This window comes from Mastigoproctus giganteus, chromosome 1 (genome assembly GCF_048544385.1).
Source record: "Mastigoproctus giganteus isolate SK-2022 chromosome 1, ASM4854438v1, whole genome shotgun sequence".
Lineage (NCBI taxonomy): Eukaryota > Metazoa > Arthropoda > Arachnida > Uropygi > Thelyphonidae > Mastigoproctus > Mastigoproctus giganteus.
The window spans coordinates 273,302,300-273,446,478 of NC_143575.1; the positions used below are offsets into that span (position 1 = coordinate 273,302,300).

General features: G+C 37.2%; 1 protein-coding gene across 2 annotated transcripts; it reads left to right on the top strand.

Moving 5' to 3' along the window:
- Nucleotides 1–5,385: 5,385 nt before the first annotated feature.
- Gel (Gelsolin) lies at nt 5,386–96,065 on the top strand. Of its 2 annotated transcripts, XM_090377685.1 has the most exons (20): nt 5,386–5,526; nt 29,606–29,680; nt 32,100–32,168; nt 39,754–39,884; nt 46,946–47,226; nt 48,619–48,760; nt 49,959–50,040; nt 50,379–50,477; nt 52,254–52,410; nt 53,548–53,669; nt 53,780–53,917; nt 54,067–54,153; nt 57,684–57,869; nt 59,727–59,810; nt 60,197–60,258; nt 63,172–63,355; nt 78,619–78,729; nt 84,927–85,052; nt 90,988–91,034; nt 95,864–96,065. In XM_090377685.1, the coding sequence occupies exons 1-19, from the start codon at nt 5,458–5,460 to the stop codon at nt 90,997–90,999; spliced, it is 2,217 nt and encodes a 738-aa protein (XP_090233811.1). In that variant the 5' UTR covers nt 5,386–5,457; the 3' UTR covers nt 91,000–91,034; nt 95,864–96,065. The 2 variants fall into 2 exon arrangements, with proteins under 2 accessions (XP_090233811.1, XP_090233802.1); XM_090377676.1 differs by lacking the exon at nt 90,988–91,034.
- Nucleotides 96,066–144,179: the final 48,114 nt, after the last annotated feature.

Consider the following 144,179-nt stretch of genomic DNA (forward strand, 5'->3'; position numbering starts at 1 on the left):
TTCGTAATGCATGAAGAATCACTACTGATAATCAAATCGAGAGTATTCTTCCCTTCCCTTCCCTCTAGTTGCCTCCTGAACATGCTGATGTAGAAAACAATCATCGAATAAATCCACAAAAGCTTTGCTAGTGAGCGTGTGACCAACCCACAGATTCTAGTCAATATCTGGGAAATTAAAATCCCCCATTATAAGACTCTTTGATTTACTGGCCCACTCTATTTCCCTGTACAGTTCCTTATTATACTCATCAGAGTCATTAGGCCTATAGCACACTCCTACTCTCAATTTTGATCTCCCAGTGCTTATGTCACATCAAACTGACTCGACACTGCACTGTCCAGCAATGTCGACTGGCTTCACTTCCTTGGATTTTATGTATTTCTTAACTAATAGCATAACCCCTCCTCCCTTCCTATCCAGTCTGTTCTTTCTGTAGACGTTGTACTCCCCAAATTCCAGTTCTGCATCCCTTATATCTGTGTGACACCACGTCTCTGAAATCCCCACAATATCTGCCTTTGATGTTTTGAGCAATACCTCAAATTCATCAAATTTATTTACTAAACTCCTTGCATTGGTATACACGCAAGTATACATGCACCTGTTTCTATTCTTAGCTACCCTAACACAACCCATGTGTTTACTTGTACCGCAATGACTTCCAGCAGTCTCTGAAATATCCTGCATCTTGTTTTTCAGGCTTCTGCTCATTCCAATAGAAGCAGTGCAAGAATCTCTTCCACCTCTGCCGGTGGCTACTGTTAACCTATTCGTCTTTGTATCCCCCCAAGCTTGCAGTTTTCCGACCCACCTAACACTGCCTCGATAGCATCAGCAAATATTCTTGCACCCTTTCTATTTAAGTGTATCCCATCCCTATAGAAGCAGTCTCTCCTGTTAACCATACCACTAGGTTTCTACCAAAAAATTTCTAAAATATTTTCCACGATACACTGATGCAATCATCAGGGCCAGGTGGAACCAACTTTTCTTAGGACAGTATATATTTTCTGTTAATATAGAGATAATAAGCCCTGAAACACACCTCTCTGAGGAGAAAAGTGCTATTTTTATGAAAAGATCCATTTCCTTTCTGGAGTACTGTACATAACGTTGAATATTTTTATGACTGTAGGTGTACACGTTAGGGAACTCCCACTTCAACTAGTCTGAAGTAATTTATAATTTAGAAATGCAATGACAATATCAAATGTCACTGCTAGTGTTAATGACCTAATTGATGACGCCATCAGACCTATTTATCCCGTGAGTAACAGGACCTTAGCACAGCAACTCTCTTTTGCAAGTAAGGCGTTTCCCCATAGGTAAAGTAATTATAAAAGATCCTAATTAAAAACATTACGTGGCCTGAATTCAATCTGTGGCTAACTCGCACCCCCTTCTACCAAAAAAAATTGTAAAAGGCCAGGAGATTCTGATTAGACAGAAGAATCGTACCTCATCAGCTGAGCAGTAGTTGGAGTGTTAATCTCATACGGTAATTTATAATCGATTGGGCCACAGCTCACAAAACGATTCGCATTTGCAGCGCGTGACTTAAACCCACTCTTCTGCCATACTGAAATTGGAGTGGTTGTACGGTGGCCTTGGCATTTCGCGAATTAGTTGCCACATGTACTGTGATCCTTCTCACTTCCACAATTAACTGTTTTCTAAAAGCCACTGCTTAAACGAGTCTAGTTTCGAAAGATAATGCAACAGAACTGGGCATGGAGTTGTCAGAGATTCTGCAACATTATTAACTCAATTTCAACCGATCGAAGATAATGAAGGTATTTTTGTTCTGATTAAACAATCCTTTTAGAGCTGAACTCGGTGTTTGGGAGAAGAAACCAGGCCGGATTCACAAGTAAGCCAAGTTGCTTGCACTTATGCAACATAATGGATCGCCCTTGTGGGTGGCACAGTTGTTATTACCACCATCCTCCCTAACCAGGGTGGAAAAGACCCAAGGTCGAATCCCGTCATTGATGCGAGGAATTTTCATGGGTATTTTTCGCAACGTGGCAGAGTTAGTCGGTCTCAGGCGAGGTAGTGCGGTTTTTTTCTCTGGAAAACTCAAATTTATCTTCCAGTAAACAGAAAATTTACCTCAGAATATATTCAATATACACGGAGCAATTTGGCCTTAGTCGTTGATGCTCCAAAACCCTACAACAACAACAACAAGTTCCTTGGTATCAGATAAATACTTCACGCTCTGCTGGGAATTCTTAGTCCATGTAGTCATGGGGCAGACTAGTGATCTTTATAATTTTCAGAAAGGTGTTAGTATTGGAGCACGTTTAGCAGCAGACACAATTAAGATAACAAAGGATATAACAGATATAATGAAGGCAACCTTCTCAAAAGTATACAATAAGTAGAAAATGAAAGGAGAATGCTGTTGTAAAAGGAAATGCGAAGGAAAATCGATACTCCAAGAACGTGACCGTTTGGCAGCAGGAATTTAAAGCGAATTGTGAGTCAGAATAGAAGGTCCAGTGTGCAGCACCAGTAAGCTGAAAAATTCAGTTTAGGCAAAGAAAGAACCATCTCAAACTGAGGTATGAGGCGAGAGTTGAAGAATCTCCGATTTAATAGATGTATACCTATATACGAAAACCACAGTTTTTCTGTAAAACATTGAAATCTTTTACTGGAGTAGTTGTGTCAGTACCAAGACTGCAATGTGCAACAGCAAAAAACATCATCGGATCTGATAAGTCTCAATTTACAAATTTTTACATTAATGATAGGATGAAACTGTGGCTTGAACTTCATGCCATGCATCTAGACTATTTCGTGTCCATCATTCAAGCTGCCAGTGGGTGGTATTATATGATCTGTTGGTATGGACCATTAGAAGGTCCTGTTACCTCTAGTGACTATCCTTCTGTCGCATTGGGCCAACTTCACCTTGCAATGCTTAGCCGGATTGCGATGGATCCTTTCAAGACGACAAGGAAACTGTCCACTGTGCAAAAATTGTATCTGAGTGGTTCGAGTCTTAAATTTCCAACATCTACCGTGGTCGCCTAATTCTTCAGATCTGAATCCAATGCCCAACCATAATACGGCAGCTGACAAATATCCTGATTGAAGAATTGTCAAATCTGGAGCTAAACTCCCTCGGAGACCTTAGTGGAATCCATGCCACGATGTTTACGGACTGTAATTCTAGAAAAAGGTAGCTCTACTGGATATTGAATAAAGGTTTCTAATTTTTTGACCAATCGGTGTATTAATATATTGCATTATCCTGTCTGCATCCTGAATATATAATCTTCTAATTGCTGAACTCAGAGTGAAGAATCGATTCTGTCACAGTCTGTTTCTATGATTATGATACTCTACTTGACAAATGATTTCTAGTTCCTACAATGAGTATGTAGGAACAGATCCATCGGCCCTCGTAGGTAGCACAGTTGATAGAATCGGCGTCCTCCATTCCCCGGGAGGAAAAGTAGAGGCATGTGATGCAAGAAAGCTAGCTTATACAACATCAGCCAAAAAAAAAAAAAAAAAAAAAACCATCCACACATCCATTTGCTCTAAAAGTTTGTCCAATTCTTCCTTGAATTTATTTAAGCTATCAAATTCCAGAACGACAGATGGAAGTTTGTTCCAGCAATCAACTACATGCTGGCTGAAAGAATATTTCCACACATCTGTTCTACAACTGTCTTTCCTCAATTCAATTGAATTTGTGCCCCCTCAGGTTCGTAATCTGAGCAAGAGGAAGAATCCCATCAGCATTGAGCATGCACAATCCATTCAAGACTTTATACACGTCAATCAGATCACCTCGCAGGTGCCTAGTCTCCAGACGCTGCAATTTGCAGAACTTAAGCCTTTCTTGGTAAGACTACCCCTTCGTTCCCCTCACCAATCTTGTTGCCCTTTTCTGTACTCGCTCAAGCAACTCTACATCCTTCCTAAAATGAGGCCTCCAAACCTGTACGCAGTACTCAAGGCGTGGCCTGACCATTGCCTTATACAAAAGGATACTCATCTTTTCCCTACTAGAAAAATTTCTGGTATATCATTGACAATACTTTATGATCTGCTCTGGCAGCCTGTCTGCAGGGAGGGGCAACGGACTCCTACCTCACTGTGTGAAAGAGGGCCGGATTCGATTCGTCTATACAGGAAGGCCTTCATCATCATCATCATCAACATCAGCCACTTCCCAGGAAGTGGCTGATGTTGATGTTGATGATTTACTACCTACCAACTCCTGAATTTCACATGTCCATCTCCATTATTGTCTTCCAGGTTTTCTTTTAGCTTCCCTTGAGTACCATTCTATTATTCTCTTAGTCCATCTTTCATCATGTCATCGAGCTATGTGTCCTGCCCAAGACCATTTTAGTTCTTTAGTTTTGATAAGAATGTCCATTATTTGAGTTTGCTGCCCCACGTTTCTCTTCTTATCCAACAGTCTGATTCCTAATATAATTCTTTTCATTCTTCTCTGTGTAGTTCTCAGCTTCTTCTCCATTCTTTTGGTGAGTGCCCAAGTTTACTTCCATAGGGCTTTAAATAGGCCCTATTGCCCTATTATTCGGGTCGTAGCCAAATTAGTTGGGCAAGTTTATTCTTTAGCAAACTCCGATTTTTCATCCAGTAGTTAAACTGACCCTAATTACTTTAGTTCCCTTGATGCAAAAAACTCGAAAGACGAACAAAAGAGGAATAAAACAGAATAAAGAAACACATTCTGCATTTTAATTTATACAATAAACAAGCGTTTATTTACAAAACACAGTACGGGTTGCCCCGGTGAAAATATACGTAAACAATAAATGATTTAAGCTGATGTTGAACAAACAGGTAAACAAGATATTGGAACTGGCGTGCCATGTTTTTGTTTGTATATTTTTGGAGGCTTGTTAATAAAATGTCTATCTTAAGACGAATCCTAAGTGACCATCTTGGGGAAGATGAGTCCTAAGAAGCCATGTAACTCTGTGGAGTTGGAGTGAGAAGCAATAAACAGACTGGAAGAATGTGTGAAGCCTTAAACAGATTCTTCCACGTTTTAAGACTCAACATTACCACATCGGCTGGGCGAGTTCACGATTCCACTTCCCGCAGGTGTTTCCACGGCCATAAATGAAGCCAGAAAGGCCGCACGCGTCTTTTGAGGGAAATACATTAGGGAATCCACCTCCTCAATGGACTCATAAAATGCACGTTCCTCTGCCAGTGACGTCACTCGCAGACTCTGTTGGTACTCCTCAATGCAGCTATGGTAACGACTCTCCGTTTCAAGGTCAGACGGCTAGTCACCGCCGCTTCAACGCTATTGGTCGACAGCTTCCAGACACGTGCACGTCGGGCACGCCAGTGATCATCGCTTCGCTGTTTAGCAGACGACTGTGGAGTTGTATTGCCGTCCGTGCGTTCTTCGTTTTCTCTCTCTCTGCGTTTCTCCGTGCCGCCGAAAACATGACGATTATGGACCCAGCTTACGAAGGCGTCGGTCAAGAACCCGGCCTGATGATCTGGAGGATCGAGGTGAGTGTCGGTTGTCATGGAAACGGATGCGATAAAATAACCGGGGTTGTTTTGTCATATTGCGACAAAATCAGAAATGTTTGGCCCAAGCGCGTGTTCATGTTGTACTATTTGAATAAATTTAAACCACCCCCGACTGATTTAAACCACCCACACCCCTTCAGATAATTGGCATCCATTTTAAATCGTTTTAAAATTGTCTAGCCCTACATGGGGGGATGCAATTTCCGTTATCCCTCTGGCACGCAGAGACATTCGCATTTAGCGTCCAAAATTGGGGGCCACTGTGGGGTGGTTACATTCCTAAAGGGGGGAGAATGAGGGAGTGTATGAGAGAAGAGAGAGTGCATCCCCATCTAATATGAGAATAATTACAGAAAGTCTATGTATTCTTTTAGAATTTACTCCAATTTAAATTGGGATAGGATTGTGGGAGGGATTAGGTTACTCGTTGTTTTGAGGGAGGGTGAATGGTGGGTGGATAGTAGTGGAAATAACGTGTAATTATAAAAATGGGGTGGTCAGAATATTAGACATTTCTTGCCACGTAAAGACAATATTACATTTTTTTAGTGGTTTCTATGAAACTTCGAAAAGCAAATATTTCTTGAGGACAAATCCAATATTCATGTTTTTGGGGAGGAGGGAGATAACAAGTAAGATCCATTATTGGAGGGGGGCTAATTGCATATGAACGTTCTTGGATAATAATATGCAGGTTTTCTTCTGCGAATAATTGAGGTTGAGATTAATTGCTCAAATTAACTCCCGTTAATTTTTCAAAAGGAAAATTCTTTGTTGTTTGCAATTCCACTGGTTAAGTTATTACCAGGATTCTTAAATAATTAAGGCTACTGTCATTCAATTGACTATCGAATTCGACTCCACGGGACAGTGCGCAATTTCTTAAGAGTTTAATTTCTTCAGAAATCGTTTCCATGACTACGAATGCGTAATTTTCTTAGAGAAATTCTGGTGACAAATATTGTCATGGACCAAAATAGCGATACTAAATGCGCAAGGAAATATGGTGCAAGCGGATTGTTGCGCCCTCTGAAACATTCCGGGCTAGTTACACCACCTCCACACTGCAGATGGAGTGAGGTCATGCTACGAAAGATGTCAACAATGCACAAGCTGAGGCCAGTACACGATACGAACAGAACTAAGACCACCCTAATCGCTACAAACCTCTACTGGTGACGTCACTTCCGCTTAAACGATATGCACGTGCGTATCTGACACTCCCACCTCTTTTGTGATTGTACGAGTAGGTGACATTAGCAAGCCCGGAGGAAATGATTCGTTCCGAATTCGAGCAGCGTTTGTCATTTCTTTTTTCTTATCGTACTTACTCAGCGAACAAACACCCCACACCTTTCAACACCTGCATCGTTTAATTTGCTTCAACAGGTTTTGCAACTCGCATATGGTCCATGTAGCCATTTGGATCAGAGTTTCCCCACCAAGAAGAAAGTATTGCACAAAAATTGGGTATCTCACAGGGTACATGTCCGGGGGGTGGGTTCAAAACAGATCCACCAGCTCGGCAGCAGAAATCACTTCATCATTAGCAGCAAAGTCTTTTCCAAGAAGAAAGGACTTCAGGGTAGGAAAGAGGAAAAAATCCGAGGATGCAAGGGGTCGGTGAAATAAGCGGGATGAGGCAGTATTTCAACCCCCCCCCCCATTCGTGGGCACAATGCATGCCAAGAATGCGTGGGGACATTATCCTGAAGCAGGCGTACAGCTTTTGAATCAGTGATGGATCCAACCTTCATCCATAGCGATTATCAGTGAAAAAAACTCCTCTTGCTTTTCCTGGCACACCGATATTTCATGTGCACATTTTGCCTTTTCCTTCTTCTGGTAAGGGATCAGAAGAAGGCTGGGAACCCATTTAGCAGACACTTTACTTATATGCAACTACTGATGGATGGACTAAAAAAATAACAGAATGGTACCCAAGAGGAGCTAGAAGAAATCCTGGAAGACAAAGGCGGAGATGGATAGATGAAATTCATGAGTTTGTGGGTAGTAAATGGATGGCCAGCTCAAAACAGAAGGAACTGTTTGCTGGAGAGGCTTTCATCCTGCATGGATTGAAAATGGCTGATGATGATGACTGATGGATGATGTTCTCCAGACTTTATATGAAATTGGAGCTCTGTTATACGGCGATCTCCTAAGAGTAGCACTTCTGTGACAACAGTTGGCTGGACGTCCTCGCATTTTTTCATCGTGCACTGTGATTCTTCCTCCACATTTGAATTGTTTATAGCAACGTGCAACAACACTTGGTTGCCTTTTTGGGTGGGATGATTCTTCATGTTTCCATTGTTTCGATATTTGTTTAGTTTTCGGGTCATAGTGATGGATCCAAGTGTCAGTGCCACGATCTAAGATCGGTGCAATCCAGACTAACGCGTCCCCATCGGTAGTGCCGAACTTACAGAGGTGCAATGGAGCAGTTGCCCAGGACCCGGAAGTCTCATAAACCCCCAAAAATGCAGTTACTATTCTCCCAGAGGGACTTCCATAATCCTTCGTGGGTAGCACAATTGGTAGTATCGCTCTCCTCCCCACACACCGGTGGAAAAGATTCGAGTTCAACTACCATCGATGACGGTAGGAATTTTTATAGTCCTTTTTCACAAAGTGGCTGAGTTAGTCGGTCTCGGGCGAGGGTAGCAAGGTTTTCCCTCCCGGAAACTTGGGTTTTTCGTCCAGCAAAGAAAATCGACCATAGAATACACCCAATTTACAGGCGGTATACACGGAGCAACATGGCCTTAGTGCTGTTACTCCTAAAACCCAACAACAACTTCCATGACCTCACGTTTAGGGCGTTTAAAAAAAAAAAAACAGAGTCAGAAACTACTTAAATCCGGCATTTCCATTTATAGTTCAACTGTACACTGTTCTATGCAGGGTGGCACAGTGGCCAAACTGGTGGAGTGACGTCAATATGAAACAGACGTCATTGCACTTAGTGTCTGGATACTTTTTTTGAGGACAGTGTATTTTTTTATTGATTTTTCCTATTATACAATTGTTTGTATGTGTATTGCTTAACTTTTAGATGCCAGCGTTGTTAACCAATTTATAATCCATGAGATGATGAAATTTAACAAGAAATCCGCCTTTGTTGCTAAATCCACGATTCCATGAGTCACATCCGCTCTTTGTAATTCAGGTTACTGAACTACACATAAAATTAAACTGAAAATCGAAAGGCATTTAAGGCCAATTGAGAACTACACCTTCAGTGATATGAAACCTAACTTATTTCGTTTAGTGTCTTTCTTCTTAAAGATTCAATGAAATGGTAGCAGATATCACTTTTTGCACTTCCGTTTCCGCTTCCCGAAAATAAACCTCGCGAAACAGTTTTTAGAGGTGACATTACATCATTAGAAGGTTAATCTGCTATTTATCCATTGCCTCAACTTTTAAGTAAATGACAGACTTTTTGGGATGTCATTTGTTGTTTGAAATTAAAGCAATATCAAAACAACTTGTTCTTTTATGAAAACACTTCTTTTGACTTTGTATACACATTCATTTCCGGCCTTTAAAATATCTTGCCCTACTGCTAAACTTATACTCTTTGTTCATTATTCTAATTCCATAAACTTTATTTGACCTTTGAATTTATTCAAACTGTCGGGATCAACTATCTGCGAAGGCAACCAACGTATTCCAGCAATCAACGATTCGCTGGCTAAAAGAACACTTCCTACAATCTAGTATAAACCTCTTCCCCTGTAATTTGAATTTATGCCCCTAGCTCTGGAATTCTTTATAACAGTGAAAATTCTGCCTTCACTCATTTCACTAACCCCTCTCAGAGCCTTATAAACCTCAATCAGGTCACCTCTGAGGTGCCTGGTTTCCAATCTCTGGAGCCCACATAATCAGAATCTTTCTTCGTATGGTCGTCTCCTTTTGCCGATCTCACCGTGCGAGATTCCCCGTCTTTGGACTCTTTGAAGAAGTTCAATGTCTTTTTTTCAGATGAGGTCTTCATGTGGCCTTGCCATTGCCTTATACACTGGGAGTATGACATCCATATCTGTATAATGTTCGATAAATCATCAGTAAGACATTATGAACTTTTCTGGCTGCCTGTTTATACTGTTCAAAAAACTTCACATCTGCCCTTATTGTAACTCCCTGACCCCTTTCCTCATCCACTGTTTTTAATTCAACCCCACCAAGTGTATAATTTATTTGCGTTGCTGTTACCTTGCATTTAGCAGCATTAAAATATAGCTTCCATCTTTGAAGTCTGTTCAAGTCATCCTGAAGGAGCGCTGCTGGGCATTTATCATTAACGACCCTGCCAATCTTTAAGTTATCTGCAAATTTTGACATCACGCCTTCTATCCCTTTGTCGATGTCATATATGAAAATGAGAAACAATTGTGGTCCAAGAACCAATCCTTGAGGAACACCACTCCTGTCGTTACCAACCTGAGGAATATCCATTAATCACTATCCTGTAGCCACCCAGCAATATATCTTAGAATCTTACCAGTAATCTCAACCTGTTCAAGCTTATACAGTAACCTCTCATGAGGGACCAAGTCAAATGCTTTACTAAAATCCAAATAAACTATATCGAAGTCATTCCCTCAATCCATCTCATAAGTAACTGCCAAAGTAGCCTACTAAGTTATTAAGCATGATTTTATAAATGTTTTTGGCTTGGTCCCCTCATGTGTGTAGTCCTAGCAAGTGGAAGAATACCATTAACATTCAGCTTACTAAATCCAGTCAAAACACCTCAATGAGATCTCCCCCGCAGGTACCTAGTCTCGAGACGCTGCAATATGCAGAACTAAAACCTAAAAACTTTGTTCCTTCGCCAATCTGGTTGCCCTTCTCCAGTTCCAGCAGATCTACATCTTTCCTAATGTGATGCCTTCATATCTTATACAGTACTCAAGATGCTGCCTAACCATGGCCTTATACAAAAGGATAATCACCTCCTTATCCCTGCTAGCATTCTGTATATCATTGACAAAACCCCATGAGCTATCCTGGCAGCATGTCTGCACTGCTCAGAGAATTTCATGTCTGACTGCCCAATTATGCCCAGATCTCTCTTTCATTCTCCATAGGCGCCTCCGTAGCCAGGTGGGAAGGAGCAGCAGTGCATAGCACACGCTTCTTGATTAGACCGGGGTTCGAGCCCGTCGCCACCAAATATGAAGGATGCGGAAAGGTCAGGGAATGACCACCACATATCCCGGAGCAATATGGCCTTAGTTGCTAATGCTCCTAAAAACCAAAACAACAACAATCATTCTCCATTACCCTGAGTGTAGTACCCCACAGTTGATAAGTTCTTCTGGGTTTCTGCTACCCAAAAAGTTGATTGAATTCATCAATTTCATCGAACCACTGACAAACAAATCTAGCCCTATTGAGATTCGTATTATGGTCTTGAAAGTTGCATCTCATGGTTAAAAATTACGTGTTTGCAGATGTTGCATCATATATACACGTATATATATAATTTTTTTGTTAATGTGTTGTCATTCTGTTGTCATTTCAAATATAGCAGTGGACTCAATCCGTGTCATGAGAACATTTCCCTCACAATTTTCCATCTCACTCAGTTTGTACAGTAGAAATGACTTGTTATGAAAGAATGTAAATTGAGATTTGTCAGACCAGGCTACCTGTTTCCAAATCCTCAGTCCAATTACGTCACCGCAAACAAATCCACTCCTGCTGTCCAATTTACGTTCAGTTCGGTTTGATTCCCTGCTTTGAATATTTCTCTTTTTCACCACATCAGTGCAAATAGGATAATATATTACGCAATATGTCTTCCAAGAAGCATCATCTAACCCCTGTTGAGGATCGTGCTCAGAAAATTAATCTAGTTAATTTATTATCAGACTTCGTTCATACAACTTGAGCAACAAACTTGTTTTAAAAACATTGCAAGATGTTATTCAGCCCTTTGCATAGCCAGCTGGAGTGATCAATGTTTATTAATTCGGATCCTTTAAATGGCTTGAGGAATTTTGATGGTCTTTGTCACAACGTGGCTGAGTTAGTCTGTCTCAGTTGCATTGTTTTTCCTACCGGAAGCTTTGATTTTTCTTCCAGAAAATGGGCAAATCGACCACAACTAATGCAACTAAGGCTACAAATATATTGTCGCCTTATAGTCTTAATTGCATTGGCGCTTAACACACATCCTGGACTAGTTGTTGCGATAATTTTGAATACTTTTAATAATGTTATTAACAAAGCCTAGTAATGTGCATTGAATAATGGTTATAAGCAATCAGTATGAAATGATTTCAATCAGATTGTTATATGTACTGGGTCTAGCAGCCTAAATGAAGTCTGACGGTCTCCAAAGTGTGTGTACCGAGACGCTCTGGGAGTGGCACATAATGGCCCTTAGCTGCCGTTGCACTGTAAAACCTCCAATAACAACAACAACAACAACCTTCTGTGCTCAAATTCCAATCTGCAGTACACCTCCGAAATGGACTGGAGCTTATGTTCTTAATATGAAGCCTTGTTTCCTTCTAAGTTATGTCCAATAGATTTTATTTTATTATTTAGATATTTCATGATGGTGATTCAGTTGTGCCATATTTACAAATTTACTTTTTATCTGCAATTTAAAATGTTATACCAAAGGACCTTCTAAGAAAACTCATAAGGATTCGCGAGCCACATTAAAAATTTGTTTGTTATAAGTGAGAACTCTTTTGGTTTTCTCTCCATTCAAGAAAATTCTAATTTTCAGTTGTTGCTTGCAATTCAGTGAGAAACTTTCGCACTAACCCCTTCCGGAAACTATTTTTGTGTTACCTAGGAAGAAAACTAAAACTTTATGCAAGACTCAACGTCACACTCTTGGCAGCTAGACCAGAACTTAGTGTTTTGACAAATTATACTCTCTTACAACCTATTTTGGGTATTTGAGCTAATGAAATAACAATCAGCCATTGGTGTTTTACAATCTACATGACATAAGAGTGGACTTATCTTCTGACCAACTTTACCGTTCGACTATTTGGAAACATGCAATTTAGGGACTTTGTCTCCATATACTTTTATGGCTGAGTTACCTTGGCTTCTTATATCGAATGTCCTGTTTCCGGTCCTCATAAACACCACTACTACACGAAATCCGATTTAAAATTACCGTCTGCAGCTAACTTTATCTGCCATAAAAAGGTCATCCGAGTGGATATTACTTGCTCTGAATATAGATTGTGCAAGAAACAAAAGCGTCAACTCTACAAGAAAGTCGTCTTTCAACTTTGCATAGGGTTGCCACTGGAAAGAATTGTTATCAGGAGTCCACTAGAACTATAACTAACTCTTGACCTGTGAGAACTCGCTTCGGGTGAGGCATATTATTCAACTTCCTATTTGCATTAGAGATTACCAGATGGCTAATTAGCAACAGCACTAACAGGCTACTAGTCAAATGGCTTTTATTATTTGTTCGCCAAGGTTCAAACTAGTGGACAGTTGCAGGAATGTTTTCACTTTATTTATAGGTTACACTGGAAGCATTTTAATTCTCTGCTCACGTGGAAATGTTGTCGTAACTTAGTAGTCATCTGAGCTTTTAGGCACAGATCCTGCTAATTTGTGACCTAGTTTCTGTAAATAAAAACAACCTGTCTTGCACAAAGAGTTCGTTTACGTGATCATGGTATTAACGAACAAGATGCCCTTCGTACCTGCCGTGACTCACTCTAATGAACACCAAGAGGAACTAATAAGAAATGTATTTTCTTCATGATTTCAGCAACGTGAGTCAAAATACTCCAGTAGCCTTCAGTTGCTTATCTACTGCTGTTGTCACTTTTTATGACTGTCTTCACTGGAAACCTTGAAAATCTGTAAGCGGCACCCATGACGTTTCTGCGTATGTCAACACATGTTCGCCTGCGCCTTAACACTGACTGTTTGGGCTATACCCACGCAAGAGGAAATAAACACCAGAGGGGTGACACGCGGAAGATACGTCATAAAATTTCTTTGAGTTGAGCTATCTGACAATTTCTAATTTTGTTGGAGTGTGTGTTAGAAGTTTGCTACTCCACGACTTGTTGATAATGGGAATTTTGGGTAGTCAAAACGTTCTGAGAGAGGAGTATAAAATTCTCTTTTTATTTCATTTTAGTTTTCAGTGTATTCACCCAGAAGTTCAATACATTTTCTGTGTTTAATTCTGCAGAATTTAATCCTTCAGAAAAAATCTTCAGGTTGAGCACCAACAGCTGTTTTTAGTCCCAACACATTGATTTGACACATTTTTATTTGATGATTGGGTTCTAAACTTTTTCAGGGTTGGGGAACTCTTGTGCTTCTACTGCATGCTTTCTAATTTCGATTCATGATCATTGCATAGCAAGTTTCATCGCCAGTCAGCAAGTGGGATAAAAATATATAAATAAATGTTTATTTATTTTCTGGCAGGATCCGCCACGATCACTAAGTCACAGGAGTTTACAAAAAATCATGAATTTAATCGTTAAAAGTATTCTGTCTGGAATAGCAAAATTTTTAAAATCTCTTGTTTGAATGGAAACCATTGCACAAACACCAAATGCTCATATATTGTTAAAATGCATCCATAGAAATTTTAAGTGCTTTTTCATGTTCAGTCACTTTAATTCTTTTGTTTTCTAGATTTTTTTTTTTTCTTCAGCCATGCCAATTGTTTAGGAATTGATTGCTTCACATGGCCGACCGGACCTTTGATCATCAACTGACTCCGTCCTATTTTGAACTCTGCTGACCATCTTGCAACAGTAGCATAACTGGATAATAGTAATAGTAATGGAGGAATGTGATGCAAGAAAGCAAGCGTATGGACTTATGTAGCATCATTTCTATTGGAATGAGCCGCAGCCTGGAAAATAAGATGCAGGATATTTCAGAGACTGCTGGGAATCATTGGGGTACAAGTAAACACATGGGTTGTGTTAGGGTAGCTAAGAAAAAGAACAGGTGCATGTATACTTGTGTGTACACCAATGCTAGGAGTTTAGTAAATAAATTTGATGAATTTGAGGTATTGCTCAAAACATCAAAGGCAGATATTGTGGGGATTTCAGAGACGTGGTGTCACACAGATATAAGAAATGCAGAACTGGAATTTGGGGAGTACAATGTCTACAGAAAGGATAGACAGGATAGGAAGGGAGGAGGGGTTATGCTATTAGTTAAAAAACACATAAAATCCAAGGAAGTGAAGCCAGTCGACATCGCTGGACAGTGCAGTGTCGAGTCAGTTTGGTGTGACATAAGCATTGGGAGATCAAAATTGAGAGTAGGAGTGTGCTATAGGCCTAATGACTCTGATGAGTATAATAAGAAACTGTTCGGAGAAATAGAGTGGGCCAGTAAATCAGAGTGTCTTATAATGGGGGATTTTAATTTCCCAGATATTGACTGGAATTTGGGGGCTGGTCACTCACACAGTAGCAAGGCTTTTGTGGATTTATTGGATGATTGTTTTCTACATCAGCATGTTCGGGAGGCAACTAGAGGGAGTAATACTCTTGATTTGATTATCAGTAGTGATTCTTCATGCATTAAGAATCTGCACATAAATGAACCACTTGGTGGCAGTGATCACAGTGTGCTGAAGTGGGAGTTACTCAAAGAGGTAACTACCATTAGGGGTAAAGGGAAGGGGTATTGCTTTCGTAAAGGCGACTACAATGGACTGAGACAGTATTTAAATTCTATACAGTGGGATCAACTGATGATATTGCCAACAGCAAATTCAAAATGGGAAGCATTCAAAGAACTTATCGTGGAGGCTACTAGGCTTTACATACCAACTAAGAAATATTGTTCAAGGTTTAGGCCTAAATGGTTGTCAGATGAACTAATGAGGCATATGGCAGAGAAGAAAAATGCATGGGATACATACAAATTAACACGTGACACGGACGCCTATGATAGATACAAGTTGATCTGTAACCAAGTTACAAAGGAGGTTAGGCAGGCGAAGGCAGATTACGAGAGATCCTTGGCAAGGGATGCGAAGAAAAACAGCAAAGAGTTCTTTACTTATGTAAACTCTAGAAGGAAGGGGATGAATCAGATTGGTCCACTTGAGATCGATGGGTCAACTGTTGATGACCCTGCTCGGGTAGCTAACAAACTAAACGAATATTTTGCATTGACATTCACACATGAGGAGTTATTCAGCGAGGGGAATGCCAGAGGTGTATTCAACTCTAGCAGTAAGCTAGAGAATCTTGTAATAACTGAGAGCAAAGTGGAGGAGAAATTGTTGAAGATAAACACAAGAAAGGCACCTGGGGTGGATGGGATCTATCCAGTTATATTAAAGGAGCCAGCAAAGGAGGTAAGCAAACCCTTAGCCATAATTATGAGAGCTTCCTTGGACTCAGGGGAGGTACCCATTGACTGGAGATGTGCAAATGTGACCCCAATTCACAAAGGGGGATCAAAGGTTGACACAAGTAATTATAGACCTGTGAGTTTAACTTCTGTTCCCGGAAAATTAATGGAGGCACTGGTGAAAGAAGCACTGCAGGATCATCTAGACAAGACTTCAGTTATAGCTAGGACACAGCATGGTTTTGTTAAGGGGAAGTCTTGCCTGACCAATTTGATTGGATACTATGATGCAGTCACAAAAGAACTGGATGCAGGGAATAACTTTGATATTATATACTTGGATCTTAGAAAGGCTTTTGATACTGTTGCACATGGAAGACTGCTGCACAAATTGGAGCAGTGTGGCATTGGAGGCAAGTTGCTGCTATGGATAAAGGGGTGGTTGAGGGGGAGAAGACAGAGAGTGGTAATCAATGGACACTGCTCATCGTGGACTAATGTTATTAGTGGAGTCCCTCAGGGTTCAGTATTGGGGCCTTTATTGTTTTCTGTATTTATAAATGATATTGATGATGGTATATCAGGCTTAATGTCCAAGTTTGCAGACGATACGAAGGTTGGCAGGGTTGTCAAGGACACTACTGACACTATGCTGCTGCAACAGGATTTGGAAAGGTTGAGCAGATGGGCTTCGAGGTGGCAAATGAAGTTTAACATTGACAAATGTAAAGTACTACATATGGGAAACAGCAACCCCAGTGCAACGTATCAACTCTGTGGTACTACACTGACAGTGGTAGAGAATGAAAGGGACCTGGGGGTGGTGGTGGTGCAGGCAGATATGAAGTTCTCTGAGCAGTGCAGACGAGCTGCAAGAGTAGCTCATGGTGTATTGTCAATGATATATAGGAATTTTTCTAGCAGGGATAAGGAGGTGATTATTCCCTTGTATAAGGCAATGGTCAGGCCACACCTAGAGTACTGTATACAGGCCTGGAGGCCTCATTTCAGGAAGGATGTAGAGCTGCTGGAACGAGTACAGAGAAGGGCAACTAGATTGGTGAATGGGACAAAGGGGTTCTCTTACGAAGAAAGGCTTAAGTTTTGCAAATTACAGTGTCTGGAAACTAGGCACCAGCGGGGTGATCTGATAGAGGTGTACAAAGCCTTGAATGGTTTGAGCATGCTCAATGCTGATGGGATTCTTCCTCTAGCTCAGAAAAATCACCTGAGAGGGCATAAATTCAAATTGAGGAAAGACAGATGTAGGATAGATGTGCGGAAATTTGCCTTTAGCCAGCGGGTGGTTGGTGGATGGAACAGACTTCCATCCCTTGTCGTGGAAGTTGATAGCCTAAATAAGTTTAAGGCTCAGCTGGACAGGTATTTCGAACGAACAGAGGGGTGAAGTGGAAGTGGTTATTTTTATTTATTTATGTTACTTTTTTTTTGGCTGATGCTGCATAAGCTTGCTTTCTTGCATCAAATGCCTCTACTAATGCTAATGCTAATGCTAATGCTAATCAGCCAAAAAAAAAAAACAATTTCACACATCCATTCCCTCTAAAAGTTTGTTTAGTTCCTCCTTGAATTTTTTTTAAGCTATAAACTTCCACGACGACAGATGGAAGTTGGTTTCAGCAATTAAAAACCCGCTGGTCAAAAGAAAATTTCTGCACAGCTATTCTACAACTGTCTTTCCTCAATTTGAATGTATGCCCTCTCAGGTTCGTAATTTGAGAAAGCGGAAGAATCCCAGAATCCCATCAGAATTCAGCGTACTCAACCCATTCAAGGTCTTATACACCTTAATCAGATTACCTCGCAAGTGCCTAGTCTCCAGCCCCTGCAATTTTCAGAACTTAAGCCTTTCTTGGTAAGAGTACCCCTTCATACCCCTCACCAATCTTGCCCTTCTCTGTACACGCTCAAGCAACTCTACACCCTTCCTAAAATGAGGCCTCCAGATCTGTAGGCAGTACTCATGGCGTGGCCTGACCATTGCCTTATACAAAGGGACAATCAGCTCCTTTTCCCTACTAGTAAAATTCCTGTATATCCTTGACAATACACCATGACCTGCTCTGGCAGTCTGTCTTGATTGCTCAGAAAACTTCATATCTGACTTCACAATTACTTACTAGACAGTTGGTACGTTTCTCTGGGGTTACTTCTACCCATATGCAGTACTTTGCATTTGTCAATGCATTTGTCAACTTCAGTTGCCACTTCTCAGCCCATCTGCCTAAATTTTCTAGATCCTGTTGCAGTAGCACACTGACATTACTATCATGAACAATCCTGCCAACCTTTGTACCATATGCGTCCCCAAACACTCTAGTAATTCCTTCATGGATGTCTTTAGCATTTCTACCATCTTTGGCTAAAAATCTGATAACTCTACGACCACCTACCAACATAAAAACTTAAATTTCTTAAGACTTACAATACTTTTCATGGTATTTTATAAGACATTAAGCTACCAAAATAACCTATTCTATAAATTTTTTAACACGTTTTATATACTCAGTTCTCAGAACTATTTGCCCACCACTAGTAATAATTCAGCAAAGCTTAAATAAATTATGAAAGTCTCGTTCCATTAGTCCAATTGCTCATTATTTTAAAAGTTCATTTGCGAAATCATTTGATTAATTTATTTCCTTTTATAGACCTCCATAACCAATTCCATGGCATAATTGCGAGCTCACAAATATTTTATGTTTTCAAGGTTACGTTTTATGCAAAACCCGTTGTTTATAAAGACCAGGAAATCCAGGAACTGAGTAGACATGCCCACTGGTGCATGTTTACACTTTTTTCTAGAAAAGACTACTCTTTGTTACAGGTTTGATGCGGTTCTCTGCAACTTTTGCTACCACCAATTAATTATTTCGAAGCTGGTAAATTACCGCCAGAGGCCGCACAATGGGTTGCTTTATTTCCTGTTGCTATCAGGATATAGATTGTTTAATGGCGTTGAGATCAATGGGGTGGTGTTTAAATTTATATAAACTCAACAGGACTCTTGTTGCATTTCTTGGAAATTAATTAATGAACGAGTCTTATATTTGGAGTAAATGGACTTCCAACCAAATGTTTCTTAATAGGATTACATTTCCTGACGCCATAAATTATAAATAATTGGTTAAAGCGGTACTTTTTAAATTGTTTCTATAAATAGTCGTGCGCTTATTTCACAGGGGACGGAACGTATAACGTAATATTAGGGCCGGGGCCAAATGCCCACCGAAAATACTTTCAGTGTTTAATTTTTTTTATAATTTTTTTCTTTTCAATGACTTATTGTAATCAGGAAATTATTACAAATTATAAAACTATAAATTTAGCTATAAAATTTTACTATTAATTTAAATTTTCGTACGATTATTAATCTGTGTAATTTTGTATCACAATTGAAATATTTTAATTAAGTATTATATTATTTAACAACTTAACAACAAATTATTTCTTATAAACATATTTATCTCAGCATTTAACTTAAAATTTGGTGTCAGCACACATAACACTTGGGAGTAATGACGCACTCTCTGAACAGTGTTTTTTGTGAAAAATGTTTTATCAAATGGTAATGTACTTGAATTCCAGCATGAGCTTCGAATAAGGTTGGACAGTCGAAAGTATAGGATGAGTACTGCATATAGACGACATATTGCAGCATACCATTGTTTTTTCAAAGTTGCTTTTTATCACAGTTACTGGGAAAGTTACTTTTTCTTGAGCCATCGTGGGTAGCACAGTTGGTAGGATCGCCGTCCTCTTCTCCCCCACCGAGTGTAACATATCTTGAGTTCGAGTCCCGTCGATGACATGAAGAATTTTTATGGGACTTTTTCACAACGTAGCTGAGCTAGTCGGTCTCAAGGGATGGTAGCATGGTTTTTTCTACTGGAAACTCGGGTTTTTCGCCCAAGAAAACAGAAAATCGACCGCAGAACACGCAAATTACAGACACTATACACGGAGCATCATCATCATCAGCTTTATTCAATCCACTGCAGGATGAGGTCCTCTGCAGCAACTTTCCAATTCCTTGTTTTGTACAATGGCCATCCATTTACTAACCACCAACTCCTGAATTTCACCTGTCCATCTCCGTTGTTGTCTTCTAGGTTTTCTTTTAGCTCCTGTTGGGTACCATTCTATTATTTATTAATCCATCTGTCATCATGTATTCGAGCTATTTGTCCTGCCCAAGTCCGTTTCAGTTCTTTGTTTGATAATAATGTCCTTTACTTGAGTTTGATGCCTAATACATGAGTTTCTCTTCTTATCTAACAGTCTGATTCCTACTATAATTCGTTCCATTCTTCGCTGTGTAGTTCTCAGCTTCTCTTCCAATCTTTTGGGTGGGTGCCCATGTTTCACTTCCATAAGTCATGGTGGGGAGTATACATTTGGTCGATTTTACGTTTCAGAGAAATTGGGATATATTTCCTGAATGCTATCCATCCGAAATTTATTCTTCTCTTGACTTCCAGCCATTTATCGTTGTTATAGCTGATGACCTGTCCAAGATAAGTATGTGTGTGTGTGTATACTGTGTCGGGGTAAACCCTAGGCTTACGTCAATCTTCACCCGAACTCCTGTTTTTAACAGTAATACTGTTAAATGGGTCTGACGTGAAAGAGGTGAAGAATAAAGATTGAAAAAAAATAATAATAATAAATAATAAATGAATAAATAAATATATATATATATATATATATATATATTTATTTATGCTGTATATATATATATTTTTCATACTAGTTAAATTTAATTTAATTGAGCTTAATTTAATAATGTTGTTCAATTTAGAACAGGACAGTAAATAAAAGTCAGTATTTCAAGGATTGTTTTTGTGTAGTTGTTGGGTGTGTCAGGCCACTTAGCCACCAGGGAGCAGCCGTAGGGAAAGCCCAGAATTTTTAGTTTCCCTATTGGAATTACATGTTAACCATTACTTCATAACGACGATGCCCTCGTGGGTAGCACAGTTGGAAGAATCGCCGTCCACAACGGGTCAAAAAGACCAGAGTACGAGTCCCCTCGATGACATGAGGAATTTTTATGCACCTTTTTCAAACTGTGGCTGAGTTAGTCTGCCTTGGGCAAGACTGCTGAATTCAGTGGTTTGTCTTCTGAACCTCTTTGACTGTGTGGTCGTGTTGGAGTATAAACAGAAAATTTACTTTACGGCCGCTGTATTCGAATGTTCATGCGCGAGGGTGCATAAATACCCGTGCTTTGAGTGACCGGGGTTCTAGCCCGTGACTGAATACGGGGCTGTTTCTTGTATTCCCTCTGTCTTGTGAACTCCTCTGACCGTGTGGTCATCCCAGAGTATAAGTAGAAATTGTAATCGTAATATTGGTAATTGTAATATCGGTAATTATATTTGCAATATATTCAAATTTGTAACCTTTTCTATTTTTCCCCCAACAGCATGGTCTGATGATGAGTATCGGTAAGATACCTGAAAAGCCACCTTAATGTATAGTAGTTTAGTCGAATAGCTTAATGAACTACTGTATATTATTAATTTGACGTGGTATAAGAGTGGTATTATAATAATAATCTTAATAAACAGAAAATTTATCTTATTTTATCGTGTGGTCTGGATGTCTTATTTGCAAGGTTAGACGTGGAGAGATTATACCAACGCCTCTGAAAGACTGCAGGGCATACCTGCTAAAAGCCTTCAAACGCTTCTTTTGATTCTAACTATATTGCATATATTGTTTAGGCGGTTTGGCCGAAAAACCCGAGTACCGGAAGAAAAAAAATAAAAACATGCAACTCTCACACGAGACTCACTAACTAGCCACGTTGTGAAAAAAAAAAACCCATAAAAATTCCTCGTATCACAGACGGGTGGAAAATGCCTCGCGAAAATCCAAATAGTTTATGTCGAAGTTGTTCCCTACATCCAGCTCATGAACAACTGCGTCAAAATAGCCTACTAGGTTGGTTAAACATGATTTTTCCTTAAAACAAAACGACGTTGCATGCTATTCAGGATGCCATATCTATCTAAATGTCCCTGGATTGCATTCTTAATCATTGCCTCCAAGATTTTCCCTACCACTAAAGTCAGACTAACCAGTCTGTAGTTGCCAACTTCGCTATTAGAACTGCCTTTGTATTAATGGCGGGTTGGTACTTCTCAAGTCCAAAGGAATCCTCCCGAGTCCAAGGATGCTCTCATAATTAACTTCAATCAGTGGCGGATTTCCGCACGAGGCGCGCGCCTGGAGCCTCTTAAATAAGGGTGGGGGCCTCAAATCTCAGGTCTAAAAAAAAAATTCTTTCATTTTTAATTTTTATACTCATCATTATTACCGTTACTGAATAAAATTATAATTTAATATGAGAAGTTAGTAAACTCTTATGCGAATATCCCTACATATTATATGAAATATCTATGCGAACTAAGTGAATCTGAAGTAGAATACGTATTATCATTAATGCTTAGTTGTGCCATTTTTTCATTTAAAGATTAGTTAAAATATGTATGGAAGAATTGCACAACCAAAATGATTAAATTCGGAACACCAAATCTAGAGCGCGTGTTATAGTAAAAACGTGCGCGTAGAATGCACACTGTAGTGGTACCGAAAATATTTAGAGGGGGACCTCAAAATTGAATTGCGCGTGGTCCTATCAGGTGCTAAATCCGCCACTGACTTCAATGGTTCAATACTTCTCACTGTGCTACTCAGGAGGGCTAACGCTTGTGTAATTATTTTCACTTTTTTTTGTGATCACAACCTTTTCAGCTAGTGCACATCTGGAAACGGTTAAAAATTAGTTAGCAAGAACAAGTACGGAGATGGGGGACAACTTTATAAGGTTACCGTTTCGTTTCTAAGGATTGTATGCTTTATCTTAGTGATGAGCGTGCAGTGGTCCAGAGGTTCAAGTGAGTCGTTGGTTTTGGGGGTTTCACTTTGCTGTATTTTAACCATTTAAGACACGCTTTGGGTACTCTCTTCTCTGTGGGGGCTCTGATGTGTCGCAACACTACTGAAACTATTTCTTTACAGTCACAAAATCATTAGGATAAATCGAGCAAGCCAAGCGTCAATGCTAGAGAGCTGTCGTCCAGGGTGTTGGTTTGCGGCCCCCAGTAAGTTTCGGGACTGAATCCGTCCCTTTCCATAAAAACTGCTCAACTTATTGTTAACTGTGGTGCTATTTAGTATAGTGGGTACCAAAACAAAACAGCTACGGTGAGGAAGTGAGCTCCTCTAGCCACCTTGGGGCTATATCGGAGTATAAAATAGGACTGGCTGTCACAGACGATAGTTGCTATGGCACTGGCTATCTGTATGTCAACGTGACAGACCCCAGTATTTGTACGGGCCATATGCCTTTGTGCTTTTCATCATCGCAGGGTGCTCAGACACACCGATGAACGGGTGGCGAAGGAAGGCGTTATTTTTAGCAGCAAATGCTCCTTCCGACAGTGTTTCACAACTTTTGTGCAAACACGAAGATCGCAGCTGTTGATGTTTCACACAGTCCAGAGATTCTCGGATGTAGGCCTTCGTGAACACGGTTTCGTGCTCACGAAGGCCTAACGACACACTTGAGATGTATGAAGTTCAGCTTGTTAGATGCGTTACTACTAATTCAATTCTACAAATTGCATTTTTCCATAGTCGCCATTGTCTGAACGGAAAAATTCGTGATATCGTTGTGAACATGATTTATGGGTCAGCAACTATTTCAATATTTTGCGCAATAGCTAGTTGCCCTAGCCGGCCCTATCACAAGTTTTCCAAATTAGTGAGGACAGATGTTCGCATGTCAGGAACCTTTCATCGGGTTATTAATCATCCTACTTAAAGAAAGCACGACAAATTTGCAAGTTAAATATAACAAAAAGAATATTAAGGGAATATGCGATTGATAATCTTGATCTGCCATTTAAAAGACTCTTTTGTAAGAAAAGTGATGAGTGTAAAAAGAAAAATTACGAACTGCAAAATTACAAAACATAAAACATTCTATGTTTTATGTTTTGTTTCTTGCAGTTCGTAATTTGCATTTACCTTTTGCTCATTTTTTAAACTATTTTTATGTATTGTTTTCTATTATAAAGCAAGGATCTCGTCATAAATATTGATGGTAAGCATTTTGTTTGATTATGAGCAACAACTACCACGTACTATGTATAACATATTCTGTAGGAAATGAGGATAAACCAATCATTTTAAAAATAGCCATTGTGGGGATGAGATGGGGGAAGCATAATTTCAGTTTTTTTTTTAAACATTTCAATAAAATGAATAGCAGATTATAAATAAATAAACAAATAATAATAATAATAATTATAATAATGAATGTTAAAAAATAAACAATCTTGCCGGCAGGATCATTTTTTTTTTTTAATATGGCATTCAAATGCCATATTAAAAAAAAAAAGTAGCCAAAAGTAGTAAGAGTAAGTCAAACTGAATAAAATGACAAATATTTAAAAAATACTAATTTAAAGTATTACTGACTATACTTATTATAATTTTATTTAGTATCCATATTGACCACAAGTTGTAAGGAAATAAAGCTTATGCACTACAAACAAAATTAAAAAAAAAACATAAAAAAAAAAACTAAATTTATAAAAGTTTTTATTTTATTGTGAGTTGAGGTTTTCTGTTGCCCATATAATCATTCATTCTCAAAAATATTTATTCAGTGCTAGAGTTGAAATGGAATGCTTGTTAGTAAGCTATTTTAATCAGACAGCATTGGTATTAGTAGTGGCAAATGATGCAAGAAAGCAAGCTCATACAGCAACAACCAAAAAAACAAACAAAAAAAAAAACATTTCCCATTTCACCTACCTATTCCTACCAATAATTTGTCTAGTTCTTTCTTGAATTTATTTAAGCTATCAATTTCCACAAACAACAGATGAAAGTTTCTTCCAACAATCAAACACCTGCTGGCCAAAGATAAACTTCAAAAATGCCCTTTGTGCAGTCAGATATGAAGTTTTCCGAGCAGTGCAGACAGGTTGTGAGAGCAGGTCATGGGGTTTGTCAATGATATACAGGAATTTTGCTAGTAGGGAAAAGGAGGTGATTATCCCTTTGTATTAGGCTACACCTTTAGTATTGAGCACAGATCTGGGGCCTCATTTAGGAAGGAGATATAGCTGCTGGGACGAGTACAGAGAAGGGCAACAAGATTGGTGAGGGGAGGAGGGAACGAGGTATAGCTGCTGGGATGAGTACAAAGAAAGGCAACAACATTGGTGAGGGGAATGGAGGGTTACTCACCAAGAAAGACTTAAATTCTGCAAATTGCAGCCTCTGGAGACTAGGCACCTGTGAGGTGATCTGATTGAGGTGTATAAGGACTTGAAAGGATTGAGCAAGCTCAGTGCTGATGGAATTCTTCCTCTTGCTTAGATTACAAAGCTGAGGGGGCATACATAAATTCAAATTGAGGAAAGACAGTTGTAGAATAGATGGGCAGAAATTTGCCTTTAGCTAGCATGTAGTTGATTGCTGGAACAAACTTCCATCTGTCGCTGTAGAAGTTGATAGCTTAAATAAATTCAAGGAAGAACTGGACAAACGTTTACAGCAAATGGATGTATGAAATGTTTTTTTTTTTTGGCTGATGTTGTATAAGCTTGCTTTCTTGCGTGATATGCCTCTACTAATGCTAATGTTAACACTAACTTCCACACATCTGTTCTGCAACTGTCCTTCCTCAATTTGAATTTATGCTTCCTTCATATGTGTAGTCTGAGCAAGAGGAAAAATCCCATCAGCACTGAGCTTGCTCAATCCATTCAAAAGCCTAAACTCCTCAATCAGATCATCTCGTGGGTGCTTAGTTTCCAGATGCTGCAATTTGCAGACCTGAAGCCTTTCTTTGTAATAGCATCCCTTTGTTCCCCTTACCTATCTTGTTGCCCTTCTCTGTACTCACTCCAACAGCTCTATGTCCTTCCTAAAATTCCCACTGCCTGATACAATGGGATAATCACCTCCTTATCCCTACTAGCAGAGACAGCATTCCAGTGTGTTCCAGTCCATTATCAACCATGGTTCAGTGATTGCATTTCTCCCAGGTAGAGAGAGAGCAAATCTGACTATCTGTTTTTATAAAGCACATTTCAATCCACTTCACATCTGTAGGAATTCTTGGCTCATTCTGTTCTCTTATTTTTGAATCAGTCACATACTTTTTTTTTATATGAAACTTCGTTAAAATGTTCACTTTCTTCTAGCACATGCTGTTTAAGAAATGGAAAATAATGAGCTATAATGTTTATCAATCTCCTGCCAGATTTGCAATTTTTAAGAGTTTCCAACTTAAATGCACCCATTTCTGTAAATAGATACATTTAAGTATTTAAGAGATAAAATGTTAAAATAAAAATGAACAATTATTGACTCTGCTGGAATAAATACATTTAGCATTGGTTTGGGTGTATGGTCTCTTTAAGAACAAAAGGGCTTGGCTTTTCAAATATTTGGCATTTAAGCTTGAAACATCATATTAATATTGCTGCTGAACATCAACGATTAATTTAATTTTATTTCATAAATAAAACACCTGTTTATTATGATTTTTTTGATATTGGGTAAGTGTAGTCTTGTCATTTTTTCATTTTAGTAAACCTTACTTTCATCAGGACCTGTATAATCAGTTTTCTGTTTAAAAAAAAATAACCTGCATAATTTTCTGAAATATTTTTTGGAAATGCATTTATTAGATTAACATACAAAAAATATAGACCCTGACATAAATATTTTTATAATAATAGGTATATGTTTGTGAAATACTGAAAAGTGAATTCCACAGGCAATACACATTTGCCAACTTGCCATATAAATTAAGGGCAACTTTTATTTACTTTTATTTTATTCAATTTATAAATATTCTAAAGTTTTGGTTTCATTTATTTAATATCACTATTTTTGAGAAACTTTAAACGTGTGCTTCTCAGCATTCTATCTGTGGTACCCTAATGTTCACTGGTGTATTTCCAAGTGTCCATTAAGGTATATTCCATCTGAGACATTCTGTTGCATTAACAGTGATATCATGTCTTAGTCTTATCATACCATATCATGTTTTTCACAAAAACAGACACATGTATGGTTGATTTATAATCTTATGTTTGGTTCAATTTCCATTAATTTCGGATGTAATACACCTAGTAGGTGCATTTATTCAGCTTTTTTTGTACCGTTCGTAACATACGGTGCTGCCGTATGGTTCCATCATTTGTCAATCTTATGTTTGACATAAGATTTGACAAATGACTCGGGCTTGTACAAACGACATCAACAGCAGCACTCCAATTTTTACAAGATATATCCCCTTGACCTCCAAGCGGCCTTCACAGGGTTTTCACATGCTATCAGAAAGAAAAAAAAACTGAATTCCTGGGGATAAAAACTATTGTCAATGCAGATCCGAAACAAGAACTCCGGCGTACTTGGCAGGAACTTGTTTCCCTCTGGCAAATCTGTTGGGATGATTCCACCAAAGGCAGTACTACCAAGCTATTTCTACCTAGTGTTTCCTACCTCAACAAACAAAGACTTGGCTGGTTCTTCCCTAATTTACATACTACCTTTCTTCTGACAGGACATGGGTCATTCAAAAAGCGATTTCAGGACTTTGGGCTTGTAAACAATGCCCTTTGTGTATGTGGAGAACTGGAGGACTGGCACCACGTAATGCACTCGTGTAACCTGGACCTATGTAATCAACTGTTACTGGATCTAAATTTAACCACACTCAAGTCTGGAAAGCAACTTGTTAAAATAAAAAGAAGTATTTTTAGCTTTTAGCAGATATGCCTCAGCAGTATTCAAAGGCATTGGTATCATCTCTCCATGTCTGACCCCACAACATAGACATCCAGACCAGACGTTCCTGAAACTGCTATGATCTCTGCTCTTCCCTCATCACCGGTCACTTTCAGAACTGAATGAACACCCAACTGGACATCTTCCTCGTAAGAATGATGGCACCGAACTGATAGCAATCAACTCAGACCACTTCCCATTGCACCTACCCAGCTTTGCAGACCTCCCTTGTTCTGCAAGCTGTCTTCCTTTTCCTGGCCTTCGGTGGGCTCCCAGACCAGGGGTGATTCCTGCTTCTCCCTTCCCACCTCTTCTTTCAGGTGGAGGATGCCTCCTTCCTTCATCCTCCTCCTTTTGCCTACTTTGACTCCACCACTTGTACTATCTTCCCCATAATTTTTATTTGGTCTCCACCCAGAAAGCTCAGGTGACCCTGGCGGAGATCATCCAGAGTATGACGGCAGCTGACTCACCTCCCAGTGGTGGTGGCGTGCAACATAGGTTCCCACTAGGGGCCCTGCAGCCAAGTAGCCAGAGACACAACAACAGAACATAACACAATACTGCATAAACCAGACACTATACTTTTTTCTGGCTTATGAAGTAGTTCTGCATTCCATCACAGAGTACATGCAGTGCAGATGTGGGAAACCACAGATGACACCTAAATACTATGCCACTATCTTAACAGGAATAATTTCATAATCTTTCAAAGGAATAACTAGCTCACAATGGTCTCATGGTTCTTGTAGTAAATCTTTGCAGCAGTTTTAATACCTTTCTTTGGCGATGAAACCCTTTTGTACTTCTAAATCTTCTTCAGAACCCTAATGTCTTTCAAAACAATAATATTTAACAATAAATTTTAAAAAAGTAATACATGTGTCCAAATTAAATAAAAAAATTAGTGTTAAAGAATTAATGGAACTTTTGCAGAACATCTGGGATCCCTTTGCAGAAACCCAGGGTTCCAAGGAACTCCCTTTGAAAAATCACTGCTCTAGGCAGTGAACTTTAATCCATATTAAAATAGCGTTACTGTATCTCAAAAACCTCATCCCTTACTTTTTTTGCTGCATTACCAGAGGCAAAACTATGAATTCCGCTCCTCATGTGATCTTCAACAACTATACAAAACGAGTTGTCAATTTCCCCCCCATGAAGGCAGACCTGACAATATGGTAATTTTGTCATTATCTGCCTCTCTTTCATTAAAAAATAAAAACAAACACAACAAAGATCATATAAAGAACATTCTCTCTAATTAAAAATCTCATGGAATCCCTATCCCATGAAATCTATATGAAAACCTGTAGTGTAAAATGTCTCAGAGGGGATTTGTGCTGTAAAATGTCTCCTGATCTCCTTGCTGGGGGATCAGAACCAGCCAAAGAACAAAAATTCCTTCAAAAACCTTCAAGAACATTTTTTTCCACAAATCACTCTTCCGTGGTATCTCCATATGGCAAAGGAATTAACCTTCTGGAATCTATTTCTGAATCTTCCATTTTTCTGAATACCAAACCGTGGCCCAATGACAGAATTCAGCAAGGAATTCAGAGATGTCACTATTTGAATATCAGGACTGACTTGGGTACAAAATTTATAAAAAATATTATCCCATCTTACCAATAAATCTAATTTAAAATTTTTGTAGAAAAGTGTAGTTTCATTAGAACTAACTGATTGATTTTTACTATTTATATATATGTTTTATATATATATATATGTGTGTGTGTATATATATATATATATATGTGTGTGTGTGTGTGTATATATATATATATATATATATATATGTGTGTGTGTGTGTAATTTTTTTTTTTTACATTTATATATATATATATTTTTTTTTTAGAATATGGAAGTAAAATCAGTGGATCCATCCCAATATGGAAATTTCTTTTCTGGTGATTCCTACATTTTACTCAGTGTAAGTTTTGTGTAGTAGTAATTTTAACTTACTTTCATGCTATGTATAATGAATGTCTCAATGGTTAAAGTTTTTTTGTTGTTGTTGTAAGAATTAATTTTTTATTTTCCATATATAAGTATTTAATAAAAGTGACTTTATCTACAAATTTAATAAATAAGATACAAAATAAAATGTAATAAAATTTTATTTTCTGTTTACCTTTTTTTTTTTTTTATTGTTATGGGAACCTTGTTAATTAATGGATTATTATTCACTGTAATCTCATAATGATATACAAGCAAATTTCAAAACCAAGCAAAGGTATGATAAGACAGGATGTAATTTGGAAACATAATTAGGTATAGAAAGAGTAGAACAAATATCCATCTAATTGGGATGACTGAAACATTTTTTCTTTCAACACTGAATTAAGAAAAGTGTGGGTACCCTGTAGAAAAAATTTGAAATAAAGGTGCATTTGGTGGCAGTGGTCCAGTTGTATGGCCACCAAGGACTTCTTGTTTCCATTAGACTCCTGTGAGAGCATCTAAAATAATCACTATTCACCAAAAAGGCTTTCATCCTAGAAACTGGTGGTGCAAGTTTCATTGTGTTATTAATATCAATTTAATGGTCTGTAGGAATATATATAAGGTCTGTTCAAAAGGTATCTAGATCAAGCTCATTGTTCAAGGGTGCGATAACAGAGGGCAATGTGACAAAGCATGACATGTTTTAACATGTCTTATACATATCTCCACACAGTAAGCTGGTTGTTCACTTATAGCAGTCTCTTGTTAGCCATAACGACAACCAGAATTCGGAAATTCCAATATGAGCTTCCATGTTAGGCTAAGAACTTTTCAAACTGCCTTTATAAAGGGCAGTTTGAAAGTAATATATAGACAACTGCTATTCATTAATTGTTATCAATTTTAAAGCACGGTATTTTGCAGAACCTGATTCCATGAAACACAGCTCCTCTTGCTCCAATTATACTAATAGTGACACATTACTGTCAGCACAATAATTAGAGAGTAATTGTCACACTATCCCTCTTGATCAATTATCATGTAAAAATAATAACTTTTGCTTGAGTTAGTATATAATATGTTTTGCGATTACTCATGCATAAGCAGCATTATAAATATGGTATATACTCTGGAAGTATTGCTTTGGTGTAAGCACACAGCATTATATTACGGTAGAACCTCAAAAACCCAGAAAGTTTTGAATATTTCTCCAAGGGGAAGCAACTATACAAGGGCAGAAGGAAAGTAGACTGGCCACACTTAAAAAAAATGCATTGAAGGTGTCAAATTTATGCATTTAAATATTTAAATGATTATTTTCTATTAATAATTTTCAAATACCTATTTCTTTTTGTTTTACACTGTATGTCATCACTGTTTTGGCTTAATGTTCTGTGGCGCCTGCGCAGCCAGGTGGGCAGGAGCAGCAGTGCGTAGCACAAGCCTCTTGATTAGACCGGGGTTCGAGCCCATGACCACCAAATACGGAGGATTCGGAAAGGTCAGGTAATGACCATCACATATCCCCGGAGCAATATGGCCTTAGTTGCTAATGCTCCTAAAAACCAAATAACTACAACAACGACTTAATGTTCTGTGGAAACTGTAGGGTTTAGAGCTAATATATTATTAATAGAAATGAAGTTATGCTCTACATACTTTGGCTATATGCATAACTTTCTGAAAACCAGAATATGCTGTGTTGCTGACGATGCCAGATTTATACATCTGTTAGCCATGGTTGTCCAATTTGAGCTTGCAAAAGCTCAAATTTGAAGAAATTCTCTGGAATTCAGTTCCAGAAGTTGATAGAATTCCTTCAAATTATAATAAATATTTATAAATAAATAAATGATATTATTGCATCAAAAAATAAGGTGTTGACAAGGAAAGGTAAATCCAACTTTCACAACGTTGGACAATCAAGCCAGAATAAGAATGTATTAATTTTTAAAATCATTTATGTAAAAAGTTTTAATTTTTACAAAATGTCAAAATTCTACAAAAAAAGTTGCTCCTTGGAGCCCATCACAATGTGTGCCAGGTGCACATACATTTAGGAATTTCCTCCATGAAAGGGGTAAACAATGTTTGTCCATTTTAATATTTAATATTGCTTTATTAACCACTAAAGTAGCTTAGAGTGTAATAAAATTGATCTTTAATTCATTCACCAAAGTTTTTTTCTCCTTTTTTTTTTAAAATGATAACTTAAGAAATTTTTTTTCACACAAAACATATAAACAGTTGTTTACTAGCATAATTTACTATTTAGTAATACAGTAGTATCTATTTAGTTTTTAAGGCGATTTGATTTCTGAAATAATTTTTCACTATTTATATCTCATATTAAAAATATTGGACAATTACAAACCTTTTATTTTATTTTATTTTTTTCCTTCCAGACAAAGAAATCAAGAAGTGGCAAATTGGATTGGGATATTCATTTCTGGTTAGGAAAGGACACGTCACAGGTAGATAGATAAAGAATTGCAGATAAAATATTTTTATATATTTCATTAAAATAGTAATAGTGTTTGCCAAATAGTGCAAGGAAGCCACAGACTTTTGCTGCACTGGCAAAAAAAAACAAAAAAAAAAAGCACCAAGTAAATAAGAAAATACAAATAATATAATGCTCCCCTCCTCACAAAGTTAATTATTCAGTAGACCTTTGAATTTATTCAAAATGTCAGCCTCAGCTATCTGCAACGGCAACTTATTCCAGCAATCAACATCTTGATGGCTAAAAGAAAACTTCCTACAATCTAATCTAAACCTCAACCCTTGTAATTTGAATTTATGACCCCAATTCTGGAATTCTTTATAACAGAGAGAATTCCATCTTCACTCATTTATACTAATCCCTCTCAGAGCCCTCATGAGGTTCTTGCCACACTCCCTAAGATCAGTGCAAATCAAAGGATATTGAGATTTGTTTGACCACATGACTTTCTTCCATTGTTACACTGTCTAATCATGATGTTTTTGGCACCACTGCAAGTGTATCTGTTTTCTCTGAAACTAGTGGCTTCTGAATAGGAATGTCAGACCCAATTCCCTGTGCTTCAATTCCCCGTGCATGGTATGGGTTGAAATAAGCAGTTCTGAGCTTGGCTTGTTATTTACTGCACACTGGATGTGCTATTTTTCCATACAGTCCTCTTTAGAGTACAATGGCTTCACTCTTGATTGTTTTTCTGCCATATTTATGCCTTTTTGATGTGGAAAAACCACTTGCCTTCCAGTCATTAAAAACCTTTGGGATAGATGCTTTTAAGAAGTCAGTTATATCTAGTTTCTTGAATCACGGCTCCTGCTAAACACACAGCACCTCCGTAGCCAAGTGGGAAGGAGCAGCAGTGCGTAGCACACGCTTCTTGATTAGACCGGGGTTCGAGCCCGTCACCACCAAATACGGAGGATGCGGAAAGGTTAAGGAATGACGACCGCATATCCCGGAGCAATATGGCCTTAGTTGCTAATGCTCCTAAAAAAAAAACCAAATAACAACAGCTAAACACACACCCACAATAAAACCTTTTTCAAAGTCTGATAGATTACACATTTTCCCCATTCTGGCTTCAGATTACTGGAATCAAACAGCCATGCAGCTTCTGTCTGTGGCTATCTTAATATAAAGGTTCATATATTTTTGGCCAGTGCGTGTACTTTAATTATAATTATCCAATTTTAATTTTAATTACAATTATTGAATTTTAATTTTAATTATAATTATTGAATTTTAATTATAATTATAATTTTTAAGTTTATATAAATTTTCAAAAACCATCCTCTCTATCATCACTAATAATGAAAAGTTTTGTCCTCTCTAACACAGTTGTTCGCTTTTTTTGTAGTCAGCGTTGAAATTTTCCTCGACCAATCAATTTTTCTATACCCAAAGAAAAGTAAATATCTTCTTCATCTAAAACTCATCTTATAAAAATATAATTAGAGATAAATGTTAAAATGTTTAATTAGACACAAATCTTAGAACAAAAAAAAAAAGTAAAAACATTCTATTTCAGTTTAATAAAAATATCACCTCCAATTCATAATTTTTAATTTATAGTCATAAGAAAATTTATAATTAACATCTGTAATTAGTTTTATCTCTCTGGCTGTCACATGTAATCATATACAAGAACTACTACTAATAATAATTTCTTGAATTTTTAATAGAGAAACCATGGAGAAAAAATTACCTCAAATGCATTTGAATTAATAAATGGAATGGTTTTTGCTTGCAAATAAACTAAAAACTCAAAATGGCACTCATGTTACTACTGACCAATTAAATGATATACAGTAAACTCCCATTATAATGCTGCTGATTTTAATGCTGTTTTACTCTGGTCCCATGCAGTAAACTGCCGTTACAACACCCCTGCTTATAATGCTTTTCTGTTATAAGTGGGAGGGTTAATTCCTTTTTGCTGCTCTTTTTGACCAGTCCCTTTGGAAGTGCTATACTATAATATAAAACAATAAAAAAAAAATATTTTAAATTAGAAGAACTAGTTGTATGGTAGTAGTAAACTGCTCAAGGTTTGTATGTAAAAGGCAAGCCTTCGATGACGAATCTAGATTTCTCATGTGAAACCTTCACATCAACTCACTTCACTTCACTTCACCTCAACCTTCACGAGTGTTGCTCTACTTATATCCTTATCAAGAAGTTATTTAAGTTATTTGTCGCAGCTCACTGTCAGGTCTACATTCGTCAGTGGTACCTCTTCACTAATGGGAATGCATGAAACAACCTGTCAGAGTGGTGTAGGTTGAGTTATCTCGTATGAGAGATCTAACCCACATCTGGAAAACTTGTTTTCTGTATAAACCTTAGTTTGTAAACTTAAAAAATACAGTACTGTCCAGCGCTGCACTTTCAAAATTTTACCAAACTTCTGAAATTTTAATTTTATTTTGAAATGATATGAGTGCAGATTTATAAGAAATTGTTAATTTACACACTTTAGTAAAATAACAATTTCTTGCCCTCTTAAAAGAATGATAAAGAGAAATCTTAATTTTTTTTTCCCCACAATACAATGCAATGCTGTATTTACCAAATAATTCATTTTGTTTTTGTCTTACTACTGGATGCATGTAGTAGTCCTTATGATAATAGGACTGAAGTTATGTAACTGCCTGTAGGTTTTAGGGTGTGTGTATGTTTAGGTATTTGCTGAAGAAGTTTCATGTGGGTGGTAAGGCAAGTCATTTGAATTTCTAATAAACATCATACATTCCATTTTGTTTGTCATGGTTTTAGTAATGCAGTAGTTTCTGACTACTATACCTCTCTTGTTTACACAATTATTATTCCACATTTGTTTTAAGATTGCACTGTTCTAGGAGATTTAAGTTACATAAAAAATTAAATTTTTTTTATTTAAATGAAAAAACTCAATCCATCTAAACTTTGTTTAAGATCACTCTATTAGTAATAAACTAAGTAATCTTCAACCCCTCCACCTCCAAGACAGCTTTCAAAGCTTGTAATACTAATCATTGATCTTTTAAGTGATCATTTTGTATCATCTGTTGAAGTAATTGTGTTTAAAGGACAGTTTAAAGGTTTAAAAGGAAAGTTAAAAGGTTTTTCTAAAGGACAGTTACATATATATTATAATGTGAAAAGCTGTACGCACATTTAGTGACTTTAGTAAGCATGAAATTCCATTAATGCTTAGGAACACTGCTAAGCTTCTTGTTGATTACTGACTGGAAAAAAGAATTATTGTTTTATATTTCATTTTCCTTTTCCAAATAAAATCAGAATGAAATAATCATGCCTTTCATATTTTTGTTTACAAAAATTTGAAGGTCATTAAAAAAGAGGAGCTTCATGTTTCCAGTGTATGTTTCTGTCATCTATAGTTGCCAGTATTAATAATGGCAAATAATGCAAGAAAATAAAACTTATAACAGCATAAGCCAAAAAAAAAAATCTCGTATCACTTGTCCATCCCCTCTACAAGTGTTTCTACCTCTTAGTTTGAATGTTTCTACCTCTTAGTTTAGAAGTGGGTAGTTTGAATTCATTCCAACGATCTATGACCTGCTGGCTGGAAGCAAACTTCTGCATATCAATTCTGCAACTATCCCTCTTCAGTTTCAATTTATGTCCCATCATAATTATGTATAGTCAGCAAGAGGAACATCAGCACTGTGCTTACTAATGCTATTTAAAATGTTAAACACCTCAATCAGATCTCTTTACAGATCGTGAAGAGAAGCCTTTTCTTTCCCCTCACTAATATTGCTCTTCTCTGCACCCATTCCAAGAGATCTGCATTCTTCCTAAAATGAGGTTTCAAGACCTGTATACTGTACTCAACATGTGCCTAACCATTGCCTTATACAATAGGATAATCACCTCCTTACCCCTGAAAATTCCTGTATATAATTTAATTAAACTAGCCCAAATTCTGGGCTAGTTTAATTGTTAAGGGAATAAGAAATACTTTATAAAAACGTGAGGTGTTGTAGCAGCTCATAAAATGTTGCAGAAACAGAAAACACTGTTGCCTAGCAAATCAGATGAGACACTTACTGAACAAACTGTGATTATAAAAATATTGCATCTTCATTAAGGGGTGCCTCCGTAGCCAGGTGAGAATTAGCAACAGTGCGTAACACACGCTTCTTGATTAGACTGGGGTTCGAGTCCATCACCACCAGATACGGAGGATGCGGAAAGGTTAGGGAATGATCACCGCATATCCCGGAGCAATATGGCCTTAGTTGCTAATGCTCCTAAAAACCAAATAACAATAACCTTCATTAAGGTTTAATGGAATTTGGCATTTTACACATGATTAATTCCATGCTGTGTACTGGTGAAAAATGAAAAATATGCCATCATTCATCAATGCTAGTTAAGCATATTTGACTGCTTCAAAACAAACTGTAATACTAAATGTATGGGGTAATTAAAAATAAATTTTTAATTTAGCATTGATAAATGCAAAGTACTGCATTAGTAGACCACACGTTTTAAATGCAATTTAGTTTTTAATAAAGCTCATTTCATATTTATGCGTATGTTTACAAACAAAATGCTTGTTATTGAGCTTTAGAAAATTCTTTTATTGTTATTGCCAGTCCCTTGCATTTTCTGTTAGTCACAGCATGTTGCAATCATGTACATTGAAGGTGCAGTCATTCTTAAAATTTAGGTGGACATTTTCATATCACCAGGCTGTAGTGATATCAAAGAGTTGATATCAAAGTAGTGATATCAAAGAGTTGATATCACTACAGCCTGGTTTCAAAAAATAGCACAAGGTCTTATATAGTAGGTATTATGTTAATTTTTTGGAAGGAAATATTTAGAAACAGAGTGCTCTCAAAAGTATTTTCATGCTTCTGAGAAACAATCTCTTTTCTTATTCAGTGCTCAGATATTGTTAACAGATTTAGTCCTACAACTTTTTAGCATTAGTATTATTATTAGAAAGTGATGCAAGGAAGCAAGCTTATATAGCATCATCCAAATATTAATAAAAAAATAAAAATGAACCTGCCTTGTAAATAAATAAAGAACTCTTTAATGTATAATTGTAAATTAAAAATTATAAAAACTTGTGATTTAGCAGTAATATCTATCGCTGATAATGCCCAGGGGATATACAGCCACTATACGTAGCTGACTTACGTAAGGGTTGCGTTCTGCCGAACTCTACATAAGTCGGAATATCCCTAAATGCTTATGCAGAACTTGCAAATTTGATTGAAGCAAAAAAGAAATGTTCGACGAACATGTAAATAAAATTATTTATTCAATTTTTTAACCTCATGTGCAGGAAAAATTACAAAAGTGTACAAAATTACAAAAATTTCAAAATTATAAAACTACAAAAAGAACCTTCATCAAGTTTTATCTTTCGAGTGAGCATTGTTGCCAGAATTAACTTGCCAGCTGATAAGCATGTCGCTATGGAAGTTGAAGGCTGTGAAGATTTAGAAGGTTGTTGTTTGGTTTATAGGAGCATTAGCAACTAAGGCCATATTGCTCCAGGAATATGCGGTGGTCATTCCCCGACCTTTCCGCATTGTCCGTATTTGGTGGTGATGGGCTCGAACTCCGGTCTAATCAAGAAGCTTGTGCTACGCACTGCTGCTCCTTCCCACCTGGCTATGGAGGTGCCAATTTAGAAGGGTTTTTCCAATGCCGCAAAATTTCTCTGCAGCTGCAGAATCGGCACTAGTGACTTCACCGCATACTTTAATGTTTTGGAAACAAGTGCGATGCTTGAACCTATTAAACCACCCGTTGCTTGCCACGAATTTGGCTTGGGTTTCACCGTACTTATCCTTAATAACTTCATAAAATACTTCTTACTTTTGCTTGAATGGCCATTAGACTCAGGGGCACTTGCTTCTGAATCTGATTTTCCATCCATATTATTAATAGCTTTTCCATCTTCGATATAGCACCTGAATGCTGTTTTGTGATCACTGTTGCTCTTAAATGTGTTGATCCTTTAACATGTTCTCTTATATGGGTACGGTCTCTTAAAATAGTATTCACTGTTGAAGCAGCAAAGACCTAATTCCCGTGCAATAGATGACAAACTTTGTCCTGCTTCGTACTTTTTAATTAATCATTTTCATCTTCATTTCTAAATCAATTTTATTTCGTTTCCTAGCACTGCCACAACATGCACTTTCCCTTCATCATTGTAATAAGTAAATAGGAATGAAGAGAAGATTCTGAAAATTTATTTATGTTTTTATATGATTGAAGATTTCAGTGACGGTGAACACATTTCACCATAATAACGTAAAAACCTAAAAGACCAAACAATTCCAGCTATCAGTATTATCGCAAATGCAATGAGATCAAGTTTACTACCTATTTATAATAGATTGCACTCAACAGAAAAGCCCAATAAACTGAAGAGTGCAATTTATTTTTGTTTTATGGTCGTGACCTCCAGAAATGTTCTTTAGAAAAATATCAACAAAGGCATTCAAAATTGATTCTTATAATGGAACACATGATAATGATGAAAGGGTAGTGCAATTTCCATGATAAAAATGACCTTTTAGAGAGATAAATAACTTAGTTATATAGCAAAAATTTGAACTTTCAAGGTCTTGGAACAAACTACCAAAAAAAAAACAATGTGTTATTGGGTTCACATTACAATATTTTCATGATACCCTCATTTATTCCTATGGGATGCAAAATACATTTCCATGATTTTTTTAAGTTTGCACTGGCCAGCAAAAACTTATGTAAAGTCGAATTTCTGTAAGTCAAGTATTACGTAAGCCAGTGAGTGGCTGTACATTGAACAAAGAAAATATTCTGTTAGTTTTATGTTGAAATTTCAAGCCTATAGATTCAGGCGTAAATACTGAATAAATATAAATATATGACAGCAAATAACAAGTTGAACATTGTATTGCTAAGAAACTTAGCCTTCAAGTATGCATATATTTATTTATTTATTTTTTTTAAGGATTCGTTGCACACTTGGAAAAGGATCCCGTTTTATAACTTTAAAAATCAGTGAGAAATAATTCAGAATTGTTCACTTTTTGATGTCTGATTTATTTTCAATCTATTTGAACACAACTCATCTCTTTGGAATTGTTGTTTTACACCTCATATCCATCTCTCTATTTCTTTCTGACAACTTTTACATTTAGAAGCATTAAAAAATTAAATTTATTTTTTTCTATATTGAAAACATATATTTTTGTTAAAATACCCTCCCCCTCAACATTTTTAGACATGATTTTTAATACATTTTCTAATGCCTGCATTAATTAGATTTACAAAAGTGTTTTTTTTTATATGGCATAACCTTCTTCAATAACAAAACAATTAATAATATAGATTGAAAGTCAAGCCAATAATGAAAGAAAAATAAAATTCACATCGATATCACTTTAATAGATATTTTTTAATTAAGTCAGCTTTCCTTAACTCCACAGGAGTACAGCTGAAGGCAGGTTTTAGAAATCACAAAAAGAATTTTTTGTAATTTATATCATATTTTGAGTACTATATCACTTTATCAAAATTGTTCTTTTCAGGATGAGTCTGGTGCAGCTGCTATCAAGTCTGTAGAGTTGGACAATGTTTTGGGAGGTAGTCCTGTGCAGCACCGAGAAGTTCAGGATCATGAAACTAAACAGTTCCTCTCATATTTTAAGAAAGGTGTCAGGTAAGAGAATGACAACTGAATATCAGTAAAAGTTATAAATTTTATAGGAAGATAAGTCAATATGCAGGGCCGGTTTTACCATTAGGCAACCCTAGGTGACTGCCTAGGGGCACCAGAACAATGGGGCACTTGTCCATCAGACGAAACTGCTGTTCGTTCATCGGCCTTCTGCCCCTGAGCCACTCAGGTGTGAAAGAAACCAAAAATTCCTAATTCGCTTATTTACTGGTCAATTTTTGCGTTTTCTTTACTTTTGAATAGGACTGTACTGAATGCGTGTGCCGTCTGCTGTGCCGCTAACATCGTCGTCCGGCTACAGGCGTGAGACTTAACTAACCTAGAAACAAGCTGTAGTATATCTACTCTCTTTTGCACGATCTTTTTGTATCAGTCAGTCTCATATTATTGCGCTTTGTGCGTTGTCTTGTGTTGATATCAAACGAATCGGTAAGTACCTATAAAAGTTCAGGTTCAGTACTGATATTTTTTAACATAGAATATGTTGTATCGGAGGACCATCGACATATAGAATGGACTGCCCATCATGCGGTTTGATCTGTTCACAGCTTAGATAAAAAGGGTAAAACCATGGGGCACATACCACTCTTTTTTTACATCTTTTGATTGGTCAGCTGCACATCATTGGTCAACTACACTTTTTTTAGTCAACTACACATCTTAATTATTATTACATTAATATAAACTTAACTTAAATAAAAAAAAATAATAATTATAAAAACAAAATAATACATACCGGGTCTTGGCCAGCTGATAGTGTAATCAGTAATCAGTTATATAAAATAATCTCAGTTCAAATCTCGCATCTGTTTCATTTTTTTTATTTTTGTTGATTCTCTATTATTTTACAATAATTATATCTCAAAAAATATTTTTTACAGATCTTCAAAATGAACAAAAAACCATCTGGTTACCAATATAGAAAATGAAAAGCTGAAAAAGACAATGTTTTAAAAAAACAAGAAGGTACTTTCTTAAAATACTGATGTCAAGAAGATCGTCAAAACGAAAATGTTGAAACTCTTAATACAATATCTGAGGAGACAGTGACCGAAACAACAACCGAAGAGGTGAAATCTTCATCAGCTGTTCGGCTGGTGGTACTGTTGGTACTGAAGAAATCAGTTTTCAAAATTTAAGTTATGATGATCCGGCAACTTGGAGTAAATTAAAGATTTTAAATGTTGATAAATTATGTCAACTGTTAGTTGAATGTGGACCAAAACAAATTTATAATTTTGACTTTCCAAAAGATAACAACAGTCAAAGATTTTCAACAACACACTACATTTGAAAGTTATTTAACGGCGAGACAATACAGCATTCGTGGTTAATGTATTCAAAATTCACAGATCTGCGTTTTGCTTTTGTTGCTTGTTATTTGATCATTGGAATATTAACATTGCTGATTCTGGCTTAAAAGACTGGAAAAATATTTCGTCAATTATAAATGCTCATGAGAAAACCCAAAGGCATGTCGAAAATTATCATAAATGGAAAAAACTGGAGATAAGAATTAAAAAACATACAACCATTGATGAACAGAACTTAAGAGTTATTAAAAGAGAAGAAAAACATTAGTTGCAAGTTCTAGAACGACTGTTTACATTAGTTCAAACATTGGCTGTACAGAATTTGTCTTTTCAAGGAACAAATGAAACATTATTTGCTCATGGAAATGGAAATTTTTTGAAATTCGTTGAATTCTTAGCGAAATTTGATCCGATTATGAATGAACATTTGAGAAAAATAAAAGATAAAGAAACATATGTGTATTATCTCAGAAAAAATGTACAAAATGATGAAAGATTATTTCTGATGCTGTGAAGAAAAAAATTTTGGATTTTGTTTCTGTCATCAAATACTTTTCTATTATTACAGACTGTACTCCCGATATTCCTCACACGGAGCAAATGAGTATAGTTATACATTTGGTGGACACCATTAACAATAAAGTTTCCATAAATGAACACTTTTTGGGATTTGTAGACATACAAAGTACTACTGGAGAAAGTATGGCAAATGAAATAATACGTTTTTTACCTATCTACGAGGTCAAGGATACGACAATGCCAGCAACATGAAAGGAGATATAAAAGGTGTGCAACTACGAATTTTAAATATAAATCCAAGAGCAACATATGTACCTTGTAGTTCACATTCACTGAATTTAGTAATGAATTGTACTGCTAATAGTTTAGATGCCACTGTATTTTTCAATACAATACATCGTTTGTATGTATATTTTTCTGGCTCGACTCATTGATGGGAATACTTGAAAAAGCACATAACTAATTTTACTCTTAAACCAGTCTGTGACAAACAATGGGAAAGTCGAATTGAGTCACTGAAACCTTTGAGATATAATTTGTCCGGTGTTTGTGATGCATTGGAAGAGATATCTCAAGATGATCGTTTGTCGGGGTTAAATGGCAATACTATGAAAGTAGAAGCAAATGGATTTCTTAAAAATATTACAAAATTTAAATTTATTGCATCTTTAATTATGTGGTATAATATACTTTTTGAAATAAATGTGACAAGTAAACAACTGATATGAGTAGTGCCATGAATTGTATAAATGACACAAAAAAATTCTTAATGAGGATTCAAAATGATGACGAGTTTGAAAAATTGTTGGTTGAAGCGACAAAAGTTGCTGAGATTTTAGGTGTACTGCCTAATTTTGAAGAAGAACAAGAAATAGTTCGACTTAGAAATAAAAAGAAGCAATTTATGTACGAGCAAGAGGATCAACCTATTAGCGATTTTAAACAAAAATTTAAGATTGATTTTTATTTTTCAATCATTGACACCGCTACTGCAGCTGTGGATGATAAATTCAAACACATGTCTGTATTAAATGAAACTTTTGGTGTCATTAGCATTAGTAGAGGCATATGATGACACTCCCATTTCACCCCTTTGTTCATTCGAAATACCTGTCCAGCTGAGCCTTAAATTTATTTAGACTATCAATTTCTACAACAAGGGATGGAAGTCAGTGCCACCAACCAACTACCCGCTGACTAAAGGCAAATTTCCACACATCTATCCTACATCTGTCTTTCCTCAGTTTGAATTTATGCCCTCTCAGGTGATTATTCTGAGCAAGAGGAAGAATCCCATCGGTATTGAGCATGCTCAAACCATTCAAGGCTTTATACACCTCTATCAGATCACCTCGCCGGTGCCTAGTCGCCAGACACTGTAATTTACAAAACTTAAGCCTTTCTTCATAAGAGCAACCCTTTGTTCCATTCACTAATCTTGTTGCCCTTCTCTGTACTCGTTTCAGAAGCTCTACATCCTTCTTGAAATGAGGCCTCCAGACCTGTATACAGTACTCAAGGTGTGGCCTGACCATTGCCTTATACAAGGGAATAATCACCTCCTTATCCCTGCTAGAAAAATTCCTATATATCATTGACAAGACGCCAGGAGCTACTCTTGCAGCCCGTCTGCACTGCTCAGAGAACTTCATATCTGCCTGCACAATTACCCCCAGGTCCTGTTCATTCTCTACCACTGTCAGTGTAGTACCACAGAGTTGATACGTTGCTCTGGGGTTACTGTTTCCCATATGTAGTACTTTACATTTGTCAATGTTAAACTTCATTTGCCACCTCTCAGCCCATCTGCTCAACCTTTCCAGATTCTGTTGCAGCAGCATAGCATCAGTAGTATCCTTAACAACCATGCCAACCTTTATATCATCTGCAGACTTGGACATTAAGCTTGATATACCATCATCAATATCATTTATAAATACAGAAAACAACAATGGACCCAACACTGAACCCTGAGGGACTCCACTAATAACATTAACATTGAATAACATTAGTCCACAATGATTATAAATATATACGAATTGCAAAAAATTTCTTCTGAAGAGCTGCTTCAAAAATGTTTAATTTTAGAAAGATACCTTACACACAATAATTCTCGAGATATCGATGGAACAGATTTAAGTAAAGAATTTCAAGTAATAGCAAGACGAATTTCTGAAAACACTTCGGCAATTGATGTCCTCTCATATATATGTCAACATAAATTAGAAAACAGTGTTCCAAATTTATTTATTGCGTTGCGCATATTCGCAACATTTCCAGTATCAGTAGCCAGTTCAGAAAGGAGTTTTTCAAAATTGAAATTGATAAAAGCATACACTCATCGACCATGGCTCAAGAAAGACTGACTGGTCTGGCAATAATATCAATTAAACACGAAATTGCAGCTAATCTTGATGTCGATACATTAATTCAAACATTTGCAGGAGCAAAAGCACAAAAAATTAATTTCTCATAATAAATATTAAATTGCAATATGTACTTAACTTTAACTGTAAATGCATTATTAAGTATGTTAATGAATTATTGATGTTTAAAATACGAGTTAATGAAAATTACTGAAAATACTTTTTTCCTTTTTTGTGCAATTTAAATACTGTTTTGTTAATTTAAAACAAAATCAATATATATTTTTTTTTTATATCAAATTTGTTTATATTTGGCTATGTTATGTTTGGCTATGCATGTGAATATGTAAGTACGTATTGATAAGGGGTGCATGAATTTTTCCTTGCCTAGGGACGCCAGGTACCCTTGCACTGGCCCTGTCAGTATGCCCCCTGCCTACTGACTTTATCTTCCTACCACTATTTTATATGTATATTTTATTTAATATATCTATAAAATGTTTCTTTCAATTCATCAATCACTGAGGAGATCCCAAAAATAATTGAAGCCCAGGTCTAGATAGACTTATCAACCTTGGACTAAGTTGAGGTTTAATGGTTTATTGTGGTAGCCTCTTTTATTTCAATTAGGTGATTCGTGTCATTTTGTCTCTCTCCCTTCTCTCTTCCAACTGTTTTCTTTCCTCTACTGTATGCCAGAGGCCTTTTTCATGATTTGGAACTCTTTGTTATCCTTAAATTAAAACCTGTGTCTGGGTAGACTTAGCAACCCTGAGCTAAGTTGAGGTTGAGAGTTAGATGGTTTGTAGTGGCCTCATCTCTTTGGAATTGTTGTTTTACACCTCATATCCATCTCTCTATTTCTTTCTGACATACCTGGTTTTGGAGCATTATAGCCTTAGCCTTAGTTGCTAATGTGCCAATAAAACCCAACAACCAACCAACCACCCTTTCTGACAACTTTTTTTACATTTAGAAGCATTAAATTTTTGAAGTAACACAGCCTGACTTGGATTGTTAACCACCCTTCATATCATCATCAAACTTTGACAGCTTATCTGTAGCTGTCATAAATAATATTGATACCCTCATCAATATTATTTATAAAAATTATAAATAGGAGGGGACCCAGTGCTGATCTCTGAGGGACCTCAGGTGTTATGCTGGTCTACCTTGAAGGCTGACCATTATGACCAGCCTCTGTTTTTTATCTTTTAGTCAGCATGCAATCTGGAGCAGGAGTAGATTTTCTGATTGGTGCAGTGCCTTTTATTTAGCATAATTCAATACCAAGGGACCTCATGCCAAAGTTCCTCCACTATTATGAGATTTTTTTTTTTTTTTGGCTGATGCTGTATAAGCTTACTTTCCTGCATCAGTGGCTTGATTTATTGTTTAAACACCACATTCTGTGGATAGAATGGATAAAAGTTTTTCCAGTCTAAACAAAAATGACTTTCATTTTACTATAATATTAATCTTTGTGAGAAAGACCTCAGAGGAAAACAAGCTCCTCAAAGAGGTTTAGCCCCTCACAGTTATGTATTTAAATTTTCCTTAGGAATAAAAAAGTAAAATTTCATCTTAAAATACATAATTTAATATGAAATTTTACTTTTTTTATTCATAAGGAAAAAAGCTAGGCAAAATTATTTTTAAAATGCCTGCAGATTGAAAAAGGGTACGTCCTCTGCTAACCCCCATTGCTGTCCATTTCAATTTCAGAATGCAATGTTTAATGAAGATGAATAAATTGGAAGAGGGGATCTATGTGATTGTTCATCATGTGAGATAATTAATTAATCGCAACAACACCATTAATTAATTAATTATCTCACAAGATAAATGAAAGTTCATAAAATTAAGATGTGAGGTCTAAGAAAATAATGGTACTCTGTGTTATGTTTTTCTGTCTTTACTGTCAGGATGGGGGATCCTGTGACATTGACAGACCTCAGTCTTAGCCTCTTTAGAAACAAATATGTTTATCCATGATTTTACCTAAAGTAACTAATATTGATTTTAATAGAATAAACTCATCAAGAAAGTGAATCCGTTATTACTTAAAATCTTGAAAGTACTATTGTGACTGGTTTCAGAACTATTTGGTTCTATCATCAGACAGTAGGTAGTCTCAATTAGCAATCTTGTGTTGAGTAGTGAATAAATGTATTGAATCTAAATAGGCAGGCAAGCAGTTTGCAGAAAAAAACTTCCATCTGAAAAAATAAATTGTGTTATGTATAACATAATCCTTATTACTAGGCTGCATTGGCCCAATGCAGTATTTTAGTAAAGAAGCAGAGTATTATTTCAAAAGAAATTGAAATAGTTTGAGAACAGAGAGCAGCCTTATTTTCTCATATTATTTTGATACCTGCATTGAAATAGCACTTTCTTCTTTACTGAGATATGAGTTCATAAATCAAATGTGCTTTGTCAAAAATTCTTGTTTGTAAGATCGCAGGTTCATAGATCAGATATTTATAAATGAGGAGATCACTTTATATATTCATTCCAATTGTGGCTAAGAAGCACGAATGAAAAGCCATAAAATGAAAATTTAATAAAATTAGCTTATATGAAATATGCGGTTAACTTATAAATTAAAATGTGAAGAATATTTTAATATATAGGGTGTGTATATATAAAGAGAATAGGAAAAAAGGATATACATTGTGTGTATTTTTGTTTAAAGTCTAAGTATATATATTAGAAAAATTATATATATTTTTTAATTTGATCTATGTGCATGCATATACAGGGAGCTGTAAAGTATTGAAAAAAATAATGAATATAAATGTAGAAATAATGAATATGAATTTAAATTCATTTATATATTTAGGTACCTTGAAGGTGGTGTTAAATCAGGATTCAGACATGTTGTGGATGAGACTGTAAAACGTTTACTGCAAGTAAAAGGAAGGCGCAATGTTCGTATATATGAAGTGGAGTTAAGTCCTGATTCTATGAACAAAGGTGACTGCTTTATCCTTGATGCAGGACATAATATTTATGTCTGGGTAGGTGAAAATAGTGGGAAGATGGAACGGATAAAAGCCATCCAAGCTGCTAATGCCATTGCTTCTGATGTCCATGCAGGAAGAAGTACTGTGCATATAATAGGTAAGTGTAATGTTCAGAATCATGCAAAAATAGTGAAATACTGAAAAAACAAATAGATAAATGGCAATTATCATAAATATGATGAGAACTTTTCAAAATTAGCTTTTCTGAAGCAAAACATTTAAACAGACAAAAAAAAAATTCATTTCAGCTATGTAGTAGCGTGTGATATGCCCTTGCTGCGCTTTGGCTCCTAGAACCCTTTTTTTTTTATTTCTACAGGAAAGTCTGCTTTGACTTATGAAGCAGACTTGCTCTGGCTTCCTGCCATGATGACATAATGTACCTTTTCATTTGTTGCTTATAGTCTATGGCACATTCAATAAAGATTTAATTATAACCTGTTTTAAGTCCAAGGACTGCTGTATAGTTGGATGAAGAATAGAATAAATATTATATTTGCCATCAAGACATTGTAGCTGGCACCTCCGTAGCCAGGTGGGAAGGAGCAGCAGTGCGTAGCACACGCTTCTTGATTAGACCGGGGTTCGAGCCCGTCACCACCAAATACGGAGGATGCGGAAAGGTCAGGGAATGACCACCGCATATTCCGGAGCAATATGGCCTTAGTTGCTAATGCTCCTAAAAACCAAATAACAAACAAACAAACAACATTGTAGCTGTTATTTTATAAAATAATAATAAATATGAATAATGATAAATAATATAACAAATAAATCAAGAGTTCTGCATTTTTTTTTCCTTTTCTCTTCTGGCACTTGGTTCTCTATTGTTTCTGCATCGCATTTTGGAGTTGAGTCTTAAGATTGGATACTCCTCCAGATATAAGCCACAGTCAAAATATGGAAATGCTCTTACCAACTCTATATTCTACATTTGACATTGTCTGAATATTGTATATATACAGCAGACTTGTAAAGTAAAATTCTCTATAAAAATTGTATATAAGAATCTGTGTTTTTTCTATTTCTGAAGAGAAAATTAGGGCAGTTCTGCAGGAATGCTTCACAGCCACAACAACTTGAGACCAACACAGAAGTTGATCATAAAATGCATTGATAAATTTCAGCTGCAGTTGTCATAGCAATCAAATGTGAACTCTATTTCGGTAAAATAGGTACAGATATACTGTTAACTTATTAGATTCCACAGTTAATTTAATAAAATTAAAATATATAAAAATAATAAGTCACATGATGGGATGGCATTATATTGTTAAAAGCTTAATTATAAATTTTCATTTTTTTTCCCTCAAAGCTCTGTTTAGGATAGCTGCATGTGTTGCATGTTGTAATGGTAAAATATAAAAAGTTAGCTGATATAAAAAGAGAAATTATACTAAAATATTTCAGAGATATAAATATAATTTAAATCCTTTGGGAATAGTTTTTAAAAATACAATTATCACCATATTTCTTTTTTTAATCTCAGATGCTAGCAGTACTGAAGGAGAAGTGGCTACATTTTTTGAAGAATTAGGAGGTGGTTGTAATGATGATATTAAAGATTCAGAGGAAGGTGGGGATGATACAGATTCAGAACATTCCGCAGAAGCCAGTGTATCGCTCTACAGGTATGTGGCACACTAGCAATACATGGACCATGGACCAGTGTTTTCCAAAGGTGTTTTTTTTTTTTTTTTTTGGTGCATGCACCAAAAAATAATTTGGCATCCCACCCAAAGAGAAGGGGAGAGAGAGAGAGAGAATGCATGGTGCTAATCACTAGCTAAAAATGGACTATACCAGTTATTAGTTTTGGCTACCGAATGTGAATCAAATGAAGAAATAAATGTAATGTTTGATGTATTACTCACTAGTTGTATTTTAATCAATCAATTACACTACCGCCGACCAGGCTAGCTGGGTGGGTAAAGTGCCTACCTAGCAACCCAAAGGTCGCAGGTTCGAATCCCGCCTCGGGCTTGGATCAAAGTACTGCAAAAACCTTGGGAGGTGCATTATGGCCACAGAAGCCGATGCGCCAATAACTACTACCAAAAAAAAAAAAAAAAAATTACACTACCCCAGGGGCTCACATATGGTGAGTATGGGCTTGGCAAACCCAGGTTCCTGAGCTGGATATCATCATTCTTCTCTTTCTTGCTTTCTTGGTGATTCCCTTCTACTTCTGTCTCTCTCTCAGGGTAACATGGAAATTTTTTTTTTTTTTTTTGGCTGATGCGGCATAAGCCTCAGGCTTCCTTGCACCATATGGCTAATAATAATAATAATAATAATTAATATATGCTGTGAAAGAAAATGAGCTTGCAAACAATACTGATAGGATTCGAAAGTTTCACAACATCCTTTTAGACATGACACGACACCCCAAAGTGTATCAATATACCCACTTTGGAAAGCTCTGGCCAGGATCCTTAATTGATGGATGTTCTTGCAAGCTGCAAGAGCAAAATATTCACTCAAATAATGTAACTTCTGATCAATTTGCCATAAATGCTTGCATGTATCTATGACTAAAATCATTTATAATAATTTTTAAGTATACATTATATTACAGAAAGTTTATTTATGTTATGTTTATATTAAGTTATTAAAAAAAATTTAAAGTTTTCTTCCTAAGACATTTCATATTATGACCATATCTGATTTTATCTATCAAAAATAATTAATGAAAGATTAATTCTCTCATTAATATTGTTACAATACTGTGTCATGATTTACTTGTGTGAATAACAATAAGAAAATATATCTACTGTTTTCCCCATTTGTAATATGATAAATTTTAATGATAAAAATTGCACATTCCAGGATATCAGAAGATTGTGATGGAAATTTGAATGTAGAGAAAATAGCTGATAAACCGTTAAAGCAAGAGTTCTTAGAATCAGGGGTAAATGCCCAATATTTTTATTAATATTATATTACTACTTTATTCAATTTAAGCAGACTATTTTAAAATTTTAGTAGTGACATTTCAAAGTTTTCTTTATTTTGCAACATTTTCATAGATATTTTTAGTCAGTATCTTAGTGCAGTGTAAGTTAATGTCAGTTCATCATTTGAAATTTCTAGAATGGTAATTTCATGTTAAAAATTTAATTACCAGTTGGAACATTTTTTTCTTAAATTCTTTTAAGAACAACTGTTGCACATATATGTGTGTGTGTGCATGTGCTTGTCTGCATTTGTATCATAGACCTAAAGCAATATTTTAATTTTTTTGATTAGGATGCCTTCTTGTTGGATGGAGGTGTTAATGGCTTATATGTATGGATCGGAAAAGAATCTAGTACAAAAGAAAGAGTAGGCGCAATGAAAATGGCTGAGGTAGAATTTTTTTTGTGATACATTTTTTTTTTACTAATTTTTTCTTTTTATAAACTTTATAATAAGAGCTTAAAGTTTCTTACTTATGTAAAATATACCACATGAACCAGCAACATATACAGATATGTGTCAAAGGCTAGAGAAATATGCAGATAAACTTATAATGAAAGATAACATACTTCACTGTGTAAAGTATGTCGTCTTTCGCTAAAATATATTCAGTTTCAAAATGAAATTACAAGGTAGGACTGAATAATATGGTACACTAATATTTTTTTTTACTTATTAACATTATTTTTTTTTCTGTGGCTTCTAAATTAAGTTTACAAAAATTATAATCATTTGTACAGCATATTAAAACTGACTCAGTGTTAGCAAAACAGCATATATCATAATGAATTTAGATCAAATGGAAAGAAAAAGGGTCAGTACAAAACCAAAATACCATACAATCCTGATGAATAAGGGATATTCAAGCATTAGAAAATACCAACCTCATTCAAGAGTCAGTTATTCACTAGCCATGGAAATCAACGTCATCTTTCAGGTAAAACAGATGTATTTAGGACCATTGTAAAGCAAATTTTGAGGTTGAATGCAGAGTTTTCCCATCCAAATTTTTGAATATTGCAACAGTTAACAGAAGGTGACTAGAAATGATGAAAAGGTTTTGTAAACTCTCTAATGGGCACATTTAAAAAAAAAAAAGTGGATATTGGTGTACATTGATTACTATTCAGTTTTATAAGGAAATTTAAAAAGAATTTTTGGAGCACTTCTAATCAGCTACTTATTTTTATAAGTAGCTGATTAGAAGAGAAAGCAATGCGAAGGACGTAATAGAGGTTAGAAATCAGGGTAAAGATATATGGTCTTGTTTGGGTATTTTTGAAGAAGCCCATAGGAGCAGAAGGCCTTTTTTTTTTTTTTTTTTTTTTTTCCTCTGGGAACTGATGGTGGATATTTGAGAAGTTGTACTTCTTTGTCCAGAGCAGAATTAATTGAACTGGAAGTCAGAATGTGGTGTACTGTCGCCAACAAAACTAAGAACAAGATTTCATAGAAAAACTTGCGTGGGGGATAAACAAAAAAAAAAAATAAAATAAAATCATTTCCTAGAACTGTCATAGAAACCAAAACCAAAGATGAAAATGACTTATTTTTTTTTGTTTTTTTGAAACAGGTCTTGGCAATAACAATATAGAACTCACTGTTTTAACAAATTATAATAACTCACCACAATAAAAATTATAAATTGCTATATTTATGTTATAATACAGAACTGCTGTCACTGCCTTATATAGTGCTGCAGGGACATTATTTCAAGACAGATGAGGAAAATTATCTGATACTAATTTTGAAATGCAATTGTTACTAAAATTTAATAAATATTTCAAAAAACCAAGTCATATTCAGAAAACTGAGTTCATTCTAATGTTACAAAAACAATAGAATGAACATATTTTTCATGTCATGTGCCCTCTAGCAGTTTTAGTATTGTTAATTTAAAAAAATTATTTGTAAGGGGACATAAGAATGAAAACATAAACTTGAAAGTAACTTAGTTACTTTTCATGAAATAACTTAACAAGCCCCTTTTTCTTGGAGTAGCTTTATACTAAATTTAAATACATTTATCATCCAGCTGACTTAGTTTAGTTGGTTGTAAAAAGTAACTTCCATCAAATCAACAAAAAAAATGTTATTTGATATTCCAGAATTAGCATATTTATGTATCAGTTATCTTGAAGTAAGTGCATAATCTGGATTTTTCAGAAATATATTGACCAAAAGGGATATCCAAAATGGACTCATGTGACTCGTGTGATTGATAATGGAGAACCACCCATTTTCAAACAATATTTCTCTAGTTGGAAAGAGCCAGAGGATCAAATAGGACTTGGTAGAATTTATACAGATAATGAAATAGCTGGTAGGTTTTTAAATTTTCTTTTTAAACATAGGAAATTTTATTTCTTCATGAAACATTTTTCTACTACTATTGCTGCTGTTATTATTCTCTTTGTGGTTATATTCCAGAGGTAGCCAAACCACTGCTCACAATCTGCATTTAGCTCTCTAACTTTTGAAGTGCCACTAACAAAAAAACAATGGGCTAGAATAATTTTAATGGAAAGAAACTTGCTAATAGCAAATTGAATGTCTAATAATTTTAATATTCATTTTATGAAACTAAATACTTAACATATATGGGAAAAGATAACTAAGAATTAATACAAGCTTCATTCTATTTATTCTTAGTTAATCCATTTGATATTTCCAAGAAATTCACATGCACACACTGCTTCTACCTTTCATTCTTACAGACCAACAGAAACAAAAATACCAATAGAAACAATTCTTTTAGTTTTAACAGACATACAAGCAGACTAAAAGTATGCAATGACTTTGTGCCTCTTCTCCTTGAAATCTAATAACAATTAAAATATATGATAGAATAAAAAATAATTTCATTTGGGACAGGATTTTGCATTTCAGTAACATCTAAACCTGCCAAAGGACTGCGTTAAAAGGCTGTGGTCCTATGCCATGCAAGCCAGTAACAACCTACTTATGTAGCGAAGTCTGAAGACAAAAAGAAAGCAAAGTGAACTTACTCAATGATCTCCTTGTATTGAAAAATTAATTATAAGTGTGATTGGCAGAATGGACAATTTATGAAAGGGAGGTGGAAATATATGCCTATAACAAAATATACAAAAAAAAAATAATAAAATGACCTAGTAGAGAAATGAACCTGGATATTCCAAAATAATCAACAGAAGTAAAGATACTACTGATACCAAATACTGAATTACTTGTTAACCAAAAAAAAAAAAAAATACTTGCAAAACTTATCAGAAAACCAGAACACATATTCAATTTTCAGAAATTTCCAAATTGAAAAACTAGAAACAGGTATTTACAGGGCAAGACCAATTCCAGACACAAATACTTGCATTTAATAATTTAACTTTGTAATCCTGTATGTTCTTAGAAGATTTCATAAAAACAAAAAATTTCTTATTCTAGTTACTAAATTCTCACTCTTTGTTCTTATTTAACATAGCTGCAAGTCCAGAACCAGATTTCAATGTTTATTCCTTGCATCGTGAGAAGAGACGTCTTTTGGCTAAAAGCTTGGGCAAAGCTTTTGGTTTTATGCCTGATGATGGATCAGGAAAAGCTGAGGTAATTCATTTCAATTTTGAGAGATTTGTATGAATGTGTAATATTCACATTACTATGACGAAATATTTAAAGTGTTTTACTTAAATGATATTTTTTTTATATAACTTTAGATCTGGAGGATTGAAAATTTTGAGATGGCACCTGTAGATCCTTCAGCTTATAGCATGTTCTTTGGTGGAGACAGCTATGTTATGAAATATGCCTATGATATGGCTGGTAGAGAGTGCTACATTATATATTTCTGGCAGGTAAATATAGTATTGAATACGTCTCTATCCTTTTCTCATATTTGTTATATATAGTTATATATATATATAGTTAAATAAGTGTTTGTTTTCTTATTTTTTGTACAACCTTGTTTTATAAATGGTAGTATTAATACTTCTCATTTCAACAGGGAAAAAGCAGCAGTACAGATGAGAGGGCATCTTCTGCAATATGGGCAGTAAATTTAGATAATGAACTTGGAGGTAAAGCCATACAGGTGTGTTTTTGACTTTTGACTGTCTCTGTTATTTCTAAATACAATTTTTAATACCCATAAAATCTGAACAAACTGGTTTTTTATATATATATATATATAGGCCTTGCCACTGAAATCCTTGGAAATTAGGTGGCGAGGCCTTCCAGAGTACTTAAATAATCTACTGGGTGCCTGACCTGTTTCCTCGTGGCAAAGTGTGGGTAATGGTGGGTCCCAATCAGGGACCAACAGCTAAATGGTCAGAGAAAAAACACAACAGAACATAACACTACACAACAAACCACTCCCCATACATTCTTTAAATCTCTGGCCTCTACAGAGTTCTGTTTGTTTGTTTGGGGGGATTTATTAGGTGCATCGACATCTGTGGCCATAGTGCACCACAGGTTCTGTGTCACATGCACAAAGAATACAACACGGAGATGGGGGTAACCCCTGGTAACATCAGACAACTAACACACTCTACTGTATATTACAACAAAAGTAAAATGCATTTAATATAAAATAAAATAGAATAAAACTATAATACTCTAAAGCTTCTAGGTAACCAAAAGTTTTAGTATAATGAAATTTGTTCATATTGATGAGTATCATACATATTGAAACCTGATTAATTTCATATCTCAGTTCAAACAATGAGAAAGCACAGCTTTTTTTTGAGATATTTGAAACTGCTGATATCCAAATAAGCAAAATGTCTTCTCTAGAGAAGCCATTTTCCCTGAAAGGGTGCAGGTTGACAGAAGCAAACAGTGTCCATGTTATAACTTGCAAACTTAATAGATCCAGACTGTTAAAAACTCAATGCTTCACAAAAAAGAATACCAGCAGAAAATCCTTCATTGTTTGTACTCTGCATTGTGCATTTTTCAGACTTTTTGTATTCTTGTTTGTTTGTCTTTTTGTGAATGTTAAGCTTTTATATGTTGAGCTACTACCTTTTATAAATATTCTCTTTATTTAAGAAGTTTATTATTACAATTTTTAGTGACTTCATTTTAGCCAATTTTAATTTTCTATTAGATTGGGTTGATATGTTTTATGGTTTGTGGTTTTGAGTTATGGTGATAATTTAACCCTTTCGGTAGTGAGTTCTCTAATGTGAGTGCCCCATGGTGTGAATTTTCCATTAGTGGCCTCTGTGGAATAAGTTTTTTCAGGGAATTTTGAAAATTTGTAAAAATTAAAACTTTGTGCACAAAAGCTTTTAAAAATATATATTTTTTTCTTATTTTGACATGGTTGTCCAAAGTTACAGTGAAATTATTCAAACATCACATTACAATTTTAAAAAAAATATATAAAAAAGTTTGTAAAAAGTCCTTGAAAAATCAGTCATTTCTTTTTTGATGCAGTAATATCTTTTATATCTATTACTTCAGCTTTTCCCTAATACAAACTGTATCTGCAGTTACTTCAGAAAAACAGATAAAAGATGTTGACACCTATTGGACAATTTCAAAAAAATTATAACATAAACAGATGAATTAGTATTAATATTAATAGTGGCAAATGGTGCAAGAAAGCAAGCTTATAAAGCATCAGCCAAAAATAAACAAACTTTCCACATCACCTATCCACCCCCTCCAATAATTTCTCTAGTTTTTCCTTAAAATATTCACACTACCCACTTCCACAATGACAGATGGAAGTTTGTTCCAACAATCAACCATCTGCTGGCTAAGGCAAACTTGCACACATCTATCCTGCAACTACCCTTCCTCAATTTTAATTTATTCCTCCCATGTGCACAATCTGAGCAATACAAAGGATTCCACCAGCACTGAGCTTGCTTAATCCATTCAAGCCTTAAACACCTCATTCAAATCACCTTGCAGGTGCCTAATCTCCAGATGCTGCAATTTACAGAACTGAAGCCTTCTTTGGTAAGAACACCCTTTTGTTCCCTTCACCAGTCTCATTGCACATCCATTTCCAGCAGATTATTTGAAACATAATTGAAACAACCTTAAAAAAAATATAAAAAATAAAAATAAATTTTGAACTGTCTTAAGAGAAATATGGGACCATTCTTCATGAAGAAATGTTTCAAGCTCTTTGTATGATGAAGGTGGAAGTAATCTGCTTCTCACTCTCTTATCCAAATATACCCACAGCGACTCAGTAATGTTTAAGTCTGGTGATTGTGCAGACCATGGGATATTCTTAACCCCAGTTTCATGCTCCTCATACCAAGATTGGACACATTTGGCAGTGTGTATTGGAGCGTATCATCTTGAAACATGGCATCATTTGTGGAGAAGCGATATTTATGCCACTAGATAAACCTGATCACTCAGAATATCAAGGTAATCAGTGGCAGTAATTCACCCATTTAGGGTGATGATAAGACCCAAAGAATACCAAGATATTGCTGGCCAAGCTATTGTTGATCAGATTTTGTTTTTCTATACTTGGTGAATGCAGATATCACTTTTCATTAAGCTGGACACAATGAACAAATCAGCAGTTTTAGTCAGCAATGCCCCTACTAAACATGCACCAACAATTTTACCTCATTGGAATTCAGACAGTTTACTCATTTTCTTCATGTACTTTTTTACATCACCTCTAAATAAATATCAACTTTTATCATCTTTCCTTCACTACCTGCAAGAAACAAAAAAAAAATCATCACTGCATGTTCATAAATACATCATTATAAAAACTACTACCTTCATATTGGGCGTTTCCATTATTTTGTCCACCCCCTGTATACATACATATATATATGCATACTCTGGAAAAAGGTTAGCCAATTTATTCAAGTTTAATGATGACTGCTTTTACTAGTTTCAAAGACCTATTTCACTCTATCATTCTGTAGGTTATTAGTGTTGATTTCATTAACCTGTTCATTGGGCGCCTCCGTAGCCAGGTGGGAAGGAGCAGCAGTGCGTAGCACACGCTTCTTGATTAGACCGGGGTTCGAGCCCGTCACCACCAAATACGGAGGATGCGGAAAGGTCAGGGAATGACCACCGCATATCCTGGAGCAATATGGCCTTAGTTGCTAATGCTCCTAAAAACCAAATAACAAACAAACAAACAAACCTGTTTGCAAAATCTTTGTAGAGTATTTGTTGTTTATAGTGGGGGGGGGGTGTTTGTTGTTTGTTTGTTATTTGGTTTTGAGGAGTATTAGCAACTAAGGCCATATTTCTCCGGGAATATGCGGTGGTCATTCCCTTGACCTTTTCGCATCCTCCGCATTTGGTGGTGACGGGCTCAAACCCCAGTCTAATCAAGAAGCGTGTGCTATGCACTGCTGCTCCTTCACACCTGGCTATGGAGAGAGGCGCCGTGCGTGTGTGTGTGTGTGTGTGTGTGTGTGTGTGCGCAGATCTGAATGACAGTTTTTACCTTCCTCTTGTTTAAAACACTAATATTTATATTCCCCACATATTCTTGATGTTTTCTCCAGTTAGTATTTTTAAGTTTATCTAATTGTATAAAATTACATAAACCATTTGCTGGTTTATGTATAAAATTTTATACATAAACCATTTTTTTTTTTTTTTGTCTTTTAGGTACGAGTAGTCCAAGGAAGTGAGCCAGAACATTTTCTTCGTATCTTTAAAGGAATGATGATTATTTTTATGGGTGGTCATGCTAGTGGATTTCGGAATATAAGGGATCATGATACTTATGATGAAGATGGTACTCGAATGTTCCAGGTGAAAGGAACCCATGACAATAATATTAGAAGTGAGCAGGTAAAAATAAAAAAATAATAATATATATATAATCCAATTAATCCAAAATTAAATAGAGATAAAAATTAATAAAAATATATATTAAAAATAAATAAGAAAAAATAGTAGAAAAGCTAACATCAAAGGCAGCAGAAAAGCACAGTCCACTACATATTGCTTATAATAAACTAAATTAAAATAGGATTTTTGCCAGTAGCATGCAAACCAGTAGAGTGAAAAATGAATTGAACCAAATAAAAAATAACAATAACAGAAAAATAAAGGGGGAGAAAGAAGTAGAGGGTAGTGTTGAAGCAATGTTCCTAGAATAATTTAGAAATTAAGCCAATTAAAAGAAATTTAGTGGCTCCCCCTCGTAGGCACCTGTTTCCGAATTATGTGAAATCGCACTAAGGTGGAAACGTAGACTAACAAAATTACATGACCAAATAAATTTAAAATAATAATTAATAAAATGAAATGAAATAAAATAGATTGACCATTATGCCCCATCTCAACATTATTGGCCTCGTGGTCCTCTGTCAACATTTAAGGCCTTGAATGGATTGAGCAAGCTCAATGGTGATGGGATTCTTCCTTTTTCTCAGACTACTAGTAGTAGTGGCATGTGATGCAAGAAAGCAGGTGTATGAGCTTATGCAGCATCAGCCAAAAAAAAAAAAAACACACCATTCCCTCCAATTGCCTGTCCAGTTCCTCCTTAAATTTATTTAACCTATCAACTTCCACGACAGATGGAAGTTTGTTCCAGCTATTAACCACCCGCTGGCTAATGGCAAATTTCCGCACATCTATTCTACATCTGTCTCTTCTTAATTTGAATTTATGCCCCCTTAGGTTCGTAATCTGAACAAGTGGAAGGATCCCATCAGAATTCAGCGTTCTCAACCCATTCAAGGCCTTATACACCTCAATCAGATCACCGCACAGGTGCCTAGTCTCCAGCCACTGCAATTTGCAGAACTTAAGCCTCTCTTTGTAAGAGGATCCCTTCTTTCTCCTCACCAATCTTGTTGCCCTTCTCTGTACACGCTCAAGCAAATCTACATCCTTCCTAAAATGAAGCCTCCAGACCTGTATGCAGTACTCAAGGCGTGGCCTGACCATTGCCTTATACAGAGGGATAATCACCTCCTTTTCCCTGCTAGCAAAATTCCTATATATCATTGACAAAACCCCATGACCTGCCCTGGCAGCCTGTCTGCATTGCTCAGAAAACTTCATATCTGACTGCACAATTACTCCCAGGTCTTTTTCATTTTCTACCACCTTAAGTGCAGTACCACACAGTTGGTATGTTTCTCACATGAGGGAGCATAAAACAATCAACGATCCTCTTCAGCCAGAGGAGAGTTGATTGTTGGAACAAACAAATTCACATCTGGTGTTGTAGAGGTGGGTAGTTTGAATAAATTCAAGGAAGAACTAGGTAACTGTTAGTGGGGATTGACAGATGAAATGGAAAGTGTTGGCTTTTCTTTTCCTTTTTTTTTTTTTTGGCTGATGCTGTATATGCTTGTTTTCTTGCATCATTTGTCACTACTACTACTATTAATAATAATAATGATAATAATAAATACTCCTTGTTATTGTACAGTCTGAAAATATGTTAACAATACAAGCCTGCCAGAGTAAAATTGTATCCTAGATATGTTATAAAATTGCTTTTGTATTGTTATTAAGTTATAATTTTAGCCTTAATAAAAATACTTCATAACATTAATTATAATACACTTATAAAGTTTTATAAAAGAATATTAAGCAGCATTTATATTGTTCTTATATCAATATATAACACAGCGGCAACAAAATTTTCTCCTAAAGGTTATTATTAAATTTCAAATTTTATGTATATAGGTTGCTGAAGTTGCTGCGTCTCTAGACTCAGGCAGTGTGTTTATCCTGGACACACCTTCTGTAGCATATCTTTGGATTGGGAAGGTGAGTGTGTATAGACATTACTTGTATCAGTTATTTTTTAAAGGATTACTGGTTTACTTAATATTAAAGTTGTAATCATGAGATGGGTTAAATACGTCTACTACTGCTACACCTTTTATTTTAAAAGTAGTTTTGACTTGTTGAAATTTTTATCATTAACTTCAATGATTTCAAAATTATTATTAGTGTATTTGGTTTTGGCTTGTTTGAGTAATATATTATTATACTTTTTAAAAAAAAATTTCCTTTTACTTGGAATTTTTATTAAAAATAGCAATGAATCCTGTTTATTGCATCAAAAGTGGTTTCTGTGTTTTTCACTAAATTTTTCTTATTTAATATTTTTTGTTGTGTAAGCTGACCATGATTTGTTTGTGCTCATGAAGGAATCCAGTGAAGAAGAACAGAACATGGGAAGGAAAGTCGTCCAGATTGTTTCTCCCGACAGGTAAGTTTATATTTTAGGAAAAGGATGGTAGGAATCATCCCTTTACATGTAGAATACATCTTGTAATATCTGTAGTATTTTGTTTGAAAAATTACTGGAATATGGACATTTTTGAAAACCGTAGGGTTGCACAAGTCCATCACTGATGGGATCTTTAACTATCTTCTAACGAGGTGGCAGTAATCATTAAAATGACTGTAAGAGTGGTGGCACTGCATTAAACATAAATAAATGATTATACTTTTCTAATGAAAATTTCAATTCATTTATAGTGAAACATTGAATTAACATGCGATAATATCCCAAAATGAGAGCCTATAGCTTATTTCAGATATGCTAACTCTGCTGATTTAGGTAGCAGAATATTTGGTTTTGGTTCTTTATCACTCTTTGAATTTTTTGGTTGCTATCATCCCATTAAATCATATCTAAGACAATCTATTAAAAATAATGTAAGTATCCTAATTTCTTCCAAGTTCAAAGGATTATTTACCAAATAAGGAAAATATTTAAGTTATATTAACATGTTTAAAAAAACAGCTTAACCTTTTCATGCTGTGAGTAGGAAGTTTTGTAATTAACATTTTAAACATAAATGCTTTTAAATATTATTTTTTTGTTATTTTGACCTGACTGTTCAACATCAGAGTGAAATTACCATTTTATCAGAATTAAAAAAAAGGTTATAAAAATCTTAAAATCATGAAAATGTAAAAATAGTGATTGTTACTTTTTTTTTGTGCAATAATAACCTCATAATTGCCTACATCTATTTGTGTATCACTTAATTCAGTTTCCATAAAATTAATTCCATTTGTAGCCTGTTGACTATAAGAGGGGGGGATGCATTCTTGGAGACGAGAACTTGTTGTGACAGCAACAGCATATCCTGAATAAATTAGGTAAAATATATAGTGTAAACATATATATTATTTTGAACGAACCAACTGAATTTGAACTGACTGAATTTCAATGACGAACAGCATTTGAGTGAAGTAGTCAAATTTGAGTCAAACCGACAGAATTTGTTTTTATCTGGCATATTTTAATAGAATGCGCATGTTTTAATAACAATCATTGTTTGGGTTTTACCTATCTGTCTGAGCCTTATACACTCAGACAGATTTTATCAGACAATGACGTGTCAGATATATTTACGTTTTTAAAACATTAATTTATATAATTTTATCTAGAATGTTTTATGATTTATAACTGTTTTATATCATATATACGTTTTTTACAATAATATATTAAATAATTATAATATATTTTTTATATTTTATACCTTTTTGACTTGGCACATTATAGCCTCAGATGCTAATGCACCTTAAAATCTTTAAACCAACCAACTGACTGAATTTGAATGAACCGGCAATCTTACTGATGCTTATTCAGATGAAACAAATGTATTTGTTTGGAACACAGTTATATTATTTGAAACTACTATACACATGAAATAAATTGTAAGGCTAAAAATATTCTTTTTGTTATTATATTTTTATCTTTGTTCTGTATTTTGTAAATTTTGTAAATAAATGATTTTTCAATTGAAATAAAACATAACCCCAGGGGCTCACATCTGGTGAGTATGGGCTGGGCACCCCCAGGGTCCTGAGCTGGATATCATCATTCTTCCCTTTCTACTTCTCTCTCTCTCTCTCAGGGTAACTCGGGAATTTTTTTGGCTGGTGCAGCATAAGCCTCAGGCTTCCTTGTGCCATATGGCTAATGATAATAATAATAGTAATAATAAAAAATAAGACATAAAATAAGATCAGACTCAATCAGACAAAAAAAATAAGATAAAGAACACCTCAGCCTTAGAGACAACCATGTGGCACCCTGAAGCAGATTGTACTTTATCTTTTCACTTCTTCAGACATTGTTTTCCAAGAAATGTAATGCCAACAGCTGTAGCACCTGTTCAAATGCCAGGCAAAAATTTGCACCTCAGTTCAAGGGAAAAATAACCTTATAAATTTTAAGAAATACCATGAAAATGTTTATTATTATTATTATTTGTTTCTCCCATTTATTTTAATTTGATATTTTTTAATTGAGCTTGGCATAGCATAATTAAAATATCACCATTTTCAATTCAGTGAAAAAGGCTAAAAATATTTTTTTTAAATTAAAACAAAAAGAGGTGTCTCAGATGCCATGTGAGCATCTTTGTTAAATTGAAGGTGCTAATGACAGAAGGACAAATAATAATAATGATAAGCTATATGATAATAAATTTGCTCTCCTTTTATTACCTGGTTGCCACTACTTTTTCTTCAGTCCTTATACATTTCAACTCATAGCCATGGGAAGAACTGAGGTGTAAAAGCATATCCCTGAAATAATATTGTTTGATATTATATAGCTGTATTTTATTACGTTAATGCTTGCAGAAGCTACCAGTGTGGGACATACAAGTGCCCCCATCCCAAACAATATTTCTGGGTGCAACACTAATCCATCTACATGGGCCCCTAACTTTGTGTATTGCAAAAATGTTAAAAAAACCCATATTGATTAAAACATTTTGACTAAGAGAGGCCATCATAGAAAAAATGCACTTAATATGCACTTAATTAGAATCCTCCTATATAGAAATGCAACAAAGTTATTTATTTTTGTTTTATTTATTTTTTTATTTTATTTTATTTTTTTTTTGTTTTATTTATTTTTTTATTATTTTTTTTTATTTTTGTTTTATTTATTTTTTTATTTTTTTTTTTTATGTAAAACTGACTATATTAACATCATTTAAGTATTCCTTTGACCTTATGTAGCCACCCTGGAGTATAAACAGAAAAATTTATTTACTTTTTGTGTGCATGTATATAAAAATTATTTTTTGATTTCCTGAAACAGTAAGATTCTAAGTTAATAGTCTAAGCTAAAATTCTACCCAATTCTTTTTAGAGAAGTAATGGAAATCACAGAAGAGGAAGAGCCTGATGATTTCTGGACTAGTATTGGAGGAAAGGGAGAATATCAGAAGTCAGTTGATCTTCCTGATAAGCCACTTTTAGGACCTCGTCTCTTTAAATGCTCCACAGAAACTGGAAGATTCCGTGTAGAAGAGATATGTAATTTTACTCAAGAGGTAATTATAATTCATATCTTGTTGTTTAAAATGATGATGTCTGGATTTGGTATACAGCTTGTAATGAGAATTTATAACATTACACATGTATACATTTTGTAATATAGTTTAAATTCAGTTTCACATTAATAGATTGTACATACACACTGAGTGATTACTGAATTATGACCACCTACCTAATACTTCGTAGATCCTCCTTTTGCCCTCTGTACAGCAGCTATCTGACGTGGCATTGATTCAACAAGATGTTGGAAGCGTTCGGGAGGTATGGCCAACCAAGCTGCGTGTAATGCGGCTAGTAGTGCTGGTATGGAGGTAATTGGTGTGTCCAGATGCCTGATATGCCTTTTCAGTGGCCCACAAGTGCTCTATGGGGTGGAGCTCGGAGGTCAATCGATATGCTGGAAGTCAGAACTGTGTTCCTCAAACCATTCCTGCACATCAATTGCCCGACGGCTTGGCGCATTGTTATGTTGGAAGAAACCATCGCCATTCGGTAAAAAGTGTAACATAGCCGGGTGAACACCGTCAGCAAGCAGTTGATGATAGCAGAGACCAATGATACGTTGTTCCACATGTACCAGGGGTACAAGTTCCTGCCAGTGAAACATGCCCCACACCATACAACCGCCTCCACCAGCCTACACTTTTGATACCATGCACGATGGATGAAGAGCCTCATGTTGTTGACACCAAATCCCTACACGACCATCCGCAGTGTGGAGTAAATAACTGGCTCATCCGACCGGCACACCTTCTTCCAGTCTTCTAATGTCCAACTTGCATGCTCTTTGCACCAGGCGAGTCTTTTATGCTGATGAACCTTGGTTAGGAGAGGATGCCTTAGGGGTCGTCTGCTGGTATAGCCCATACATGTGAGCTTGTGATGCATGGTCATGCCAGATATTATTCTGGGTTGGCCCATGTTGTATTGGGTAGTCAACTCTTCAACAGTGCTGTGCCTGTTCACTTGTACGAGTAGTCGGACCCAGTGCTCACCTCTAACATCAACCTTTCGCTGACCTTTGCAGTTTTTCCTTTGGGTCATTGTTTGACCATTTTGACACCAGTCCTGGTACACTTTAACTACTGTGGCTCTCAAACACCCCACCAGTTCAGCCATTTGGAACATCAAGGCACCAACTTGTCGAGCACCCACAATCTGTCCTTTATCAAAGTCCGATAAATCCTTCCTTTTACCCATCACGCTCGGAATTTTACTACCTACTGAACCACTAACACCTTATCTATTGGTGCCTCCGTAGCCAGGTGAGCAGAAGCAGCAGTACGTAGCACATGCTTCTTGATTAGACCGGGGTTCGAGCCCGTGAGCCACCAAATATGGAGGATGCGGAAAGGTCAGGAAATGACCACTGCATATCCCTGGAGCAATATGGCCTTAGTTGCTAATGCTTCTAAAAAAAACAAATAACACAACAACAACCTTATCTATGCTACGTAGGTTGACTAACTCCATACTCTCGTACCGCACTTGGTCAACAGGTCGCATTCAATTTTCATAGAGGTGGTCATAATTCAGTGATCACTCAGTGTACAGATACATTATTTTTAACTGCTGATTGAGTATAACATTTAATCAAAGTCAAACAACAAAAAGTTGATTATAATGGGCATCATATTCATAAGGCTTTATCCAACTCTGAAACTAATTCATAGTACAGTCAGGTCATTTAGTAAAGTGCTACTCTTAGGGAGTATCTTAGTGATTGTCCGTTATTCATCATAATACTTTTTCTTCTAGTTTGCTCCTCCCAAATATGAAGTAAGAGGTTCTCACGCAGCTTTTTAAGTACAATTGATCAAAAAAAATTATGAAAATTATAACCTAGAAGATTAAAAATAAGAAAATTGTTTTAAATAGTATGTGAGCAAAATGAGATTTGAAGTCATCCCTTTATCACATTACTAAGAAACATGTTCTGTTTGCTCATGAGGCAATAATTTTCTTTTGGATTCTCTCACTATTCCAGTTTCTTGCATCTGTTGATGTTGCTGTGCAAGTAAGAAGAAAAACCATCCCCATTTCAGATAGGAAGGGAAACCTTCCTGGGTATATAATAAATTGTTGACACTAATTACTAAAGGATTAGTATAGGTAAAAGTTTCTTGCTCCCAGAATGAGGCTTTTGTAAGCCTTTAACTCTTTAGCAATTAAGTAGTCCATAACATTGTAAATATATCCTCTTAATTCCAACTGCAGATGCAAATTATGATAGCATTAGCATTAGCATTAGTAGAGGCATACGATGCAAGAAAGCAAGCTTATTCAGCATCAGCCAAAAAAAAAAAAAAAAAAAAACACAACCACTACTCCCATTTCACCCCTCAATTCGTTCGAAATACCTGTCCAGCTGAGCCTTAAATTTGTTTAGGCTATCAACTTCAACAACAAGCGATGGAAGTCTATTCCACAAACCAACTGCCCACTGGCTAAAGGCGAATTTCCGCACATCTATCCGACATCCGTCCTTCCTCAATTTGAATTTATGCCCTCTCAGGTGATTATTCTGAGCAAGAGGAAGAATCCCATCGGCATTGAGCATGCTCAAGCCATTCAAAGCCTTGTACACCTCTATCAGATCACCTCGGCGATGCCTAGTCTCCAGGCTCTGTAATTTGCAAAACTTAAGCCTTTCTTCGTAAGAGCAACCCTTTGTTCCATTCACTAATCTTGTTGCCCTTCTCTGTACTCGTTCCAGCAGCTCTACATGCTTCTTGAAATGAGGCCTCCAGACCTGTATACAGTGCTCAAGGTGTGGCCTGACCAATGCCTTATACAAGGAAATAATCACATCCCTGTCCCTGCTAGAAAAATTCCTGTATATCATTGACAAGACACCATGAGCTACTCTTGCAGCTCGTCTGCACTGCTCAGAGAACTTCATATCTGCCTGCACAATTACCCCCAGGTCCTTTTCATTCTCTACCACTGTCAGCGTAGTACCACAGAGTTGATACGTTGATCTGGGGTTACTGTTTCCCATATGTAGTACTTTACATTTGTCAATGTTAAACTTCATTTGCCACCTCTCAGCCCATCTGCTCAACCTTTCCAGATCCTGTTGCAGCAGCATAGTATCAGTAGTGTCCTTAACAACCCTGCCAACCTTTGTATCGTCTGCAAACTTGGACATTAAGCCTGATACACCATCATCAATATCATTTATAAATACAGAAAACAACAATGGACCCAACACTGAACCCTGAGGAACTCCACTAATAACATTAGTCCACGTTGAGCAGTGTCCATTGATTACCACTCTCTGTCTTCTGCCACTCAACCATCCCTTTATCCATAGCAGCAATTTGCCTCGAATGCCACACTTCTCCAATTTGTGCAGCAGTCTTCCATGCGCAACAGTATTAAAAGCCTTTCTAAGATCCAAATATATAATATCAAAGTTATTCCCTGCATCCAGTTCTTTTGTGACTACATCATAGTATCCAATCAAATTGGTCAGACAAGACCTGCCCTTAACAAACCCATGCTGTGTCTGAGCTATAACTGAATTCTTGTCCAGATGATCCTGCAGTGCTTCTTTAACCAGTGCCTCCATTAATTTTCCTGGAACCGAAGTTAAACTAACAGGTCTATAATTACTTGTGTCAGCCTTTGATCCTCCTTTGTGAATTGGGGGTTACATTTGCACATCTCCAGTCCATGGGTACCTCCCCTGAGTCCAAAGAAGCTCTCATAATTATGGCTAGGGGTTTGCTTACTTCCTTTGCTGCCTCCTTTAATATAACTGGATAGATCCCATCCACCCCGGGTGCCTTTTTTATGTTTATCCTCAACAATTTCTCCTCCACTTTCCTCTCAGTTATTAGAAAATCATCTAGCTCACTGCCAATGTTTACTTCACCTACGACATTCCCCTTCCTGAATAACTCCTCATGTGTGAATGTAGATGCAAAATACTCGTTTAGATTGTTAGCCACCTGAGCTAGTTCTCAACTGTTGAACCATCAACATCCAGTGGACCAATCTGATTCATCCCTTTCCTTCTTGAGTTTAAATAGGTAAAGAACTCTTTTCTGTTTTTCTTTGCATCCTTAGCCAAGGATTTCTCATAATCTGCCTTTGCCTGCCTAATCTCCTTTGTGATTTGGTTACAGACCAACTTATATCTATCATAGGCTTCCACGTCACCCATTAATTTGTATGTATCCCATGCATTTTTCTTCTCTGCCATATGTCTCATTAGTTCATCTGACAACCATTTAGGCCTGAACCTTGAACAATATTTCTTGGTTGGTATGTAAAGCCTGGTAGCTTCCAAGATTAGTTCCTTGAATGCTTCCCATTTTGAATTTGCTGTTGGTAACATCATCAGTTGTTCCCACTGTATAGAATTTAAATACTGTCTCAGACCAGCATAGTCGCCTTTACGAAAGCAAAAACCCTTCCCTTTACCTCTGATGGTAGTTACCTCCTTGAGTAAATCCCACTTCAGCACACTGTGATCACTGCCACCCAGTGGTTCATTTATCTGCAGATTCCTAATGCATGAAGAATCACTACTGATAATCAGATCAAGAGTATTACTCCCTCTAGTTGCCTCCCGAACATGCTGGTGTAGAAAACAATCATCCAATAAATCCACAAAAGCCTTGCTAGTGTGTGAGTGACCAACCCACAAATTCCAGTCAATATCTGGGAAATTAAAATCCCCCATTATAAGACTCTCTTATTTACTGGCCCATTCTATTTCCCTGTACAGTATCTTATTATACTCATCAGAGTCATTAGGCCTATAGCACACTCCTACTCTCAATTTTGATTTACCTATGCTTATGTCACACCAAACTGACTCAACACTGCACTGTCCAGCGATGTCAACTGGCTTCACTTCCTTGGATTTTATGTGTTTTTTAACTAATAGCATAACCCCTCCTCCCTTCCTATCCTGTCTATCCTTTCTGTAGACGTTGTACTCCCCAAATTCCAGTTCTGCATTCCTTATATCTGTGTGACACCACGTCTCTGATATCCCAACAATATCTGCCTTTGATGTTTTGAGTAATACCTCAAATTCATCAAATTTATTTACTAAACTCCTAGCATTAGTGTACACGCAAGTATACATGCACCTGTTTCTATTCTTAGCTACCCTAACACAACCCATGTGTTTACTTGTACCGCAATGACTTCCAGCAGTCTCTGAAATATCCTGCATCTTGTTTTTCAGGCTTCTGCTCATTCCAATAGAAGCAGTGCAAGAATCTCTTTCACCTCTGCCCGTGGCTACTGTTAATCCATTAGTCTTTGTCTCCCCCCAAGCTAGCAGTGGTCAGTTCGTTTTCTGATAGCAGTGGATTTTAGAAATATTCTTGGCATCAACTGCATTTTATTGTTATATATTCCTTCATATAGGAATATATAACAATACTGCTCTTCCAAATTTGGGTCACATTTATTTTTATTTTGTTTTTCTTTCGTTTTCAACTTCTTTTCTAGACTAGATAATGATTTCCAAATTGGGGTCAAAACACTAAGTAATGCAGGCATCAATCATCTAGTTAGACAGAATATTTCATATATTGTAATTTTTTTTAGGAAAACCAATGATTTGGTTTTTGCTAAAATCATGAAATTGTGTTGAATTATTAAATTAAAATTTAGTGGTATAAGATTGGTACTACTCACACTACCTTCCATGTAAGATTTAAATACAAATTGCATTCTCTTATTTCAGCTGTTTCCATTTATACCACAATGAATTTAATAGTATCTTGTGTGTGTCCGTGCTTATGATTAATGTCTATGAGTGTTATGTCATGCAACTTATATAAATATGGTTGACCATTCTGAGGATTTTTTTACATATCTGTACAGGTGTATATTCATGGGCCAGTTTTCATATTGCACAAGCTGAAACATGAGGATTACTATTGGTAGTGGCAAATGATGCAAGAAAGCAAGTTATAAGCATCAGCCAAAAAAAAAAAAAAAACACCTTCCCACATCACCTGTCCATCCCCTCCAATAACTTGTCTAGTTCTTTCTTGAATCTGTTTAAACAACCCACTTCAACAACAACAGATGAAAGTTTGTTCCAATAATCAACCAAACTTGCAACCATCCTTTCACAATTTTTGAATTTATGTCCCCTTGTGTGTGTGGTTTGGTCAGCTGAAAGAACGGCATCACCAATAAGCTTGCTCAATCCAGTCAAAGTCTTAAACACTACAATCAGATTAGCTCGCAGGTGCCTAGTCTCTAGACACTGAAATTTGCAGAACTGAAGCCTTTCTTGGTAAGTGCACCTCTTTGTTCCATTTACCAATCTTGTAAAGAGGTGCCCTTCTTTGTACTTGTTCCAGCAGCTCAATGTCTTTACTAAAATGAGGCCTCCAGGCCTGTATGCAGTACTTTAGATGTGGCCCGACCATTTGGGATTATCACCTCCTTATCCTTGCTAGCAAAATTCCTGTATATTATTGACAAAACCCTATGAGCTGTCCTGACCACCTGTCTGCACTGCTCAGAGAACTTCATATCTGACTGAGCAATTACCCCCAGATCTTTTTCATTTTCCACTACTGCCCTGAGTGTAGTATCACACAACTGATACGTACTCTGAGGTTACTCTTTAATATTTGTCAATGTTAAACTTCAATTGCCATTTCTCAGCCCATCTGCCTAACTTTTCTAGATTCTGTTGCAGTAGCATACTGTCATTAAACACCCTGCCAACCTTTGTGTCATCTCAAAACTTAAACATTAAGCCTAATATGCTTTCATTAATAAATATAGAAAACAACAATGGGCCAAGCACTGAACCCTGCAGAACTCCACTAATGACATTAGTCCAAGAAGAGCAGTGTCCATTAATAATGACACTATATTTTCCTACTCAACCTCCCTTTATCCACTGCAGTAACTTGTTCTTAATGCCACACTCTCCAATTTATACAGCAGTCTTTTACAGTCTTTTGTATGTGCAACAGTATCAAAAGCTTTCCTCAAATCCAAGTAAAAAAAAAAAAAGGTAAACTGCAGCCATTATCAACCCACTGCAGGATGGAAGCCTCCTCAACGATTCATGCTGAGGGAAATGGACTATAATCTGCCACGCTGGTCCAGTGCGGGTTGGCAGATTGACCATATTTAGCAGACAGGGGCTTGAACTCTGGTCTACTCAAAGAGCATGTACTACTGCACTCTCGCTGCTGACCACTCAGCTACGGAGGCTCAAATCCAAGTATATGATATCAAAATTATTTTTGTATCCAGTTCCTTTGTTACTGCATTATAATATCCAATTAGATTGGTCAGAGAAGATCATCCCTTAACAAATGCATGCTGTAACTCCCTAATTGCATTCCTGTCTAGATGGTTCTGCATTACTTCTTTAACTACTGATTCCATTATTTTTGCTGGAACAGAAGTTAAATTGGCAAGTCTGTAATTACTTATGTCACTTTGTGATCCCCTTTGTGAATTGGGCATACATTCACACATCTCCAGTCCATTGGGACCTCCCCTGAATCCAGTGATGCTCTCATAATGAGTTTGCTTATCTCCTTTGCTGCCTCCCTTAATATAATTGGATAAATTCCATCCACTCCAGACACCTTTTTTATGTTTAGCTTCGGCAATTTCTCTACCACTTTCCTCTCAGTATCACAAAATTATTTAGCTCTGTTAGAATTTGATAAACTTCTAAAGATTTATATTTAAAACATATATAAAACATATCTCCTCCAAAAGAATGCCTCATACGGGAATGCAGATGCAAATTACTTATTTGGTTTGTCAGAAACTTGAGCAGGATCATTAACAGTTAAACCAGTAACATCAAGTGGGCCAATGTGATTCAAATCCTTCCTTCTAATGTTAATATAAATAAAGTCTTTCCTGCTGTTCTTTGTATTCTTTGCCAGAGATTTCTTGTAATTGTCCTTAGCTTGCCTAACCTCCTATGTGACTTGATTATAGACTGGTTTCTATCTACCCCATAGGCTTCTGTATCACCTGAGAATATATATGTATTCCGTGCATTTTTATTCTCTGCCATATGTCTCAATTGTTCATTTGATATCCATTATGCCTAATTTGCTCACACCCTTTGCACCGAACACACATGCACGCACACACACGCGTGCACTTGCACACACACATTCCCCTTGACTGTATCATATCCCATTTCTTATAGGTTAGCAAACATGACACAAGTAGCACATTTTGTAAGGCCCTGATTCATAGGAGAACTACCTCCTTCACTTCTTCCTAAGCTACATCACTCCCATACTCTGACCCCATTGCTTTCTTGCTCTAGCCTGAAGCATGACAAATGTAAAGTACTACACATGGGAAACAGCAACCCCAGAGCAACGTATCAACTCTGTGGTACTACACTGGCAGTGGTAGAGAATGAAAGGGACTTGGGGGTGGTTGTGCAGGCAGATATGAAGTTCTCTGAGCAGTGCAGACGGGCTGCAAGAGTAGCTCATGGAGTATTGTCAATGATATACAGGAATTTTTCCAGCAGGGATAAGGAAGTGATTATTCCCTTGTATAAGGCAATGGTCAGGCCACACCTAGAGTACTGTATACAGGTCTGGAGGCCTCATTTCAAGAAGGATGTAGAGCTGCTGGAACGAGTACAGAGAAGGGCAACAAGATTAGTGAATGGAACAAAGGGGTGCTCTTACGAAGAAAGGCTTAAGTTTTGCAAATTACAGTGTCTGGAGACTAGGCACCAGCGAGGTGATCTGATAGAGGTGTATAAAGCCTTGAATGGTTTAAGCATGCTCAATGCTGATGGGATTCTTCCTCTAGCTCAGAAAAATCACCTGAGAAGGCATAAATTCAAATTGAGGAAAGACAGATGTAGGATAGACGTGCGGAAATTTGCCTTTAGCCAGCGGGTGGTTGGTTGGTGGAACAGACTTCCATCCCTTGTAGTGGAGGTTGATAGCCTAAATAAGTTTAAGGCTCAGCTGGACAGGTATTTTGAACGAACAGAGGGGTGAAGTGGAAGTGGGGTTTTTTTTTTTTTTTTTGGCTGATGCTGCATAAGCTTGCTTTCTTGCATCAAATGCCTCTACTAATGCTAATGCTAATGATTTCCATTTAAATTCAATTTAATTTCAGAATACTATACTAAATCAATTGATATCTCAGGTAATAATACATATTACGCTATCAAGTTTGTTATATGCATTATGCTAAACTGTTATGTTCACAGTTTTAAATTAGTTATTCTTGTTTTTGACAGGATTTGAACCCAGACTTCTCAAATGAGTGAAAAACATTGCCTACTGTATTGGAAGATGTATAAATATGTTTGTTTTTAAGCCATCAGTGTCCCATAACTGGTATTTTCTACAACCAATACTAGAATGGATATTTAAAGCATATTGTTTGAAAAGCCACAACTGTAAATCACCTATGTAGAATTTGCAAAATTGTAACACGAACTGGGGGGGGGTTAACCATTGGTAGCATAAACTAAAAAAAAAAAAACAGGAGAGACTTTATTCGACAAATTTCTTATTTCCTATAGTGAAGCAGGTGCCTGAATATCTTATCAAAGATTTTACTATATCTTTGTATGTAGGGTAAAAGGATGTATTATTTACATTACAAAGGAAGTATTATTCCAATTATAAAAATCAGTTGTTAGATTACACAAGGAACCTTATATTCTGGCCTGGAAGCTATATCTGGAAAAAGACTGCAAACTTCTTGAACAGATTCAGAGAAAGGTGACTACATAGATAAACAGTGCAAAAGGACATACCTATGAGGAATGATTCTGAGAGTGTGATTTAGAGAAATTGAAAATTAGACTGTGAATTTGAGAGATCCGATAGAGGTAATATAAGATCCTAAAGGGAATGAGTAAAATGAAACATGGTAGCATATTCTTCCTGGCAGAGCAAAAAAGAGACATAAATATCAATGGGTAATATGGGTAACTGTGGATTGCAGAGTCTCAAGACTAGATGTGTGGGGGCTTTAAGTCTAAAAGACTGACACATCTGAGCAGTCAAGCATGAGAGTGAAGCACATACGTTTGAACAGACCATCCTTCTACCCCATATGAGTGCTAAATATGATTAGCAGTTGTATTCATTGTCAAAATAATTAACTGTAAACTTCTGTGATATAGTAGTCATACTGGAGTATAAGCAGACCACTTTTTCTTTTTTAGTAAATTAAATAATAGGAATACCTTTGTAAGATCACTGGTCACTGTTGAAAAAAAGCAGTGAATTAGAGTTGATATTTGAAAGTGTCTGCAATTCTGCCCAGACACGACAGGAGGGAGTATATGATGTGCGCCTTGTCGATCAATTCGGCCCTGGAAAGATTGTGCAAGGCTCAAAGGGATAAAATTTTTTCAGCCTGGTCTGTACTTGTTAACAGGAGAGACTGCTTCTACAGGGATGGGATACACTTAATTAGAAAGGGTGCAAGAATATTTACTGATGCTATCGAAGCAGTGTTAGGTGGGTCGTAAAACTGCTAGCTTGGGGAGTACAAGGACTAACAGATTAACAGTAGCCACTGGCAGAGGTGAAAGTGATTCTTGCACTGCTTCTAATGGAATGAGCAACAGCCTGGAAAACAAGATGCAGGGTATTTCAGAGACTGCTGGGAGTCATTGCGGTACAAGTAAACACATGGGTTGTGTTAGGGTAGCTAAGAATAGGAACAGGTGCATGTATACTTGCGTGTACACCAATGCTAGGAGTTTGGTAAATAAATTTGATGAATTTGAGGTATTACTCAAAACATCAAAGGCAGATATTGTTGGGATATCAGAGACGTGATGTCACACAGATATAAGGAATACAGAACTGGAATTTGGGGAGTACAATGTGTACAGAAAGGATAGACAGGATAGGAAGGGAGGAGGGGTTATGCTATTAGTTAAGAAACACATAAAATCCAAGGAAGTGAAGCCAGTTGACAGTGGTGGACAGTGCAGTGTTGAGTCAGTTTGGTGTGACATAAGCATTGGGAGATCAAAATTGAGAGTGGGAAGATCAAAATTGAGAGTGGGAGTGTGCTATAGGCCTAATGACTCTCATGAGTATAATAAGAAACTGTACAGGGAAATAGAGTGGGCCAGTAAATCAGAGAGTCTTATAATGGGAGATTTTAATTTCCCAGATATTGACTGGAATTTGTGGGTTGGTCACTCACACACTAGCAAGGCTTTTGTGGATTTATTGGATGATTGTTTTCTACATCAGCATGTTCGGGAGGCAACTAGAGGGAGTAATACCCTTGATCTGATTATCAGTAGTGATTCTTCATGCATTAAGAATCTGCAGATAATGGAACCACTAGGTGGCAGTGATCACAGTGTGCTGAAGTAGGATTTACTCAAAGAGGTAACTACCATCAGGGGTAAAGGGAAGGGTTTTTGCTTTCATAAAGGTGACTACGATGGTCTGAGACAGTATTTAAATTCTATACAGTTGGACCAACTGATGAAGTGACCAACAGCAAATTCAAAATGGGAAGCATTCAAAGAACTTATCTTGGAAGCTACTAGGCTTTTCATACCAACTAAGAAATATTGTTCAAGGTTTAGGCCTAAATGGATGTCAGATGAACTAATGAGACATATGGCGGAGAAGAAAACTGCATGGTTTACATATAAATTAATGGGTGACATGGAAGCCTGTGATAGATATAAGCTGGTCTGTAACCCAGTCACAAAGGAGATTAGGCAGGCAAAGGCAGATTATGAGATTTCCTTGGCAAAGGATGCAAAGAAAAACAGAAAAGAGTTCTTTACCTATGTAAACTCTAGAAGGAAAGGGATGAATCAGATGGGTCCACTGGATATTGATGGTTCAAATGTTGATGATCCTACTCAGGTGGCTAACAAACTAAATTAGTATTTTGCATCAATATTTACACATGAGGAGTTATTCAGGAAGGGGAATGCCAGAGGTGAAGTAAACGCTGGCAGTGAGCTAGATGATTTTGTAATAACTGAGAGGAAGATGGAGGAGAAATTGTTGAGGATAAACATAAAAAAGGCACCCAAAGTGGATGGGATCTATCCAGTTATATTAAAGGAGGCAGCAAAGGAAGTAAGCAAACCCTTAGCCATAATTATGAGAGCTTCTTTGGATTCAGGAGAGGTACCCATAGACTGGAGATGTGCAAATATGACCCCCATTGACAAAGAAGGATCAAAGGCTGACACAAGTAATTATAGACCTGTGAGTTTAACTTCTGTTCCAGGAAAATTAATGGAGGCACTAGTTAAAGAAGCACTGCAGGATCATCCAGACAAGACTTCAGTTATAGCTAGGACACAGCATGGTTTTTTTTTAAGGGAAAGTCTTGCCTGACCAATTTGATTGTATACTATGATGCAGTCACAAAAGAACTGGATGCAGGGAATAACTTTGATATTATATATTTGGATCTTAGAAAGGCTTTTGATACTGTTGCACATGGAAGACTGCTGCACAAATTGGAGCAGTGTGGCATTGAAAGCAAATTGCTGCTATGGATAAAGGGATGGTTGAGGGGGAGAAGACAGAGAGTGGTAATCAGTGGACATTGCTCATTGTGGACTAATGTTATTAGTGGAGTCCCTCAGGGTTCAGTGTTGGGTCCATTGTTGTTTTCTGTATTTATAAATGATATTGATGATGGTATATCAAGCTTAATGTCCAAGTTTGCAGATGATACAAAGGTTGGCAGGGTTGTTAAGGACACTACTGATGCTATGCTGCTGCAACAGGATCTGGAAAGGCTGAGCAGATGTGCTGAGAGGTGGCAAATGAAGTTTAACATTGACAAATGTAAAGTACTACATATGGGAAACAGCAATCCCAGAGCAACGTATCAACTGTGTGGTACTACACTGACAGTGGTAGAGAATGAAAAGGACCTGGGAGTAATTGTGTAGGCAGATATGAAGTTTTCTGAGCAGTGCAGATGGGCTGCAAGAGTAGGCCATGGTGTCTTGTCAATAATATACAGGAATGTTTCAAGCAGGCATAAGGAGGTGATTATTCCCTTGTATAAGGCAATGGCCAGGCCTGGGTTCTGACCATTACCTTATACAAATTGCCTTGAGTACTGTATACAGGTCTGGAGGCCTCATTTCAAGAAGGATGTAAAGCTGCTGGAATGAGTACAGAGAAGGGCAACAAAGATTAGTGAATGGAACAAAGGGTTGCTCTTATGAAGAAAGGCTTAAGTTTTGAAAATTGCAATGTCTGGAGACTAGGCACCGGCGAGGTGATCTGATAGAGGTGTATAAAGCCTTGAATGGTTTGAGCATGCTCAATGCTGATGGGATTTTTCCCCTTGCTCAGAATAATCACCTGAGAGGGCATAAATTCAAATTGAGGAAGGACAGATGTAGGATAGATGTGCAGAAATTTGCCTTTAGCCAGCGGGTAGTTGGTTGGTTGGTGGAACAGACTTCCATCCCTTGTTGTGGAAGTTGATAGTCTAAATAAATTTAAGGCTCAGCTGGACAGGTATTTCTAACGAACGGAGGGGTGAAATGGGAGTGTTTTTTTTTTTGGCTGATGCTGCATAAGCTTGCTTTCTTGTATCATATGCCTCTACTAATGCTAATACTAAAGATATCCATTTTTTTATATCAAACAAAAAAGTAATGGGAACGCATCCTAAGATATCCATTAGACTGAATCCTAGGAAGTTTACATTTATATAAGACCACTGGAATAAATTATCTGCTAGGATTGCTGAGGTTGAGTGTTCAATGAGGGGTTGAATAGGTTCCTATTGCTACTAGGTAGAGCATGATAGGTAAACAGAACTTTTTTTTATCTTGTGTAAGTGCCAAAATCATTGTTTGCAACAGTGTCTTTCCAATACTAATATCCCCCCCTCCCCTCTCTCTCTCACACACACAAAATCACATTTCAACACTTTTTTATTTTTTTAATGAAAATGTGTGAAGGGAGGTCATTCCAGAAAGCAAAGAATGAAGAATTATTTATTCTTAAGATTTTTTTATTAAAATCCCAAGCATGAGAGGTATTAGAACCTCTAGTATTTAGTACTGTGCATGGGTTGAAGGTTAAGAAGATGAAAGAAGATTACTTTAGACTTGAATTTCTAGATTGTAATTTTCAGGAAATATGTATGAAGGGAGGTTGATCCAGGAAACTTAAGTTGAAAGAATAAGTGATGAAGAAGAAAAGTTGGTTCCATGAGTTTTAAGGTGGACAGTAAAAGGATGCTGACTGGTTGTAGCACATGTTCGGACTGCTTTGGAAGAGAGGGGGGGATTATAGAAGCCAATTCAGAAGAGCAGTGCCCATGAAAGTATCTATAGAAAAGGCAAGCAGCGGAAACAGAATATCTATGAGACAGAGAATGGAGAGACTTTGTAAGAGACAGATCATTAATTAATTTAACTGCCCTCTTATGAATGGAGTCAAGCAGCTTGAGAGAGGTTATGGGGCACTGCCCCAGATGCAGGAATAATATTCCATGGTAGGGTGGATTTTTGATTTATACCAGGTGAGTAGCTGTTTAAAAGAAAAGTAATGCTGAGCATGAAAGACAAAGAGGAAACCCAATTTTTTAAATGCAGAGGAAGTAATATTTGTGATGTGCTTATGCCAAGAGAGATTAGAAGTGAATCCCTAATAGAGATATGTGATCTAGAAATCTGAGTGTTGTTGAAGTTTTGCAAGATATACAAGACAGGAATAGTTTTAGAAGGTTTGAAATTAACTAAGTTATCTTTGACCCACTGGAGAATTACCTGAACATTGGCATTAACTGCATTAACTTATAAATTAATTTACAAAAACAAACATTGACTGAATTGCTCATTAGATAATATAATATATAAATGATATTTATTTTTATTGTTTATTTTTATAATTATTTTTGGCACCATCGTAGCCAGGTGGGTAGGAGCAGCAGTGCATAGCATGCACTTCCTGATTAGACCGGTGTTCGAGCCCGTGACCACCAAATACGGAGGATGTTGAAGGTCAGGGAATGACCACTGCATATCCCCAGCCCAGATAAAGGGTGAGGGTTGGTGTCAGGAAGGGCATCTGGCTGTAAAATTTTTTATAATTATTTTTATATTTATTTTATTGTTTATTTTTATAATTAATAATTATTTTTATTTTTATTTATATCAAATTTTGAAAGAGTTTAGTTTTCCTGTGTAATTCCCTATATTTTTATATGCAGTATTTTTTATCTTCTCCAAAATATAATAGATAATATATATTTATTTGTATGTTTATTTCTCTAGGATTTGGCAGAGGATGATGTCATGGTTTTAGACTCGGGTGATGAAGTATTTGTTTGGATTGGGAATGGTGCCAGTGATGAAGAAAAAGAGCAGTCCTTAAAGATGGCTGAAGTTTGTACATTTTTTATTTTGAGTAACCTCCTAGCCAAATACTTTTGTGTTTAGATATTGCTTGTAATTATTTACTTCTTTCTTATTTATAGTGATACTTAAAAGCGCATTCAGTATTTTTAGTTAATTTCAAATTCTGAAAGAGATTTATAGTTCAGTTAGTTCATTTAGTAAGGCGACATCATAGATGATGTCACCTTACTAAATAGACTCTTAGATGACATCATAGTGAATGTCTGTCTATTACTGATTCATGATACTATTTTTTTTTTCTGTAATAGAAGTTTTCACCTTATCTATTTCCAAAATCAACCCCAAGGGCTCACATCTGCTGAGTATGGGCTTGGCACACCCAGGGTCCTGAGCTGGATATCAACATTCTTCTCTTTCTTGGTGATTCCCTTCTACTTTTGACTCTCACTCTCAGGGTAACTCGGGAATTTTTTTTTTCCTGGTGCAGGAAAAGCCTCAGGCTTCCTTGCACCATATGGCTATTAATAATAATAATACAATACAATACAAATTTATTTATCATTTGAATTTGTTTACAATACAAGAACTCGTTAAGAAAAGTAAATTTCTTGACAACAAGTTGTAATTCATCAGTTAAATCAGTTTTTGCATACAAAATTGTTAGCTAACAGAAAAGACAATGAAGTCATTACACATAGTACATTCCGCTCTGTAAACAGAGGTAGTGATTGATCCACATTGAAAATCTATTCTACTGTATCGTTGAGTATCAAAAATTTTCTTACTAGGAATTTTAATTTGTAGATTGAATAACCTCTCCTGAGCCTGAAATCAAGTTATTGCCTATCTCCAAATCTATTTAGTACCCTAGGGTGAGGCAAAACAACTGCTTTTGGATTCCTTAAGTTCTGTGAAACATTCCTTTGAAGATTCAACTCTTCATAAATAGTGTTAAGATTTTTCAAGAATAAATTTAATTTCAGTTTTTGAATTGGATATAGTATTTTGTATTTTAACAAAAATTGCCTTCTCTTATTCAAATCATTCCAAGAGTTTGTCCCATTAACAGTTTCAGAATCCTGTTTAGTAAATTGTTTATAACCCTTATTTCAGTTATATTTGCTCTTGCCCATACATTTACTAAATAATTGAGTTGGGAGTCCACTAATGCATAATATAAGGTGACTTTTGTTCTTTGATTCAATTTATTTTTGTTTCAATTATTCAATTTATTTATTCAATATAATAAAAGAAGTACACATAAAATCTCATTTTTTTTGTACAAATTTGTTATTTGCATTGCCCAACTTAGATTATAGTCTATCCATAACCCAAGGTAACAGTGATTTGAAACTTCTTCAACTGTTAGACAATTGCAATTCTGGAAGTTCTGTTCATGTAGGCATTCATGTTTATGTAATTTAATAGAGGAATGAGTGTCCAGGGTTTGGTGAGGGGAGTCTAATTACCAAGAATTTGATTTTTTCGAAACTGAGTGCTAATTTATTGTCATGTAACCAATTTTGTAAATGTATTACATCCTGCTGTGCCTCGGGCTTGGATCAAAGTACTGCAAAAACCTTGGGAGGTGCATTACGGCCACAGAAGCCGATGCGCCAAAAAAAAAAAAAAAAAAAAAAAAAACATCCTGCTGTAAATCTAATGCCATTTTTGTAAGGTTCTTTCCAATTGTATATAAGATTAAATCATCTGCATAAATTTTTATAAAGGAGTTTCTTATTACTTGGAATATGTCATTTATATAGATGTTGAACATGATCAGCCCTGCATGGGTGTCCTGTGGTACTCCTCTTTTTATATTGTATGATTTTCCCTTTGTATTCTCTACTTAAACTGTGATTTTTCTTTTGGTTAAATAAGATGTTAAGAGTTGATTGACTGTTCGCCTTATACCATATTTCAGTAATTTCTGTTTCAAGATTGAGATATCAATTAAGTTATATGCTTTGGTCAAATCTATAAATAAGATCATTATGAAGTTATTGTTGTTCAAATGTAAGTTAAAAGAGTCTACTAAACTCTCTAATAATGTCTGTGTGCTCTTACCCTTCTGATATGAGAATAGAGAGTTATTTAACAGTCCATATTGATGTAGATATTTACTTATATGGGTAAATATATAATTTTCTATTATCTTATTTATAACTGACTGTATTGTTATTGGTCTGTAATTACAAAAGTCATCAGGTGGTCCCTTTTTATATATATGGATTATTTTAAAAGAAAGTAAGTTTGTAGGATAGACTCCTGACTCCATCATATTTCTCTTTACTTCGGTTACTGTAATACAGTCAAGTCCATAAGATTTCTTTTTCTCTAACTGTTCTGTGATCTTTAGAATCTCCGTGTACTGTGGAACAAAGATTACACAGGAGTTCACTACCTGAGGAAAATTATCTTTTTGAGCAAGGGAGTCTTGGCAATAGTGTATATTGTATCTTCTGAGCTCTAATACAGCTTTGGCAAATCTGTTTGCAGCCTCATATTGTTTATTTGTACCAGATACCTGTTCTAATAGTGTTTTGATTTGATTTTCCGTTGACTTTTTCTTCCTTGTACTTAGCAGGTTATTTATAATGCTCCATTTATCCTTTTGACTTATCTGTTTATCCATAAAAAGTTGATTGTAGTAAGTGTTTTTTTGCTTTCTAATCAAACCTGTCAATTTATTTCTAATTGTTTTATAATTGTGATAATGTTCTATCTTTGATGGACAATTTCTATACTGCCTGAAGTATTTATCTCTTTGTACCATTAATTTTTCTATTTCTCTTGTCATCCAAGGTTTCTTATATTTAATCCTGCTACTCCTAGAATTTGTGTTGCAAGCTGAGAGATTTATTTTTCTCTTCGTATTAATCCTCGAATTGTTTATCATTTGTATTATTTTATTTGAAAAGACATTTACATCATTAGTTGTGTAAGATGCTTGCTCTTATCTTAACATGTTTTCTGTGTTGTGTTTCAGCTTGCCTGTTGATAAATATTTGTTCTTCGAAACATTTGTTAATTTTTTATATTCACATGGGTGTTGTTTTGAGTACATATCTATTATTAGTATGCATGTTCTATGATCTGAAAGTTGATTTAGTAGTATGTAGGAATTTGCATACTTCAACTTTATATTTGTTATAAGATGATCTAAGCAGGAGCTTACTGTTCTATCTCCCTCCGTCCTTTGTTGCCTTGTTGTTCCAAATAAGGTATGTTCAAATCCATAATTATTTAGGATTGCAGAGTATCTGAGTATTACATTTTCCATTTCATTGTTTAGTAAATTGATATTGAAGTCTCCCACTAGTATGGTCTTATCAGCTTGTATGTCTTCCCATTGCAGAATTATGTTATCTAATTCTATTAGAAACGTGTTTATAGAATCTGATGGTGGCCTATAAAAAGCACAAATCATGAATGTGTTCTGTGGATCTTCTCCTAATAATTTGAGACAGCAGTTTTTGCAAGACTGAGTCTCGTGGTAAACCTGTATTGCCTTATAGCATGTTCTATAGTATATTATTATTCCACCACCCCTTCTCAACTCATAGGCCTTGTCATATCCTAGTATGTTATAGTTGGCAATTTCATCACTTTTTATGTTAACCTCTGTTAAAACTATACAAGAAATATATTTTTTCATTACATTTATATATTGCAAAAAGTTAAAAACCAATTTTTCTTAATGACCTGATGTTTAGAGTTACCAGAAAAAACTGTTTTTTATCAATTAAAAGAGCTTGGATATTTGGATTTTTTAAAAAATGTAAAGATGAATTGAAAGTTTGTGATTCCTCAAAAAGCATACCTGGCCTAGATTTCAAGAAATTACAATTATTCTCAATGAAGGAGCCTATTTTATATGCTGCAGGTCCTTTGAACTCAAGATTCTTATGGCTCCTGAAGAGTCATTCTTCTTCATGTAAATCCTTCCATGTTTTAACCATAAAAATTTGAAACTGTGAGTTTTTACTAATTGTTTTGTTTTCCAAAATAATTGCTTGAGGTGTGTTGTTAAGTGGTCATTTATGTAGATTGGAGCACTGCTGTTGTTCTGAAATACATCATTTGCTGTGAGTCGAATTTCCTTTGCCTTTCTCATCCATTTTAACTTTAAAATATAATAATAATAATAATAAATAGCTTTCTAGTATAACTAATCCAAAAAAAAATGTGCAAAACTATATATCTTTTGTATATATAGTTTTGCAGGTTTTGAACAAAACTGTAAACTATGTATATACAGGGTGTCCAAAAAGTCTTGAACCAATGGTAAAAATATGCCTTTCTTTACAGGTGAAAAATGGCATTCACATTGGATGAAAGGGTGGAAATAGTCCTTCTTAGTGGTTGTCAGGGATGGACCCAGAGGAAGTGGCAGACAAGTGTAATGCTAGACATCCTGAAAGGAATCCAATAATGCACAGTGCAGTTGGGAAACTGGTGAAGAAATTTAAAGATGACATGTTTCCTCATTGATGGATTGGGAGGAGAGGACCAGTGGAGTGGACACCACGATCACCTGTCCTTAACCCAATGAACTTTGAATTTTGGGGATTCCTGAAGGCACAGGTGTATGCTGTAAAAATCCGAGATCTTTGTCATCTTAGGGAGAGAATTACCAAGTCTTCTGCTGCTGTCAATCCCAATATGCTGAGAAGAATCCAAACAAACATAGTACACTGGCTGAGAAAATGCATAAAGAGCTATGGTGGACACGTTGAACACATTGTCAATGAGAATAAGCATAGGTAGTGTAAATCCCATTGGTTCCAGACTTTTCGGACAACCTGTATAACCTACAAGAGTTATAAATAAAAGTTACTTTTAACATTTTTTTTTTTTTTTTTTTTTTTTGAGTACAAAATGAAGTTTGGGTAATTGGTTAATAGCACTTTGAAATGTGTGGGGTATATGTCATGCATTTTTCATAGCCATTTTTTGCATAGAAAATATCTATAGATACTTTCTATAAGTCCCCACCCAGGAGAACCCTCCAGTACCTTAGGTTAATCTATTTTTTTTTTTTTTTTTTTGCCTCTCACAACTGTCCTGAAACACTGATGCCATGACCTTTCTGGCTGATGTACACACTTTGTTATTTTTTGTTTTTTTTATTGTTTCAGTGAGAACAAGAATCCCTGTTTCAGGAATGCGGTAGTGAGCCAGTGTTTTGTCACCTTTCACTATATATTCTATAAACTTGTTTCCTTCCAGTGTGGTGCCTCCATAGCCAGGTGGGCAGGAGCAGCAGTGCGTAGCACACACTTCTTGATTAGACCGGGGTTCGAACCAGTAACCACCAAATACAGAGGATGCGGAAAGGTCAGGAAATGACCACCACATATCCCTGGAGCAACAAACAAACATCCTCCCAGTGTATACTGCTAAAGGTGCAAAATGCTGAACTTTGCAATTTTCAGTCAAATGTTTTCAGACAATAGTTACTAGGATAAATCTTTTAAACCTCTCAGAATTTCTGGTGTATTAGCAGGGAATAGTTCTCTATGTTGTTTGTGTTAAATGATCAGCCCTCTTAGCCTAGTGTGGCAAGAATATACACCCCAATGTTTTAGAACAGAGGAAAAACCAACTTTAGCAGGTGAATCATCCAGAGGAAACAAAATCACTGTACACTTCTTGCATCCACGTTTCCAGCAACTTCACCATTTTCTACAGAGAAAAGAAAAAAAAAAGTTGCCACAAAAGAAAATTAAAATCTGCATAATACATGAAAAGTTACAGCCTAGGAAATCTTATATATCACACCTGATAACATTGTTGGCTGACAAAAAAAAAAAAATTATAATAAAAAATAGTAAGAAATATTCAATAGGAGTCTTGCTATAAAGACTAGAATGCCTTGGCTATGTCATAGTCCATGCAGATACTTAATTGATACTTGTTTCTGTAACTACTTAAGCATTTATAATATAAATATAATTAAAATTCAGTTAAGCATAAATAATTGAATCTTTATGGCTGAATTTTTCACTGATTGTATTTAGAAACTTTTGTTTTGGAACTGAAATATTTACTTGAAATTTTTAAATTGCATTGCAGTTTACTTTCAAAATAAATACGAGTTATTATTAAGTAAATATCGGATAGAAATTTTACAGGGAGTTTTAGATTTGCCTTCTGTTAAGAATATTTTTAGAGTTAATTATTATTTAAAATTAAAAGTAATTTATTAATCTCTTTTATAGGATTACATCCGCACGGATCCAACTGATCGTAGTCTTGATAATACTGTCATTCTTGTTGTGAAACAAGGGGAAGAGCCAGCAGGGTTTATCAGTTTCTTTGGAAGTTGGGACCCAGAGCTTTGGAATGTAAGGTTTTTTAAAGATATAGAAATGTTTTTTAACTTATATCATTCAGTATTTTCTAGTAAAGTTCCTGAAATTAGCATGGAGTGCTGGACCTTTCTAGGTAAGGGAAGATAGGCTGATACAACTAGCTTGCTTAATTCCCTCACTAAAAATTAACACTGTAATTAGTATCTAATAAGTGTATTTTTTTTTTTCTTTTTTGGAAGCAAATGTGTTCTTTCCCATGCAATGTAAATCTAATTACCTCTTTCCCTCAAATTATCTCTTTCATTCCTTCCTTTCATTTTTATGCTCTGCATAGTTCTATACTGAAATAGTCCCAGTGGCTGCCTTGTTTGCTTTAGTTGTAAATTGTTATATATGAGGTGAATGCAGTCCTTATATTACTTACTATTATTACTTTTACTACTATTTCTACTACTACTATTACTACTACCTATTACTTACTGGAAATAAGTCTGAGAGTTTTTTCCTTAGCAATCTTTACAATCTTTAAACAATAGATGATTAAGACTAGACTTTCTTTTTGGCATGAACTGCTATATACGCATCTTGTTTTGTGAGTGCTTGAGGAAATTTCATGATCACAGATCCTGTCAATTGTTTATAACAATGTCCAGTTTCTCAAAGGAAGCTTACACAGGTGAATTTATAAAAATAAATACACTTGTGTAAAATTCCTTTGACCAAAAATTAACACTGGTGATGACTCTCCAGTGTTAATTTAAGATAACCACTAATATGTCATTAAAATCAAACCATGTATTGTTTCCTCTGTGGGCCTGCAGAAATGGTTGACAGGCATGAAACTCAATTTTACTACTGTATAACTATGCCTTTTGATACGGAATCTTGGTGTATATTGTGTGTTGTTACTGTAGTAGTTTAATTTTATGTCTTAACCATGTGACTAGATGAAATGTCTATAGTGGATTAATTATTGCAATATCCCAAATTGTGGTTTATAGTTAGCATTATTTCACTAATAAGTTATTGCCTTTTGAATGAGGAAGGCTAATAATCTGGACATAGTTGATTTAAAATCTTGCGTTTGGGTTAGCCAAGATAAACATTTTAATCTTTGCTCATGGGGTGGCTGATATTGTGTAAACATCTTTGCAGATAAAGAACTATGCTCACTTGGACATTATTAAAAAGGTAATTTAATTCTATGAGGGAAAAATCTGAAAATAAGATCTCCAATCTTTATTTTTAAAATAAACATTATGTGTCATGACATCAGGAGTTGAAACCTTGATGTACCCATGTTTCAAGTCACGCAGTAGTTCAGTCCTGAAAGTTCTCTTCCGTGGCATAATTCTAGAGATTTCTAAAGAATGTTGCATTCACACATTTTTATATTCCTAATTTCGTCAGTATTTTTGGCAAAGAAACTTTAAGAGAAATATTGTTTCATGTTTCTCTTAAAAATTTTCCACCAAAACAAACAACTTGGGGAAAATTATATTTAAAATTCATTGTAATTTTAGTCTTCATGGGTAGCACAGTTGGCAGGAGCACCATCCACCCCAAACCAAGTGGAAAAGACCTGAGTTCAAATCCCATCGATGACAGGAGGACTTTTTATGTGTCTTTTTCACAACGTGGCTGAGTTAGTCAGTCTCAGGTGAGGGTAGCATGGTTTTTCTCCTGGAAACTCAGTTTTTTCGTCCAGCAAACAGAAAATCAATCTCAGAACACATGCAATTTACAGACAATATACACAGAGCAACATGGCCTTAGTCTCTGATGCTCCTAAAATCCCATAACACAACAACTGTATTTTTACCCAATTAGTGATATCTTCTAGACAACTTTTCCATATTTGGAATTGAGACAAGTTTTTTTCAATTTTTACTATATGTTGTCCTTTTATAATTAGTAATCATGTTGATGAAGACTTTCAGATATATATACAGACTTTCAGATATGATAGATATGAATGACAACAGTCATTTCATGACAATACATTGTCGCATAACATAAGCTCCATAATATTTTATGGTTTACAAATTGCCAGCCACATTCTTTCATGTGGTCCTCGTGATTCAGATAGGCAGAAACTAAAGCTATTATTCTGTGTTTGAGAAAAAAACCTAAAGATTCTATTAAGCATATATAAATAGTTATGTACTATAACCCCCCCCACACACACAAATGTGGTGTGTGTGTGCTGGTGAACACTCAATAAGGTGTTCACCAGCACTGTCTATTTAATGTGAGTGATCCAACCTTACCTTATAATGCAGTTATAAATGGGCTGTAATAAATAATTATTTTCTTTACACAATATAATAATAAAATGAGGAATAACTAAAACTGATTCAAAAATTTCACAGGATACGACTGCATTGAAATAATTATTCATCTTGCCACCGCAGAAAGAATAAATAAATAAGATAATAAATAGAAAAATAAAAATAATAAATAGAATTTAATCACCAGAATCAGTGTAGTATTTAGAAGGGAACTTGTGCTTCAGGCACTTCTTGAGCAAAGATATTATATGATCTTTCTGAGAAAAAAAAAGGGGGGGGGGAGTTTTTGATAGGTGGATTTGCATGGTGATGGAAGTGCTGCAGTATTAATTCAATCAACTGTAGAACTGAATTTTCCCTTCCTAAGTGTGCACATTTGAGAAAAAGAAAATATTTTAAAGTAACAGACACACAGTGAAGAAGGAAAATTTGGGTTCCTTAAAGTTCATTGCAATTTAATTCTGTGGTTGGAGTAGCTCTAGTGCTTCCTTTGTATCATGATATTATTGGTCTGCTTGAAATAAATTGTAAAATTAACTGTAGTGTTTGAAGAATAGTAACAAAACTACTTATTCTAAAAAAAAAAACAACTCAATAATTACTATGGTTGTTTATTATTTTTGACTTGGGAGCAATGCCTTAATGTGGAGTATTCATAGTTTACCAATAGAAATATAATTGGCTGTGAAGGGATGGTCAGGTTGAAAACATTTCTCATGTCCTTAATTGCATTTTTTTTTGCAGCTGTTGCCACCATAATTTTTTTAAAAAAAATTTAATTTTCAATGAAGTTTCAAGTTTATACAGCCCATCTGGTCAATTATGGTATTTATATGATTACAAGTATTGTGATATGTTGACCCCATAAGATATAAGACAAAATGCTAATAATGGAGGAATGATAATGATAGGGCGCCTCCGTAGCCAGGTGGGCAGGAACGGCAGTGCGTAGCACATGCTTCTTGATTAGACCAGGGTTCGAGCCCATGACCGCCAAATACGGAGGATGCGGAAAGGTCAGGGAATGACCGCCGCACATCCCTGGAGCAATATGGCCTTAGTTGCTAATGCTCCTAAAAACCAAATAACAACAACAACAAAATAATGATAGTTACTGATTACATCAAAAGTGAGATAGTTATGCTAGCAAACAGTTAATTGTTTTCACTTTTTTTTAGCTACTTAAAATTAACTAATAGTTTCAGCTTAGAAATCTTTTAATCTTTGGTATCTAAAGTGTAACTTTTATTTTGCTTTGTATATATTAGTTAAAAGGTCTAAATAGTTAACAACCCAGGAAAGAACTTTAAATACAGTCACCGCATTTTGCATGCAACATTTATTAATTTGCAAGAAAAGAAAGTCTAGGAATGGCATTCGGACAATGTCAGGATGCAGTTCTGAAGTATTCCGGTTCAAACCAACTTTCTTAAAGTCTTCTAATACTGAATTTCTGAAAGTTGAAAGGCATATATTACATTTCAGGTGCATTTGATTTTTTTCCTTTTGTGGTTACTTTTATTTTCATTAGCATGTAGAATTCTGAATAGATGCATTATTAAAATCTGCTGAATATGGCCCAAGATATGTTTGAAAAAATAAAGAACAAATTCTGTATCTTGGCATCCAGTATAATATATATTTCTGAAATAAATTTAAAAAAATAACTAATTCCATGTCACTTCCATACAGCTCTGTCTTGATCCATACAGAACTAATAATCTTCCCTGGTATAGATGGATCGAATGATATCCATGTTATCTGTATGATGAGCTCATGTAGTTCACATGTGCTAAATCTTTCCCAGTCATTATATATGTATACAGAATAGCCTCCTTCATCAATACAGGTATGCTGATCTTCATTTTGTGGTTGGAGTTTCCTTCTCCAACCACCTATTTTCTGTTTTAAATGGCTTGACCACAGTTTCTAAAAGAGTTGAATATAAAATTTTATTGAAATCCATCTACTGGGAATAGAGTTGTTACGTGTGAATAGACACACAGATGGATGTCAGGCAGACTTCCAGAAGCTAAATAGGTATTTTATAGGTGTTTCAATGGGTTGAGTAAGCTTGGTGTTGATGTTATTCTTCCTCTTGCTGAGACTAGACATGAGGGGAGGACATAAATTCAAATTGAGGAAGGATGGTGGCAAAATAGATGTGCAGAAGTTTCCCTTCAGCCAGAAGGTTGTTGATTGTTAGAACAAACTTCCATCTGTTGCTGTGGAAGTGAACAGTTGTTTTTTAGCTGATGTTCTCTAAGGTTGCTTTCTTCAACGCCGGTCACAAGCATGTTCAACTGGTTCTGTCAAACAGGGTCCCGCACTCAAATGATCTAAATTATAATATCATCTGCATATTTTTCACATTTCTATCAATGAGCCTACCAGTCTTAATGTCTAGTTACCCACATTATCATCACTCTAAGAGCACTTGTGCGAGCCGACTTGAAAATTGCTAGAAGTAGAGTGTATACTTCATTCTCAATGTGTATGTTTCGTTTTATATCAAACATAGAACTTTATTTTAAAATGTAATTTTTATGTTACACTCACTTTCAATAATATCTGCATAGTTTTTAACTTCAGTATAATATAAAATTATTTAATTATTTCTTAGTTACTGTAAAATTTGAAAAAATAAAAAATTAAAAAATAACTATTACAAAAACACCCTGTATAAGTTTTGCACAGGACCACAGAGTCTGCAAGTGATTCTTTAATAGGGCCCCCCACAAATTTTGGGGCTGGCCCTGACTTTCTTGCATCATTTGCCACTATTAATACTAATGTACCATACATCGGGAAACCAGAAGTCAGAACAACTTTAAAAAATACTATGGACGAGAGGTCTCTGAAAAGCAGTGCTGCACTAGAGACTAGGCACCTAGAGCTGGCTCTGCCCAGAATTAACTACTTTATATTCAGTGGTGCACTCTTTTGAGTTATGTAATCATGGGCTACTAACGTAGGAGCGATATGTAAGAAAAACTCAATAGTGGGACAGAATGTGTTAAATTTTTGCGGCACACCAGTTGGGAATGTTTGCCTTGGCTTAAAGCCATTTATTTGATGTTATTCATTACATTCATATGTTTATATGAATGTATATTTGCCTGAAGGATTTTTAACACATGCATTACTGATTTCCTAGCATTTATCAATGATATTGGTTTAGTATATCAGTAAAATTGGAGGGAGAAATTCTGTAATGTTGATACTGCCATTGAACTGGCTACAGAAAATCCTGCAAATACTATTGTAGTTCATGATTATCCTCTACACTTGAAAAAATACCTTACTCAAAGATAATATGCAAAAACGCTTCATGTGGATGTATTGAATTGTGAATCTGAATTTGAAATTTACAGACAACTTAAGCTTTCATCATTTTGGGTGTTTGCTGTTGCTTATTTTAATAACAGAATCTGCTTGCATTACAAGTTTGTTAGTGCTTTCAGTCATTGAGAACTGTGTGGTGAAGCTGCATTTTCTTTCTTTTTTTCATATGAAAACTTCACATTAATGCCATTTATGCAAAAAATTAACTATGTAATCACCAGTCTCTATATCTATAAAATGCATGCAAGTTGCATGCATATATGCGGTTTACCAGTTTGTTACGCATGTTTAATCATTACTCATTGCCATTTTGTTGCCTTTTCTTCTGCCAGGACAAGAAGTAGCAAGCCTGCTGTGACTTCATGCCTTAATTCACAAGGTAAATATTAGGTGGTGGTGGCAAGCTTGTGTTTGGCTGTTTGATGCTTAAAATGTGCTTGCTTGCATGACATGTGCAGTGCTGTCTGTATTTGCATATAATTGAAGAAATTAGCTGTATGTGCATGTTTTTAAATAATGCTTGTGGCGTCCTTGCCTCAGTTGCTAATAACCAAGTGCTCTCTTACTCTATTTGGTGAGGTCTACAAGAGTTGGCACCTCCGTAGCCAGGTGGGAAGGAGCAGCAGTGCGTAGCACACGCTTCTTGATTAGACCGGGGTTCGAGCCCGTCACCACCAAATACGGAGGATGCGGAAAGGTCAGGGCATGACCACCGCATATTCCCGGAGCAATATGGCCTTAGTTGCTAATGCTTCTAATAAAAAAAAAAAAAAAAAAATCTACAAGAGTTTGAGGAACTTTAGAAATATTCATTTTCTGTTGAAGTTCAGTATGCTATAGTATTTGGCAGTGTTGAATTCATTGGTGGATGTAAGAGCATCCAGATATATAAATGACTTGAATATTTTTTAATGTATTTATTATGCCAATCTCTAGATTATTCAGTAAAGGCAGTGTTACCCCACTTTGATTGTTTTATTTTTTTTTCTCTAAAGCACATTTTTTAAAATAAGTATGAAAGCCTCTGTGGCTAAGTGAAGTTGTCATTGACCAGCTGTTGGAAAGAGCCAGTTTTGAATCTTGTCAATGACACAGGGAACTTACTGGGGCCTTTTCAAGTGGGAAAAATCTGCCCTATTTGAGTACAGGTGGACTTCCCTAGGATTTAGAGTGAGTTTTATCATCCAACTAAATTATCCTCAGACTCCAATTTGTAAGCAAACACTGTCTGTAAATGGGATCTCTTTTCTTTTATGGCCTGATTTGCTTTTAGTATTAATCCAAACAGCCCTGCCTCTCCTATAGCCACATATTTCTTGTTTTCTTCACTCAATATTGCTTGAGCACTTGCTGCGTACATTTGTTTGTGCGTGTGTTTGTTCTTAGATGTTATGTTTGTCTCCAAGTAGTGAAAGCAGATCTCTCAGAAGAGAAATGCCACAATTCCAGCTGAAGACCTAATTACAGGATAATTAAAGTAAGTAAGTTAAAAAAAAAAGAAAAGAAAAGAAAAGAAAACATTTTAGACATATTTGAACTTGGTCCAAAAGTCAGGTAATATTAATTTAACAAGTGATTTAAAAAAAAAATGCTCCTTTACTTAACAGAACTTTTGTTTCCAATAACTATTACCTCCCACAGTACCTTATAATGTAGTTATTAATGGGCTGTAATAAATAATTATTTTTTTCACAGTATAATAATAAAATGTAGAATAACTAAAACAAAATTTGGGATAACTAAAATTGATTCAAAAATTTCACAGTAATATGACTGAAATAATTATTCATATTGTCACAACAGAAAGAATAAATAAATAAGGTAATAAATAGAAAAAGAAAAAAAAAATTATAAATAGAATTTAAGGGAACTTGAGTTTCAGGCACTTCTTGAGCAAAGATGTTGTGATCTTTGCCGTATTTTATTCTGACACTTGTAAGACACTAATTTGTCTATTATTACACATTACTCTTACATTACAAAAAGAAGTTTATATGAGCTGATATAAATAATTAAAGGTGGGTTTACCAATGATTTCATCTGGATTGTTTCACACATTATTTTTTTCAAAACATTCCAAAACATCCCATAGGTGTTCAATTGGATTGGAGTTAGGAGAATTTGGAGGTCCATCAAGATGGGTGATATCTTCACTATGTTCCTCAAACCATTCATGCAGAGTGTGATGACACAGCATGTTATCACCTTGAAAGATCCCATTTCTGTCTGAGAAAAAATGCAACATGGCAGGATATACATGGTCTTGTAACAGCTGTTGGTGGACCCTACCAGTGAAACACTGGTCCATACACATCAGAGGTCCTAGTCCTTGCCAGAAAAACAGGCCCCATATTAGGCAATCACCACCACCACCTGCCTGGGTAGTGGACACCATGCACAGTGGGTCTATAGCCTCGGTTTGCTTGCACCATACATGAAGGCATCTGTTAGCATGTCGCACCAGGTATTTGGATTCATCCGACCAACCCACTTGTTTCCAGTCCTCCAGTGTCCAATCAGCATGTTGACACCACAGCATTCACCATCACAATGAGATTTAAGGAGAGGGTGTCTCTTGGGTCATCTGCTGCAGAACCCCATACACCTGAGTGTGCAGTGCATTGTCATTTGGGATATTGTTCTTGCATTCCCTATATTGTATTGTGATATCAGTGCAATATAGGGAATGCAAGTGACCTGCTGCTAAGCCCATACAATGTGCTGCACCCTTTGCTTACCACAAATATCCACCTTGCGTAATCCTTTACAGTTCTTTCGATGGGAGGTGGTTTTACCTGTTCGACACCATCCTTTGTACCTTTTACCACAATTGGCCATGAACAATTGACAAGATATGCCATTTCCGATAAGGAAACACCTGATGCATGAGCTCCCACAATCATGCCCTTTGAAACTCCATCATATCTTTACTACCTACCATAACTGCTACTTTATCACTTTGACTTGCACGACCAAATGCAAATTACCACTGCTCTAAGTATGAAGCTGTTCAGCTTTTTATACTGCGAGCTATGTGGCATAGTCCATTATGGATGGGCTGGTCATAATTCAGTGATCACTGAGTGTATATTTCAACATTAATAATTAAATGCAAACTAGAACTTAATTTTATTGAAAGGTGGTGCTAACTATAGGCTAGTGAGTTTGATTTTTCTAGTAGGGAAGATCATATAGCCTGTGTTTAAGGATGCAATTCAGGATCACCTTGACAAGAATATCTTGAAAGATTCCAGCATAGGTTCATTAAGGGGGGGGGGGTCATGCCTGACCCATCTGGTAAATTACTATATGTAGTCATTAAACAGTTGAATGTAGGTAACATTTCTGAATATTATATATTTAGATTTTAGTAAAACTTTTAGATACCATCCCTCATGGTAGGTTGCAATATAAACTGGAAGAAGTTGGTGTTACTGGTAAGATCAGCTGGATAACAGGCTGGCTAAAAAAAAGGACACAAAGTGGGGAGGAGGATGTCATTAACTTTCTATACCCCTTACTAAAGGGGTGTCATGAATGGTCAATCTTCAGGGTGGACTAATGTAACAAGTGGGAACCAATTGAGCTTTGCGTTAGGTCACTTTATATTTCTGATTTTCATAAATGATATTGATGAAGGTATCCATGGAAAGGGTGGTTAACAACCCAAGCCACGCCAAGATGCTTTCAAAAGACTTGGATTAGTTTGTATATATGGTCCAAAATGGCGACTATACTTTAATGCTTCTACATGTAAAGTATGTATTTGTGCAACAAAAATCATGTGGTCATATATAAGTTAGGGGGAGAATATGAATATTCTCCCCCTAGCTTAGGAGATGGAAGTGGTTCAAGATGGAAGAGAATTAAGTTTTACAATTCAGTCTAGCATTAAATTTTCCATGCAGTGTAAAAAGTGGCTAGGAAGAAATATACTGTACTATCCATGTTTATAGGGCCTTTCCTAGTAGGGAGAAGGATATCATTAACCTTCTATACAAGATGGTGGCTAAACCACATTTGGAATTCTGCATTCAGGTCTGGAGACAACACCTAAAAAAAAGACTGAACTTCTAGAGAGGGTTCTCCCATAGTGTTCTATGGGAGAAACTTGACTTCGGTGTATAAGGTGCTGAAGGAGTTGGGTAAAATGAATGAAGAAGATCTCTTCTCCCTTGTGGATGAAACATAAGCCAGGAGAAAAAAATATAAAATATCAGGGAATAGCAGAAGACTGGATTTCATGAAGTTCACTAATGGGTTATTGAAAACTGGAATAATAAAACAATATTCACAGAATATTGTTTTATTTTATATTATTAATTATTATTATTATTTTTATCCTTTATCTGATGCAGAAAAAGTTAACTTCCTTAACATCATTTAGCCTTACTAACAAAATTTCAACAAAATCTTAACAAAGTTTGAAGTTTTATGAATATATTTTTGAAAGCGAGGCAAATGTTAGTCAAGGAACACAACTAAAATAATGTTTCCTCCCCTGCCCCAAAGAAATAGGTCCTAAAATATTGAAGTTTTGTGAGCCAGATATTCAATTGGAAAATGGTTGAAGATTTTAGAGATGGTGGATTTGCTCTGAATGTAATTTCCATCATCGTTGCATTTCAAGAATTCACTCACATTTATTGTTTATTTAAATCTTGTTTAAATCTATTAGCAAAATACCTTTAGGAAAATTGCATCAGTTATGATACTTTCCTATATCATCCCATCCCTTCCTCCACTGTACTATGAACAGTTAGTTAAGTAAACTGTCCACTGCAGATACTGCCGTTCCAGTGACTCCTATATAGCACTTGCATACATCTGTTCACTGATAATAAAAGTCAATTCCTATTTATTATAAATCTTTACCCAACTGACAAGTCTACTAATTAAATTTCCTGCCGTAGAATGTTTTTGGGAAACTAATATTAGATATATCTCTAAAAATATCTATCAGTTTTCTGAAAAAAATCCAGTAAACTGATCTGCTGTAGATGAAACAGGGAATGGGGAACCTTTCTGCCCAACATCCTCAAAAAAATAAATAAATAATTAAAACCTTCTTTCAAGAATTGACAAGAAAATAATTAGTGTGGATGGTATATAATTAATGCTTACCCAAGCCCACCCATATCATTTCACTTTAAAATATTTGATTTTTTAAATTAATCCATTTTATTTATCTTTTTTTTTTTTTTACAGAACCTTGCCTTACTCTTAACTCCTCAGCGATGAACTGCCAAAAAGAGTCCAGACTTTTCCATCTGAGATCTGTTATTTTTCTTATTGCATTGCATATGAAATCAGAAAAATATTTTGTTTGTATCTGAAGATTCCTAAACTGAAATGCATTGCGGGAAAATGTTGCTAATGTAATTTAAGAATAAAGCTGTTCTTTTAATAATTTAGGTCTTGAAATTTACTCGTGTTTCTGTAGTACCAAACTCCTGTTGAACCAAAATAGAAAATCACAGGTAGCTTTTGGCACACGAATACATCATTTTAGGTATAAATGTAAAAAGAAAATATTATAATTTTATCTAAAAATTATAAAAGTATTATAAGGATAGGCTGAAATTACTGCATAACTTTTAAAGGAATAAGTATAAACCAAAAATAAAAAAAATTACTTGTCCTTAATTTGAGTATTATTTTTCTATAATATAAATACACCCCACCTAACTTGACATTGTGTCCAGCGGTTAAGTTTGTGTGTGCCATTCAAGTAAAATTGAATGAAAATGCTTTAAGCTGAGAGGCGAACCAACTTTTCATGGCTGCTTTAACTTATTCAGCAGAGTCATACCTATTGCTACAGAGATGTTCAGGTACCAAGCATTATAGTGATCAAGTGATTCCCTGAGCATTTTTATCAAAGCTACAGTTTTATTCATTTGTAAAAGTTTTCTTACATTCCCATTAATTAATTGTTAACTTAGTAATATGAATTGTAACTAAGTTACAGAAAGGAAACCCACCTTTCTTTCTTTTTTTTTCCATTAAACTAACTTACTAACTTTTACTCTGCTTGGTCACTCTAGCAGCACTGCTCCTGCCTCCCTGTGGCGGGACCAGTATTGAGAATATTGAAGGTTTTCTCGATATTGAGAAAGCCTTTGATACCACCTGGCAATATGGTGTTCTTCAAGATCTTCATTCTTTTGGCTTGAGAGGTCACCTACTGCAAGGCGCCTCCGTAGCCAGGTGGGAAGGAGCAGCAGTGCGTAGCACACGCTTCTTGATTAGACCGGGGTTCGAGCCCATCACCACCAAATACGGAGGATGCGGAAAGGTCAGAGAATGACCACCGCATATCCCTGGAGCAATATGGCCTTAGTTGCTAATGCTCCTAAAAAAAAAACTAAATAACAAAATAAAAATAACCTACTGCAATTTATACAAAACTTCCTATGCCACAGAACTTTTCAGGTCAGATACATGAATAATTTATCCAAAACATTTGAACAAGAGGAAGGTGTACCACAGGGTTCCATTCTCAGTCCAACATTATTTGCAATAAGAATCACAAAGTATGTTTGCCGATGACCTCATTATCTCTACTCAATCCCAAACTATGAACACCATTGAAAAGCAACTTCAAATTGCTATATAGCCAAAATAGAATCGTGGGCATTGTGGAATGGTTATTCCCTAGCAGAAAAGAAGTCTACTGCTATTCATTTGTGTAAAAAAACACAAACTACATCCAGGTCCAGAAATATTTTTAAAACACAGCCTGATTCCTGTCACTAACAGTTTTGTCTGTTGGGGTTACATTTTGATAAAAAACTTAATTTTGCTTCCCATATAACATACCTTCAGAATACTTGTCTTAAAAAACTGAATATCCTAAGAGCTGTCTCTGCTATGTCCTGGGGTGCTGACAGAAGCTCTCTCCTACATCTCTATAGAGCTTTAGTAAGACCACGCTTGGATTATGGAGCACCTGTCTACGACTCCTCCAGGAAAAGTTCTCTATTACGTCTGAACACCATTCAGCATAGTGCCCTTAGGATAGCTGTTGGAGCCTTCAGAACATCTCCAGTTCACAGCCTGTATATTGAGGCAAATGAACCCCCTCTGCATCTCAGGAGAAAAATTTTATTGTTTAATTATGCAGCAAAGATTGAAAGTACTCCAGCCCACCCCAGCTGGCAGTATCTGTTTGATCCTTAACACACCCTGCTATATCACAATAAACCTAATGAAAACTGCCCCACAGGAATTCTACTTCAAGAACTCATGATCAGTTGGAAAATTGACTTTAAGATTATATTCCAAGACCTTGCTACTCCTGAACCTCCCTGGACTGAATTCATACCTCTCTGCAACAATTTCTTTTCAAGATGGGGAAAATCCTCCCTGGCAAATACCAACTTTCAACAGCTACACAAATTGCATTCCTTGGAAAACTCAGAGAAAGTTCATATCTATACTGATGGCTCCAAAACAGATACAGCTGTTGGTGCAGCAGCAGTTTCTTCCATTTTCTTAACAGCTGCCTCTCTTCCCATTGAATGTAATATTTATACTGCAAAATTATTTGCAATATAACTGGCTCTAGATAACATAAACAAATACCATATCAAACAATCTCTGATATATACAGACTCCTTAAGTGCAATCACTGCCATTCAATCTACCTTTTCTCCTTCTCATCCCATTCTTAAAGAGATCTGGTCTAAATTATTTTACCATCAAACAGCCAACCACAAGGCTACCATATGCAGGATTCCTGGTCATGTCGGCATCAGAGGTAATGAACATTCAGATGAGGCTGCTAAACATCCCGACTCTGGATCTTACAGTCAACTGAAAGTTCCCTCCACTGACTACAAATCCATTATAAAAAAACATGTTGGAAACAATGGTCTCACCTCTGGCAAACTCAAATAATAAATTGTTGCAGATAAAAAAAAGAGCCACAACTGTGGACATCTAGTTTTAGAAGAAGCAGGTGATGAAGTAATTCAGACAAGGCTCTGCACTGGTCATTCACATCCAACTCAACTATATTCACCCCAGGGGCTCACATCTGGTGAGTATGGGCTTGGCACACCTAGGGTCCTGAGCTGGATATTATCATTCTTCTCTTTCTTGGTGATTCCTTTCTACTTCTCTCTCTCTCTCAGGGTAACTAGGGAATTTTTTTTGGCTGGTGCAGCATAAGCCTCATCCTTTCTTGCACCATATGGCTAATAATAATAATTTGCTTTTGGGATAGACTCCTCCTCCTCAGTGTTTCTTTTGCCAGTTGCACCTAACAATAAAACATATTCTCATTGAATGTCCCCAACTTTCATCTGTCCGAAAATCCAGCTTTAGCTCCCCTCCAACTTGCAGGAACCATTAATCTTATCACATATTCTTGGGAATGAAGCTAATTTCGAGGATCTGTTTAGGTATTTAAAATGCATAAATTTGTATAATAGCATTTAATCATAATGTGAAATCAGTGATACTTAAATCACGAACAGGCACAATATGGCCCAAGAGGCTCTTGTGCCAAAAACCTCAAATACAACAATAACAGAGATGTTCTTTAAGCTTTGGGAACAAAAAAAGTTGCTCTTGGAGCCAAATCTGGCCTATAGGGAGGATGTGAAATAACTTGCAGTTCCAATGAAATTCTTGCTAAAGCTGCATAGCTACAGTGAGGTGTACATTGTCATTTTTAAGTAGCATTTCTGGATTTCTAAATTTTTTTTTTTTTTGTCCAATAGTTCAATGTACTAGACTGAATTAACTGAAATAGCATTATTAATCTGGAACTAGTTTCATGGATGCAATTTCTTTCATGGCCACATTATTCTTGGTACAAAAGAAAAAAAAAAATAGTAATTTCTTTTTACTCCATTATGGTCCAAGGGCAGAGGAGCTCCTTTGTCATAACTGCTTTATTGCAGCTGATATACCAAGGCAACAGTGAGCCCAAAGTGTTCTGTTTATAAGCTGCATGACTACATGGATCATAGGAGTTTGAGCAATCAATTTGACAAAAATACAATATTAACTGTATTTAGCAATCATGCGGGCTCAAATGGACGTACTACTGCACTCCAAGTTGACCACATGGTTACATCATGCCATCCTTGTACATTTCCTCAGCCATCCATAATATGACACTAAGAGAGATAAAGTATCACTTGACCAGGCCTTGAATGTTTTGTGTACCTTGAGGATGAATGTGAAAGGTGTGACATAACTTTGTGAGATTTATGGCTTTGTCATTCATTACTATAAACAGTTTTTAACATTTCATACATATCTGTTACAAATTTTCCCAGTTTAAAGCAAAATTTGATATTCATTCATTGTGCCATTGCAAAATCGTGACACAGAATATTAACACTCTCTGTACCATCATCTGTTGTAGGAAGTTTGAACTACAAAATACCACTTCTGTTTCTATTCAAAGTACGCAAACATGACTGCAGGACCAGTCCAGGAACTTTATTACTACATGTTGTATATAAATATAAATGATAATGAAACCAAATCTGAAATAATTGAAACATTGACAATAAGAGAGTGAAAATTTTTTCACATCTTTCCCCCCATTACAACTATACATATATATGTTTGCACCATACTGTTCCCTTTCACTTCACCCTCCTGCTGTCTTGGCCCTACTGAAGGGATGCATATTATGAACCTCATTTATTGGAGTAAAAACTATAATTTAATTTTCCATAACAACTAACTATATTTGCGATTCCCTTTTCCTTTTTTCACTCCCATATATTTTAACTAATTCTTTTTTTTTTTTTTGCTGTTGGTAACACCATCAGTTCATTAACTGTATAGAATTTAAAAACTGTTTGAGACCATTACGGTCACATTTACGAAAGCAAAAACTCTTCTCTTTATCCATGATGTGATAATCAGATCAAGATTACACTCCATTACCTCCTCTGGTAATACCTCTGAAAACAATTATCCAATAAATCCACAAAGGTCATGCTAGTGTGCAAGTGACCAACCCACAAGTTCCAGTCAATATCTGGTGACTCCAATACAAAAAAGAAGGATTAAAGGGCGACACAAGTAATTACAGACCAGTTAGCTTAACTTCTGTTCCAGGGAAATTAATGGAGGCACTGGTTAAAGAAGAACTGCAGGATCATCTAGACAAGACTTCAGTTATAGCTCGGACAGAGCATGGTTTTGTTAAAGGGAAGTCTTGTCTGACCAATCTGATTGGATGCTATGATGTAGTCACAAAGGAACTGGATGCAGAGAATAACCTTGATATCATATATTTGGATCTTAGTAAAGCCTTTGATACCGTTGCACATGGAAGACTGCTGCACAAATTGGAATAGTTGGCATTGGAGATAAATTACTGCTATGGATAGAGGGTTGGTTGAGTGGGAGGAGACAGAGAGTGGTAATCACTGGACACTGCTCTTCGTGGACTAATGTTATTAGTGGAGTCCCTCAGGGTTCAGTGTTGGGTCCATTGTTGTTTTCTGTATTTATTAACAATATTGATGATGGTATATCAGGCATAATGTCCAAGTTTGCAGACAATACGAAGGTTGGCAGGGTTGTAAAGGACACTAATGACAGTATGCTGCTGCAACAGGATCTAGAAAAGTTGAGCAGATGGGCCGAGAGGTAGCAAATGAAGTTTAACATTGACAAATGTAAAGTACTACATATGGGAAACAGCAACCCCATAGCAACGTATCAACTCTGTGGTACTACACTGACAGTGATAGAGAATGAAAAGGACCTGGGGGTAATTGTGCAGGCAGATATGAAGTTTTCTGAGCAGTGCAGATAGTCTGCAAGATTAGCTCATAGTGTCTTGTCAATGATATACAGGAATTTTTCTAGCAGAGATAAGGTGGTGATTATCCCCTTATATAAGGTAATGTTGAGGCCACACCTTGAGTACTGTATACAGGTCTGGAGGCCTCATTTTAAGAGGGATGTAGAGCTGTTGGAACGAGTACAGAGAAGGGCAACAAGATTAGTGAATGGAACAAAGGGGTGCTCTTACGAAGAAAGGCTTAAGTTTTGCAAATTACAGTGTCTGGAGACTAGGCAGAAGCGAGGTGATCTGATAGAGGTGTATAAAGCCTTGAATGGTTTGAGCATGCTCAATGCTGATGGGATTCTTCCTCTTGCTCAGAATAATCACCTGAGAGGGCATAAATTCAAATTGAGGAAAGACAGATGTAGGATAGACGTGCAGAAATTTGCCTTTAGCCAGCGGGTGGTTGGTTGGTTGGTGGAACAGACTTCCATGCCTTGTTGTGGAAGTTGATAGCCTAAATAAGTTTAAGGCTCAGCTGGACAGGTATTTCGAACGAACAGAGGGGTGAAGTGGAAGTGGTTTTTTTTTTTTTTTTGGCTGATGCTGCATAAGCTTGCTTTCTTGCATCAAATGCCTCTACTAATGCTAATGCTAATTTATAATGTTTTGTTTGTAAAATCTAGGTCGTTATATGTATTTAATTAAAAAAGTACAATTTAATTGACGGTGAAATTTAATAAGATTAATAAATTTTACTGATTAATTGATAATATTATACTATACTAAGCTAACAGATTTCTAATAGTGGTACGTGTTTTTTGCTATCTAGTTTTGCATTTTTATTGTTAGATTACACTCTTCTTTTTTTTTTCCTCAAAGCAAATGTATTTCATTAGACAGTAATTTCAAGGTATTTCATCAGCCGTTCCTATAAATACGGCGTTGGAAGGATATACACCCTCATTAGTATCCTGTTTTGTGGAGGTGTAAGCATGGTTCCATATGTTCAGCTGACACCAAGAAAAAAAATATAGCTGTTGCTCTGTCCCAGGAAGGGCTTTCTACGTGTGCTAGCGCTGATAAAATAGGCTGCCACCAGTCAACAGTATCCAGGGTGCTGAAATTAAAGTGCGAAACGGGTGAAGTGAAGAGAAGACCTGGATCAGGCCATAAGAGAGTGACTACGCCTTCCCAAGATTGATATTCGAAACAGCTATGCCTTCGTAATCTCCATGCTAGTGCTACTGATCTAAAATGTGACTTTGAGATGGCCTCTGGTGTTGAAACAAGTGCACGAACTACCCAAAGACGACTTACGGAATGTGATCAGCATGCCTATCAGCCCTTGTTGACCCAAAAAAAGAGGAAAAAGCAACTTGCTTCGGCTAAAATTCATGTTTCGTGAACAAAAGAGCAATGGGACACCATCATCTTTTTTGACGAATCGAAATTCAAGCTGCATGGCTCGGATGGAAAGCGATATGTCATAAGAGGAAAATCTGAGGCATACCATTCTGACTCCATACAACCGACTGTAAAGTTCCCTGCCAGTCAGATGGTCTGGGGATGCTAACAAACAAAGGGGTGAAGTGAATTAAGTTTATTAATGGAACGGTGAATGCAAAAACCTACACTGCTATCTTGGAGGAGTGCCTGAAACCCGTTATTAGGGATCACCACACAGACTTCCAAAACTGCATTTTTCAACAGGACTCAGCACCTTGCCACACTGCAAAATTGGTAAGTTTTGTGCTATTTAGATTTAATGATGAGTTTGTCTTCTTGTCTCACAAGGCTTAAAACATACTCACACCAATGTTTTCCCTCGTTTTTCTCACTTAAGGTGCAGTCATACCTCAGAAATGCTAGCATTACAGTGTTGGACTGGCCCAGCAATAGTCAGATTTGAATCCTATTGAAAATTTCTAGCACATAATATCGTCTAAAATTGCTCAGAAACCAACAAGTAAAATTCAACTGCAGGAGAGCATTGTAAGGGTGTGGTACCACGAAATTGGGCAACCGTATATCAAGAAGTTGATTAACTCTATGCCAGCAACTGCAGCTCGAGGAGGAACAACAAAATATTGAGGACTTATTTTGCTGATTTACAGTACATAATACTATTACGTTAACTTGTCATTTCAGTTTGTACACGTAAATGCAATAAAATGTATGTTTGGTTGTTATGATTGCCATTTGCATGATTCCTCATATTTCCATTAATTACGCATTTTACGCTTTGGGAAGATATTTATGGCAATTAGGAATCTTTTATCGGATTTCATTCAGAGAGATATATATCCCAACTAACAAATGCATTTCGAACATTTCTGCAACCCACAATACAACACAAGCACATTATTTGAAAAATTCACAAGTGATGCAGTTTTTTTTTGTCCGCCACTGTATATTTTACTAATTTACAATTCTCTTTTTCAAAATTGACCTGTACGTATTAAGTAAGTCTGAAAATCTACTCTTAATGTCATTAGCGCCAACGTGTAAAACAGTATCACCTTTTGTGCCCTTAAAAGATGATATCTGTTCTACAATGACATCAACTTTTGTGCCTGGCAGAGTTACCCTGGTCCTATTCCACCTATCCTTTTTGTCACCGACAATAACTAGCTCCTGTGGGACCAGCAAATTCTGCCTTAAAGATTTCCACTGTGTTGCCTGCCTCATGTATAAGAGTGAGCTCTGGCATTGAGTTGGGCAATTGACAGTTTGATGAGCCCCCATTTTAATTCTCTCGAGGGCATCTATCCTACTCTTCAAACTCTCATAGACACCCATGGTAGGTGGTAGGGGAGCATGTGAGAAGTTGGTTGTTGGACTTTGCTCAATTATGTGTTTCACATATGAGTTACATAGAAAAAAAAATACAAGCTCACTCATCACACTAATTCTGATTGATAAGTCGTTAGAAACCTTTTTGTTTTTTACTTTCTCTAGCATCTCTGGAAGTGAAGATATAAGTAACTGTGTATCGAGCAGACTACATTAGATGCTGGTTAAATTTAAAAGCTGGTTCCCTTTCTGCGTTGTGTAACAAATCCTGAGTAGCCTTCACTGCTTTTTTGAGGGTATACATTTTTATATAGTGATTTTATATCGAAGGAATATAATTTGTAATCGGGTACTAATTTTATAATTTTAACGACGAAAATAGATATAGGTGGTCCGTTTTTTTATGCGATATAATTCGTTAGTGTTTTAAGGAAGTAAACAACAAATTTTGCCAAGTTTGCTGTTGACGTTTTTGAAAATTACTATGGGTTGAGTTGCATTACGTGTATAATTCCTTAACTAGAGATTATGCAACTTAATGACACCAAAAAATAGGGCGAACGTGTTGTATGGCCAAATTGCTTGTAATCTTTTCTTCGGAGTGTAATCTTGTTAATTCTTTTTCGATTTTCGATCTGATGAAGGAAATAGGATTTTTTTTAAACTGTTTCTGGTATGTATCTTGTAGGAGGTTTGTCATAATCGGATTTGTTTATTAATACAATTCAGTTGCCCTATATCAACCAAAAAAATTTTCACCCATCCATTCCCTCTAAACGTTTGTCCAGTTCCTCCTTGAATTTATTTAAACTATCAACTTCCACAACAACAGATTGAAGTTTGTTCCAGAAATCGACTACCCGCTGGTTAAATGCAAATTTCTGCACATCTATTCTATAACTGTCTTTCCTCAATTTGAATTTATGCCCCTCGGGTTTAATCTGAGCAAGAGGAAGAATACCATCAGAATTGAGCCTGCTCAACCCAATCAAGACCTTATACACCTCAATCAGATTACCTCGCAGGTGCCTAGTCTCCAGATACTACAATTTGTAGAATTTAAGCCTTTCTTGGTAAGAGGACCCTTCGTTCCCCTCACCAATCTTGCTGCCCTTCACTGTACTCGCTCAAGCAACTTTACTCCTTCCTAAAATGATGCCTCCAGACCTGTACGCAGTACTCAAGGCGTGGCCTGACCATTGCCTTATACAAAGGGATAATCATATCCTTTTCCCTACTAGCAAAATACCTGTATATCATTGACAACACCCCATTACCCGCTCTGGCAGCCTGTCTGCAGTGCTCAGAAAATTTCATATCTGACTGCACAATTACTCTCAGGTCTTTTCAAATTTCTACCACCATAAGTGTAATGCCACACAGTTGGTACGTTTCTCTGGGGATCTTTCATCTACCCATATGCAGTGCTTTGCATTTGAACTTCTCAGCCCATATGCCCAACGTTTCTAGATCCTGTTGCAGGCACACTGCCATTACTGTCATTAAAAACCCTGCCAACTTTGTATCATCTGCAAACGTCGACATTGAGCCTGATATACCTTCATCAATATCATTGATACATATACAAAATAACAGTTGGCTGGGCCAAACACTGAAACCTGGGGTACTCCACTAATAACATTAGTTCATGAAGAACAGCGTCCATTGATTACCACTCTCTATCTTCTCCCACTTAACCACCCTTTTATCTCTTGTAGCAACTTGCCCTTAATACCATACTGCTCCAATTTGTACCATAGCCTTCCATGCGCAACGGTACTAAAAGCTTTCCTGAAGTCCAAGTATATGATATCAGAATATATTTTGCATCCAGTTCCTTTGTGATCACATCATAGTACCCAATCAAATTTGTCAGACAAGACTTCCCATGCTGTGTCTGAATTATTACTGCAGTCTTGTCTAGATAATTTTGAATGATGATGTTTTTATTTGTGGCTAAATTTTTGACGCACTGAAAATCCTCTTTTGAAATGTCTGGAGTGAGATTTGGTTTTTTATTTATTACATTATTTATTTGCTTAAATATTTTTTTCTATTGCTGTAGCTATGTAACCTGTTTGGGCTTATTACATATTCGTTGCATGGGACTTTTTTTGGGGCCACACTGTAACTGAGGCCTTTATAGAGCAGATTGTGTTCATCTTTTGTTAAGTTATAGTTGGAAAGGTTGGTTACGAATTCACCGTTCATGGAACCTGTTTGGTGCATTCCTACAGATTGTGGTCTGTGTGCTTTTAAAAGAGGGAGATCCATTTTTCTTCGTGTCTTGCTGTAAGTATTTCAGTATGAAATAAATGAAGCATGAAATTAAAAAAGTCGGCAAATTTATCAATAACCGCATTAAAATTAATTTTATTGGCATATTCATTTGATATTGATTTGGTAATCTGGTCTGACCCATTGATGAAGTAATTTTTAATTAATTTTAATTTGGAAATGCTTCTCTCCAAACACGCTATAGATACACATACTGTTACAAAGAACCTTAAATAATAAATTTGGTAGAGTTCCAAAAAATCTCACTTTATAATAAATTCTACAAACTGCAAAGCTGTCCACTGTTTTGCTTCCTCAACAGTTACTTTTGCAGCTTGGCAAAAAAAACTTTGAAAGAATTTCGTCCATCGCTTTCGAAGGAACCTCCAATTCTCGATTAAACCTATCCAGAAAGATAACTTAGAGAAGAAAAAGCGCGTATGGATTGAAATAAAATTTCAGCGGTTCCTCTGATATCTACACTGTGCTGCCACTTTATTAGGTACACCTCTGCTGTGCACACAAATGGTTTGTCCCACAAGGTGGAAGTCACATGACCACAGTTGTGGATATAAATGCAGTTTAGCGTACAAACCGTAGCAAGAATGGGGAAAAGGAGTGATCTAATGGACTTCGAACATGGTATGGTAGTAGGTGAAAGACGTGCTGGACAAAACATCTCTGAAACGGCAGTTCTTCTGAACTTTTCACGCACCACAGTTTCAAGAGTGTATCGAGAATGGTGCAACGAACAGAAACGTCCTCTCAGCGACACTCCTGTGGAAGAATATCGCTTGTTGATGAGAGAGGTCAGAGGAGGATGGCTAGAATTGTGCAAGCAAACAGACGGGTCGCACATCACGTCAGAATACAACCTTGGTGCGCAGAACAAAATACCGCAACGGACCACTAGTCGCACTTTGTCGCGAATGGGCTACAACAGCCGATGGCCACATCGCGTACCTTTATTATCAATGAAGACAAGAGAGCATGCCTCCTGTGGGCACAGGAACACCAGCACTGGACTATCGAGGATTGGAAAACAGTTGCTTGGTCTGACGAGCCGAAGTTCCTGGTGCATTATGTTGATGGATGGCTCAGAATTTGGCGAAAACAACATGAATCCAAGCATCCGTCATATCTGATGACTACTGTGCAAGGTGGTGGGGGCAGTGTTATGGTGTGGGGAATGTTTTCTTGGCACACGTTGGATCCATTGATACCCATAGATTCACGTCTGAATGCCACATCGTACCTAAACATCGTTGCTGACCAAGTGCATCCGTTCATGTTGACAGTTTATCCTCAGTCAGATGGTTACTTCCAGCAGGATAATACGCCGGTGCACAAAGACCGAATCACTATTGAATGGTTCCAGGAACATGACAATGACTTTTCTTTGCTGCAGTGGCCCGCGGAAAGATAAGCTGGAAAGGGATGTTCGCTGCAGGCCTACACCTCCGTCAAATCTCAAGGAACTGCATAACACACTTATATCTGCATGGTACTCGATTCCTCTATAACGTTTTCATATTTTTCAATCCATGCCTAGACAAATTCAGGCTGTTTTGAAGGCTAAAGGAGGATCAACACGCTACTAGGTAGATGTACCTACTAAAGTGGCAGCACAGTGTATATTCTTTTTAGTCATTTTTTCAAAATTTATTTTTACCATATTCACAGATTCATAATTGAAGAAAGCTTATTCTATCTCTGTGACCATGAAGAAAACTGGGACCCTGTCATGTACCTCGGTCCCTGGTATGACGACTACCGGACTAGACTATTCACGAAGATACAGGAAAATCCCCGAAATTCTGAGCACCTTTTTCTCACGGAAGAAAACTTCTATGTAGCCCTCACTGAGTTCACTTAAGATGTATTCTAGAGAAGGCGTTCTACCCACTTCAGGCACGCATTACCAATTCCAGGACAATCCAACTGACGACACTAACTCTTCGCACTTTTTTTGCACCTGAATATCTTTGGGTTGGTTCGGTGCCGCTGAAATCTGGTTGTGGCAGATGTGGGATGCCAACATCGCGCTGTCTTTGCAGACCTCCCTTGTTCTGCAAACTGTCTTCCTTCCTCTGGCAATGGGTGGGCTCCCAGTGCCAGGGGTGATTCCCACTTCTCCCCCTCCCACCTCTTTGCTCCACCAGAGGTGGCCTCCTTTTCTCATCCTTCTTGTTCCCATTTTGATTCCACTCCTCGTACTATCTTCCCCATTCACCCTCAGTCTTCTTTGTTTTTTTATTCTCCGTCAGGAAGCTCATGCTACCCCTGACAGAGAGCAGCCAGATTACTGTGGACAGCCTGGCTCACCTCCCAGTGGTGGTGGTGGCGGGCAACGTGGAGTCCCACTAGGGGCTCTGCGGCCAAGCAACCAGAACATTACAACACTACACTTTTTTTCTGGCTTTTACAGAAGTTCTGTATACATTACAAGGGTACTGATGGTGCAGAAGTGGGAAACCACAGATGGCACCTAACCCAAATGCGATGGCACTATTCGCAGATTCATAATGTGCACTCCACCTTGTCTGGGCAAGTCTTTTTACTGTTATTCCTGTATGTTCTTTCATTATGTCCCAATGGTGTATAGAGACTGAAAAGAAAAAATAAAGGTTTTCCAAAGAAGGTTACGCATGATGAAACACCTGCAAATTCATAATCTTCTGCGGAGTTTTTAGCTTTTTTTTCCAGTTTAAGGAAAAATAATTAGTAAATAGTATTAGTAAGTAAATAAACACAAAAATAATTCTCTGAATTTTTTTTTTGCATTTTTTAGCAGAGGATTATGAATTTGATTGGTTACTAATTAACGGTCGTTTTCTATTGACTTTATTTGATTGGCTATCAGTTCTCTTTTTGTTGACGACTAATGATTCCTCTAAGCTAAATTGAAATATTTTGGTTATCTTATTAAGGAGAAGGGCTACAAGATTGATGAGGGGAACGAAGGGGTCCTCTTACCAAGAAAGGCTTAAGTTCGGCAAATTGTACAAAGGTACTAGGAAAGTTTTGCAATATGACAACAATGAATCACAGGAAGCTGCTTGTTGCTGCATGTTGAGACATGTTCATACGTGCATAGTAGCCGCCGCGCCAAGTCGATGTGCTCAGTTATTCATTAGTAGTGAGAGTGTAAAGTGCTTGCGATGGTATCGTGGTCACGAAATGAGATAAGGACAGTTTTGCGGTATAATTTCGTGCGTGGTTTAACCATAGACCAGTGCTTAGAAGAAATGACTCTTGCACTAGATGATGATTGTCCACATCGTACAATGATATTCAGGTGGTATAGAGAATTCCAAAGGGGAAATTTCACTCTGGAGGATTCTGAGAGGCCGGGAAGGCCACGAACATCAGTTACGGAGGAAAACGTTACTGCTGTGAGGAAAATGCTTGACGAAAACAGGCGAGTGACCTACCAACAGATAGAGGATACTTTGGGCCTAAATGCACCAGCAATTCGTTTGATTCTGCAAGATCATTTGCACGTGAAGAAACTTTGTTCTCTCTGGGTGCCGCATCAACTGACTGAAGAGCAGATGACACGACGTGTGACTTGGTGCCGGGAGATGTTAAAAAAGTTTGATAAGGGACAATCTCGGTATGTGAACAACATCGTGACAGGTGACGAGACTTGGCTGTACTATTACGATCTGCCGACCAAGGCTCAAAACAAAGTTTGGGTCTTTGATGATGACGACACACCCGTAATTGTCAGAAAATCCCGATCTGTAAAGAAGAAAATGATAGCTGTATTTTTCAAATCGAGTGGAATTGTGGAACGTGTCGTTTTGGACACGCAGAAGACAGTCACAGCTAAGTGGTATACTGAACAATGCCTGCCTAAAGTCATTGGATCTATGAAGAACCTGCGGCCAAAGTCAAGAATGGACACCTGGTACCTCCATCACGATAATGCTCCAGCTTACCGCGCCAAAGCCTGCACCGAATATTTGACCACGACAGGACTGAAACTTCTCGAGCACCCTCCCTACAGTCCAGACCTTGCTCCCTGCGACTTTGCACTGTTCCCGCATGTGAAAATGAAGCTAAAAGGGAGGCGGTTTTCCAGTGATGAGGACCTTCTACGGGCTTGGGACAACGAGTGTGCTTTACTCCCTAGTGAAACTTGGCAGAACTAGTTTAAAGATTGGTTTCGGAGGATGGAGAGGTGTATTGAATGTAGAGGAAATTACATTGAAAAAATTAAATAAACAAAGCTGTATTGCAAAACTTTCCTAGTACCCTTTGTAGCGTCTGGAGACTAGGCACCTGCGAGGTGATCTGATTGAGGTGTTTAAAATCCTTGAATGGGTTGAGCAGGCTCAATTCTGATCGGATTCATACGAAGTATTTAGATGAGCCTTTGTATTTACTGAAAGCTCATATTTTATTTTGATTTCTACTTAGTTTACAGATATTTTCCGTCTTTTAATGAAGTTCTTTATATAGGTCCCTACATATAAGTATCAAATGAAGCGAATGGACCCAGCAGATTTCAACAGAGAAAAGCAAAGAAAGCAAGGGAAGAAGTTATTCAAACAATGTCTGGATCATTGTTGAAGTATGTTACATCTTCAACATCCAGTGCAATAGATATTCAGCATGGTAAATCAGAAGAGCAAGTACAAGAGCCGTCTTCTCAAGATGATATAACAAAGAAAATTATTCATCCAATAGTGGAAAAGAACCTAGAAGATGCTTATTCATCCACTATTGGAGAAGATGCTTATTCTTCCAGTAGTGGAGAAGAATCTAGAAGATGCTTATTCATATACTAGTGGAGAAGACTCTAGAGAAAACACCCATGAGCAGACAGTAGATTCTGAAAAGGAAGAGGAAATTAATAAACAGATTTTTAAAGTATTCCGGCTTGGCTTTTTGGCCTATCCCGGTACCAGATAACTTGAGAATTTTATTGAGAAAGGCAGTGAATATTTTCAAAATAAGAACAGACCTTTTTGGCATTGTTGAAAAGAGCAAGATGAAAAATTAAAGGGAAATGTTGACAGCTGACAACTCCCGTTTTCATAAGACACTGCCAAACGGAAGAAAATATTTAAGAACCTGGATGATTTTGAAAGAACATATTTTAAGAATTGAACGTTCTTCTGATAAGAAAGAACCTTCATATTCATAGCCAGAGATTCAAAATGAGAGATTCGAAAAATTCAAAATGAGGAAATGGACAGTTCAATTGGAAGAAGAGGAGGAAGAATAAGGATAAAAAAAAAAAAAAAAATGCCAGGAGAAATGACAAAGGATGCTGGACTATCACTCCAAGAAGAATTAAAAAGAGCTATGAATGCCTGGATTGGTTTCATCGAAAATTGGAGGTATCTTCGAAAGCGATGGACGAAATTCTTTCAACGTTTGCCATTATTCATATTTATTTTTGGCTTCTTGCGAAAGCTTTTCCAAATTAAAATTAATTTAAAAAATTATTCCACTCATCAATGGGTAGACCAGATTACCAAATCTAGCTATGCCAGTAAAATTAATTTTAATGAGGTTATCGATAAATTTGCCGAAATGATGGCACGAAAGTGGAAACTATAAATCTCTTCTGATATTGATTTTCACATTTTTTAAATTCTTTTTCCTCTTTTTGTTATTATATTAAATACTACACTGGACTGCAAAACTTAAGGACCAGCCAGGTTTTCACCTGTAGCTTCTCATAAGAGTGGCCTGGATATGGGAAAAGCATACCAAAGGAACCTCGTGAGGTACAGAAATGATGAAGGAAACAACACCGACACAACAACGGAAACAAAACGGTACAGAGGGACTTTATTAACAATAAATGGCAACATAGCAATGGCTACCATGATACAAATGTATCACTCCCAAAGATGGAACAAAGGGAAGAGGTGATCCTTAGTAGGAGATATGGTCACCCTAATGTCGATGCAGGCTTTGCACCGCCTGTCCATACTTAGAACAATGTTGTTGATAAGGTCTTGCGGTAACATCATCCATTCCTCTGTCAGCGCCATCTTCAGCTGGTGAACATTTTCTGGTGGATGTGGACGTGCCGCTAGGCGTTTCCCCCAGAGCGTCCCATATGTGTCGATGGGATTTAGATCGCCGAACGGGCAGGCCAATCCATATGAAGAAGTCCTCACTTGTCAAAAGCATATCAACAGCTCTAGTGCGATGGGGTGTGGCGTTATCATTCATAAACACGAACTCGGGGCCAATAGCACCTTGGAACAGACGCACATGGGGAAGAATTACCTCAGTACAGTAACGTGCACCGATTACAGTACCGCCTTCCAAGATAACGTATGTCCATCCAAGATAACGCCTCCCCAGACGAGAACACCTCGACCGCCATATCGCTCCCTTTCAGTGATGTTTGCGAGGTGATACCGTGTGCCAACGTCTCGCCAGATTAGCTGACATCCAGAATCGCTGCTGAGATTGAATCTACTCTCATCAGTAAAGAGTATCTAACCCCATTGAGCTGTGGTCCAGTTCTTGTGCTCGATGCACCGCTGTAAACGGTGTCTCCGATGGGCAAGTGTTAAAGGAACACAGCCTACTGCCCGTCGCGCAAACAGTCCACCTTTGTGGAGTCGCCTGCCCACAGTAAACCGCGATATCCTTCGTCCTGTGCAGCTGGTTTGCAATGGATCCCGCTGTCTGGTGTCGGTCCCTCTTGGCCTGTAGGAGTTGGGCGTTGTTTTTCATCGACGATCAACATGGTCCTTCGAACAGCTGTACTTGTCGTTCTGAAGGCAGACCACGCACGTGAGACGATGCTATTGGAGATACCGAACTCTGCAGTCACACTCCTCGCACTTCGAGCTTCCCAATTATTCGACCCCAGTAAAGTCATCCAGATGTTGTCTACTGGCCATTTCGTTGTCTGTAGCACTGCATGAAACCAATCGAACGTCTATAACAATCATGCTCGTCATTCGGTAATTTGCACATAACTGCTGAACTGCTGCTTTTATCTGTTTATGTGAGCCCTCTCATCATGATTCAAAGTTCGTTCTGCATGTGCACCAGCTTTCAGTTATGCCACAGTTATGCAAATCGCCACAGGCTGTTTCGTTTAATTTTGTGGTTGTAACCTTTACAAATAGTGTTGGTCCTTAAGTTTTGCAAACCAGTGTACATTGAAAGAACAGAATTCATGGGATACCTGGTTACTGGGAAACACGATGCTGTAACCCCTCACGCAATTGGACGAACCTACCACTTGACAGGTATATAGGTACACTGCATTCACGTAGATGGTAATTCGATGTCAGTATGGATAAACGTCGTTCGTTAACTGATTTTGAAAGAGGGATGATAGTGGGTGCCCGACGCGTGGGTCACTGACTGCACAATTACTCCCGGGTATTTTTCAATTTCTACTACTACGGTTGGCACATTGTCCAGCAGGACAATGCTCCTCCCCACAGAGCCGTGGTGGCTAGAAGATGGTTTGAAGAGCATTCCGCAGAAACTGAGTTCGACAGTATCAAGAGTGTATTGTGAATAAACATTTCCGGAATAACATCTCATCCTGGACAGCGCTGAGGGCGGAGAAAGGTGGTGGATGAACGCTCTCGTCGACATCTGTCTCATATTGTTTCAGCCAACCGGAGAGCGACAGTAGCACAAATCACCGCCGACTTCAACGAGGGAGGTGCAAGAAACGTCTCCACCAAGACCATCAGGCGATCATTAGTTGCAATAGGTTATGGTTGAAGGAGTCCCATCACTAACACTACAACACAGGACTCTATGCCTCAACTGGATGAAAGAACATCGGCAGTGGACCTTGGATGATTGGAGACGGGACTCCTAGTCCAATGAGGCCTCTTTCCAGTTAAATTGAGAGGACGGGAGGGTGCGTATCTGGCGAAAACCGCCCGAACCTATGCATCCGTCATATCAACAAAGAACTGTTCAGGCAAGTGGACAGTCGGTAATGGCCTGGGCCGTTTTCACCTGGCACACATTGGGACCTCTGGTACGTCTAGACGCATCTCTGAATGGTCCAGGTTATGTGTCCATCCTTGCAGACCATCTCCATCCCTTCATGGTCATCGTGCAACCACAGGGCACTGTACTCTTCCAGCAGGACAATGTGCCTCCCCACAGAGCTGTGGTGTCTAGAACATGGTTCGAAGAGTATTCCACATATTTTACCACCATGGAATGGCCTTCACCTTCATCGGACATGAACCCTGTGCAGCATCTTTGGGATGCTGTAGAAAGGTCCGTTCGAGCTTTGGCTCCTCCACCCAGCAATGCAACGGAATTATGAACAGTGGTGCAGGAGGCATGGATGGAAATACCTGTGGAATGCTTTCATGAACTAGTGGACTCAAGGTGACTGCGCTTATCCGGGCCGAAGATGGGCCTACTCATTACTAGGTAAATATCCTAAGATTTTTGTCCAATCAATGTATGTAAATACACTATACCGTAGTTTATTCACAGAATTTTTCTACGCAATCGTAGAAGCCGGTCCTCCTTCGGAAGGTCACGTGGATTTGGTCATGTGACAGCTGACGCTCGCTTCAGCGCGGTGGCAATTCTCCTTCTGTCTTCGTATCCGCAGAAACTGGTACCCCAGTACACAGTCAAAGGTAGGACCGCATCAGCTTCCATGCTACTTCGGGACGTTGCTTGTCGCAAAGATGCATGGGAAATTTGTCACGTGACAAATGGTTACGTCACAACGCAAATTGAACGCCACCAGTGGGAGGAGTGAAACTTGTCAATCAATGCAGTGACGTCATACCTCAACAAAAATCAAGCCGGGAAGGGTACCAGCTTGTAAACTTTAACCTAGATCTTTATTTTTTTAAATCTTCATACTTTGAAACGTGCAAGGGCAAATTTTGAAGATGGATTAGAAATATTTTGTTTATCGATCGAAACAGTCGGTTGCTGTCTTTATTTATGCATAAAACATCCAAGTTACGAAGAGAAAAATATCTAGTTACCTTTGCCACAAACCGATGATCTCTTTCCCTGTGTAATCAGAGCCCATAAAACTTCTCCTAGTATGAAGTTTCATCTTTGTAAGCATTACATATTACCATATTTTTTGCTAACAAAACGAGGCTCCATTACTACGTTACTGTTTATGTTCAGCAGATGGCAGCGCCATCCAACGGAATCATATCGTGAGTGAACAAAAATTGTGTAATTTCCGGTTTTGCTTTTTATATTAAACTAATCTGTCTCGCTTGTCAACAATAATCAATAGAACTGGCACTGGTGTCACAAACCCAGTCATTACACAGAGTGATTTCATTTATATATATATATTATTATTTTCCAATTACCTTATACTTTTATTGTGTGGAAACGAAATGCAACAAATTAAACAAAATTACAGGAGTAAAATGTGTTATCCTTCAAATGCCTTCAATTATCTTAATGTATTAGGTTGCCATAACCGTGGGAGGTGGAGGGGATGATTTTAATTTCCCCAATAGTTTTTCTTTTTAAATTATATTACCATACTACACCATTAGCATACTATTAAAACATCTTTAAATAAAATACGCTGCCTTTCCATATTATTAGAACTGATCTATATCCAGTGATCTAATGCAAAAATATTCAAACAGAAGAATTAACATAGTTGTAGTAGTTGTAAGGTATTAGAAGCAACATCATGCAACCCACCCCGAGACTGAGTTGTCCACAAAAATTCATCCCATCTTTAACGGGATTCGAACTCAAGTCTTTTCCACCCTTCGCGGAGGTTGTTGATTTTGTAGTTGTTGGCGCATCGGCTTCTGTGGCCATATTGCACCTCCCAAGGTTTTTGCAGTACTTTAATCCAAGCCCGAGGCGGGAATCGAACCCGCGACCTTTGGGTTGCCGAGCAGGTACTTTACCCACTCGGCTAGCCCGGTCGGCTCCTTCCCGGAGGATGGCGGTAATTATACCAACTTGTTATCCCCGAGGGTACACAATGATTATAATTACCATCCTCACACACTGAGTCACATTGTTTTTTCTTCTAGATTCAATTAAGGCGGATAAAGATGAAAGGGAAAACATTTTACTTCTTAAGGTCTAAAGTTCTTACATGGCTGAAGCATTGAGTTACGGAAGACTTGCTATTCAGTTCATTGCTGACTGGTACAACCCAGTATTAATTAGCATTCAGAACATGGGTTATGGATGCGGGGTTGTTGTGAACTTCGCTACTTCAACGTCAGCTAATTTATATTCAATAGACACCACAGCGATTTTCATGCTTCGGTGCAAGCCTCTCACATGACAACAAAAGGCAAGAAAAACATATTTATGTAAAAACATTCGTACCCTCCAAATGTTATTAAAAATAATAACAACCGGAAGTCAGAGCAATGATCAGACATAAATAATAAGGTTTTTAGGTTGTTGTAGTAGGGTTTTATCAGCATCAGCGACTAAGGCCATATTGCTCCTTGTATACTGTCTTTAAATTCATTCAGTGTGTTCTGTGTCGAGTTTCAGTTTGCTGGATGATAAACCTGACTTTCCGGGAAGAGAAACCATTCTGGAGACTGGGTACAGTGTCTGGAGACTAGGCACCAGCGAGGTGATCAGATAGAGGTGTATAAAGCCTTGAATGGTTTGAGCATGCTCAATGCTGATGGGATTCTTCCTCTAGCTGAGAAAAATCACCTGAGAGGGCATAAATTCAAATTGAGGAAAGACAGATGTAGGATAGACGTGCGGAAATTTGCCTTTAGCCAGCGGGTGGTTGGTTGGTGGTACAGACTTCCATCCCTTGTAGTGGAGGTTGATAGCCTAAATAAGTTTAAGGCTCAGCTGGACAGGTATTTTGAACGAACAGAGGGGTGAAGTGGGTTTTTTTTTTTTTTTTTTTTTGGCTGTTGCTGCATAAGCTTGCTTTCTTGCATCAAATGCCTCTACTAATGCTAATGCTAATGCTAATACCCTCGCCTGAAACTGACTAACAGCCATTTTTTTTTTTTTTTTTTATGAAAACCCCAAACACCAGAGGTATTAGAACCTATAGTACTTAGTACAGTGTTTGGGTTGGAGGTTGAGAACACGAAAGAAGATATTTGTTGACATTAGATTTGAACTCTGTAGACTGTAATTTTCAGCAAATACGTATGAAGGAAGGTTGTTCCTGAAAACGGCAGTTGAATGAATAAACGAGGAAGATGAAAAGTTGGTTCTGAGAGGTTTGAAGTTGGACAGTAAATGGATGTTGGCTGGTGGCGGCACGTGGTTGGACTGTTTTGAAAGAGAGAGAGCAGGAATTATAGAAGCCAATTCACAACAAGAGTGCCCGTGGAAGTATTTGTAGAAGAGGCATGCAGCAGAAATAGTACGTCAATGAGACAGCGAGTGGAGAGACCCTGTTAGAGAGGAGACATTAATTAACCTCACTGCCGTCTTCTGAATGAAATCTAGAAGCTTGAGTGAGGTTTTGGGGACACCACCCGAGATGCGGGAACAATGTTCCATGGTAGGTCGGATTTGCAATTTTTACGGAATGAACAGCTGTTTGGAAGAAAAGTAACGCCGAGAGTGAAAGAGAAAAGAGAAAAGAGAAAGTGTTTTAGATTCAGAGGAAGCAATATCTGTAATGTGCTTGTGCCAAGAGAGATTAGAAGTCAGGGTAATCCCCAAAAGATATATATCATCTTGCCTAGAGATCGGAGTGTCACTAAAGATAAGCACAGGAGCTGAAGAATCCTTTTTGCGAGTTATAAGACAGGACTGAGTTTTAGAAGGATTGAAATCAACTAAGTTGTCTTTGCCCAACTGGAGAAATACCTGGGGATCGGCATTTAAGGAATTGGTAGCGGATTTCGAGAACTCCGTAGCCGAGTGGTCAGGAGCGGGAGTGCAGTGGCACACGCTCTTTGAGTAGACCGGGGTTCAAGCCCCTAACTGCTAAATACGGTCGATCTGCCAACCCGCACTGGACCAGCGTCGCAGATTATGGTCCATTTCCCTCCGCATGAATTGTTTAGGTGGCTTCCATCCTGCAGTGGGTTGATAATGGCTGCAATTTACTTTTTTTATTCGAGAAGTTGAAGCTGATTGAGCAGGGCAAGGTTTCTCAAAATGGAAAGTGGAATGTAATGTGCTGTCATCGGCAAAGCTATGGATAGGATTTCCAGTCAATAGAAGAAGGTGAATAATATACAAGTGGAAAAGAGTGGGGGAAAGAACTGAACCTAGGGGGACACCAGCATTAGTGGAGACGTTAGAAGGCAGAAAGCTATTTACCATCACTCTCAGTGAGCAGTCAGAGAGAAAACTGGATAACCTATTACAAAAAATCAGGTGGCAATCCGTAAGATGGAAGTTTGTTTAGAAGACCATTATGCCAAACACGATCGAAAGCCTTTGAGATGGCAAGAGCAACTACTTGTGTTTCACCGAACTTTTCCATTGAATTTGTCTATAAAGGAGTAACGTAAGCCAGAATATCACCAGTTGATCGATACTGACAGAATCCATACTGGCGATCGTTGATCAGACAGAAGGCTTCTAGGATGTTTAAGAGTTGGCGATTAATTGATTTCTCCATTACTTTATAGAGAGCAGAAGTAATTTCAATGGGACGATAACTGGATGGGAGGGATGTCACCCTTTTTAGGAACTGGCTGGATATTAGCAAATTTCCAAGCAGAAGAAAAAGCACCTTTGGAATAAGAAAGTGAAAAAAGGCGGCAAAGAACAGGAGTATGTTCAAGAGCACAGGTTTTGAGAACAAGTGGAGAAATACCATCGAGACCTGGAGCTTTCTTACCATCAAGATTCGTCAAATCCTTCTGACAGCCTTTCGACGTATGACCACAGGAGGCATTGAATGGAGCGTGTTAGGAATGGTGGGAGGTGTTTCACCAAGATCACTAATGCATGAGTTGGAAGAAAAATGGGATGCTAGCAGGTTACCTTTATCCTTGGCTGAAATGACAAAAGATCCATCTGGTTTTGACTAAGGTGGGGAGCAGAGATGGGCAAAATTTGCGGCCAATAGCTTGGGCAATAGACCAGAATGCTGGGCTACCATTAGGGTACGAAGCAAATTTCTACTCTTATCCTATTCAAAATTTAGTTTGGACTGATTAATAACTGCTTTACAATTGTTGCGAGTTTTGGTGTAGGCAGAAAATGAAACTGAAGAATTAGAACAAGCCAATTACGATATGCAACGTTCTTCTCTCGAACAGCCTGAGCACATTTTTTGGAAAACCAAGGTTTAGATAAAGGACGAGATTTTAATGTGGAGTGCGGAATAAAGGTTTCCATTCCTACAAGAATAATTTCACTGATACGATCTCAGCAAACGGTGACTTCTGAAGTTTTGAAACAGTAATCCGACCAAGGAAAAGAAGAAAATAAATCTAGCGGGTCATCCCATTTTGCGTTCTTGTAATGCCAAACAATACGAGGTTGGGAATAGCTATGAGATAAAGGCGCCATTGGAGAAGAGACAACCCCAAGTAGTGATTTGAGGTACGTAACGGGCCACTCACTTCGACCTTGTACTTAAAAGTGTTGTTTGTGAGAAAAAGATCAAGCGTGTTGGCTGTATGGTTGGGATTGTCCGGTATTCTGGTAGGAAATGAACAATCTGTGCGCGGTGATTAGTAATTGCAAAAGCCTCAGCATCTCGACCTGCTCGGTCTGTGTGACTAGAGAGCAGGATCTAGGAAGTCAGCTGGAGTTGTGAACATTAAAATCACCAAGGAAAATTATCTCACTTTTAGGAAATTTGTACTGGAAAAAGTCAAGATGCAAAGATAGAAAGTCAAAGAGCTCCAAGTGATTAGTGGAGTTGGGAGAACGGTAGAGACAACAGATGAATTTGACAGAATGAGGTAGAGAGATTTTAAGCTAGAGAAGATCGAAAAAAGGAGATTCCAAATTACCAAGTCTCTAACAGGGAATATCGGAATGGACATATGCACAAGTACCACCTTTGAGGCGAAAGGAATCATACAGCGAATAATTTGGGCATCTGAGATGAGCAGTAGTTGAATCAACCGATAACTGAGATTCTGTCAGAAAAAGTACATGGGGTTTGGTAGAATGGAAGTGGAAATGGACATCGTTGAGATTAAAATTGAGACCACGTATATTTGTGAAATGAACTGAAGTGTTTGGGAGGTTTAGATCTATTAGTTTGACAATTCATGGTGTATTCAATAGTAAGGAAAAGTGCGGGGCACATGCTGTATGAAATATAATTTTTGGATATGGCGTACACATGGTAAGAATATAACCAGATCCTTGACATAATGTGGCCTCGACAATGCTCCCCGCATACACACTATTTAGTTAGCCGCTAGTTAGTACACCGGACCGAACCTATTGGTTCGCGTCCGGTGTACTAACGGTGTACTAACCGAACCTATTGGTTCGGGTCCGGTGTACTAACTAGCGGCCGGCCTGCGAACACCGTTTTAGAGCTGGACCCTCGAAATGTAAGGAAGTTTGGATCTCGCCAATTTGTTCATCATAACCTCAAAAGTCATCAGTCATACTGCATGATGGAAGAGATGGAGAAGGGTTGATCGGAATTTAGCTCTGGAGACTAAACATAGGTTCCACCACTTCAAGCCTCCAATAAGCAATGTTGTATTGCACCGGTTGATGAGGGCCATCTACCACCTACTGAAAAAGGCCCAAAAGGTCCAAATTGCGAAAAAGGCCCATAAAAATTCCTCACATTATCGAGGACTTGAACTTAGGTCTTTTCCACCCGGTGTGGGAAAGAAAACAAAATTTTCTATGCATTTAGGTATCTACATATAAATTTAACTGTGATTTAGAAGCATGATCATGTGTGTATAAAAGCAGACTTGAAGATTTACATTTTTATTTCAGGTATTTTAAGACTTCCTTTCCAAATTATTAATGATTTTTCCTTTAAGGGTATATCACTTACATTCACTTAGTGTACTTTTGTAATCCTCGTGTATATAATTGGTAATCTGAAGTATGGATTATAGAATGTAATCCTCTTACACTGTATAATGCACAACATACACCAGTTACACAACCCTCAAGAATTTCATAAGCATTTGTAATCCTTGAAGATTACACAGGCTTTGTGCTAAGCACATTATACCATTACGTTATTAGCTGGAAGACTTGTCTTGTTACTGTATGGTTTTGTCTATTTAATGAGATTAGGGTTTCGCTTAGAGGGAACCAAACTCAGGTCTTTTCCACCCGGTGTGGGGAAGTCGATGATTCTACCAACTGTGCTACCCACGAGGGGGACAAAAGAAATATTCTGATGTTTATTTAGCTGGTAATCTCACGGGAGAGTGTGGGCATCATAAAGGTTTTAAATAAATAGTAAAACTAGTTAAATAAATAGTTAAAAATGAAAAACGAAATCATTATTATAATTAAATAAATATTAAATTTAATTATTAATAATGCGATTAAATCTTTAATTGGCTCCCAGATGCAGAAGATCCTTTTAAATCTTATGACCGGAAATGCAAAAGTTTTCCAAGCTATTTCAATTTTAATTTTTGCCACTAGATAGCCACACTTACAGATGCGGTTACAGCAATACTTGAGATCCCTCATCCCGCCCCTTTAATGATGAAAGTATCATCGAATGATTTACAATCGTTAGATGGAGAAATTTTAAGTAATAGGTCAGTTAATATGGAATTTCTGCGTAATAGCCATTGTATCGTTCGATCGAAAGTAGGTAGTCGATAATAAAGTAGGTAATCGATACAATTACTTAATGGTCTATAAGGAAGAGGAAACTGGTAGCTTAAAAACGAGATTAAAACGGTTGGTAAAAAGAAATGTGTTGTAATGTCAAGGAAAAACTGTCCGAAATATGATTAAATGTATTTACTCTCTCTGCGTGGTATTTTCTTCGTTCCATTAGCCCAAGTCTCCAATAAATAGGTGGTGATGCCCGCCCCTTCTTCCTATATGCTGCCGTTACGGATATTTGCATCTAAAGTGTTCCTGGTGTCAGTTAACGAGTCAACCGCGACTGGAACTAACTTTTAAGAGTCAACAAGGCTGAACACGAGATCAGGTACTTTGCGGAAAGAGTTGTCAAGCATGCATTTCAAATAGGACTAGTAATGAAAAGGATAATTGCTTATCTGTTTTCTCATATCTTGGACACTTTATCACCCAAATAATGACGTGGGTATCTCATACTGGTTTCGTAGGGAAAAAAAATCAGCTATTCAACATGCAAATTAGCATCTGGAAGCGTGGTATAGTCGGAAGATAGTTGGCTGTTTAGAATTTTTATCCCTAAGGCTCTGGATGTAGTCTCTAAAACCTGCGTGTCCTCATTGCCTCCCAGTGGATTTGCATGAAATTTTATATTTGGCTCTTTTAGAAAGATTTGTTGAGCTATCCCAAATTTCAATGAAATCGGACTAATAGAAATCTGGCTATTACTATTTCTGTTTCTTTCTTCAAACCTTATAAAAGGTGTCCCTAAAGTCACTGGTATTTGACTGCTAAAGTCATTACAAATATCAATTTTCAAATTATAATATATAAATTATATTATTATTTGAAATCAAAATATAAATTTCAAATAAATTCCATTTTGTGAAATTTGGGAAATATTTTCAAGGATATTTCATAGTCCTGATCCTACAGACAATGCAATTCGTGCATTGGTGAATAAGTTTAAAAGAATTGGGTCTGTGCGCGACGAGGAGAGATGTGGACGCCCAAGGACAGCACGTGAAAGCATTGAATCAATTCGAGAAATGCTCGAAGAGGACCCAAAATTATCAGTTAGCGAGGGATCTCGAAGGGCTTCCCAAAAACCATCTCAGACATTATTTTTTGCAGAAGTTACAGGAACTGTGTACCTTGATATTCTTCAGCAGTTTCTTGACCCCGACTTCTTGGGAGGCGCGTTATCCGGATTTAACTCCCTTGGATTTTTTTTGCTTGGAGTTTCATGAAACCAAAGGTTTATCCCAAGGAGATTCAAAATTTTCAAAATTTTCTTGTCACCAATTTTTTGGTGACAAGATAATTAGTTATTTACTTCTATTAATTACCTTTAAAGAAAATAAAAAATTCAATTAAATATTAAAAATGTAACAACGTGGTTGAATGAGTCGGTCTCAGGTGAGGGTTGCACGGTTTTTTCTCCCGGAAACTCGGGTTTTTCATCCGGCGACCACGGAACAAATAGACATAATATATAAGGCGTATTTCGGTCTAATAAAAAAAAATAACCTACAACAGAAAACAAATAAAAACACTTAAGGCTATTATTTACATAAAAAAGAGATATTGAATTTTATTAACTATAATTTCAAACCTGAAAAACAAAGAAATTATATTTCTTATCTCTTCAAGTATTTAGCTTCCTAATGGTTTATCAAATCAATAAGTTCCATTTAATTCTGGGAGTTATAAACCTATTTCTTCAATAAACCAGACCATCTGGTATTATACCAGCGTTTTATGACTCTTTTATTTACTGGGAATTACTTTTTTAACCTATTTTCAAATAATGGTAGGTAGATTTATTAGATCAATACAAAGTATGCCTGTTTATGTGTTGTCGTTGTTGTTGTTGTGTGTGTGTCCTAATAACTTATGTATTCGTACTTCAATTCAGACAAATCTGCAGTATATGTGAAAGAAGAACACCAAGGATACTCTAACGGGGCATTTAATTTCAAGCTGCCACCTTTACTTCTAGGCTTCCCTTAGGCTTGTTTACTTCTATTTAGAACCTGTTTTCCTTTAGAAGTACCTGTTGTATTTACGTCTTAGGTTCTAGCTCAGCTATTTTACACGAGGGGTGATCATTTAATTCGCGAACCGGTGAAAGGTTTTATGTTTACCGCACGAACTTTCCATAACTGCAACTACAGGCGCTTTCCTTAATCGCTACTGAGCCATATTTCTCTGTGACCGAACTTTCCGGTGTGAAGTGGTTTCTCCATTAAGACAATGCCAAGCCTTATTGATCACTGCCTGGCTAATATTGTCCAGGCAGTGATCACTGCCATAGTGCCGAGGTTCTGCCACATCCCCCTTATTCACCGGACTTAGTCCGTGTGTTTTCTTCCTGTTTCCATGACTGAAAGAAAGCTCTGAAAGGCTAGCGTTTCGAGTCCAACACAACGATGCTCGCAGAGCCACAATGGAAGCACTTCGCAGTCTTTCGAAAAATGGCTTGCAAGAAGCATTTAATGCGTGGTGGCGAAAGTGTGTAAAGTTTAAGGGAGAGTATTTCGAGAAGGAGAAATCCACAGAAGATTCAGATGATGACAATTAAGATAAGATCTAGCGCCAGACGGTGAATTAAATGATCGCCCCTCCTAGTTGGGTTGAAATTTTATAACGTACTAATCTTGAACAAGGCTTGATGCAAGTCACAGCTGAGCACTAGTTGTATATGGGCAGCATCTAGGATGACGGCTCATTTTAAATGACAAATGACAAAAAAAGGATACCGGAATGGGGCCGTCCTACCATGACACTCATTACCACACGCTTCATTGATCTCTTTAACTGTTTCAGATGCATTTAAGCCCCATATAATAACGAATCGCTGTTCAATCTGTATGTCCGGCATGATACTTGCTTCAAAACGATTGTCAGTGACATGAGACTAAAAAACTCTCTTCACGCTCGACAAGTACTGTCATGCGCACACAGAATCAGCTCAGTAGCGATCAGTAAGAGCGCCTATAGCTGCAGTTATGGAAAGTTCGCGCGGTAAACATAAAATCTTGCACCAGTCCGCGAATTAAATGATCAACCCTCGTATTTAACCACTAAAAGGCTAAGCACTTTATCCACTCCAACATATATGTATAATATTATGTTGTTATATTTTTCCGATTTAATTCCTTATGAAACCCCTCTGGTTGTCAAATCTGGACCTATCAAACCGTTTTTGTAATAACCTCTATTTAGGAGAAACAAATAAATAAAAAATAAAAGTGCCAAAATAGGGTCATCAGCGAGACTAACTCATCTGCTCATGTGTAATATGTCAATAAATTTCGTCCGGAAAAACATGCAAATCGACTAGAGAACACACGCAATTTATTGACATAATACACATGGACAGATAAGATAGTTCTTGGGCGGCCCTAATAATACTGTTTTTTTTTTTTTTTTTCTTTTTTTTTAAGAACAGATACGTTATACTGACGTTCGGATTCTAAAGAACCCAACATGTCAATAAATAAAATTTCTTCTTTGTGATGCCAATAATACAGATGATTACCAACTGTTGCTGTAGGGTGGAGGCAATGCCACAAGAGTTTGCATAATGTATCTAATTGAAACTCTCATCGACCTCCTAGATTGCCAAACCTGTATTCGGCCTACCTATGGACACTTATCTTAGAACGATCTCGAAACTGCAGATAAGCAGCCCATTAAACTACGGCCACTTCAAGAGACAGGTTGCCTTGTTTCCTCGCAGAAGGAAAACTTCATTATGACTTTATCATTACTTGGTAATATTTTCTGGGGGCGAATGATGGATCGAAGTATGTTTAAAACGCTGTCACAGTCTATGAGAATTAGTGCACGTGATAGCATGGCTTCCTCGTCATGCGCACTGCCTGTTGTTGACATATTTTCCTTTCGCTGTAGTTGAAAGCGCTGCATGCCCTGATGCCTAAATTATGTCAACAAACGAAGCCGGACTCAAGAAGTCTTTAAATAGACCTAAACACACGCAACTACTATTTTCTTAATCTATCTATACAAGCCCTTTTGGAGCACAAAACCCAGAAGAATCATTTACTTCTCTAAATCCAAGTCCTTTTTGTGCATTCGTGCACAAAAAGATAAAAATTTACGCTTTTTTTCCCCTTTTCGGTTGGCATAGAGAGAGATCATATCGTCTACTGACTTACGAGCAGTAAGTAATTAACTTCCACAATGTCCAATGTTTAAGTCCCTCAAAAAACCCATTATGTGAAAATAATTTATCAAAGAAAGCTTTCTAGTTTATGCTAACGATGTATGTGCCTCTTTCCCTTAGTTGCCAAGGCTCTTATGAAGGTTTATCTAACTTACAGAAAGAAAGCAGTTCTTTGCCAAAGAACTTGAGTACAGTTGTTACCAAGGAAAATATTTGAATAAAATAACAAATTTATTAATTTAAAAATTATTTGATTGAAACTATTGACAATTATTAAAATATCAAAATATGAAGATCAAATATGAAGATCTGAACGTCTTTTTCTTTTGTGATCAATCATTGTGATGGCCTTAAACCAAACTCCAGGTATTAATTATATCTGTATCCACCATCCCTGAAACCCCTCCATTGCTGTAATGTCCTGATGGAAACGTTCCCCATGTTTTTCGCCCATGGAATATTGTTCCCACATCTCGGGCAATGCCCCAAAACCTCTCTCAGGCTTCTAGATTCCATTCAGAAGAAAGTAGTTAGGTTAATTAATGACTCATCTCTAACAGAGTCTCTCCTCTCTCTATCTCATGGACGCACTGTTTGTGCTGCATGCCTTTTCTACAGATACTTCCACGGGCACTGTTCTTCTGAATTGGCTTCTAGAATTCCTGCTCCCTCTTCCTAAACAGTCCGAACACATGCGTTTCAGAATGTAACCACCACAGAGTCGTCAATGTAAAAAACACTACAAATGCTCTGACGAAGAATTATATGATAACATCAATATAAATGACTTCACATCATAAGACCTTATAGAGGTTTGGCAATAAAGTTCTGGGACTAGTGCAATAAAAATAACACAAAACGAAGGAGCTCAAAAATTGTCTTATTTTCATTCAAAGTAATCACCACCTGATTTAATGCATCAATTGCACCGTTCTAAAAGCTTCTGAAAAGAGTCAGCGAAGGAGTCCAAAGATAGATGTATTAGTTCGGCATTTTTTCTTGATGTCCTCAACGTCCTGAAATCTCTTTCCTTTGAAGGCATTTCTCATCTTGGGAAAGAGAAAGAAGTCCGCTGGTGCTAGATCTGAGGAGTAGGGTGAATGGTTCATCTGAACAGTCCCAAGTTTCGTTGGAAATGTCTTCACAAATGCAGAATGGGTATTATGGTGCAACAAGAATCACTTGTCTTTCTCTAGAAATTGCGGCTTCACCCAGGAAATGCTTTCCAGTAGCCTTTGAAGGGTCTATATGTAGAAAGCATTGACTTTCTCACCTTCAGGCACAAATACCTTCTGAATCACACCTTATTTGTCGAAAAATATGATCAACATCGTCTTGATCCTGGACTTTTGTAAAAGAAACTTTTATGGGCCTTAGTGGTAATTTTGAAGTCCACTGCATGCTATGATTCTACATCTGTGGGTCGTAAAACAGCCAACACTCATCTCCAGTAACAATATATGCGAGGAAATTTGGATTGTCTTAACAAGTCTGGGTGGATTCTTCGTACGATGACACTCTTAGTTGCTTCTGGTCATCAGCCAGGCTGTGAGGCACAAATTTTTCACAGGTCTTCCTTTTCCCTAAATCTCCATGCAGATTTGATGAATCGTCTCCTTATTCATATCCAACTTACCAGTAATCGTTCTCAGGGTCAAACGACAATCTCTTGCCAAAACTTCCCGAACTTTTGCAACTCTGTCCTCATTTCGAGAGATTGTGGGACGCCCACTACTTGGGTCATCGAGAATATTCTCAGGTCTGTCTTCGTACCGCTTACACCATTCAAATACGCTGGTACAACTTAGCTTTTCATCACAATAAACAGTTTTTAACGTTTCATATTTTCTGTTGCAAGTGCTCCCAGTTTAAAGCAACACTTGATATTCGTTCGTTGCTGCATTGTAAAATCGTGACAGGGAACGTTAACACTACTACCGAAACTGGTTATTACGTGCAACCTGTCAGCTTACTGGACAATCTCTGCATCACCATCTGTTGGAGGAAGTTTGAATTATAACATTGTTTAATATAAAACTCATCGATCATGACCGCAACAGCACCTGTCCAGGAACTTATAACCACGCGTATTTGAGGATTAGCGCGTCGTTTCCTCCAACCCGCTGAGAACTGTTACGCGTCGAACCTGTTTTAATTGAACAAACCTCTGACGCAGTATGACTATAGGCGATTCTTGTGTTTTTTATGCAACTCCTGACTATCTACCATTGTTCCGATTATTATGACTTCGATTTGATTGAAGATGATTACTGAGTTTTGGCATTTCCGGTGTTCATTCTTTTCTGTGTCCCAGTTATTGAGTAGCCTCGCTACTTCCTTAGGCGGATCATTCTTCATGTCTTTTGTTGTAGGATTTTGTCCATACTGCTGGTCCTCCCTACACCTTTCCCCCCCTTTGAAAATGTGCAGCCAAATTGCTTAGGCTTTTCTCTTGTCTCCCCGTCATCTGGTCTCAGCAATCGTAAAAATAAGCGAAAGAGAGAAGGAAAGTACACGGCTCCATCAGGAATGAGGACTAGTTTGTTTTTGTGTTGCAATTATCCTGTTATGAAGGATATCAAAAACAGCGAGCCAAACACAAATCAGTATTTAACTTATCCAGTCTGGTTATGTGATTACAAAAAAAATAAACTATTAGTAAGTTCCAAAATTTAAACGAAAATGAAAATTCGACCTCTTTGGACACTCAAGTGCCAAAAAATTAGAAACTTTTATTCAATATCTACTAAGGCCACCTTTTGCCCGAATTACAGCCTGCATATGTCGTGGTCGATTCTACCAGATGTCTGAGGAAGTCTACCTCAGATTTGACAATTCTTTCATCAGGTTATTTTTCAGTTGCCGTATTGTGGTCAGTAGAGTACTATGAAGTCAAGCTACCCTTTCCAACATGTCCCAGGTATTCTCAATTCGATTCAGAGCAGGAGAATTAGGCAGCCAGGCCAAATGTTGCAATCTTGGGTATGTACCTAGAACCATTCGGATAGAATTTTTGCATGATAGATAGTTTCGTTGTTGTCTTGAAGGAATCCATCGCAATCCTGATAAAATGAAAAAATCTTAGAAGTTGGTAACACTGAGGTAACACGACCTTCTACTGGTATGAGTGGGCCTAGTCCGTACCAAAAAACATACCACGATTCCACTTGTAGCTGCTTGAGTGGTAGACACGAGACAGTCTTGATGCATGGCTTCATGAGTTTTACGCCATCCTTTCACCCTACCATAAGTACAAAAAAAGTGTAAATCGAGACTAATCAGACACATTTTTCCACTGTTCCACAGTCTAGTCTGGGCGTTGGGCATCTAGTAGAATCATTTTATATTTTACAGGAGCTGTAGCTTTTGAATGGGCACACAACTACCAAGTCCCAGATTCTTCAATTTCCGCCCAACAGTTGGGTTGTAAACGGATCTTTCTTTGCCTAAATTGAATTTTTCAATAATTTTCTGCACACTGGACTTTCTATTGTGATGCATAATTCGCTTTAAATTGCAGCGATCTCTTTCTTGGAGTACCGACTTTCACCAGCATTTCTTCATTTGTCTTCCATTTCATCAGCTTAGCCTGAGAGTTAAGCACAGTTATCGTTTTTCCATATAAGGAGTTAAATTTCACACTCCATCTTTCATAACATTTGCAACCTACTCTCCTACTCCTAGTCTTTTCCTGCATTGAACTCCAGTTCTTTAAATAGTTGATTACGTGGAATGCAAAAAGGCATAGCACAATCACCCAGCTGGAGTGCATTCGAGGATGCAGTTCGCGAATGTGAACTGAAGTGAACCCGGGATAGGAAATAGGTTGTGAGATAGCGAAAGTAAAACAAGATAGATTATGTTTCCTTATAACGTAATTAAGCGGCCTAACTTAATTTTCCTCTAAAGATGAGAGTCGTTTCCTTGTACCACAGTCACAGACAAGTACTTATTTGCATAAATACAGGAGAATTCTCACTTCTTTGGTTAATGGGACTATGTCTACGGGGATGCAGGAAGTCGTAACACCCCTGAAACACCTTTTATAGATTTCAATGTACCTTGAAGTCCTAAATAAGAACACATTTTCCTGTTAGAGCTAATAACAATAATTTGTACAAAAATCATAATCCAGAACGAACAGCAACATTTAAACGCAAAATATAAAATCTACGTTGGCAAGGAAACAGCACACGACACGTAAGTAGATTTTCAAAACTAATTTTTCAATATTTACCCTAATTTTATTTACATTAATTTCGGTATAGATTGTTTTTGAGCATAGGTATGCACATATTTTAATTTATCAAAATTTTGCGTTTAGTCAAATTGTCACTTTGTTCAAATCCTTTACAAAAACTTTGATTAAGCCCCCTTTTGATTAAGCCCCCTTTTAGGAGAATCAGCGACTACGGCCATATTGCTCTGGGTGTAAATTGTGTATTCCGAGGTCGATTTTCTGTTTGCTGGATGAAAAACCCGAGTTTCCCTGAGCAAAACCCATGCTGCCAACGCCTGAGACGACTAACTCAGCCATGTTGTGAAAAAAGTCCATTAAAATTCCTCACGTCATCGACAGAACTCGAACTCAGGTCTTTCTACATATGGGGAGGATGACAATTCTACCATTGTGCTACCCACGAGGGCTGGGTACAAAGGGTCATCTAATTTATTGGACATATCGGTGAGTTCACTTTGGCACAAACTGTTATGGAGGCTGTTATGAAAGTCCGTTACTAGAGAAAAATTTAATATTGATCTTATTTATAACCATTAATAGGAGGATGCACCAATAGCGACAAACTTTGAAGTTACACAACAGCAACTTTTCTTAGGGGACGTACTTCAACTATTGCCGTTTTATGGATACTTGAAGGACGCGCCCCACCAAACAGAGAGAGAATGCGCTGAATTAGCTATTTTTCATCTGTTCGAGAAGCCCCACAACAAGCAAGAGTTCATTACTGGTGCTAAAAAAGGCACAAATTTATTTCCCACAAATTGTGCATGGTTCAAGTTCTATACAAAGATCACAACGACAGAAGAGTTGAATTTCACCGATGGACATCTATTGCCGTTTTATGGATACTTGAAGGACGCGCCCCACCAAACAGAGAGAGAATGCGCTGAATTAGCTATTTTTCATCTGTTCGAGAAGCCCCACAACAAGCAAGAGTTCATTACTGGTGCTAAAAAAGGCACAAATTTATTTCCCACAAATTGTGCATGGTTCAAGTTCTATACAAAGATCACAACGACAGAAGAGTTGAATTTCACCGATGGACATCTTCAATCAATACGACACTCGACTGTTCTTCCAGTGCTGAAGCGAGCTTACATATCAGTAGAACTCTTAACAATTTCCATTCTCAAGCCGATCCACGGATTACAATATGGGTAGCTATCCATGGACAAACCATTATAGGTCCATGCTTGTTTTATCAATCTTTTAATAGTGACTCGTATGTAATGAACGTTTTATAATGCGTGGTGGTAAACTGCACCGATGTAATGCGGTTAGCAGTTGGACAACGGTTTCAGTTCAAACAAGACAGTGCACTCAGAAGAACAGCAAAAACGCAGTAAAGACACTACAGAATAATTCCTAACTGGGACGAACGAATGAATAAACGTGTAAAAGGTTACAGGGAATGTAGTTTGAACATGCAGACATTGTAAATATTCAACATTCTAGGGTCCATTTGCTTATTTCATGAATGAAATCTCCGGTTTCTGGGTGAAAAAACATGCGACCCTAGCTGGAGATCGGCAACTCAACTACAAGAGCCTATCAAACTGGAACAGGAAAAGTGAGTTTTTTCCAAGTACTCAAGTATCGATGAAGTACTCAACTTGTACTTAAATGCTCGATATGTTTACGGAATACGTTTAAAACAATAAAATAGAGAAATCTCTTCTCCTCCTCGTGACCAAACATTCTTCCAAGTATGTCTACTCAGGCTGATTACTCACTACAGCAACACCCGAAAAAATCCATCGCTACCATCCTCCATACGAGATGTAAACGAACTAAAAGAGGGATTTGAAAAATTAATTTTGTATAATCTGAATTACAATGAGTACACTCCGCTGTAAGCAAACAACATTTTTAATGTAGTATAGAAGCATTCACTAATTCGACGTACCATCCCACCTAAGAGGTCTTAAAAGAACTCATAACCAATTATTTGTTCCTGAAGAGACCGATTTTTTAAAGATCTTATTCAGCGTTTGCAATCATTCTTTTAATATATTGTTTAAAACAAAAACAATGGTGACTATTCTGTTTCTCTCACTGTGAGTAATTGCTGTTCAAAATGGGGTTAACTGCCAAACAGTCCTCTGTAAGATACACAAGGAAAGGAGTAAATAAATCTGATTGTTCATGTGCCCATCTGTTTTACTAACAAGATTTCCTTGAGTAGTACTTTACACATTAATTCCCTACCCTCCCCATAGTGCCAGAGGGGTATCTGTAATTCCACGCAGAAGAAAGACTTGCTTCTGACAAGAAATCATCCCTTTTCCAAAGGAGCAAAAGGGTAATCAAGAGATGTACCTTCTTCACAAAACTTTCGAGGTGGGTAGGTGGCTGGCTGCCCATTTTCCTCTCTTTACATCTTCACGAGGGCAGTGTCCCCATCAGCCTAACCATTTCGTCGAAATTCAAAACAAAAGCAACCATTGACCCAGTCCAGTCATAAAGAGGAAAGTCAGAGTAAATGATAAACACCTTCAAAAGGTGAACATATGTCTCCTTTTCTTCCTGCTTTTCCTCAGTCTTTGGTATATTAAAGAATTTCCCGGTCTTACACTCCATCTGTTATTACGCCTTTCGGGAGACAAATCAACAAAGGAGTACGGGGGAAGATCACTTAAGAAACGACTTCTTCACTCAAGGGTTTGTTATTTCATTGTACCACCGTACAAGTTTCCGATAATAAACTCTCTCGTAAAGTGTCAGCTCAATGCCTGATTCGAGACCTGATCCTGTTTCTTCAGTGTACTGTCAATGACCTCGTTTCCTTAGTGATCTACTGGGTGAGTAGTTCCATAGATAATTGTCGAAAAAACTTTCTGTTTGTGTGTGCGCGCGCAGAGAGAGAGAGAGAGACGTATCAATCTATCTACCTATCGACCCACTTGTTATTAAACAGCAAGAATTTATCTGTTTCTAAACTACATCCTTCTGGTTAATCTTAAGAATTCACTCATGAGAAGCTTCTCGCTTCGTTTTTATCCAGTAATGAATTAATCCGGATAGAAAAAGAAAAGAAAGCAAACAAAATGAAATGAAAAATAAAGTCGAAGTGGATGAGCCAGTCACGATTCGTTTAATACGTGTTGCTATTTTTGGGTCTTGTTTTTCCAATTCCCAACAAATACATAAAAAGGCATTAATTCGATGAATTCTCTAAGATACTTTCCTGTTCCACTTCCTTGGCTATTCTGGGAAAGAAAGTGAGATGGGAGATACAATAACCTTCCAGGAAATTTTTGCATTCTTCTTACAAGGGAACCTTCTTTTCATCTTTAAATTTATTCAGATTTAAAAAGAGAAAAAAGAAATATAGCGGAAAAGCTCAAAAGTTGTAGTATTTTGTTTGCTAGAAGAAAAACTCGAATTTCCGGGATAAAAAACCATTCTATCCTCGCCTGAGATCGATTAACTTAGCGATGTTGTGGAAAAGGCCCATAAAGATTCTTCCTGTCATCGATGAGACGCGAACTGGGGTCTTTTCCACCCGGTGTGGGTAGAACGGTGATTCCACGAACTATGGTACCCACGATGGCAGACAAAGATAGAATTTAATCTGTTTTAGTCCTTTTAACTTCGGGTGTGGTTATAAGGACAAGTCAGAATATGAACTAGTTCACTTCAACTTCCCCCCTTCTTATGGACGATACCCGTTCTTGCTGGGCAAGAAAATGTCAGGGTTCTCTGTGAATCACAGGAATTATGGATCTCTATGCAAAGGTTCCAACAGGCAACGTTTTTCGATAAGCTATCATATTCGAGTCACCTGAGAACAGCCTCATCTACCTGTGTCCATTATGTATATAAATTCTATGTTTTTACTGGTCGGTTTGCCTGTATTGATGCACAAAAAAAAACCGAGTTTCTGGGAGAAAAAACCATGCTACTCTCGCCTGAGACCGACTAACTCAGTCACGTTGTGAAAAATGCCCATAAAAATTCCTCACATCATCGACAGGACTCGAACTCGGGTCTTTTCCACATGGTGTGGGGAGAACGGCGATTCTGCCAACTGTGTTACCCACAATGGCTGGGTTTCCAGGAGAAACCTGGATTTCTCATTCAATAAAAATAGAAACCAAGTAATTCAGCCACGTTTGAAAATAAAGGAGATAAATATTCCTTGCGTCACTGACGGTCGCCAACTCTGGTCTTTTCCAGCCAGTGTGGGAGGATGGTGATTATATCCACTGTGCTCCCCGCGAGGGCTCCATGTCCGAGATTAATGAAAAAATATTCAAATAAAATATGCATTGCTATGCTTCAGTGAAAATAAACAAATAATCACATTCTTATTAAGAATAAAAAAAGAAAAAAATTGCCGGGGCAGTCAAGGCTGCCAGGATGATTTCCCTAACAGAAGATAGAATTTGGTAGTCCATAAAATAAAAACAAATAATGTCTGCTAATACAACGAATCAAGGCAGGTCGCTTACTATTTCAGCTTATGTTAGCATGGGAAGTGCTCCCATACATCTCCTTCTCCGACCCTCAAAAAAATTTTATGCACAATTTATACTGCAGCTCTATTTCCACAGTAAGTGAAGTATTCAATTTTGTCCCCCCCCCCCAAAAAAAAAAGTTAAAAGGGAGTTGCTGTCGTTATTAGGAGCATTAGCAACTAAGGCCATATTGCTCCGGTGATATGCGGTGGTCATTCCCTGACCTTTCTGCATCCTCCGTATTTGGTGGTCACGGGCTCGAACCCCGGTCTAATCAAGAAACGTGTGCTCCTGCCCACCTGGCTACGGAGGCGCCTGGGGTCCCTGGAAACGTGCACACTGACCTAATGGTTAATCCAGTCCAGATAAAACTTAATTACATATGACTCGTGTCCTCCTCGCAGTGAGAAAGTGGAAATGATCAACTGGAAGAAAAGAACAAAACAGGAAGGCATTTCTCGCTGCCAGGAACATGTAATTGGTCTTCCCCAATGAGAAGAATGACAAGAGGTTCTTTTAACTGGTTCAGAAGTATAGGAAAACGCGTGGTTAGAAAAATAAAAATCATGTACGTTTAAGGAATAAAAATCAGTGAGGGGAGAGAAGGGACATGAAATACAGCGTATAATCTGTAACATATGTTCAATACCTGAAAGTTTCAAAAGGTTACGGAAACATTGCACTCAGCAACAAACAAATTTCTCCTGCGGCAATAATATGACATCTAGCGTTACAAAACCACGTGAAAACGTGGGATATTAGTATTCAGGAGTTGTAGAATGTCCCATTCAGCTGCTCCCTTTGCTCCTTGTGCACTTACGTCACAAGAGAGCAAGGTCTGTGCAACGTTCCAAGCGTGACTGTTCTCTTTGGCCAGTTAGCAAACATCAGTATTCACCAGCGATGGTCTGCGAGGAACTCTGGCCAACGGACGTGTTTGAAATAAACTCATTCTTACACCCGAATCGTTTACGATCCAATTAATCAAACGGTCAAAGTAGACTCGGTGTTAATCCCATTTCAGTCGGATGCCAAGCTGTTATCCGTTATCAGGCGTGACGGTACACATCCTCGTGCGATTTTCCTAATCGTATTGCATCAACAACACGTTTCCGCTGATTGTTGGGAGTTGCTCAAGCATGTTTGATCTTACTTCCTTCAGTTGCTTGCATACAACAGGAAGAAATCAACTTACCCGTCAGTATGCGTGTAAATTCGCGTGCGAAGAGCTAAGCGTGAAATTATCCCTTATTACCTCATTCGAAGCTGCACGTATTAAAAAATGACACTCGAATGATCAAAGAGATGCAAGAAGCGGATTGGAAGAAAATCGCTCTAAAAGTTTACTTGATGACTGGGTACGAAGCGCTGGTGAACTACCGAATGAACTTCATACAAACAACAAAAAGTTATTCTGGATTATTTAAGCCAATACGATAAATTCTTCTACTTCTAAGTGGTTCTGTATGCCAATACAACTAACAGCAATCAATATACCATGCCAGTAAATTGTATTCAATGGTTGGTTTCCCGCCTCCACGAGAAGAACCTTTATTGGCTTTTCTTCACAACGTGGCCGAGTTATTCGGTGTCGGGCGTATTTATTTATATTTAATAAAATTTATATTATTTGGTATAAAAGATAATAAATATAAAAATATTATATTAATTAAAACAAAATACTGATACATCACAGGATAAATTAGAGATAACCATCTTTGAAAACCCGGTTCAATAAGTGGGTCGAGATTTAAAATCCATTTACTAATTTACATTTACGTTTAATATTTTTAAATTAATCGCCTTTGAGCAGCTTTGAATGCCAACAATTCTTTTGATACATTTCTTTTAGTGGGTTTGATTCTGGGGAACAATCGGGAATTCCTTAGCAAATATCTTAAACTCTGTCCGGTTCCCATATCTAAGCTGTATCTCCAATACTGCATACAGCTTTTGAGGCCTCACTTTAGGAAGGATGTAGATCTGCTCGAACGGGTGCAGAGAAGGGCAACCAGATTGGCAAAGGGAACAAAAGGGTGCTCTTACCTAGAAAGGATTCAGTTCTGCAAATTGCAGCGTTTAGAGACCAGGCACCTGCGGGGAGATCTGACTGAGGTGTTTAAAGCCTTGAATGATTGAGTAAGCTGAATTTTAATGGTATTCTTCCACTTGCTGAGACTACACACATCAGATGGCATAAATTCAAGTTGAGAAAGGATGGTTGTAGAATATATGTGTGGAGATTTCCCTTCAGCCAGCGATTTTTGGAACAGGCTTCCATCTGCTGGCCACGACAGTCTATACTGAAAAATTTCACGAGAAACTTTTCAGTATAGAATATAATAGATGTTAAGATGATTAAGTCGGGTCATCGAACATTCCCTTACTATCTCGAAATCCATAATTTATTCAAATCTGGATTGGAATGTGACTGGAGTGCACTAGCTAGACTGAGCATCTTGCAGAGAAGAACTTAACCATTCTTTCTGTTAGTCATTAAACGGATAGACGCGCCTGGTTTATATCAACCAACACTTCCTAGAAGGACCATTGTTGATAGATGGATAGCCCTCGTCGGTAGCACAGTTGGCAAGTTCACCGTCCTCCCCAAGGTACATTGCTCGTCCAAGGTGACATTGACGATGTACCTTGCTCGTCAATGTACGCTGCTCGACAAAATTAACAGAACACGTAGAAAACGTGGTGTAACTCGTGCAGCTTGTGAAGAAGCGGGACAAAATTTGGTATGGTGGTGTACCATAGAATACTTGATGAAATGAGAAAACAATCGGATAGGTATAAGGCATATTTATAGGGGTTGAATAAGAAATACCAAAAAGGTCACATTACAGAAGTAGATACAAGATGCTCGAAAATATGGTCTCATGACATCAGTAAGGCGTATGATCTCCTCCAATGGCTAGACATGCCTGGCAGCGGTGAACCAGGCTAGACATAAGTGTGTCTATTACATTATGTGGCAGCAAATCCCATTCTTTCACCATCCCAAACCTTAGCTTACCAAGTGACCGAGCCTTGGCTGTTGGTGTGCAATGTGACCCTCGAGGGCATCCCACACGTGTTCGATCGGATTTAAGTCTGGTGATCGTGCTGGCCACGACAGTCGTTGGATATCTTCAGTTTCAAGATGTTCCTCCACCACTTGAGATCTATGTGCAGTGGCGTTATCGTGCATGAAAAGAAAATGTGGGCCAAACGCACCCCTAAAAAAGACGCACATTGGGTACGAGGATCTGTTCTCGGAACCTCTGCGCAGTTACAGTTCCTCTAACAAAAACATGAAGAGGGGTGCGGCCGTTGATAATTATTCCACCCCACACGAGAACACCGCCTCCACCTTAAGTGTCCCTTTTTCTGATGTTGGATGTATGGTTCCACATCATTCGTTATCCCCACATGAAATAACGTCTAGAATCTGTTGATAGGCTAAAACGAAACTCATCAGAGAACAGAACTACACCACGTTTTGTACGTGTTCTGTTAATTTTGTCGAGCAGTGTAGTTGACAATTGCTCTTCGGCTTTTTCTTGTAAATAGCAGAAATTTCCAGATCGTTTCACTTTAAAATCCTGAATGCAAAGAACTTTTAATTCATTTAATAAAAAAAAAAGAATAATACGAGTATCATAAAAATGGTGATAAATGTAAAAATGTTATTATACATAATAGTGTTTTGTTCCATATTTGCATTCATCATATCCAATGTCCATTGATTAAGATGGTCCAGGTCCAAATTATACTGTACCCGCAGTCACCTGAAAGATCCAACTGTAGAAAATGAGGACTTGGAGAATCTCTTACAAGAGGAAGGGAAGATCTGCTAGTAGCGTGCTCATTATGAACGGTAATTGTAAGATGTTTATCTAATTGTGCTGACAAGGGTTGGCAAATTACGGTTATTTCAGAAATATGCTGTCCAACTACTCTAATTTATTAAAGGTAAGAGATTATGATGGTTAATAGCTTTTTAGAGTCTTGCACTGCCTTTATTTTAAATTCTGTCCATTATAAACCAGGGTTGGTTATGAGAAATATGACAGTATAGAGTGTGGTAGTATTTAGAACCACTGTTTATTGTTCTCTGTTTAGAGTCCACGTTTACTCTTCTTAATGGTGTCATCTCTCATTCTAATCAGGTACAACAAACAAAAAGGAGAATTTATCCCAGTGATAAGAGAAGTTTCACATTTCTTGATGTATAACAGCATCCTACGCCTAACTTTGGAAACCTACTTTTCAATTATCCTCCACATAAAGTCCGCACCCTAACTTTAAAGTGTCAAAACAGTGGAAAATTACTAACGCTTCAGTTTGGATATACACTGTAATTCGACAGTACCATCGTTTCCAAGGCAACCCACCTGCTCACTCGTGATGCTTGGCAATTATCCACGTTTTCCATTGCGTGATTTTAACTAAGAGAAAAAAATAATAAAGAAACACAATGCAGACCATTCTTTGGAATAGGGATGTTAAGTAATGATTTCCATCTTTGGGGATGTTTGCCGCACTGTAACCGGTTTTTAGAATACGTTTCTTATTTACGTCCGTTAGAGATAAAAGGCTTCGTGTGTCTGGGAGGTTGCATCTATTTAGACTATCTTGAAACAAGACGTTCTTGTTTCATTTAATCTTCGCCTCTTTCGGTGCAAGAATAGACACGCCGGAATTAAAAGACAATGTTCGCAGATAAAAGTTGAAGCTAACAGGAAAAAGATCCATAGTGTATGGTTGGAGGAGAGAGGGGATTAGAAGTGGTGAATCGATTGTTTTTGAGGGTTCACTTTTATCGCGTAGTCTGAGAAAGAGATCGACGTTGCTTCCTTGTGAGCAGGAAGTCCCCAGGACTAATATGCACAAACCGTGCATAATTTGGTGACCGCATGCTTGTTCATGGCCCACTTCATCTCATGAGATCTTTGCTCCCAGAAGAATTATCAAATACCTTAGTACTACGGTTAATAATTAAAATATTCAGACCCTTTTGATCACAGTTGAGGAATTTTAGGAGAACAATTCCAAAATTTCATCTCTTGTATTGTCGTAGTGTGGTCAATCTCGCAACATGTCAGAACCTGTCTCAGAAACTTTCCAAGTATCCTTAAGCGGAATTAAACTGTTTTATTTGAAAATAATAAAACACTTACACCCACGTTGGTTTAATTATGTTTCTTTCCGAGCAGAGTCAATCGTTTCGTGGGATTTTCTTACCACTTCTTCAGTGACAGCTGTCTTTGCAATAGCACCGTCACAAAAGATCACTCTGGTCACAAGAACTTATTGTGAAATAAGTTCACAATAAGAAAAATAAGTTCTTGTGATTGAAGTTCATCTATTGTGATATCATTCGGAGGATGGATCTCGAAGTAGCATACTAAACAAGGTGCTGTTCCTTGTGTTCTCTTTATCTTGTGAACTCCTCTGACTGGGTCGTCGTCCCAGAATAAAAACAGAAATTTTAAACACAGTTGCTGAACGCTGAACAAATGGAACGACTTTTGAAAGAGAAAGATCCATTACCTGAATTATCCGAACATCACCTGAAAGATGAAATTCGGATAATCATGCCAACGATATGAATGAACTCTAATTTCCTCTGCTTGAAAATCGCAGCAGAAATAAAAGAGGGCGCAAAGGATGCACATAAGGAGAGAAATAGAATCAGGAAAAGCGCGACATGATTTCCTGCTAATAACCTCAGTTCAAATCGTGTTATCAGCACAACACGCAAGACTCCTGAAGTGGACAACCCAAGGAAGGGACTGCAAATCGCCTCAATTGGCCAAAACTGCAGCTACAGGAAAACAAAAAGAAAACAACCTCCAATCAGATAAGACACGAGACCTGCAAAAACTTCTTCCCCTTTCAGAGTGGAAGAGATATTTCTCTTGAAGATGGTCCACACATTAGTATAATGAACACTATGAAGTTCCGGGTTTTTTAGCAGCGATAACATGCAAATCGGCCAGAAACACACGCTCGTGCTGAAAAGGGGATTGGGATACTTTCATCTTCCTTTTAGGTGCAACGAGTCCATACAGTAACTGCGCCTGCCTAAAATTGGACCTGAACTAAATTCGAGTAGGATCGTAAAATTCCTAACAGAGCAATGTATAAATTTAAATGAAAATCCATCCAGTGAGAATTGAGATATTGCACCAAGACGGAAAGAAAATTTATAATAATTGCCGGATTTTTTGTCCAACAGAAACACAATCCTCAAAGAACTAGCATCCCGGACTTATCTTACTCTGCCCTCATACAAGTTCGTGGTCAAATTCAGAAAAGACTGAAATAGGGGAGGAGTGGGGATTTTTATAGCTGAATAGAATTCAACTTAATTGGAAAACAGGAGAGCACAACTGGCAAATATGAGGCGATTTGTGTTAAGTTTGAAATGGGCAATCTTTGCATTTAAGTTTTACCAGTGAACACACAATTTATTATGAGGATGGCGAGTCTGCCTCGTGAGTAGCACAGTTGGTTGGATTGCCAACCTCCCCAGGGAAAGAACTGAGTTCGAGTCTCTTCAATGACGTGAGGAATTTTTATGGGTCATTTACCGAAGGTGACGAAGTTAGTCGGTCTCAGGAGAGGGTAGCATGGTTTTTTCCTCCAGAAAAAAAGAAAATCGACCTCAGAACACACGCAATACACAGAGTAATATGTCCTTAGTTGCTGATACTCCTAAAGCCTTACAACAACAAAGGCGAGCAGTCTGAATCCTAATTGATCTACTTCAATTTTCGGGTATTTAAACTTGCTTCTACCTCAATGCTTGGACTACTGTTATTATAATTCAGTCGGATCAGATTTTTTTTCACTAGATGTCCAATGCTAGAACTGATGGAAGTACGCAAAATGGGCAAAAGAGACTTAAATGAAAACATTAATTAAACATCTTTAAGCAGTGTAAAATTAGCTGAGGATACTTCGGGGAGGGGTGCTATCGGCGACCCTATTTTTAGTGGAGCTAGAATCTTTCTTAGCCTTATCTCCTAACTTTATTTGTTAAGTAGAAGACTTAAAAAATTTCATAATCTTGAAAAGTGCCGAGCAGTTTGCCTACTTAAAGAAATAATAAAATACAGATGCTCCAAAAGTTTAGAACCTCAACTGAACTAGTTTAAATAACCTCAAAATTCCCTTCTCTGCACCTGTTCCAGTAGCCCTACATCTTTCCTAAAATGAGGCCTCCAGACCTCTATGCGGTACTCAAGATGCGGTCTAACCATTGCTTTGTACCATGGGATAATCTCACCCCTAGCTCTGATAGCAAAATTCCTGTATATCATTGACAAAGCTCCATGAGTTTCCATAGCAGCCTTCTGCACTGCTCAGAATACTTTGTATCTGACGGCACAATTACGGTCACAGTGGGTAGCACTCGTGGGTATAATCACCGTTGTCCTTAAACCGGATGGAAAAAGACTTCAATTCGAATCCTGTCAATGACGCGAGGAATGTTTATGGGTCTTTTTCACAAAGTGACTGAGTTCCTCGGTCTCAGGCGAGAGTTTTTATAGGAATATTATATATGACGCAATATAAGTTGGTGATGCGCCTAAAAGCCTACAAAAACCAACCAGCACAATTACTACCAGATTTTTTTTTTCATTCTCCACTGTCCTGAGTGTGGTACCCCTCAGCTGATACATCAATCTGGGATTACTGCTACCAATATGTAGCATTTGTCGCGCCCCCATGGGTATTACATTTGGTAGAATCACGGTCCTCGCCACACTGGGTGGAAAAGACCTGAGTTCCAGTCCTGTCGATGACACTAGGATTTTTTAATGGCCTTTTTCACAACATGACTGAGTTTATCGGTCTCAGATGAGGGTAGCATGGGCCTCCCTTTCTCGGAAACTCGGGTTTTTCATCCAGCAAACAGAAAATCGACAACAGAACACACGCAATTTAATTTACAGACAGTATACACATAGCAATATGGCCTTAGTTGCTGATGCCCCTAAACCCCTACTGCAACAACAGCATTTTCTGATGTTCAACTTCAATTGCCACTTCTCAGCCCACCTGCCTAATTTAAAGGAGTACAAGGTAATCAGGATATTTCTGTCTTACGCTGGTTGACCCACCCAAACTATTGTTAACTCCACTATGATGTTTTTAATACTGGAATCACCGCCTATTTTTATTATTATTTTTTTTCCTGTTTTGTTTTTATGCCAAAACAACTAAGGATACGAAACGTAAGTGTATTCAATTTCCATATTTCATGTATCCTGTGGTCGGTTTGCCTGAATTAACTGCAATCCTCGCGCGAAACCAACTACTCAGGCGCGGTGAGAAAGCTGATAAAGGTTCCCCCTGCCAAGGTGAGACTCTAACGCAAACCTTTTTCACACAGTGTGTTAGGCAGTTTATGTTGGCTGGAATGGGTGAAGAAGTGTTGTAAACAAGAGGTGCGTATCAACTATATCAAGTGTGATTCGTGTTTCCTAGCAGGATGCCGAATTCTAAAGACTGTTGGTTGAATGCTAATTCTTTTAATACGACCTCCCCTAGACCATCTTGCCCTGTTTCATCTTCGATTCAAATCTTCACGGGGTTATTATGTGTAGTACTTGGCTATCCACCATTGAGATGGCAATAACTAGCGAAACTGCTACCTGGACAGTGGGAATTCCTGGACAGTGGAATCCGACTGTTCTAGTCATATTGCACTTAATTAAAATGGTTCTACACGTGCAAGTGTACGTTCACAGACGGAAACCTGGAAGAAGTCATGAGGGGAACCCAGGAGCCACACTCTCTCCGAGTGACAGGGGCTAACTATAGCTCCGATTAAAAAGACCTTTAAGAATTCCTGGACAGTGGAATCCGACTGTTCTAGTCATATTGCACTTAATTAAAATGGTTCTACACGTGCAAGTGTACGTTCACAGACGGAAACCTGGAAGAAGTCATGAGGGGAACCCAGGAGCCACACTCTCTCCGAGTGACAGGGGTTACCTATAGCTCCGATTAAAAAGACCTTTAAGAATTCCTTCAGGCTCCGACTGAATTCGAACCCAGATCTCTCTAAACAACTTACAAATGGTGAAACCAATATATTA

Bases quoted from the DNA above. Each gene is read 5' to 3' on its own strand.
- Gel (XM_090377676.1), top strand. From the start codon at position 5,458: ATGACGATTATGGACCCAGCTTACGAAGGCGTCGGTCAAGAACCCGGC. The intron at 39,885-46,945 runs GTAAGAGAATGA...TTATATATTTAG, and splicing joins TATTTTAAGAAAGGTGTCAG to GTACCTTGAAGGTGGTGTTA. The intron at 50,041-50,378 runs GTAAATGCCCAA...TTTTTTGATTAG, and splicing joins AAGAGTTCTTAGAATCAGGG to GATGCCTTCTTGTTGGATGG.